General features: G+C 39.7%; 2 protein-coding genes across 2 annotated transcripts; one reads left to right on the top strand and one right to left on the bottom strand.

Moving 5' to 3' along the window:
• Positions 1–24,147: 24,147 nt before the first annotated feature.
• tubgcp3 (tubulin gamma complex component 3) lies at positions 24,148–45,715 on the bottom strand. Its single transcript, XM_073462668.1, has 23 exons — positions 45,557–45,715; positions 44,365–44,472; positions 43,334–43,401; positions 43,097–43,174; positions 42,318–42,526; positions 39,479–39,642; positions 39,165–39,277; positions 37,084–37,209; positions 36,903–36,971; positions 35,830–35,962; positions 35,527–35,693; positions 33,063–33,173; positions 32,759–32,867; positions 31,588–31,777; positions 31,321–31,456; positions 31,151–31,219; positions 30,900–31,035; positions 29,905–29,993; positions 29,294–29,425; positions 29,037–29,177; positions 28,002–28,118; positions 27,799–27,893; positions 24,148–26,403 (listed from the first exon to the last, which is right to left on the bottom strand). The coding sequence occupies exons 1-23, from the start codon at positions 45,630–45,632 to the stop codon at positions 26,337–26,339; spliced, it is 2,703 nt and encodes a 900-aa protein (XP_073318769.1). The 5' UTR covers positions 45,633–45,715; the 3' UTR covers positions 24,148–26,336.
• Positions 45,716–47,696: 1,981 nt separating this feature from the next.
• Positions 47,697–106,044, top strand: atp11a (ATPase phospholipid transporting 11A). The gene is made up of 31 exons (XM_073462639.1): positions 47,697–47,915; positions 79,075–79,197; positions 80,586–80,675; positions 81,374–81,454; positions 81,621–81,728; positions 82,345–82,473; positions 83,285–83,388; positions 83,482–83,529; positions 83,744–83,808; positions 84,160–84,241; positions 86,202–86,352; positions 86,445–86,642; positions 86,821–86,934; positions 87,225–87,284; positions 87,438–87,604; positions 87,809–87,880; positions 88,334–88,407; positions 88,519–88,622; positions 90,661–90,842; positions 91,646–91,897; positions 92,078–92,255; positions 92,362–92,464; positions 93,812–93,957; positions 94,410–94,469; positions 94,566–94,693; positions 95,168–95,303; positions 96,833–96,856; positions 100,444–100,509; positions 100,667–100,770; positions 100,904–101,069; positions 105,487–106,044. The coding sequence occupies exons 1-31, from the start codon at positions 47,871–47,873 to the stop codon at positions 105,766–105,768; spliced, it is 3,642 nt and encodes a 1,213-aa protein (XP_073318740.1). The 5' UTR covers positions 47,697–47,870; the 3' UTR covers positions 105,769–106,044.
• The last annotated feature ends 16,927 nt before the right edge of the window (positions 106,045–122,971 follow it).

The raw sequence follows: 122,971 nt of genomic DNA, 5'->3' as shown, positions 1-122,971 counted from the left end.
TGCTCCTGACAGACTTTACGTAACAGCTACACTATATTTAGCCTTGAAACAAACAGCATGCTGGGATGCTGCCTGCTCCAGGTGTCCTGTGTTCATGGTGGGTGTCGTCTTGTAGTATCCTTTGGGCTCTGTGCAGACATCTTACCTCACCGATGTCACTGATGATCGATCGATGGGTATCATTGATGTTCCGGGCGGTTTTAAATGAATGACGGAAAAAAAGTCCTTTTTACTGTTGAATCCAAGTTAAACCCACAGTGAGACATTCTGGTGGAAATATTCATGTCTGGGGTTGTTTTGACTGATCTGGAGTTGGACACCTGCACAGAACCGACTCGACCCTGACCTGTGAGCTGTACCACTCCATTCTTCAGAGACAGCTACACCCACTGGTTTGCATCTTTGTGAAGAAAGAGTCAGTAGGATAATGAGCCCGAACACAACTCAGAGTTCTGCAAAAGCTCCTTCGAGACTGTAACAGACTTTCCTCCGTGTCAGGTCAAGTGGCATGCTATCATTCAGTACTCAGAAAATATTTCAAAGATTCAATATTTCACTTGTAGTGTGGGCTTATATTATCATTTGTAATGAAAACATAGTATTTTCACTAGTGGCCTCAGACTTTCGGACTGTACTGTAGGTAGACAGACGGGTGGCATTTGATTTATCGACTGTTGTCGGGATGTTAAAAATATTCTCTACAAATATAACAACATATGCTTTTAGAGTAACTAACCAACCCCAGCTTTGATTCACGTATTTAAAAACTGTAGATGTAGGCAGAGATCCAGACGTGTAGACCTAAGGCTGTGGTGATGACTCAGACGATTTACAAAAACACATCTCACTGAACAAAATGCTCCTTTCTGACAGCTTCTTTCAGAGGATACAACGCAACTTTGACAGTTTTTCCACGCAAAATTATGCTTTATGTGAAAGAACAAAACTTAATGTTAAAATATCTTTAATATTTCCAAAGAAATGTCACACACTAATAAATCACTTGCGGGCCACAGTAAACCGTCTTTGCTGGATTTGCTAATCCAGACACAGAGAAATACCGTTGCGATGGAAGCACCATTAAACGGCTCCATTATCAGGCAGCTATGTACGCTAAGAGACAGCTCAGCAGACACACTCAGACAGGTTGACAGGCAGGAGGACGCACACGCCGTACACACACACGCCGCACCGCTTGGCCTCCTTTAAATGACGGATGAACCAGCAAATACTGTAATTAGGTGGATGTAATTAAAATCTGCATATGTAAATTTAATGTAAATTAGGTGTATTTTGAAGGGCAACATGGTGTTTAATTAGCAAGAAATGGGGTTATAAAGAACTGTAATTTTAATTATGACTGCAGTGCTGCATGCTTTATATCTCATTCAGACTGATGCCACCTATCACTTCTAATAATATTGTCGACTGTCATGATCTTATTTCCTGCATCACGCCTCGGCTATTTTACCTTAATGTCTTTCTCTTGTCATTTCAGGCATTAGTCATGCCTCCTGCATACATGCAAGTTTTCACTCTCATGTGTTGTCATTATATTACACTTGTGTGATGCATTACTCTGCAGACAAGTTCAATTAGACTAACCAAGATGAGCAAAGTGATGTTCAGAATCATCACAGCAGCTGCTCATATGTAGTCCTTTCATGCTTGTGTATCTGATACAATTTATATGCTGTATTGGCCTTGTCAGCTGAGTATATTGTCTTTTTAAAAAAGCTTAATTAATTAGAATAGATTTTATATATATATTTGTTGCATCAAATACAAGTCATTGTTCCTTTTATTGAGCTGTAGCAGGTAAGTACAAATGAAATTGTTATTGTTGTTGTAATTATTATTCCAACACAATGAGTTACACATGGGCAAAAATAAATGGATGTTCGCTAACCAATCAGCGAGAGCGACAGGATGAGGAAAGCTTTCTGATGCCAGGCCTGTATTCTGTTGTGTCAATCCTAAGACACCGTCCAAGACGTGCACTGCTGGATCTGTCCTGGCTCTTGTTAGCGTCTATAAAACTTCCACTCTTGTGGTTGCTGTTGCCAACAGTTTTAATAGCTTCACGTCCGTTTTCTTGTTTTTCTCATCATGACCTTAAACTTCGCCAGCCATATCAGTTGCACTACTTTTAAGTCTTGTTGGTTTTAGCAAGGGTCCATGACACATGCAACGTTGCCGCTGTTCCGCCCTCTTTTGCTGATGTTGATTTATTCATAGTAGAACCCGGCTAGTTATTTTGTATTTACGCTGATCTGATTTGAGTTCTGCTTTTCAGCTTTGTTTTATACTACCGTACAGTCTGCATTCATATTAAGCATGTCAGTTTAGCATTGTCGTGGTCAGGTAAATAAAACAAAACTGATCAGTCCAGTCAGATTTGAACTGACAGTTCTCTCGGTGGACCTCGCGCTTCTTCGCAGAGGCCATGTCGTTCTTGGTTTATTGATTATCTGATACTTACTAGTGCTCATTCGCTCTGATGACAGGTGTCCGGCTAGCTGGTGAGTGGGGCTGTGATATTCAGCCTGCCCACCAGGCCTGATTTTTTTGTGCAAAAATGATGGTCGCATCACAGCACAAAGGAATCATGCTTGCCCTTGCGCAACCACAACAGGAAGAGGCATTTTTTCCCTGGTTGCTATCCCCAGCTAGTGGTGGACGAACTGGAATAACTGTGGAAACTCTACACTACAAAGGAAAAAGAACCCCGCTGATGGAGGAGGCACAGAAGGTGAAGAGGTAAGATGATAGAAATCGAGGTAAAACAGGAGTGAACGTGCGGGAATTCATTTGATGGAGATCGCTCCGGTGTTGTTTTTTAATCAATTTAGCCATTGGTATGTTTCCTCTTACCAGTGAGACTTAGAGATCGTAGATCAGTAAGTAAAAAAAACTATTCTCATGAGACTATCAAAGTAATATAGCGCAGTTATTAGGAAACAATAAAATAATTTAAGATAAATGATCTGCAGGCTTATTATTTTACAGTTGACTAACAGGCATGACTGTAAAATACACTCGTGCCTGTATGTGAATAATAAAATTAGAGGGTATGTTCGCTGTGTTATTAGCGTTACCAGTCCAGCAGTGAGAACAGCCTCTCTGCTGCACTGTTAGCTCCGGGGGGTTCATTGTTGTGTGTTTGTTAGCTTGTTAGTGGTTGTCAGCTGGTCTTGTTTGTTACTGCTGACTGCTGCTTCTCTCCGTTAACATTATGTCGTAACGTCTTGCGACGGTATTCACAAACATGTGGACTCCTGCCTTTTCTGATGATGAAGTTCAAGGTAACTCTAGCATGTGCACGCTTAAAAATTGTCCTGGTGCTGCACTGCCCTCGCGGTTGAGTCCAGTTTTTTTCCTTCTGTCAACCTTATGTTGTAAATTAATACTTAGAAAATACATTTTGACATTTATGAATATATTATGAATCATAGGAGAATCGAGATTCTTAATGCGAATTGATTTTTTTAGCGTCCCCTACACCCACAGGACTCACTAAAAACTTGGTATTTTGCTTGGGGGCGTTGCATATTTAAAATAATTACATTTAAATTTGAATAAATTAATACATTCTATAGATAATTAAATGTAAATGTAAATAAATAGTTGGATCATTACAAAGGCAAATAAATATCAAAGAAAAATATCTTTGGCATATTTTATTTATTTATTTATTCCTTAAGCCATATCTATAGTTCTTTATTTATTTCTGATTTTGGCAGGTCCAGTCCTCCGTAGCCCTCATCCCTGTTTGGCTCCACAAAGTGCAGCTTGTCTCAATCAACAGGATCACTGTGGCCACCAGCTAAACTAAAACTTCATTATGCACAAAGCAAAATGGCTGAACAGTAATCTCTTATTAAAAAGCAGCCAATTATATCCGGGAAAGCAAAATGACATTCTGGTTATCACACAGCACAAAATGTTTCGATTTCCCGTCTTTTTGATTAATTTCATTAAAACAGCATCGAGTTGGGATTTTTGGTCTCTTATCTGCCACAAACGCACACTCGCGCACAAGGTTCTCAGAAGGATAGATGTATGAGTACACGCAGGCATGCACACAGACACACACACACACACACAGACAGACACACACACACACACACACAGATAGTATGCCCATGTCGAAGCGATGTGTTTGAGGTGGCATTGAGAGCTCACTTGAGAGCCTGTTTCTGTCTGCCTCATTATCATCAAAGACAACAGATGCTCCAGTGCACACACACACACACATATATACACACACGTACACTTAGATCTGCACACACATACACAAGCCATTCACATGCATACATGCGTCATGGGTGGTTTTCATAGTATTCATGGCCACTTCAAGCCACGATGTCCCTCACTGCAGCTGTCATATGAAAACCTTGTATCTCCAAATGGCCAACATCTGTGAATCAAAAGAAAGCTGCGCAGCATGAAGCTTGACCTCCTTTTTTGTTTTGTTTTTTGTTTTTTTAACATATATTCATTGTTGTTTATGAATTATGTCTTGAACCGACATGTGCTGGGACTTTCCTCAGCCCTTAGAGGAGCCTGTGATCCTTAAATTGAAGCTGAACATGAAAAACAGCAATAAAATGAGGTTTTCACACAAGAATAGTATTATGTAATGCAGTCTGCAGTTTCATTAGATCCCCATGGCAACCAGACTGCTGTCAATCACCCTGAAAGGTAAAGATCGAACCCCCATTCATTTATAATTACTGCTTCTATGTGTTATTATCGTTGTTTTATGTAAAAGTCGATGACATGAAAATGAATATCATATTATACTGATGTGTATTTGTATGAAATGAGATTCAAAAGATTTATTACGAGTCAAAATCAGGCTTTGATTGACAACCTCTGATTAAACAGTATAGATGAAGGTCAGAGGTCAGGTCATACTGGTGCTGTCAATCATTTTCTCCATCTCTTTCCTTGCTCGCTCTTCCCCTTTGACCCCCACCCTTCCACTTATTCCTCTTTCCCTCTCCCCATCTCTGCCCGTTCTTCTTCCTCTCATTATTACACTCCCTTCATTCATTGTACCCTCTTCTCTCTTCTTCTTCTTCTTCTTCACCACAACAGGAAAGAGAAGAGATGAAGGCTGAAGGAGAGAATGGAATAATTTATCTCTCAGGTGATAAGTGACATTTGATGGACACACGCACGCACGCACACGCACGCACACGCACGCACGCACACACACACACACACACACACTGAGTAGGGCAGAGCAGCATCCAGCCAGGCAAACACACAGTCTGAATACTGATTAACCAATCAGAGCCCATTTCTGCCTGGCACCAGAGATACTTGTTGGCTGCCATGGCAACCAAGAAAGCATCATAGCTGAAGGAGAGGGAGGAAGTGTGTGCGTGTGTGTGTGTGTGTGTGTGTGTGTGTGTGTGTGTGTGTGTGTGTGTGTGTGTGTGTGTGTACTGATGTTGAATTGAGTTGAAAGGAACAATCTATCTCCTCCAGCTTGGAGAGAGGAAAAAAGATCAAACTAACAAAATCTGTTGCTATCTGTTGTCATGCTGATCACTTCTACACTTGCTGTGGAAATTATTGACCTATTTGATTGGGTTTGGCAGCCATCTTTGACGTTTCAAGTGCTTTCACCAGTGTCTTATTGTTGCTGTGTACATTCCCCCAGATGCAAACTAAGATGAATAGCGGGATTTGCATGATGTCACCAGCAGCAATATGACGGATATCCGGATGGAATTTCATTGTAGCTGGTGATTTTAATCAAACTTCTTCTACCTACTTACCCCCAGTTGATAAAGAGGGTAAAACCACAGCTAAAACTGTTAAAGTTTAGGCAGGTGAAGCTACGGCAGCCCTACAGGACTGATTTGCGTGCACAGAGAGGCAAATGTTCAGACATGCTGCCACTCAGGATAACATCATCAGTCTTGAGGAATATACATCTTCAGTGGAATCATATATCAGCAAATTGAGTGTTGATGACGTGGTGATCACAAAGACAGTAAGATAATTCCCCAACCAGAATAGCAATAGCAATAGGAGCATACAACATCCCCAGAGCCAGACTGAAAGCTGTTATCAAGGAGGCAAAGAGGAGACATCAGCAAAGACTGGAGAGAGACATCAACACCAACAACACTAAAGATATGTGGCAGGTGATTCAAAATGTCACAGGTTACAAAAGCGGGAACGCCCCCATCATGTGTGAGGCCACGCTGCCAGATGAGCTTCACACATTTCATGCCCGCTTTGACCTCCTCAACAAAGACTCAGCTGTGAAGTCTACTCTGGCTCCAGACCACTGCTGAAGAAAAATCCTGCTGAGAGTGAATATAAGTAAGGCTGCTGGTCCAGATTATATACCTGGCCATGTACTAAAAACATGTGCCGTCATCATCAGTGACATCATGTTTTATTCGCAAAGTTTTATTATGTGATCAGGCCTTTTGCTGGTTTTATTCTGGCAACAGTGTTTCCCACACAGTGATGACAGTGAAACATTGCATTATCTGAGAAGCACTGAAAGAGAGAGAGGAGAACACAATTAAAGCCAGAGAGAGCCTTTGTCTCGCTGCTCTCGCAATAGTTTTCAACTTTCATGCAAATGAGGAGCAGTGGACTGAGAATTACTGGGCAAGACGGGTAAAACAGACAGAGATAGTCAAGAAGTGAAATCCTGCCCTATTATTCCATGCCAACAGCAAGACGAGTGCTTTAAATTCAATCTGAATTCAATCTAAACTTTCTGAATTAAATTACGTGCCATGTAGTCACACTTCCAGTACATCACGGAACAATATTAAAAATGTAAACTACTGCAGGGAATGTGATTAAAAAATGTTTCTTTAAATTAAGAAGACGTCTCTGATATTTTGCACATTTTGAGAATATGTTATAGCACAGAACTGCTGAGTATTTACTCATCCAACAGCCGAGATTTAGGTTTCAAAGCACTTGTGCGTTTATCAAAGCATTTATGATTTTGTTTTTTAATTCTGTGATTGAGAATGGTCAGCCCAAGAGGATTCTACCTGTGAAAGAGCACAGGGAACAAAATCCTGCTTTGCCCATTTGACCTGAGCAAATCTCTGTTTCCCACTCCTGTTTTTGAAAGTTGTAAACTTGTTATCCCAGGTTTAACCTTGGACATTTAACAAGTCCTTCAACATGGATTACTCATGAACCCTGGGTATTCAAAGGATTCCTAAAATCATGTTCACAAATTAACTTATTAATCTGTTAAAAAAATAGACTAAACTGCAACGAAGTCAATAATTTGATATTTAAATAGGCAATAAAAAGAGAAATCCCAAAAAGAACTATTAATCCATCAAAAAATAGCTCAAATTAAAGGTCAAAGGTTCATTTAATGGTCATTTTACAACACTAGGGTTGTAGAACAAAATTCAGTTTAAGTCCATTTTAGCTACATAAGGAAAAACTATGAACTAACTATTTTATATAGTGGCGTGCAGTGGATGAATTGAGGAGTCCCCCAGTCTGAGGAAAGAAGCTGCTCCACAGTCTGGTAGTTTGGCAGTGGATACTTCTGTATCTTTTTCCAGATGGCAGCAGGGTGAACAGACTGTGGCTGGAGTGGACGTTGTTTTTTAGTATTCTTTGGACTCCTCACTTTATCGATATCACTGAGTAGATAGCACCAGTGATGTACTGAGTGGTTTTAATCACCCTGTCCTTGTGATGTTTCCAGTCAGGATTCTTTCTACTGCTCCTCTGTAAAAGCTGATGAGAATCAAGCCTTCATGAGTTTCCATACAAAGGACAGCATTTTCTCTGCTTTTCTTTTTTTCTTTTGCCAGGGTGGTGATGTGTGCTGACTATAAATATTGATTCCCACGTCATGGAGGTTAGTTTACTACACTAATCACTAATATTTTTCCACATCAGCCACTTTAAACTGACGGTAATACCAGGCCAAGTGAGGCTGTAGCAACAAAACCCCAGACTTGAACTTAATGGTGTGTTTTACTGCTTATTTATTCAAATTTTCATACGTAAGCGGAGGATTGTAAGAGTGACATAGTGTTGCTTTAAATGCACATTTACAGAGAGGTTAGCGAATATTAGATTGTGGGTTTGAAGGTTCATAATTCTACTTGAAGGTGATAAAGTTTGGAATAATTCCCATAAATGTGAGACTGTGAGGACTTTTTCCCAGAGACTAGAGTTTGTGTGTAACCAAGAGTCAAGATTTTTTAAAATTATATAACATACGGAAGTGAACGTAAACCTAACCAAGTAGGTTTGTGCCTAAACTTAACCAAACCACGTCCGTTTGGCAACGTTCACAGTCCAAAAGTCATAATATGTGAACTGTTTGTCAGCAATCTTTATGTTGAAAGTCTAACCAGACGTTACATATGTATTAATGCTAACTTGACGGCTAACGTAATCTACAAAATATGTCAGTGCATGTGATTGGCCAACGCAGCGTCTTGCTGGATGACATTAAAGTGTGTTGTGGTAAAGTTTAGCCAGGTTTGTTGCTTTTATGCTGGCATTGTCTAAGTGTCTAAGGTCTGAGCTCAAGCTTAACATTTTACTACACATGTGTTAAAAGTATGTGTTTGGACATCTTTCTGTTATTAGACAGATTGATGGGGAGAACAGAGGAAAGGAGTAGCGCATTATTTCGAGGTTTTGAAGGTCACCTCAGCAGGTTTAATACTGAAGGTAGGAAGAAGCCCTCAATATCGTAGTGCATAAATATTGCAGTTCATATGAATATGATTTCACTGGCTGGCTCTAACCTGACAAACACACACCAAGATCCCATTATAATTTGGGATATTCAAGTCCTCTATTATTAAGCTGCCTCATCGGCTCTTAAATCACTAATAAGAGGCTAGAACAGTTCCAGTCGTGGGTTTGTCAAGTCTACAGTGAATCACACACACAGCATGGTCCACTGTTTTAATTTGCATTGCCTTCTTCGAGTGTTAGGCTTTTAATCAGGGTTCTCAAACTCAAATTAGCTTCAGCCCACTGCTGGTGTTGTCATCTCAAAGGAAGGCCACTTCAGCGTTCAAGTACTCCAAGAAAGTGCAATATTTCTGAAAATGTAGTTTTTATTACCACTATTAACATCCTAACACAATACATGTTATATTTTAGATTGATTTGTTTTAAACATTTAGTGCAAATCTTTTTTCCTTACTCCTTAATAGCCTAACTTATTGGAACCTTGCACTGAAATAACAAATGAAATGCATTTTCTACTTTATCTATTACAGAAGTATAGAATCTGTAGTATACATCTGTATGCACATTAGTTTTTAACAGATGTGCAAATCTTTTTTTCCTCATAAATAACTTATTTAAACCTTGGACTAGACTTACCTTGGTAGTCGGTGTACCAGTGTTACACGGTGGTCGGGCTTACACTGATTACATTACTCGCTCACCTCCCCCCACCTCATTTTCCTTTAAAAAAGTCCAACGACGGACACTGCGATTACAAACTGCCAGAGGCGTCTAGTCCGTGCAGCTTTGGGGCCAGTAGCAGAGCAACAGGAGTCACATTTAACTTTTAGCGTGGGAGAATTAGGAGAGCTGACTGACAAGACGATGGCAGAGCTTCTGCTGGGCTATATGTCGGATTTAAACTGATATGGAACCTGGTAACGTTAATGAGGGAAAAGGAGTTGTTACTTCACTCAGAAGTTGGGGCTGTGCAGCCTGTCGCCTGCAGCTCTTTATCTAACAGACTGAATAAAACTACTCCCAGACAAATGCCAAAAATGACAGCTGTTCAGCCCTGTAGATGTATTTTTGATGAACACTTGAAACTCAAAAACGACCTCCGACATGGAAAAGTGCAATGGAGTGGTCATCCAAGTTGGAGTTCCAAGTCGGAAACTCAGGCAAGATCAGCGTAGACCGAGTTTGCTGACATAAACACACATGGCATCACAGCAGTGAATCACTCTTTACTTCACATAGTGTTTGTTTTGTTAAACGTGCAGTAAATACAACTTTGTAGTTGTCATTTTCACTTTCATTCAGTTGATCTGTGCTCAATAGAAGTCTTTCAGAGTATGCGTTTGGAGCCTGCTACAAAATTTGAATGAAAATGCAACGGTCCAATCAGCATTTTCACATATTTGTAGAGGCTTTCATTCAAAAAAAGGTTAAAGAAGTTTGAAGCTGAATTCATGGGGTACTTGTTTCATTTAAGTGGGTCATATTACTTACCTGTCTGATTCATATAGTCGCTTTATTAGACTTCATTTCAACACCTGGCACAGAAGGAGGCAAAGACATAAGTTACCACCTTACGGTCCAGTAAGATCCTGAGTGCTTTTCACAGCGCTATCACAGCTTAAGTGAACAGTATGCCTTAATAAGTTCAGCAAGGAATTCATGATCTCACTGTGGTACCTTAGTGAAGAGCTGGGGTTATAATTTACAGGTGGATCATCTGGGTAGAGTTTATGTTTCATTGGTTTTGTATCACCGGACTGTAGTCTGTGAATGGAAAAGAAGAATAAACCAGAGCTGGGTCAGAAGAACCAGCTTTTTGGGTCTAACAGGTGACTTATCGTGCTGGTTCATTCACAAAACAACCCCAGTGTGCTGGGCAGGAGCCATATCGGGCTGTTTTTATCCCCTCATTTTAAGAGAGTGGCTTTTGAAGTCACAGCTCCACAGTTTGAGAGGGAGGGAGCACTTCCTTTGGAGATTTTCTGAGAATAGGCCGCTTTATTTCTGTCTACCTCTTTGCGGGTATGAATGGGGGAAAATGGACTGGAGCAGAGGAAGAGGAGAGTCAGGCAGGCAGACAGAGAGATCAATGCCCGACTGCAACACAAAGAGCAAGAAAAGAAATCAAATGTTTTTCATTGCTTTTAGGCAGCCGTAGGTGTGCAGGTTTGGTGACCCTGGCAACTGGCAATGGAGCGGAACAGTTGATTGGTGTGCGTGCATGTGAGTGTGTGTCACATGCAGGGGAGGTCAAGGAACTCAAAAGGAAAAATGGATAAATTCTTGACTCACGCATCTAGAAAACGCAGATTTTTTTGGAATAAAAGCTGTTTTGTCCTCCTTTTGAGCTGTTAGTTTATTCACACAATAACCCATTTTTGTATGGAAAGCTTTTCAGCCTGATGACTCAGACAATTTTGTCGGTTGATCACAGTGCGGCCCTCCAGCAATTTCACCTATGGGTACTGCTGCCACTCAGTCATTTCAGCATGTGTTGTAGGTAATTGTCCAGGTGTGCACTGGCAGTTGTTACAGCTATTACCTAAATTGTAGGGGAGGGAAAAGAAATAACTTAGTTAACCTGCTCTGGTTGATTTTTCCTCGCCTCTCAGTTATGCTTTTGTAAAGTCTATGAAATGAATCAGCTTGACAGTGTGTCAGTCCACTAATACACAGTACTGGTACTGTTCACATTATGGGGAAAGGTCCATGTAAATGATTTCATAGTGTTTTTTACTTGCGTTTTCTTTGTATGAAACTACCTCTCTACTGACCTCTCTTTTCGAGGAATGGATGGATGGATGGATGGATGAATCTGACCTGGCCTTTATAATGATGACACTGATATTGTAATTCTGTAGTAACTCTTGTGGTTCTCACTGAATGACATGTTTCAGGTCATTGTACCATGTCAACAGTGCATATTTTTTGCTTTATAGTTAATATTCTCAACTCACAATACTCTCACACCTCCAAAGTTGTGTTTTTTATCAATCATTGATATTTGCCACGCCGCAACGGCCAATCCCTTCAACAACAACTCAAGCTTTTAATAAGCTTTTATTGCAAAGGTCTGATGGAGTGATGACTTCTGCATCACTCAATAGCCTGACTCTTATGTGATTTTTTGGGGTACTGAAATGAACAAGGGCAGGGGTTCTTAAACATAATACTTAAAGGTCTGCATTTGATTTTTATGTAAGGTAAGTGGTCCAGAGTGATTGGCGACAACTAACATTCAGTTTACAATGAATTAACGTCACACCTTTCACATCTCAAGTCTCCTGTAATTAATTACTAAAAAATTCTCCATTAAAACAACTTGAAAATTATAGGCAACTTGGGGAACTGCTGTGCAAGAATATGACTGAGTTTGCTGATTACAATTTGATTAGAGTGTTTTAATAGAATTAAAGCAAATTGAGTAGAAATGAAAGGCACATTATTATTTCAGCATCCGGAGTTGCTCCTCACTGCAACTGCAGTGTCTCCAGGCTTGTTAGGTAGAGCAGACAGGCCGGGTGGTGGAGCAGTAGCATGGCAACCCATTCAGCCTAATCTGCTGCATCAGCTCTGCTGCTGGCTGGTTGTTTTTAAAAACCAACTAGCAGAAAACAGTAAAATATGGAGAAAATTCTAGGTAAAATCTTTTTTTTTTAATTATAAAGATACTACATGGAAGCCAGTCTGAAAAGTAAGGTTTTTAGTTTACATTTCCAGCCTAGTTTCAATATTTCCAGCTCCTCTCAGATACCTCTGGCAGGCTGTTCCAATGGCTCAGAGCGTAATGGCTTAAGCAGCATCATCAGATATTTTAGTTCTGCTTTGTGGAACAGCAAAAAGAGAAGAGCGGGAGGATCTGAGGGGCCTTCCTAGTCATAAACTAAAAGCATTTTTGAGATCTAGTCTGGTACAAGGCCATGTAGTGCCTTTTAACTAATAAAATATATATTTTTTAATTCTATATGAAAATCTATACGAAAACTAACAGACAACCAGTGGATCATCTGCCTTTATGCACTCATAAAGCTGAGTATCGTCAGCGTAGCAGTGAAAATTATTCCATAACTGTGAATAATTTGGCCAAGAGGTGAAATATATAAAGAGAAGCGTAAAGGGCCAAGAACAGAGCCCTGGGTAACTCCATACTTCGCATCATTAAACATTGATATATTATCATTATAAAAAACACATTGCGTTCTCTCAGAAAGGTATGACTTTAGCCAAGCGAGAGCCAGGCCAGAGATGCCAAATTGGTTTTTGAGTCGGTCTAACAGTATACCATGATCTATGGTATCAAATGCTGCGCTGAAATCAAGTACAGTGGCACTGAGGTAGAGAGGTAGAGAGTCCCAAGCGAGCAAAAATGTAATTTATCACTTTAGTAGTAGTTTCAGTGGAATGACAGACGCAGAAAGCTGATTGAAAAGGCTCAAAAAGATTATTATCAATTACTGTAGGTAGCCTGAACGTTGCTGAACCACAACTTTAGAGAAGAAGGGAAGGTTGGATACTGTTCTATAGTTATTTAGACACCCTGGATCAAGGTGAGGTTTCTTATGTAGAGGCTTAACCACAGCAGACTTAAAGCTAGTAGGGACAACACCAGTCATGATACATTTACAACATTCAGCATTGTAAGTCTCAGTGAAGCCCAAAGTTCCTTAAAGAGTCTTGCCGGTAGGGGGGTTCAGGAGGCAGCTAGTTGAGGCGGAGACCAGTTTAGACAATGTCTAAAGAGAGATACTTGAGAGACTAACTTGGAATCAGCATGTTTTTGCAGCATTAAGAGCACACTTATAATCAAGTACAATCTCACGCGAGATAGAAAACTTCCAGTTTTGATTCACGCCATGTACATTCCATTTTCGGTGGAGGAGCCAGGACCACGGGCACAGAGTGTCGCGAAAATTGCCAGGCTGATGTGACGAGTGGTGAAAACATTGATGTCACCAGTATAAGGACAAGCTAATGTCGCTTCAGATGTAATTAGAAAGTGGTCCAACACTGCAGAAGCGACAGAAGCGACATTCAGGGCTGACACATCTATCCCACGATAGAGGATCAAGTCAAGAGTGTGACCACTGGAGTGAGTAGGTTCATGAACAAGCAGAATGAAGCCAAAAGTATCAATACAGTAAGAGCCAGAAAGGTTTTACTTGTGGGGTTGGAGGGCTTATTTAGGGTGGATACTGAAATCACCAATAACTGAGATCATATCTGAATGAGTGACAAGATCGGCAATAAAATCTCCAAATTCTTCTAAGGATTGGGAGTAAGGCCCTAGAGGAGCAACATGAGCTTAGTTATAGTCAGGTGGATAGGCTTCATTTAGGCCTAATGGCAGGAAAATATTTGGTGTAATGGTGTCAGCCATGTTTCACATAAGACAATCATGTCCTGATTATGGTCAGCTATCAAATCATTTATCAAAGGCTTTAGTGGACAGTGATCTAATATTAATGAAGCCAAATTTGAGGGTCTTAAGCTTATTGGAGCTGCAGTTTTCAGTGATAGACTGTTCAGTGGGGCTTGTGGTAAATAATGTATTAACTGGGACAAGATACCTTTCATTAATAATAGTTTTGGTGGCCTATGCAGGTCAGGATGACGGGATGCAGCAGTAATTACCTTTTGTATTCTGTATAAGGTGCTTGCTGAGACATTTCCCTAGCGTCAGAGGTGGAGATGATAATTATATTGTTGTGATTTACACGCTTAGAGGAGGATGATTTAATGAAACAGTGGCAAAGAAAAATAGATATTTCTGGGTTGCAGTGTTTGTTTCTCTTCATTGTAGAGTAATGTATGTCAAGTTCTCCCACATCTCCCACTGTATGATAATTAAAGGCTGCTGTACAAAATTAACATTGGCTAAATACATTTCTGAGTAAACTAATTACTAGACAAATTAATTTATACAATATATTTATTCCCAGAGGACCCTGAAGAGAAAAATAGCATCTAAAAATTACCATATATTGCATTACATGTATGGATTAAAGCTCTTTGTTTTTCACAATATAATCTATGTAAAGTTTACCAAGATAACGCCAGACTACCTTCGTTTTATTACCTAAAATATGACAATGCTGCAGGATTTTCATCCAGCATTAACAATATGAACAAGCATAAACAAACACACCCTCCTCCTGCTCCCCCTCATGTCCCTCTGTCTGTCGAGCCGGATCTCTATGTTTTTGCTGTCTGTCAATAGAGGAGACGGTGGCATTTCCAGCCTGGAGACAGCTTCTCCCATCAGGCCTCGTGACTGACGGCGGAACTCTTGTGCATGCGTATGAATACAAGTGTACTGATAAGCTATTCTTTGCTCGTCCTTTAATATGTCCATCAATCCATTTGACCATCTAGGCTGATCTAACATCTAACCAAACAGTGACAAAAAACTGAAAAGAAACAGAAAAATATTAACAGTACTATAATAATAATATGTTCCACCCAGGACACGTTCCACCCAGGACACCAATCAGATACATCTGTATATGATGTACAAGGTTTCAAGTCATGTGGCAAAGTTTTAGCCCACTTTCCGAGTTGTTGTTCCGACTTGAGGGGCTGTCATGTGAATTTTCCCTGCTGAGAGTATGAGGTATGAGCATTAGCGTCTATCACATTAAGCTCATTGTGCCAACAGTCACATCATTTTTAAGATGTTTCATAATCTAATACAGTGGATTATATTGATTTAGGTAAAATGAATTATGGTAATAAACCTCCTCAGGGACCCCTGGGCTTCCAACATCTTTAATTTGAGCTATTATCATAGCATGTTTACAGAATTATCTGAAGTCATTCTGATAACTCTTGTTTGGTGTGTTTGATTAGGAGACATTCTGAGGCTGGATATGTATAAAAGAGACTGACTTTTCTTTATTTAAAATCGAATTTACATATTCCAGCAATCACCAGTGCCCCCCCTCCCTCGGCCCGTCTTCATGGTCTTTTTGAAGGTATTCCACCTGGAGAGTTCCACAGATGATTTGTCTCATGCACTTTACTCTAGAATGTTTAAACAGTGAAGCCGCATCATTCCTGTGTGAACACTTGCACAAGGCTGATAAGGCACGGGCAGGAAAAGGGCAGCTGTGGGGCCAACGGCAGTGAAACCATTTGAGGGCCAGCACCATCTGGAAGGAATAACAAACGATACCTGCTGAGAATGTGCAAATCTGTAGTTGTTTCATGATCCATCTCTTAAAGACCCCCTCCAATGAAAATCAAGTTTACAACCTCACAAACCTGTCAGGACTGCGTTTTATATATTATACAAGACAGATCATGAGCAAAATAACCAGTCAACACGATGGCTGAGCATTTCTGCTTTAGAGCTGCAGTGTACCAAGGACAGTCTAAAAAACACACGCACTCAGACAGCCAGGGTTTCACATGTCACGGACCTAAGGAACCAATCATGTCAACTTGCGCGATGGGGCGTCCCTTCTCATTAACATGACGTTGCTGGGAAACGAGCTGTATTCAGAAGACGTCGAGTGTGCGGATGTAGCTAATTACCTGCATTTTGCTTTCTGAGTTTTCCGTACTTTCAAAAGATGCAGGTACATTTTTCCATGGAGAAAACCTCCAAGAGGTTCCAATTATCCTCACTTGCATGTCTTCTTACTGTGAGAGTACCCGGAGAAAACCCATGCAGGCACGGGGAGAACATCCAAACAGCGCTAACCACTGTGCCGCCGTGCTGCCTTCATACATCTGTATCTCCTGTTTTATTTACTATTCTCATGGCACTGGCTGAACAGCTAAATGTAGTATTATAAAAGTATTTTATTTACCACGTTTGAATGTAGTATAGCAACGATGCGTAATAGGGTTTCTCTACCTTAAAATATATTTTTAACACAATAAAGTATACTATTTTTTTCCACAAAGGATATTAGCTTGTTCACACAATGACTAACCTTCCTTTCCCATAATGCACCTGTCAATTTATGTTTCCAATCTGATTTGTCTCTCCCATCGGGAAACTGTCTGCTGACAGGTGAACGAGCAGATGTATTTGTTATTGATCGACTCCTCCTAATAACTGGCCTTTCTACTTTTTTCCCCTTCTTATTCCAGATGAGAGCTACAGCCCACAGCCTTGTAAATACAGTACACTTTTGCCATGAGCACAACAGACTGCACTGTCATGTCTCTGTGCAGCGTGCTGACGGGCAGCTCTGCTGTCCCGTGGACACTGAAGAGCTACAGCACCATCCACGACTGAAAAGCATTCGATCAGAGCGATTGCAGCTCAGCTGGAGCTGTCGACATGTTGTCTGTCCCTCATGTTGAATGCTCCCTCCTTTCTGCATGGTTGACTGCAGAGATAGTCTGATCCGTTCAGAGTGCTGACTTTAACTCATAAAGCAGAACTCTGGCAAAGAGAATAATGTGAATTTTAGTGCTAAAAAATGCCAAATTGGTAAAAAATGTATGTTTCAAGCCAAATCTGTCCTGTCTGGTGCTAAATTAACACATATTTTGGTGAATAAAACAGGAACCAGACAGTGTTTCACTGCTTCATCCAGGTGACAGAGAAGTGGCTGAGATTTGAGACACCATCTTCTCAAAGAAGCCGGCTGTGCCAGTTGATGGTACGGGTGTGGGACTCGCTTGAAATTTAAAATAGGGGAACTACAGAGCAAAGCTGTCAAGATGTGGATGTGCGGAGGAGTCGGGTGATGCAGAGGAGTGAAGCAGAGACGAGCCTGAAAAGAAAAGAAGTAACCCTCCTGCAAAATCAAGTAATCAAGCCGAGCTGAAGTGAGCTCCACCTGCCCGAGGTTTTGAAGTTAAAAAAGGTAGCTTAGACAAGATGGAGGGTGAGAAGAGGAGAAGATGGAGAGTATACTGTCTCATTGCTAATCATTTCAGCTGTCAAGAAGCTCACACCTTGTGTTCACTGAGATAAAATGACTCCAGTCCCGGCTGCTCTCCGCGTGTTGTCTGTCAGATTTTATAGAAAAGAAGTCGTGGTCAGGTAGGTCACAATTTATACTGCATTAATTTCAGGCTTTAGAAACCTTTAGTCTAGCCATGACTTCACTTGACTTCATACTGCGGCAGGATAATGAACACACATATACCTCAAAGCTTTGACAGAACTACTTGAAGACCACAGAAGACCAAAGAGTTCTGACTGTCATGGACTTTCCTCCATTGCAGTTGGAGTGCATGCTGTCAGTATTCGACTACTGGTCTCAGGCTTTGTGACCCCACTGTATACTGATAAATATTACATAACACATGGAAGGAGTCCACATGTATTTGACAGTACATACCAATATCATTGTCATTTTTTTCATTCACTCTGTGAATTATATAATGGTCAAATACACTGATATGTATTTAACAATGTATTTAACATAACATACATTTTGCATATATTAGTAGATAATATATCTTTATATATATAATTTATAAAATGTATTTAATTATTATTATTATTATTATTATTATTATTATTATTATTATTATTATTATTATTATTTTTAAATAGATGAAAATAGGCAGAAATCGCTATATTTATCAGCATAGAGCATGGGGTGCCCATACTTTTTACCTTTGAGGGCCACAACTGAAAGCAAACGACTGTATTGTTAAAAGTCAGTATGGTACTGTATGGAAGCCCTGAGAGGCAGGTGAAAAATAAATATTTAATACATACATAAATAAAATAAATAAATATTTTCTGAGTCTGACCCATCCAACCATTATGTTTTGTGTGTTTGTTTGGTTGTTGGTTTGTCAGCAGGGTTACACAAAAACTAGAATGGACTTTCACAAAACTGTGTCTCAGCATGGAACAGACAGTCTGGATGAAAGGACAGATCCAAGAACTTTTTCTCACTTCCTTTAACAATTCAAGATTATTTCCATTCATTTCTTGGGGATGATGCCTGGATCCTGATGGGAAAAAAACTGTCATGGACTCTGCTGGAGCTGCTCATTCTGCCACACCCCTTGCTTGTTTGCTCATTAACTCTTCAGCACTTCAGTTTGCCGTGTTGTTTTGCAGAGCTTGAGTCTGAGCTCCAGCCTGCTGTGTATCCCAGCTGTCTGCACATGTGCTGCCTTCTCTGGATTTCGACCTGTGTGGCTTGATGATTTTTGGTTTTGACTTGTGGAACAGACTGTACTGCTCTGCCTGCATACTCCATTAAAATCACTGTGTGTGCCTGACTCCTGCCTCTGCGCTATGTGTGTGTCTGTGACAAACATTAGGCACATTAAGTGGCTGGCATGAGTGAGTACATCTGATGCGGATCCTTGATCTGGTGTGCTAAATTAAGGTGTGATACAGTGCCGTCGAGTGTGATGTTGGATTAGGCTTTTTTGAATTAAAGGGGAATGTTAGGCCTTGGCGGAGGTATGTTCTCACTGAGTGCCATCCAAATTATATACAGTATATTTATTTACCTCTCTCCAGAATCATCTGACGGGCCAAATCAAACCTTATGGTGGGCCAACTTTGACCCACGGGCTCCACTTTGAGCAGCATCACTGGAAATATTCATGATATAGTACAAGTGCGAGTATAAGAAGACACTAAATTCAAACATAAGCCTTTGTCAACTCTTCATATCAGTGAAATATGAATTACAAGGTGAAAATATTGACATAACTGACACTCAGTTCAGAGCATTCAACCTGATCTTGTACATCAGCGGCGTGCTCATCGTTTCGTCTGGTCTGATTTACATGAAAATAAGACGAAGAACAGCGACAAAATGAATCCAAGAGCTTCACGTTGTGCTACAAGTAATTAGACAGTCACAATTAGTCAAGTCCTACCTGGTTAAGCACTTCAGACGGTGAATGTTTGGGCCGGGACGAGGGGACAATTATCCACAGCTGAGAGGAGTTTTCACACCTTGTTCAGTATCCGGGCAAAAACTTAATATCGGACTTAACTCCGATCTGATGGCCTAATTAGCCTCATTAAAATCCTACAAATGCAAATGTCCAATTATTGCTGCACATCTATCCCCGAGACTCTTGTTAAAGGAAATTGCGAACAAAGGAGGTGCAGGTCCTGGACACAATGCAAGGTTTTTGTTTTTTCTCTCCAAATGTGGCCTTCAAAGAGCAGAAAAGTGCTTGTGTCGTGCTTATTACAGTGTTTGTTTGTTTTTCTTTATGTATTGTGTTCAGCTATATATACAGCAAAATGTGGGTCCAGCTGGTGGAACAAGAATTCATCCCTTTTGATAAGATTCTCTCAAATACACTGGCTGCCAGTAAAGCCTTGAAATGTCAGCTGTCTGTTCCTGGCTTGACAACACACACGGATGTATTTTCTTTCTCTGCCTCACCTTAAAACACTGCCGGAAGGTCGTACAAAAAGAGGATCAGGGCTCGAGTCAGTTTGCGAGGAAATGAAGCAGCCGTTTTCTTTAATGACATTCACAGGGAACACAATGGGGAACAGCGAGAGGACGGAACGGCCGGCGGACTATTCTTCAGCTCGCATTCACGCATTGGCGGCGTGGCTAATGCATGATGGGATATGACAGTTTGCTGCTTTGTTTCAGGGGGTCAGGCAGAACTAAATAAAGTCTGCTGCCGTGGAAATGCGGGATGCTTCCTCCTCTCGCCTCTGTTGTTAGGAAGCTCAACCCCGAATGGAACCGGCTCTCCTGGCTTCAGTTAACACCGTCAGAGGGAACATTAATTAAAACCTCTGATGAAGAAACTTCACTTTTAAAGCAAACGTTTGACATTTTTGGATACTCTAATTCACTTTTCTTGCTGAGTGTTAGATGAGAAGTTTGATGCTGCTTCCATGTCAGCCGGCTAGCTTAGCAAAAAAACTGGAAACAGAGACACAACTAGCCTGGCTCTATGCAAAGGTCACCAAGTCAATGTTTTAAAGGTGCAATGTGGAACATTTTTAGTTGAAAACATTTAAACATAAACTAAGATTGTCAACAGAACATGGAAAAATAGCAACTGAAAGTATGCATGCTAACCACCTAGCCCCAGCCCCTCTAGTCCAAGGCCAGCTGTCCCCCTCTGTTTCCAGCCTTTATGCTAAGCTAAGCTAACCACATCCTGGTTGTAGCTGATAGTAGTATCTCTCGTCTCAAAGCAACAAGTGTATTTCCTAAAATGTCAAACTATGTCGAAGAATTAGCTGTAAATAGTGCCATAATCTTTTTAACATCGCAAATAATCGGTTTCTGGATGATGATAGAAATGCTCAACTTTCTTTATATAAACACAAAAGCTACCACGCACTTTTTACAGATTAGTGAAGAAATGTTGGAAGCAGAGCCATAATGAGGATTTTTTAAAAAAATACTGAGGTCATGAGTCAAAGTGCTTGAATTTATAGAGAGAATAAAACTCTGGTGAAGACTTACTGAATCATATTTAAAGGTGCACTATGTAGTTTTGGGAAAGACATTTCAATCAGACGATAAAGATCTTCATTGTCTGTTTTTTTATGCCTAATTAAACTAAATAATCAAACTCTCTTCAACTGTTTTACGTGGCGGACCCTGCCACCTATCTAGCTTCAAACAGGGACCTTATCTTCCTCTGAGAACAGCTTCTTTATTCAGTTATGGGAAAATACATTTCTGAGTTTGTATAATCACCTTATTAAAATTTGAAGTATTAGTTCGTATTTCTTCTCTACTAAATGCCCCTTTAATCTTTGTATTATAATGCCTGCCTTACAAATGTCAAATTAAATTTACTGAGATATACTTAAATGTTAAATCAGCCTCAACAGAGTGAACAACAGAATGTTAAATCAGTCAAGGTTGCTACAATCCCAGAAAACATACCAAGCATGTGTCCTCAGTGGAAGCTCTGACGGTGGCAGGAGGAGCTCAGTGTCACCTGTGTGTGACAACAAGCCCGGAGGCTGGTGGAAGTGCAGATGTGGCTGTTTGGGGGCAGCTGGATGTGTTTCTCAGGTATTAGTGGAGGTTCACGGCACAAGGGCACAGACAGACAGAGAGTGTTGACAGACATTTGAAATGCAGCATGGGTACTGCGATGTAAATTATGTTCAGAAAGGAACAAACAAAACATTAACTTTTGGTTTGCTGACTTAGACCTGCAAAGCCTTTTATGGTGAGTCATAGAGAGGATGATGACAGCAGCACTGGTCACTTTCAAGAGAAGTCACAGTTTGTTTTGAGAGTAAAAAAAGAGAAATATATATATTTTTTATTTTGCTGCTCTAGAGTCTGCAGGCCACTAACAAGTGAACATGTCCGAGGCTGTCAAACACTCTCAAGCCTCCTGACACATGCAGAATAAACTGATACCAGTTCCGTTTGGTTCTGCTCAATTTAAAGGTCAGCCAAGCGAAGCAATTTCTGCAGAGAAAAAAATGACATGAGGGGTGCTGGGAATACTGGGGGGAAAACGCCTTGAGGGATCAGAAACCATTTTGCTGTCACACCTCAAGACACTTAAATATATCGCATACAGACACGGTATAGAAAGAAAAAAAGGAGGATCTGGGATGTCAGTCTCTTCCAGCTCAGCGATCAGGACTATCAGCCTGTCAGGACTGTGGCTTGCCAAATTGACAATTTTCTCAAAGTGTCATCCACAAAGACAAGAGGCTGTTATATATATAAGCCCAAAGAAATGGCTCTCTGGATAAATAATACACAGACACGGTGAACAACACATTTGCACGAACAGCAGAGAGTCAAACGAGAAAGAAAGAAGTGGTTTTTCAGAAATGAAGGCAGACAGAACACATTCCTCCTGGAGGCCGCGGTGAAGCCGCATGTGTGTGACAGGACTTTCACACTTCCCTCTCTCCCCTGCCTCTGTAGCACTAATTGCACTGTGTGAACATTTCCTCCGACATCCAACAGACGAACAGAAACAACGTCTGTCATCCACTGCAGCATCTGAGCTGCAGAGGACTCACAGGCCGGTGAGACACTTTCATGTTTGTGTACCAAAAAGCTTTTTGATTGCAGGTTCTTCATATCAAAGAATCTGAAGTCAGCGTGCTTAACTGTGTGTGTGTGTGTGTGTGTGTGTGTGTGTGTGTGTGTGTGTGAATGAGCGAGAGAGAGAGAGAGGGAGAGCTAAAAGGAGAAGCTGTTACTCCCTCTAGTGGTTAAACTCGTGCACAGTATAGTAAGTATAGATTTGTATACTCTTCGTACAGATATACTCTCTTTGTTGTCATACAGATGATTAATGTATTATTTATTGTAAAGATATTTGTATAGACGTTTTTGTGTTAATTATTTTTGGGATCATTATATTAATTATTATTATTAAAATTATTATTATTGTTATTATTATATTGTTACAACTATTATTATTATTGGTATGATTATCGTTATTTGTATTATTTTTGTTACTATTATTATGTTTTTTGTTATTATTGTTATTATTATGATTATTTGTATTACTGTTGTTGCTGTTGTTGAGATATTTTATTTATTATTTCCTGCATACATATTTTGTATCGATATATTTTTGTGTAAAGTGTATTTACATCAAATAAAATTGACAGAATTAAAACCCGACGTCACTGACTTTCTTAACGATATTCAGCCACACTCCACATTAAATCGCAAAATAAGAAATGAGCAAAAAACCAAACTACTTTTTAAAAATCCTACATGATTACTGACTGAAATTACTTGAGGTCACACTTCATGAAAGGTCACATGATGACCAATAAGTAAAGCCCATTTGCTGTGGAATAATGCGAGATGCGTTTGAAAGCATCATATTATCAGATATTCTGTCAATGCAACTTGTAAACTGTGATTTTGTTGTTCTGTTCTGAAAATGCGGCATCTGTTGCATGTGTGTCCATCCTGGGAGAGGGATCCTCCTCTGTGGCTCTTCCTGAGGTTTCTTCCATCTTTTTTTTCTCCCCGTTAAAAGCTTTTTTTCCTCAACATGGCATGTTTTTCCTCACTCGAATCGAGGGTCTAAGGACAGAGGATGTCATTCACTGTGCAGATTGTAAAGCCCACTGAGGCAATATGATTGTGATTTTGGGCTATATGAATACAATTGATATGATTTGATTCATATTCTGTGAAACATACTGTTACCTGAAGTCAAGGATAAACTTGCATGCCAGGATTCATGAGAGTGTAATACAAAACTTCTGTTGCACCCCTTTAATAATTACTTTTACTGGTTTTTACCTTTTTAATTCATCTGGTCATTTATAATCTGATGTGAAAACCTTTACAGCTCAGATGAGGAGAAAACCAACAGCAGCAGTAAATGTTCAGATTAAACTTTTGAAAACTTTGAAATAATCAAACATTATCTATGATGTCTTGCCTGTAGGTGGCAGTATGTTCAAACACATCTAACCCAGAGGCTGAGCTGTACGGTACTGATGGTCGTAAAAGGTCACACAGGCACAAACACACACAATCATTAATTAAAAAACATTTTATTAAAGAAGATGCGGGATGGATCGTTTCCCTATATTCTATACATTATGTGCTATACAATGCAGAGGACAGACAGAAACAGACGGTGTATAACCAGGTTTAGTTTCATTTCACTCTGATTCATGTTTTTCCACATATGCACATGAAGAAAGTCATTGTCAGAGAGCATTGAACTGGTCCAGCTACCATATGAAGCAACGCAACAACAAAAAAAATCACTGCAAGCATGTTTATGTGGACTTCACTTACTTTTGCGCTCTTATATAGTTAAATGTGACTTGGGGGAGCCTGATAAACAGATCGGTTTATTTTCAGAATACTTGGTGAGATCAACGCTCACAGCTGTTTATATGGGAATTATTGTATAAGTGACTTCTTCCATCTCAACAGAAAAGCATTTGACTGTGCACTACAAGGGAAATCCAGTAAATAGTTACGTCCCACTGAAGCAAAGGTTAAAATGTTTACTTCACTATTCAGGTGTTTGTATTCTCAGCGTATGTATTTAATGATACTGGAGCGGTGATTGTAAATGTAAAGCTTCTCTCAGACAGTTGAAAGCTTGGACAGATACTGTAGTTTTGGGTTTACGTCAGGATGGAAACATATTTATTGACACTTCCACACAAATCCAAAGGTTTTTATCATCTTAAACAGACACTCTGAGTGATCCGATTACCGAGAAGTGAATAATAATTTAGGGAGCCGATCAACAGCAACGGTGCTACTACACTGAACCAACTCCACGTGGATACTGCCAGCATCTTCATGAAACAAACCTCACCTAACACAACGTTTGTTTTCTTCTTTATAATGTCTTGTTTCAGAAAATACACATTCAAAGGTATAACCATTAAATTCTTTAAACACGGATTTTCATTTAGAAATATTTACATTTGAGACTGAAACATCTGGACATTTACAGACGCCATTGTTGATGCGATGTCGAGAAGAAGTGAGGTTGCTGTGGTTGTCGAGAGGATTGTTTGTTACTTTGACGTGAACGTCTCTCATATGGATGTGAAAGCACAGGTTGTAAACTGAGCAAGGAAAACACACTTAAATAAAAACTAGACTTTTAATAACATTCAGTCGGTTCTCAGTCAAGGTGAAGAATGATGTTTCTCACCAATGTAATGAAGAACAGCTATAAAATAATTAAAAAATGTCAGATTTCCAGAGGCGGAAGTGGATTGTTTTTTTTTTCCTGTATGAGTCTTCTGGTCTTCACGTCACTGGAAGCAGAATTGTCTACACCTGCGTGTGTGTGTGTAATTCAAAAATCCTATGAATGTTTGTGATTGGAGAGCTGGTCTGTTACACTAAAAAAACCCTGGGTTTCAAGGAGGAAGGAGCGGAGAGCTGGGCTTCAACCGAAATATACTGATGTGTCAATACCGACCGGAAATATCAATATCTGTCCACACCCTGAAGTGTAAATGCTTTTATATTGCACCTTAACGATAACAAACTTCCAGCAGAAACACTGTCTCTATGGAATAAGCGCACTAAAATGATCAGATTTAACCATTTTAATGACTGCCACCAATACAAAATTTAAATGATATCAATGTCGGCCCCGTATCAGTTCAACCCTGGTGAGAAGATGCGAAGCCACAGGTGCTGACGCGAAAAGATGCGTATATACACATACATACATTTTTGCATAAACTCTATGTACATACATTATGTGTGTTAGGGACTAGATTTGGCAACCAGGCTGAGAAACAAAGGTTTTTGTTTTCTCTCAATAATAAGGCATGCCATGTAAGGTGGCCCTGTGTGACCCAGTCTGACAGTCAGCAGCTTTTTATTGACCTCCTCACACTCGGCTCCGCTCTGTTTTCCAGATTGACCTCGAGTTTCGCTGAATTCTTTGCTGAATTGTCAAGCAGTCTATTTAGGGTGTTTACTCTGCATGTCACGACTAGCTCTGAAAGTTTGATTTACTGAACTTCCCGCGCGGCCGACTTCGCTGGAGCCGTCTGCTGTGATGTCATCACTTGGCGACCGCGGCTTCTGCGACGCCCAGAGCGTGTTTTTCGGAAAACATTGCTGGATCGCCCCCTCCAAGGCATGACATCATCTGGACATGAAGTGCGCTGGCTGGGCCCCGTCTTGGTGATGTCATACCCCGTGCTCCGACGAGTGGAAGCTGTCGATGCAGTCGTGTCAGATGTTTGACAGTCGTCGCCCGCGGTTGGCGCCTAGTGAGGCTCGCAGCCTCGGCTCTCTTGCTCTGAGAAAACAACGAGTAAGAAAACATTCAATTACAAAATGATGTTTCAAGAATGATTTTCATACTCATAATGAATTTAGATTATTATTTCATGAACTCTCTCATCTGAAGAGAATTAAACCCAGTGTAAAAAGTGGCATATAATATTTGATACACATAAAAAAGGGTTATCTAATTGAAAAACTATGCTGAGTTTGATAATTATATCTTTTTTTTCCTGTCCTTTTAAAGATCCATAGCTCTCCTCCAAGTTTTACATGAACTTAATAAGCCAACAGTATTAGACCTGTTCGTGACCTTTCCTAATTGCCAGCAAAGCAAAACCGGCTGGTGGTCAAAGACACAAATGAGTGAACATCGATGTAAACCAAAGACAATAGATCACCAATTTAAATTATTTACAATACAACTTCATGAATCACACAGTGCGTTCCTGAATGTAAACAGAGCTTTTGTTTTTTTTCCTTTTTACAAGAAAACTCAACAGGTTTAAAGGTTTTCATGAGGTCTGAATGAAAGTATCTCATATCAGAACTGCGTGAATTAAACAAAACCTAATATATTAAAAAAACTGTTAATATATTGTGCTAAAATATCTGTGACAGGCTATTATAAGTTTATCGTTCCCATTTAAATGAAATTCTCACAACTATAGTAACTCACTCCTGCCCACGAGATGGAGACAAACAGACTGAGATTACTCTGAGCAGCATACAAGGGAATAAATTACAATAGAGTAGATCTGTGTATATTTATCACTTCCCTCTAAATGTGTGAGTAACTGGTGAGATCTGTCATTAGTCTGTTTTTTGAAATAAAGTCATAAAGAATGTAAGCAGTGGCTGTGGCCCTTCAGCCTCAGCTGGCTGCTGGCTCTCCTGGCATCTTGTTGTTCATAACAAAAACGGTTTACACACGCTTTACTGAAATTTCTCACGCTGTTTCTGTTGTTGCATCTTCTCCATCTCACACTTGTGAAATTCACACCTGGACTGTTGCTGGATATTAAAATGTGTCTTGCACAGCCCACAGGAGGCATATCAATTCACTCACAGGGACACGAGGCGCTTCAAAATCACTAAAAGCAAGCCATGTGATCTGGTCTGCAACAAGTTTGTACAAGATCCGTCATTTAATCAAGTATAAATCTGAAAATCTGAAAGTAAAACACTGTTTTTAAAATAAGGGGACAATTACACTCTGGGGGGAAAAAAGAAGAAGCTTAGATCATGATCAGGAGAGCCATGGAGATCATTCTTATCTCATTAACAGCTTTTTTTGGGATAAGACACAAATGACAGGGGTATAATGAGATTATTTCTGAGTGATTGTTTAGGAAGCTGTCTAATTCAGTTGTTTTGGTTCCTGTGCTGCCTGCAGCTCTGAGAGACAAACCTGTAGTGTTCATTGAAGTCCAGTCTGAAGCTGAGGAAGCGCAGACTCTCATCCGAACTGGTCATCAGCAACACCAAGAACTGCTGGACGATGCTCTGAAAGAAGCAGAGGGAGGCGTGAAAAGACTAAGATACTGTGAAACACCTCATGCGCCCAACGCACATGACTGTCAGCTGCTCCTGGAGGTGGGTCGGGCTGCTCACCTGGTAGAAGTGTGTGAGGATGCGGAGCTGGGAGCACATCTTTGGTATGGTGTCCTGGAACTCCTGAATCCTTCTCTTCTCCTCCGCTTCCTGCTCAGCCGTCACTCCCCACTGACCCTGAATCAACACACAGACGCGTAGTCAGACAGGATATTATCACACATTTAAGTACCATTATGTTCGTTTAGTGTTCCACTTGATTGTTTATTCTGTGACATATCTGAATTTTTATTTTGTGTTCTGTGATTATTTTCAGTCCCCAATAATAATGCCACACATTTCATTCTCAGGGTGATCCTGCTCTCATTAATGAACATCACTGACGACCGCTGCTGGACGGTTCAACCAACACGTTGCCTGGCCCACTGCAGACAAGCTCGACAGTGCCTGGCATTCAAGGGTGTCGCAACAGTTGTCTGGTGTTCCATCTTTAGTGGTGAAGCCTGTTTCGGATTTGGTCTAATCAGACACAGCGGTTCCTCTGACAGCCCTCAGACGTCTCTGGAGATGTATTGCAGTGGCGTCCAGGTGGCGTTAGGTGTAGGACCTCAGATACTAGTCATCTGCCCTGTCTGGCACTCTCGGGGCACCACCAAGAAGCCTTTTACTGGTGTTCCAATGTCGAGAGGCCAGTCTGCTAATGACTCTCTGGAGTTCATCAGCAACATCAATTTGGATACTCCCTGTCTGGATGCGGGCCAAAACCGGGTCAGCTTACGTCGGTTGACTATTTAAAATGGCCACATGGTAAACTCACTCATTATCCAGTGCCTTTTATAGCCCCCAAACAAACATTTTTGCTCAAGAACAGCTCCCATTATATCTGTGTGAGTTCGTCATTCAAGTTACAGCCTCACAACTGAGCTGAAGGGGTTCCACGAACAAACAGAACCATTTTTCATAACTCAGATACACATGACTCCATGAGTAAGACCACTGAAGCAACAAATATACTGTTGGGCAAAATATATGCCCCCATATCCCAACATCCCTAACTAATTCTGAGTGGTGTATGACGTTCATCTGTATTCCTACCTCCTCCTCTCTCTGTTGCTTCTTCTCTTCGTACTGCAGTCGGAGAGTGAGCTCCTCCAGTGCCGAGCGGTACAGGGAGTCCTGGGCGCTCTGGAACTCGATGATCTGGTCAAATATGGCCCTCAGCTGGTTCAAAAGAGACTGGACGGACATACAGGAAAGGAGGTCAAGGAAGTGTGTGTAGAAATCTCATTTTTCCTAGAAGGTTATCACCGTGTGTGTGTGTGTGTGTGTGTGTGTGTGTGTGCGTGTGTTACCCTGCTGTTACTGTCTAGCAGGCATCTGGAGATGATGGTGTCTAGGAAGACGTCGTGTGCAGCGATGATGTGGTCGAGGTCCTGAGCCTGCTGCACTTTGTTCCATAGCTCGTCCCAGGAGCACTCCAGCACCTGTGCACACATAAACACAAACACACACTTTACCAAAGCTATATGGGAAATTACATTGTCCTTTTATTAAAAATCAGATACCATACAGTCACTGTGGTCCACGTCTGATATCATGCTGGCGCCTCTCAGTCCACAGTCAATATGTTTTTCTATAATTCTTATCATTATTTCATCAGCTGTCTGAGCAGAGGAATCTTTTATTTACTGACTTTACTTGACAGTAAAACCTGCAGTTAAAAACTGCTGTCTCATCTAAAACAACTCCATTAGTTTGACTTTCACTGGTTTGGACTTGAACCAGCAACCTTCTAAAATGGAGTTAACCTCACACACTTCAGGGCTCCTGTTGATCCTGTAAATCAGAGTCATGCAGTGTTGCATTTCACTGACGCAGCAGAACGCCTCCTGCAGTAATTACTACTGTTTTAAACTGTTGTTTTACGGGCCTGTAATGGTAGCAGCACCGCTAATGGACTGACCTCAAAGGTGATGTAGTACTGCATCTGGTGGATGAAATGGACCATCTCGGAGGCCAGGATGTGACACTGATGCAGAACGCCGGACAACTCTGAAGGGTAAAAAGCACAACGTTCGTACAGCTTTTTAAGAGTAAAACCCAAGAACTTTCAAGGTATCTAAACCAAAGATTTCCAGAGGGTTCTTCAGTTGAAGAACTGAACTGAAGAAGCCTCTTGGATGAGCGGTGAAACATCTTCAAGGAAGTCCAGTTGCCTACGATACAGCACTTCGTAGAACATAAAGATATATACTGTTTATGAGCTGCCCTCTTCCAGCACACAATGTCTCCACCTAGTGGTGGCTGTATTTTCAATTCCACTGGGAATTTTGAGTTTGCGTTTTGACCCTTTGAGGTTATGATAGGTACATCCCATTTCAACGAAATTGCACCGATGTTTCCCTCACTTGGGTTTTAGTCCTTCTACCGAGGATTCGTGGAGCGGAGCGAGGAATACATGGTAAGAGAGAGGAAACGAGTATGTCTTTAGAGAAATGAGAGGTCTTTAAATATCTTTAAAGCGGACGGCGAACAGTTTTGCTGGATGATCACTTTTTGTCCAAAGGCTGATCTCTGGAGAACCTCGAACAGATTCAGGAATTGTAAAAAGAAGAATTATGATACTTGGGTTAATACATTTTTTCCCACCCCTCGTTAGTGGCGTTTTAATCACTACAAAAATAAATGCAACAATAAACAAGAACATCAGAACATTAAGAAGAATGAAAATTAAACTTGCACAATAACATTACTATCGTGTTCATAATAATGAAGTGTGAGGAAACGAGCACTTTTATTCTTTCTGTATTTAAATCTATAATAAAATAAAGTCTTCTACACAATTAACCAACTTTAATCAAGCTGTCACGACCACATCTTTAAATGCGTAGAATGAATGACACCACAAGATCATTAAAAATGGTGTGTGTGTGTGCGTGTGTGTGTGTGTTTATGTACCAGGCATGGTTTTGAGCAGCTTGGCATTACACATCTGTCCCTTCCAGATGTCAGTCAGTGTGTACTCCATCCTCTTGGCCCGCCACAGGAAATTAAACACCCGCAGGTAGTGGCCCATACACTCCCTTGTAAACACCTGAAACACACACACACACACACAGAGGTATATTTATATATGAAAACAAAAGCGACTACTCTGCAGAGATAGAAACATACATACTGAAATATACTATACTGAAAAAGTGTGTTACCGTAGCAATGGGTCCATCAACATGGTAGTCCAGACTGAACACGTCCCAGCCTGTGTCCCCAGGAGACACCTGGGGCAAACAGAAGGTTAGGACATGCTGAGGTCAGACCTGCGGCAAAGCAATCCCTCATTTACACACACACACAAACACACACAAGCGCACAACACTACCTCTAGCAGGCGCACATCCAGCCTCTTGAGGATCTCTGCGTTGTCAAACTGGGCGTTTGTGGCTCTGACTGCAGTCTCCAAGATACCAGTCAGGTTGTGTTGGTACAAGGTGGTGGCGGGACGTGCTAACTCCGGTCTGGGACAGAATAATTGGGACAACATACGATTAATATTGTACTGCTATAATTCTGCTTTAGACATGCAATGTAGCAGACCACTGGGAAGTGTAATAAAAGAGAGAATATATTCAACGTGTGTGTTGCTTACTTCAGCAGGTCCATGAGGTGTCTGATGAAGTCTCCCTGGCCCAGCAGCAGGTATCTCCTCATGGCCTGCAGGTGCTCCAGCAGCAGGTAGTTGCGGTTGAGAACGTCCAACAGGTATTTGCTGGTGTCGAAGTAGGCAGCGTCGATCTTCTCCTGAAACGCCCCCTCCAGGTCGGACAGCAGCTCCGCAGCTACCACAGAGACACAGAGGATATTTATCGGGGTCTGAAGGGAGTTCAGACAGGGACAATTCATTTTTTTAAGAGATACAACAGTTATTATTGTACCATTATGGTTCTTTGTCGATATTAATCTAAAACTGGTAAAACTTTTTCCTTTATAAAAGTTTGTATTTGAATGTATGCATGGATGCAAAGTTCATGGGATTTGGAGGTGAAGGGCATTTTGTATATCATATTTTATTATTTTTTATCGAATATTTGGAACTTTTCAGTGTGTGTGTGTGTTTTTCCCTTTTTTTCTTGTCCTTGTCACTATGTTGCCTTATATCTTGAAAAATAAAGTTATATAAAAACATAGTTGCACTTCTATTACAGCACACAACATTCTGTGTCAAAACCTTTTTTGTTTAACTGTTCGATTGTCTGATTGATGAAAAAAGAAAAGCAGGAAAGTGCTTAAAAAAGGAAACTGCAATCGAGCTCAACCACACCGTCCTCCTCTCCTGATCCAACCAGACCTCTCGTTGCTGGACGTTAAGTGAGCAGAGAGCGTGATGCCCTTCAGCAGATACAGTAACAGCTACAGATCAAACGAAGTCCTGCAGACTGAATCGATAGAATACGGTTAAGTATGCCTCTTTCCTCTTCGTCGTCAAACGGAGAGGACGAGGCCAGTGAGCGGTAAGAGCATTGATCACTGCCAGTCCACTAGCCTACGTCAATATACCAATATCAATACGCTGAGGACGAAACAAAAAGGAGGCGTCTTATTGGACAATGATGTCATGAGTGTGCCTGATTTAAAAACACTAAAAAAGAAAGAAGACAAAACCATAAAGCCATTGACTTTTACATATTCAGCATATTGTAGTGTGCTGTTGCTTCTTCTGAATATTATGTGCACTTTGGACTGATCATTACTAAAGATAACTTCCCCCTCAAACTCATCCAATCCTGAGCTGTATATGAGAATGTGAGAGATAAACTTACCATCTTTGGGCGTGTCTGCGGACTTGGATGCTGCCGTGATTTTGCCTGGCGGTGTTCTGTCATGACAGACCTGATGCAGGAAGTTGATGGACTTCCCGATCAGCAGAACCTAAAATAGAAAAAGAGAAAACTTAAGCTAAACAGCAGCCTGGAGATAACAGCTGGCTGTAATGACCACACAAAAAGACGTTTCTGTGTTCTGCTGTTGTTAATGGGTGTGTCAACAGGCCGATAGCTGGAGGTGTGTGGCAAAAAGCCATTTGTATTGTAACAGATAAAGACGTGTGTGTGTGGGTATCTATACCTTGCGGGCCTGGTCCATGGTGATGAACGTGGGGATCATTGACTTCCTGAGGGAGTACTTGTCATGCCACAGACGATCTGTCTTCACATTGGGATCCGATGCTACGAAAAACTGCGCGCACACACATACACACGCACACACACTTTAATACCCCTTTGAAGACCCAATGGAGAGTCTGAATAAAACAAACAAATAAAATATATCGCCAAAATCACACTATCCTGGCCAGAAACTGTAAAAACTGAAATTATTGGCGGATTTCCAACAGACCTTGAACTAATCAACAAATCATATTCACACTTCCGTCAAGAAAAATAACCAAATCTAAGCTTAATTATTGAGCTCATCATTCATCAAAATGTCTCTATTACCTCTGACAAGGAGGTTATGTCTGTTGGTTTGTCAGCAGGATTACACAAAAACCACTGCACAAGTTTCAACAAGACTTGGAATAGATTGAGGACGGGTCTTGGCCCAGAGTAAACCCCATTCATTTTTGATGCAGATCCAGATAAAGGGATTGATCCAGGACTTTTGCTCCCTTTCTTTAACATTGCGAGATTTGCGTTTTTCCAACATTATCATTGACGTGGATCAAAATAAAAAATCTGGTTCTAGTGGATCTAAATATGTTTTTAAATTAAAGGAGACTGTTGGGCCTTGGTGGAGGTATGCACTCATCTGAGTGTCATTCTAGTTCTACTACGGCCAAATATAAAGTGTTTGCACGAGGCAGATTCTGTAGAAAAAAATGTAATTCTGCGCTCCTCAGCACAACTGGGAAGCTCTGAATGACTACACTGAGACATACAGTCACAAGACAACAATTCACAAAAAGACACTATAGATGTATCATAATCATTAAAGTCAGCTAATGGCAGGAGGAGGAGCCAGATTTTATCCCAATATTGGTAACACTTGTGGGCAGTATTGGAGAGAACTGCAACCTACTTGTTAGTGGGTAGCCTGTTGCTTCAAGGTTACCTTCCATCAACCTAGCCTCGCTCACCAATTATGCCTTTTCACCACAGTTATGGCAGCCTCGACGATAACCAGTGTTACGATGGCTTGTGCTGACTGCACCAACAACGTACAGCTGGAACAGTCGGAGGTTACTAAAAAAAAAGCCGAGCCAGGACTTTTCAGGTTGCTGGAAAGATGAGTCAGCATCGACTAACTGTCTCTGGTCCCTTGCTCGTGCGAGGTAATGATAACATGTACAGTAGGTTTACATCAAGGAACAGCTGACTGTAAGGGATATAGTTCTGTGGATAATCTGCTGAGAGCGGGTGGCATTCATCCTACCAGAGTCGGCACTGCTATTAGTCTAGAAGTAAAGACAGGTGTTTGAAGCAGATTTGACACCAGGGATGCAACACTCGGCAGGTGATTACAGAGCCTGCTAGACTTACAGTTAATGCTGGTAATACAGGAAATAAGGCAGAATATCCAGCTGATAGCTTTGTTTACAACATTGAGACCGTTTCCTTCCCTTGCGTCTTTTTTTTATTAAATCAATCTCTCCTAAACATATAAATCACAATAATCTAATTATCATCTCCAGCTCTGATGATGGGGAAACGTCTCAGCAAGCACCTTACACAGTCTTACAAAACAAAACACAGAAGATAATTACTACTGCATCCTGTCATCCTTACTCACACTGGCCACAACAAATATTATCAATAATAGGTATCCTGTTCCAGTTAATACATTGTCTACTATAAGTCCTAATGATCAGCATGTCACTGAAAACGCAGCCCTAATAAGTATAAGACCCTCAAATTTGACTTTATTAATATTAGATCACGGTCCACTGATGCCTCACTGTCTGCCTAAAGCCTTCAATGGAACGTGCATGGCAGAATCAAAACTGGAAGCTTTCTACCTGACATGGGAGTGAACTGAATTAAGCAGTCTCAGACTAGTACACATTTTAGTGCCTGCTGTATCTCGGTACAAGCTTAACACCTTATTTTTTACTCCACAATTATAGGTGTTGTTTATTGTGAATGTTTTTATATGTGATCTCCAGGGTGATGTCCCTCCTGAAAGGTGCAATAACTTTGTCTGTGATCTTAAACACAAGCACTTAAGACCGGAGTGCAGCGATGATGAATGGTTAATGCTGGACACATAAACAGTGTGTGTGAGAAAGAAACACAAAGAGAAGAAGGGCAGGGAGAAGTAGAGGAGAAACATCCATCACCGGGCTCTCCATTACACCCCTCTCATCCCTCCTCATTTAAAAAGCTGTCCTGCCTCTCTATTTCTTTCTTTATTTCTCTCCTCTCAGTAACGTTCCCTCTCATTGGGGTCAAACGTCAGAGCAGTGGGATGGAACAATGTTCCAGAAATGACCGGCAATTTCCTGCTGGACCTTCTGGGAAGCAGGGTGCAACTCTCTAATTAAACATCCAACACATTACACCGTATTAAGGGCGGATTACAGATGTGTGTGTACCTCGTGGTAGGTATCCTCCAGCTCTCCGTCATAGATCCACCTATACAGGAAGTTGAGGATGGGGTTTGACACCAGGCTGAGGATGTGATGAACGAGCGCTCTCATCTGTGGGTCTCCCGTTTTCCCGTAAGAATGGACCGCCGAAGCCAACTCGCCTCCTTTACGACCTGATCGCAAACAAACAAGCAAGAGTGGAACTAATGATTAGGGGACGTCCTATTCAACGAAGACTACGTTAAACATAGTGTGTCGACCCACCTCTCCAAAAACAAACACACGTACACACACACACTCCCAACCCACCTTGGCAGAAGTCAACAAGAGCGGCCAGTGTTTTGAGTCGGACTTTGGGGTCGTACATCCAGACCAGAAGCCTTCTGAGAGTCAGACTCCCCTCTGTGCACACGTTCACACCCTGATCATCCTCCACCTGCAACTGCAGACACATGGGTATCAGTTTATCTGAAATTAGCCTATTACAATAACTACTTTTGTTCTGATGATATATTGTTCTAGAAAGAACTGCGATAAACCATATTATTGTCATTTTAAGACCATTTTATGCCATTGATAACAATAATATAATAGCACAATAATGCAAGAACACCCATTCAAAGAGCTGTCAACTTCAAATTCTTAAGAGTATCATATCAAAATATCCTAAAAAATATATTTTATAATTTTTTACTATTTTTAATCTAAATTAGAACACACAACTAAACAATAAATAAAATGGACTCTTGAAGTCATGTACATAGATCAATTAGCAGTGATGGTGATGATGTAACTTTTCCTTTAAGTTACCTGTACTTTCCTTGAGTATTTCCATTTTCTGCTACAATTACTGTCCTTTTTAACCCTTCTACATTTATTTGATAACCTTTAGTTATTAGTTACTTTGCAGACTGCATACGTCATCAGAGCCAAAGTAGTCAATTTTTTAATTAATTAATTTTATCAGCACATAGAAAAGTAAAAAAAAAAACAAAAACACTTTTACTAGTACTCTTTAAACTTAGGTACATTTAATACCAGGTACTGCACAACTTGTCCTCGGGGTCTGCTTGTATGAGTGACCTTCACTTTTATCAAAGTGCTATTTTAACATGAACGCTCACTTTACTTTTACTCAAGTACAACTTTTGGGTACGGTCAATAAGTTGATAGGATATATATGGTAAGTTGATGAAGTAATCATTGTGACAGGCCTGTTTTCAGAAGACTGTATCTTTCACCACATTTGCAGAGTTCTTTGGTTATGTATTATTTTTTTCAATAGCATTTTCATTATCCAACTCCTTTTTTATTCTTTGAACTTCTGAACGCTATTCATCTCTGTACGCATTCATCTGTTCGGCACTGTTTGCTCTGCGTACCTGTGAGTGGAGGACAGACAGTAGCCTGTAATACTCCTTCAGCTCCTGGTGGAGCGAGGCACAGAAGCTCTAATGGGAGGAGGAGAGAGAGGACACAGAGGGGACAGTGTTGGGAAGGATTCAAAACAAAACAAAACAAACTTCAGAAGATAATGAATACATGTGGCAAACTCAGACACACCTGTCCGACCAGTCCGAAGGCTCGGTCCAGGCTCCTGGCGTCGGTGTACTTCCTGACTTTGTTGTGGAGCCAGCCGAGCTCGGCTAGTCTGCTGCTGGTGTCTCTCAGGGACTTGCACAGCACCACCTGGTGAGGCACGGCACACATTACATACAACACACACATCAATCAGCCACACATTAAAACCACTGACATGTGATGTGAGTAACACCGTGCTTCTCGTTACAATGTAATGTTCTGTTGGGAAATCTTGGGTCCTGGCATTCATGTGGACGTCACTTGACATGCAACACCTATTGTGGACCAAGAACTTGTCCTGGCAGGACAATGAGCCCCGCCACACCACAAAAACTGCTCAGGAACGGCTTGAGGAACACAACAAAGAGTTCAAGGCGTTAACCAGTCCTCCAAATTCCCTAGATCCCAATGTGATCGAGCATCTTGTGGGACGTGCCGGAACAAGTCTGATCCATGGAGCCCCCACACCCCCAACATACAGGACCCAAAGGATCGGAGCCCCCGACACGCCCGAGGTCTTATGACAATGCCTCGACAGGTCAGAGCTGTTTTGGCTGCACAACAGGAAACCACACAATATGAAGTAGGCGGTTTTACTGTTGTGACTGACCGGTGTACATCCACAAGGCTCTACATCCTGCCTTTGTTTATTCATCTTGAGTTAATCAGGAAATGTATAAACTGTAATGACACATAGTGGAAATGATGCGTATGATATTGACTGTCCCGATCCAAGCGCATTAATATTGAGGCTATGTAATCCAGCCGTTCTGAAAGCTCTGAAAGAGTTACTACACGCAGCCTTGCAGCAACAGATTTGTTTTCAAGCTGCGGAGGAGTTCACGTTTAATGACGCATTAAATTTTCATCTGTTTAACAAAACCTCTTATCCAGAGAGCTTTACACAGAGGAGTTAAGTGGCCAGAGACAAATTCAAAATATCCCCATCCTTGACTCATTTTATCTCTGGTCTCACCGGCTCCTTCTCCATCAAGACGGTGACAGCAGATTGACCACGAGTCTATGTTTAGCACCACTGAGAGAATAAGGGACAGGTTACATCTGAGGCCTTCCTATCGATAATATGAGAGAGCGGGAGGAGGACGAGCACAAAGGAGTAAAAGGAATTCACAGAAAAGAGAGGTCGATGTGGCTCGGAGCCAAAGAGCTTCATATTGATCTGTTGAATCGTTCTTTTTAAGTCCAATCACCAACAATAGTCTTGATATCATATCATCTGCACTTGAAATGTGGCGACCATTACTTCAACTGTGCCTAAAAGGAAAATCTGTCGAACACTGAACAGGCTCTTGTCCAAAGAAGACAGTGAACAGCTGCTTTCAGTGTTGGATATGGTCAGATTAAAATAAAAACTGCTTTTAGATTGAGATGATCAGATTCTCCCCGTCTGAAAAATGTGGCGGAATAAACTGCAAGTTGTGTTTTTGAAATCTGAAAGAAAGAAAGAAAAGAAAATATGGGGAAACACCCGCCAGCCCCTCCAGTAGAAGAAAAAAAAAAAAGAATAGTTCTATTAATCAAGCAAAATGTCCCTGTTCCAGATTTCCAAGTGGAAACAGACAACCTTTCTGCTTAACCTTATGATTATGAAGTAATTATTGACTGTATAGTGTAATTGTGACTGGAATCTGCATTAAGATTGGTTCCCTGTTAGCCTAGCTTTCACTGAGCAATGTTGTCTGCCACTGGGCTTGGTTTATGGCACAAAGGAAGCCACTGAGCACAAAAACAGGAAGATTTGTTTTCCCCTGTAGCTATCGTAAGCTCTCCATAAGCAACAATGGAACACCACAGCTAATTGATTAATTGTCGCAGCTCTTATCTCATGCATCCCACACAACGGTTTCTTTTGTCACACTTGAACCTCTTTGTTCATCTCATGGTTCGCACTGTAGCGATTGTTCTGGGATGATGATGATGATGATGATGATGATGTTGGTGGTCCTGTAATGTGGCGTGAGGTTATTCTTGGTAATGTGCGTGACCCGCTGAACTGATGAGTCTCTTAAAAGCTTTACCGGCACAGAGGCAGGTTCGGGTACCTTGCTGTCTATTTTGTAGCAGTTATCCGGGCCGCTCATCTTGATGAACTTGCCATCGATTCCCTGAAAGACGTAGAGGATGTCCCGCACCAGCGCCGTCTCGCTCACCTCCCCTACACCGACAGAGGACAAGAGGACAGAGACATTAGGAAAACAGTCAATACTCTCAGTAAGAAATAAAAACATTGGATTTCAGATTATAATACTTTTTTGGAACTCAACTACCATTTAGACAAACCACGACTCATTAATGGTGTTCTGGTCAGGGTGTAATGCCATAAAGTCATTCTGCGTCTACACAACATGTCTCTCACCGTCTTTCCGAGGACGGACCACTCTGGCGGAGGGAACTGGGGGTCCGAGCGGTGGTCGAGTGTTGGGCAGGGCCAGAGCTGAAGGGGAGCAGCTTACAGGAAGAGTCCAAGCCAGCCGAGAGCCCAAAGGCTGCCCGCCTCCTGCTGCAGACTGAGGGGGCTGACTGAAACACACAGATAAGTGAAGTGTTGCTCAACAGCCAGATCTTATTCATGCTAACAAATACGAGACTTGTTCTGATTTGAAGGTATCTTGAATGAAGGCATCATCCAATCATGTTGTGCGAAACGGACATCACATCACGACTCAAGAGAATGGCGGCCCTGTTGATGGTTTAGGTTTGACATTACAATGTTTTATATGACAAAGGACACTAAATTATAAAGACAATGTGACAAAGGTGGCTTGGGATGAGTGACCTTGATTGCTCCCATAGACAGAATGCTGAATATGTGGGATTTACTGATGGGGACCTGAAGCCGTTATATCCATCTGAGCCGTCTTCAGATCCACCAGGCTACTGTTTTAACGTATTAATACATCATTATGGACCAGACTGGAGCACCAGGACAGTCAGGTGACCCGGTGAATGCAAGATATCGGGAAAAAAAAATTGACATTGCAATATTTTTCTTTTCTGCAATATATATTGCGATATCTAAAAACAAATACAGGAATTATATTATTATAAAATATTACTACATAGAAAAAAAATAGCTCCGTCAAACCGTACAAAACAATAATGCAAATAGCAAGTAGCAATGCAATATACGTGCCCAAATACCAGCAATCAACAACAAAGAGTGTGGGTGTGAGTGTGTGTGTGTGAAAGACTTGAGGATGAATCTACTTGGTAAACAGTCCGTTTTGTTTTCCCCACAACCCCTGACAGGTTTAGTTCCAATCCAGTTCACAACCACAAAAACAAGACAACTCAAAAGGCCGCTCCGGTTTTACTGCAGATCCTCCAAAATACTTTGGCTAAACTCCTCAGTAAAGCGAAATTGGAAAACACACATCAAGTGCTTTAAGTGGCAGAGCTTTCAAATTCAATTTGCACTTTTCTCGCACTTCTCACAAGCTGCCGATCTCTTTTCTGCCCTCTCCAGATCAGGTTCTCTTGGAGATTTAATAAAGTGCACTACCTGGGGACGCTACGTGATGGTTCCATTTCTGTTATCGCCTGCCCGCTCTTCTCCGTGTCTCCTTCTGTCTGTCGCCTCGTTTGTGTGACACGCTAAAAGTACCAACGGTGTGTAAGGACGCACACACACCAGCGGGGTCGGACTGGCCACCGGACACGGTCGGTCCAACAGTCCTGCCTGGCTGCTCTGTGGACCACTTATGTCGCTGTGAGCAACCACTGACCCGCGTGCCAACATGTGAATAAAGAGAGTAACAGTACTTCAAGCACTACACATCCACCAGATTATTATTACTAATCCTCCTCCTGAGACGGACACAGAGTCGAGGCTTTATTTCCTTTTTCTTAATGAGCTGACTACAATGAAAGAGACTTTACAACGTGATCTGATGCAGAGGGTAAACCTGGTGTATCTCTCCTCTACTGATCAAACAACACCAAGGGCTCAGGGACACACTGGAGAGCCTGGACGTCACTCACTAACAACAAACTCTGTGTACCGAAAAACTCTCACATCGAGAGTAAATCACATCAGTATGTTAGATCATAGAAAATGAGAACCGTGGGAGTTTTCCTTTTGTATCAAGCAGCTAAACAGCTGTAGCACGGGTGATTAAAACTGCCCAGAACATCACTGGTACCCATCTGCAGCGCATCAGCGATACTGGTGAGGTGTCTGCAAAGCCCAAAGGACACTACAAGACAACACCCAGCCCAGCCCGTCTGTTCACACTGCTGCTATCTGGCAAAAGATACAGAAGTATCCACTGCTGTACCACCAGACTACAGAGCAGCTTCACTCCTCAGGCTGTGAAGCTCCTGAACTCATCCTCAACACTCCACCACAGAGAGTGTATTTTTGTGACTTGATTATTATAGTATTATAGTTTATTTGAGTGTGTGTAGCTTCAGGAATAACAACAGAAATGCCCCAATATAATCTTGTGTTGCATAATGACTATTAAATTAAATCTTAAATCACTCAGCACAGAAAATAAACTCATTAAAAGAGAAGTCGGACAAATGTCTTTGCTTAATCAGAGCACCATACTGTAGAGTTTCTGGAGGGTACATTTTAATACAGCCATAAGATCGTTTGTTATGTTTGGACTGGAGTGAGGATTTGCCCTTTCACAACTAAAAGGAGAGCCCAGACAGCTCAGTGGTCATTTGTGTCTGAAGGACTCCTGCATTATTAATACAGATAAATGGAATTAAATGGCCTTCTGATGCCTCATAAAACAGATTTAGACGAGGTCAGACTGAGAACTCAGTTTCTGGTGCTAATTGATGCTTCCTTTATCGGCCTCTGAGTGTTTTTACAGGACGAGCATCAGATAAATAACCCTGTTCTCCCCGGAGCCTGGAGCTGCTTAAACACAGCTGACACGTGGGACTCGCTCATGAAAATGGACGTGGGTTCTCTTCTCATGTAATGTGTAAATGTTAGTTTGTGGTGCTGTTGTATTGTAAGGTCAACGTTATTTTGACCTCCTACTGTGTATGTATATGCGGGACAGGTATCAATCAAGGCGTGATGTTAGCTTGTAGCTGAAGGAAGTTTATCCATTAAGGTGCATTATAAAATGCATTAAGATGTGAGGCACATTATCTGATAGACAATGGTACAAACATTAAAAATAAATAAGGTCAAAACTGTTTCTTCAGCAGGTTTGTCTTGCTGTCATGCTCACCCAGCCAGCAGCGACTGCGGCGTTGCTGTGGGTCCGTTCAGGGTGTAGACTCCCAGGCTGGAGATGCCACTGGTCCCCACGCTGGCTGACAGAGCTGCACTCCTCTCTCCGTAGCCCAGGGCCAGGCTCTGGGGCCGGGTGCAGTAGAATGGGGTGGAGTGGGCGTCCCTGGGGAGGGCTTGGGCAAAAAGTGCCCCATAGTTTCCAACCTGGGAAGGACATGGACTTTTATTATTGTTAAGTCCTTGACAGATGTTAGTTTATTGAAGTACTGTTGATTATTGATCAATTTTGCGAATGATAAATAAACTCTATTAAACCGTACAGAGCTGTTGTCTGTGATCATTTATGCATTTGGGTTGTGTTAACAGCTGGTATTGACTGTCTGTGCTCACATTAATTGCCTTTAATGTTTTCTTTAATGATAAATATTTAATAAATGTTTACATTTACAAGTGAATATCTGTTTCTGAGTCCGTTTTCCGTACGCTTACTGGCCTCTGATTCCAGGGTGGTGCCCTGTAATTATGAATTTATTTTAATAATTGTTGTTATTATTCATCATTAATTGCTAATAACCAACCCTGCCCCTTCTCAGAAACTAAGTCTAATCAAGATATGAATAAGGGCTGCCCACTAAGAGTGGACTAAAGTTTAGAAAAGAGTCTCAGCCCGCCAAGTTTTCATTAGTCATGTCACGCCATGTAAATGAGACTGAATGCAAAACGAATCGCAAGCTTCTGACTGTCAGTGTGTGTGTGTGTGTGTGTGTCCCTCACTCTGCTGGACGGTTTGCGTGGGTCTTCAGAGAGGCTGAGCAGCAAGTAGAGAACAGACCAGCGATGCTTCAGAACACTCTGTCAGACAGATACACAACATCAGCTAAACACAGTCACAGCGTGTTAGGGACACTGCAGCAGATTATCTGATATTAATATTAAAATAGTAATAATGTGATCAATCCAGGTTTTCTGTTCTGGTAAGAACACAATTCTGAGAGAAACCCAAATACCAACCTGTGTCTGAAGTTTTCTGTGAAGCTCTGAGAACAGAGCAGCGTCTGCTTCTCTCCTCTGCTTCAGTACTGCAAAAACAGCAAGACAAAAATCTGTCAGCTCCGATGTTTAGGTGTCAAAATTATAGTACGCGAGTCTCCTACAATATTCATAACTAATTCAACAGATGAACACACACCGAGGCTGAGAGTGCCTGTCATTCCCCGTAGGATATGTGCGGGATACGTCACCTGTTAATGGTTACCCACTAATTTAGACAACAAAATAATTACAGAATCCTTTCAACAAACAAAACTTACACCGCAAAGGGAGAGGAAATGAATTACTGAAGCTCATGAGGTTGATCTGTGCATAGAAAAGCAGACAGGTTGCACACTGCTCTGCTTGTTCTGCTCTGCAGCACAAAGAAACCTGTCACTGCACCGTGAATAAGAAGAAAAAACACCACTAGCGTCTGTATTCAAAACACCTTCATAATTTTGATGTCTTCCAGACTGTTTCAGACCTGAACAACTACAGAAATCTGCATTTCAAAGGGAAGGTGAGAGATGAGAAGAGGAGAAGAGAAATACCAGTTTTGGTAGGACATGCCACAGTTAGTAGCGAGGGCTGCAACAAATGGTATTAATGTAGCTATTTGTGTAAATATCTATCTATCTATCTATCTATCTGAAGACCGGAGATAAATGAACATTCTGCAGTGTTTTTACTTTATTTACTCCATCAAATCTCGGACCAATGTTTTCCCACTAATGGTGCAACCTTGGCTAAGATGAAGATCCACAGGGATTTGCTTTTTACGATGCAGTAAATATTTCTGACTTTTTTGTTAGAGCAAAGTTTCGCCACCGTAAAAGGTATGAGTGCACACATGGAGCTCATATACAAAACCGCCCGACAGCAACGGAGATGGGCAGATTTGGCTGATGGATTGGGGACAATGCCACAGAGATGGATAATAGAGAAATCTGGATGGATAGCAGAGTAGCCCAGTGACCTATAGTATGAACGTGTTGGCAGATAGTACTTACGTTCCTTCTTGATCTTCTCTGACACCAGGAACTCATCACGTTCAATGGTGGGAGCGTAGTTACTGCCAATCACTCGCACTGCATACTGAAACTGGTGGGCGACTTCAGCTGGAGAGCGAAAAAACAAGCGTTGACTGAAGATCAGGGTATGTAAGAAGTACTTTAAAATAATGTCATGACCGGGAGACTTTTTCTTGTGCTTTTGCTGCCATTACCTCACATTTCCCCATTCATCTGGCTTTAAACTTTAAACTTAGACACTTTGGAAAGGCTTGCAATGATGGAACAGAATGAATGTGGCTAACACTGATGAAAAAATGATAGAACTTTACAAGTGGAAAGCTTTGGTGTCTCTGATCACAGGGTTTAAGTTGCAATCACGTCAAAATAAGTGCATCACAGTGATTGTTCTCGCCTGTTTCTGATCCAACATGCTAACCTTACTCTGAGATGTCTGCAGCCAACAGGGGCCTGCCGCAGCTAGCAAGACACAAGCGCATCCGATAACCATGCAAACAGTGCACTGGTCAGCATGAGAGCTAACCGGCTAACAAGCCCAGGGTTAGATATATGAAGTAAACCGCTAACAAGTGCATCAAATCAGAGTTAACAGTGTATTAAAGTGACAGCTGTAAGTGCCATGACGCTGTTAAGCTGGATGTGCAGCATCTAGCCGAACCCACTGGCTGACAGCTAACTACGTGAGGCGGACAGAGACCCGCTACGTCCCGATGTCCAACACTGCTAAAGTGATACAAAACTCATTTTATCTCTATTCTTCACCGGTCAAATATTTAGGTGTGCGCTTGTTCACTCGCAAGGCGGTGGAGAAAATTCGGCATATATCCAAAAGACCAGCAGCTTCATTTTAGCAACACATTCCATAATTTCTTCAACCTTCCGTTATAAAAACATACCGGGGTTAGCCGGCGCATGAAATGCAAAAACTTTTGTTATTATCACAATGTGTGCTCCCTGGTGTGATAATGATAAGCCGAATTGGCCAGTAGACGATAAAGATTCAGCCAATGACTTTATGTCATGTGTAAAATTATGTACGATTAGGAATGAGAAAAGCAACGACAAAGTGCCGCTTTTTTGAATTAGGTTAGCTTTGACGTTTCCTGAATATTAGAGCATTGCACGTATCTACACTAGCGCGGATGATGCTAGCGCTAAATGATGTAGCTACCTTCGCTTTTCCCCGTGATCCTGCAGCACAGACTCTGGAGAAGGACATTGGGTGATTTCTGGTCCAGGGTCGCCATACTGTAGTGGCTAACTCTGTGTGTTTTGTCCGGTAAGTGAATAAACACCGATATATAATATGAACTAACTCCAGTCTCCTCTTACGAGCAACGCCATTTTGACAAATTGAGTCAAGCGACCACGGCGCAGAGGGAATATGACCGCATCTAGCGCCGTGTGTCCTTCAAAGTAAGAGCATAGGATTTATTATTCGTTTTGCAAACGCACATCAGAAAGGGTGAATGAATGAATGAATGAATGAATGAATGAATGAATGAATGCTTTAAAATTAGAAAGAAAGTACAAATCAATTAATAGTGTAGTCCAACGTATTTGAGTAAAGGATTACTGTAAAAGTAGCAGATAAGACTAGTCTATGATATAAAGAGGAACTGAATGGAGCATGGGCCACTGTAATATGAAAAGAAAAGAATAAGATTTTAAAATAAAGCCTATTTATGCACATAAATGCAGTTCAAACAGTGTTGGAAGAATGGGTTTTTAAAAAGAAAGTGTGTACGCTGGTCTTTCTTACATGTACCTCATGATCTGAATAATTTGTATATGTATATGTAAATGTCCTTGGGAAGGCAGAAAAAGTAAATTGAAATGTCATCAAAAATACTATAGTATGTATACTGTACTAATTTACAGTATGACCAACCTAAATAGTTAAGAAATTATTCCAAAAATTACAATAATGCCAATATGCCAACGTAAAATAGAATCAATGTCTTAAAAAAACAAAAACAAAATGACTGAAAGGCATTTAAATCCTTTCTGCATGACCATGAACTGCACATGTGTTGGGATCAAGACAAGACTCATTTGAGCAGTTGTTTTTTTTTTTGAAGGCTACAACCGGATACGGTGGCTGTAATTACAGCAGCCTTGACACTAGTGTTCCAACAGAACCCGCCGAAAACCGAACAGCGTCTCCAGGAAACAGAGGACGGACCAATGAATGAAAACACTTCCCTCCGGAAACAACGCACCGCGAACTGTAGTTCTCACCCCGCTGACCTCTCCAAACAGTCAACGTTTACAAACTGATGACTTCATGATACATTCATTACTAATCCATATTAATATTTACAGTATTAATGAGGTAATAATAGGCTACAAACTCAGAATGTATTTTTTTCATTAGTGAATAAATAAGCTGTTCTCAGAGGAAAATAAGGTCCCAGAGCATTGTTTGAAGATAGAAAGGTGGCAGGGTCCGCCACATGTAAACAAAGCAAAACAGTATGAAATCATGTTGTCCTTTAAAGTCAGTTTGTTTATTCAGGAGTGTTTGTTTATAGTTTGTTTAGGCATTTAAAAAAAATCATCCCCAAAACTACATAGTGCACCTTTAATTTATGCAGCAACAATTAATAAAGCATGTCAAGAATGAAGAAAATAATAAAATGTTTTATAATTTCTAGACATCAGTTGTCAGTTGAGGGTTAGGTAAACCTTGTGATTTTTTATTTTTGTTGTTTATGTGCTTAAATTAATTAATTAATCAATTAATTAATCAATTAAGTACAAGATGATGCGAAGTATTTATGGAACTTTTTTATTATTAAATTTTATGTGTGCATGGAAAAGAGACATTTGTAGAATTCTTTTAAAGATTTCAGGACCCAGTGGATGGACAGCACCGCTGGGGTGTCCCAAACTGACCCCCCACCCCCCACCCCCCACCCCACCACCACACACACACACACACACACACACACACACACACACACACACACAACGCCAGACAAATCAATCTCCTAATTAACTACAGCGTCCAATCAATCACATGCCAAAAAAAACCAAAACACTAGAGTGCGCATGCGCCACCACCTGGCTCCTCGTGACGTAGATGAAACGAAAGCTCCTTTAGCCGCGGCGCGAGACAAGAAGATTACTAGTACACGCGCAGAGGGGGGGAGAGCGAGCGCGAGGGAGCCGCAGGGACTTGACGCTGGTCTCGCAGGAGGGGCGCCGCACTTGTCTGTGCCTGTATGAAGTGTAGAGAGGGCGGCACGGACACACAACCGCTCCTCCTGCCTGTAGAGCCTGTTACACACTCCCGTAGGTGAGTTCAGGTTGTCGGACCGAGGCTTCCTTTTTTCCTTTTTTTTTTAAACTCAGAAAGAAGAGAACGGGAGTTAAAGTCATGGACGAAAGAAGAACATAACCAGTGGAAAAACGGCTCAGAAAGAAGAAGAAGAAGAAGAAGACGAAGGAGAAGAAGTGTCCGGGGAGGAAAGAGGAACAGGATGGGGATGGATTTCAGCACTCTTCGGACCCTCATCAGCAGATATGTAAGTTTTAAAGCTCTTCATGTGAAGGCTACTTTATTTAGCTAGTCCTGGTCGCGGCAGACCAAAGCTCTCTCTGTTTTCTTTTAATATATTTTACGAAGAAAAACCGAAAACGTGTGAGCTTTTCGTCACTATTGCTATCGAATTCCGCCGAAGCGGCTCATCCGGGATTAAGTTTCACTTGAGAAAGGGAGAGGAACGAGGCTCACTGGGAAACTGTCTGACACTAAACAGCCCATCAGCTATGATTCATTCCAGTTCCCGTCACACTTTGGTCTTTTAATCATTAAACAATGGCAGTGTGAAGTTAACAGCTCGGCTCAAATGACAGTAGTTGATGAATGATGACTTTAGCCCACCTACCTGTCACCATTGGTTCATACTGTTTATACTGTGCATTAACATGCACCGTTGTGGGTTGTAAAACTACCTTTTTTTTATTCAAGAACATTAAATACAGACAAATAAGTTCAATATTCCAGTCACAACAGACAAAATACAACACAGTGTAGAGGTCTGCTAACTAAAATTAGTCTAAATAGTCTGTAAATAGTGTTTTTTAGATTTCAATTTTCAATGGAAGTCAAATATGATCTCAAATGTGTAACTCTAAAAGTGTGTCAGGAGTGCAATCTCCCATTAATTATGTACATTTCATCTGGGGAGAAGTTGGACTTGTAAGTAAATGAGTGAGGGTCCTAAAACTACCAGCTGTTGTTTTGCAATTGCATTTCAAGTATTGCACATGTTGTCTGCAAATCACTCTGGGACTTCATTAAGTGAAAGGTGGAGCTCCCTCTTATCACCAGTTGTAATGCAGACTTCTGGAGGGCAGGCTACATATCCAGTCATGATGGGACATGCCAAGAGAGACAGACCGCAGTTGTTATTCAGTTTGAAATAATGACACAATATGGTTTTATTTATGTGAAAAGGTCAAATCACTGCACCTTTTCAGCCATTAACAGCTTATTTGCATATCTATGACTTCTTTTACATCAGCTCAAATTACTTTGGTGGATGTTTTTTTCTTTTTTGTGCAGGTTACTATTGAACTCATTTGTGTGCTTTTCACTCACTAATTTATAATGCTCCTTCTCCCAGTTGAACAAGACTACAAATGGACTAGTCAGTCATGAATTATGTAATCCACTTGTTTTCTCCCTGGTAGTCAAAATCGATGGGCAGCGTTGGAGCAGCCGACCTGTATGGCTGCGAGTTGCATTAGGCTCCACAGTAATGTGTTTGACAAGAATCCGGACAGAGCAAGCCCTGCTCACATGAGAGCCGGCGAGGTTTATACCCTGTCTCCATGCTCAGCTGAGGCTTAGACAACGGCCTCCCAAATGGCTGATTAAATACAATCCCCACTCTGTGGAGGGCGAAATGGAAATAAGAAACACGCGGAGACAAGCCAGTGACTGGTAGGATGTGGGATCCTGATGAGGTCTGCTGCTGTAATTGATCTGGATAACTGCTTTAGACAAATGGGTTAGGGTTAAATTGATTACAAGAACCTGGATGCAGAGAGACTGCGAAATGCTTAAGATTAGGTAAGAAACAATTATCAGGTTGTCAATATAAGGCCTTTATTAAATATCAGTCAGTACATGGAGCCAACTGTAAAGGAGGATTCTCTCTCTGACCACATCTGTAAACTGAAACCAATTATAAATTCAGTCTTCATTTAAAAGTGTAATCTATCCAGTTCCGAGGCTCTAATGCATGCTCAAGCTCATTTGAAATGAGGGAAAAAATGCATCCAATATCTTGGTGTGTGGCAAGAATATATTTCATGCCAATTTTTCATGCGCCTTTGGTTGCTTTAGTTTTACATTTTTTTCCCAATGCGGTATTTGTTGCCTTTATGACTATGTAACAAAGAATTGAGCAGAATATCAAAAGGAATGGATTCTTCTTAAAGATATTGCTCTTACAGCACTTAAAAGCCATTTTTCATTGTTTTTATTTACGTTATTTGCATTTGCGAACTTATCCAAAACAAAAGTGTTGCAAAGTCTTTCTATGGACCAGAACGTCCCCTGGTATTTATGATGACAACGTTTTTTTCAAATACTCTTCAGTATTTCTTAGAGCTGCAACAATTAATCAGTTGTCAACCATTAAATTTATCACCAACTATTTTAATAACTGATTAATCGGTTTGAGTAACTTTTAAAGGAAAAAAACCCTCAAAATGTTCTCATTCCAGCTTCTTAAATGTGATTTTTTTTCTGATTTTCTTTACCCCTCTATGACAGTAAACTGAATATCTTTGGGTTGTGGACAAAACAAGACATTTGAGAATGCCATCTTGGGTTTTGGGAAACACTGATCAAACCATTTTCTGACATTTTAAAGACCAATCAATTAAAAGATTAATTGAGAAAATAATTAATAAATGTATCAATAATGAAAATCATTGTTAGTTGCAGAATATATACTGTATAAAATAGTGGACAAAGCCACTGTGACGTCAACCATAGGTTTCTGAAGAGCCAGAATGAAGCTCAAAGTGGGTGACACCAGCTGTCGCCATCTTGGCAGCAGCTGACTCTGCCTAACTGCTGGCCAATCAAACCAAAAGTTTAAAAAAACAAACTCTGTACTCTGTTTAACTCCTGGTGATTTTGTGAACATCTGGAGTCCTAAAGGTCCGGTTTCTCTCCACAGCTGATCCCTCCAGAGCTCGCCTACCCAAGCAGCTGTCTGCAGGTTAACGCTAACAGACTCGCTCGTTAATCTAAAACACAGGTGCTTGTCCCTCCACGCTTTCTTGTAGTCCAAGTAAGCGTACAGAAAGCCATATTATTTGTCCAATATCTGCATTAACAAATTCTACAATGGGCACCAACACCATAAATACAGTCGAGGGATCGAGTTCAGTGACTGCAATTAGCCGAGGTGAAGCCGAGCAGACAGCTCGGGGGTACCTGTCACTCAGAGTGCCACTAACAAAGTGCCCCTAACAATTTATACATTTAAGTCTTTCTATAATTTAAACAAGTGAGTTATATAAAGATAGAACCCCCGTACACTACAAGAAACTTTATTTTTTCTCAGACTAAATCCACTTTGAAGGGGCTTTATGTAACAATTTGTAGCAGTTTACATGCATGAACCTTTTTTTTATTGCTCAGCAGATGTGAGAGGATTGTAATGTGACGTGAAAAATGAGACCTTTCCTCTCCTGTCTTTCTTGATTGCTGATACAAGCCTGTGGGTGATTTGTTTAAGTTGTTTAATGCCGCTGGACTCTGGATTTTTTTGTGAAGGACTCGGGTCTTATTTTCCGTGACAGTTCAACTCCGCTACCATAATCAAACAACCGGCTTCTAGCACAGCACAGGGGTACCACAGAGCCCCTTTGAAATTATATTAATGCTTTTCTGCAAACACATTTTCTGCAGTCTCATATTAATTGGTAATTGCTTATTCACCTTAATTTGGAGCCTAAAAAGGACGTAGTGCACAGTGGTGTCGATGTCCAAGATGCGACGAAAGGATGCAAACATGGTGAACAAACAATTCAATCTATTAATGGAGATAATATCTGTAGATTAATCAACAATAAAAATAAAAGTTAGTTGCATCCCCAGACCCCTACCTTCAATAACACACAATACTATGATTTAAAATATTTTTAAGTAGTCAAGAAAACATGCTGTCAGTATTCATTTAATGTGATTACGTCAATACTCTGATGAAAATGTGGGTGAAATAAACAAATTAGTCTAATTGAGTTTATCTGAGGACACATCACCACTTAGATACCAGTTGTACTGTTGCAGGGTCATTTGGTCAGTCTCTGCAGTTGCTGCCATCTCTGATGGGATAAAATGGCAGAGGATGTTATGCAAGCCTATTGCTATCTTTTTAGTTTAACATGTCGAGTTGTAATCTTAGTGGCTGTCACTCCCGTCCAGGCCCAATGTGAACAAAACGTAATCACAGTGACATGTAGGAGCGCTGCGATCCAGTGTACTCGTACTGTATTCACTTCGCTGCCTTACGTCCCGTCTTTTGTTCTCTTCTCGGGGGAATTTAAGGCTCTGCTTAAAGTTTTGAACGTACCATTTATTGTTCTAAATTACAGACTCTCCACTGTCTTCAGTGCAGTACTGCATTGCCAGAACTAATATTTTTTTCTTCACAATTTGTTTCATGTACATCTCTGTGGCCTGTTTTCTAAACTAAACACGATTTTACATCATAGGCCTTTAACAGCTAAGTTGCTTTTTGTTTTTGAAATGGCTCCTTTCTCTCTTCTTTATTTTATTTATTTAAAAAAAGATGAAAGATTTCATTTGATACCCTGTTTCTTTACTTTAATGTCTCTTCTCTTCTGACTGATCCTCTCATTTTCTTATTTTTCTTTGTACTTTGAGATTTCTTTTCTTTTTTTTTTACCTTTTACCAGTTCATTATTACAAACCTATGAGATTGTAGCAGTTATGGACTTCCTATCTTCGTTCCGTATTTACTGTTGAAAGACGTAACAAATTCACAAATGCTGGTTGTTTTATAAGAAGTGCAGCAGAAATGAGGTGCTACTGGTTTCCTTATGGTTGCTCATGTGTGTCATGAGTAAAACCAGCCCTACCAATTATTCTCATGTATTAATATTATGTTTAAGTCGCAGCGCAAAGCATCTGTATTTCCAGAATCATCATAGACTCTTCAGACCATCAACATGTAAAATATCATGTTTGCTGCTGCTGGCTGCTGTGATTCTGGCTTCCTTGCTCGTTTTGTTTTGTACTACAAAGAAAAATAAAAAAGATTTATTTTCCTATGAAAATATAAAAGAGATGTAGGGCATGGCAATATATACGATGTATATCGTTATCGTGACTATATACCGTCTGAGATCTGAACTTAGCAGACTGTTCTACTTGTTTTGATATTTGTCTTTACTCATGTAGTCCTAATATCCACATCACTGATGATCATTGACCAACAGTCATCCCTGTAATATTGTTGCAGTATCTATGTCGAGGTATTTGGTCAAAAATAATGATATTTGATTTTGTTGCTCAATCCTAGTAGTTATGATGTGCTTTTAATGACATTTCTAAATATTGACATACATATTGTTTTTTGCGATCGAGTCTAAAAATATTATCATATTATTTTAAGCCCTACCCAGATGGCTAGACTCTTAAGGATTCTGGAAATACCAGTAGAACAGCAGTAAGTGTGGTTTAACTACCTTTTGTTTGTTTTTTTAAGACAGTCAGGTTTTTACTTTTCTTCTACACTTATCGTCCATGAGTAGATGCACGCTTCCTTCTGTGCGGTGATACATTTGGCCAGCGTAGTTTGCTAAAAGAAAATAGTTCCTCCATAACACTGCTCACAAGATCTGTGGATTATTATTAGTAACCTGGTCATGATTTCTTGAAAGAGACATTGTTGTTGAGTTTTTAAAATGCATTTCTCAGCACTTTGAGCAAAACAAGCCGAGTGCCATCTAGTTCCATTATATTGAAGAGAGGGCAGACATCTGTATAGCCGAAAACAATCTAGGTGGATAAATAGCACTACAGGTAAGGTAAGAGAGTAAAAAGAGGAAAATATGTTTGATTTTGGGATGAACTGTCCCTTTAACAGAACATCAAATGTAACTTTTGACCATTGATTAAAATGGTTAATGTCAATTTTTGTTAAAATTTCAAAAACTTTTAGTGTTCTTCTGTTTAATCTCAAATATAGTAACTGAATGCATGATACACAGTTGCAGCACTAGTTTCAAGCAGTGGATAAAACAAACTAGATGTACTGTGTGTGTGTGTGAGTGTGTGTGAGTGTGTGTGAGTGTGTGTGAGTGTGTGGAGGTGTCTAAAAAGCAGCCGGGCAGCATTCCTCTGCTGCTGGCTAATCTGGATTCCAGGACAGGAAGTGCCTCCCCTCTCTCTCTGTCTGGCTTCCTGCCTTCACATAGTGGATTAAAGGGTTACTGGTGTTCACTATACCTTCACCCACCTAATCCATTTTACAGCTATACTTTAAAATCTAAGCCAATCACTGATCTCCAACTGCTTATTTCCCACCTGCTGATTGGGACATATGTTTTTCCTTCAGTAGCAGGCAGTAACGTGAAGCATGTTAACTGATCTGTGCATATGAGGCAAGAATAACTGTTTAATTGAGTGAATAGTGGCTGGTGATCATATTGTTGCGTCTGCAGTGTTACGGTTAGTGAGTGGGGAGGTGGAATACTGTAGTAGCTATGTGACGCAGAGGTCAGCGGATCACATGAACATCTTGGCTTTGTCTAGTTGTCAATAATTCATAAGCAGACTGGCTGACGGTGTGGACTGACGTTTGTGTAGCTTGTTATGGAGTCTTCCACTGCAGGGCTGCTCAGTGTGGGGTCCAGGGACACCCAGGGATGCTGGAGAGGACTTCCCTACAAAATGAGTAACAGATAAATGTCATTAACATTTACTTAAGTTGAAATGATGATTTATTACAGATTTTCTTTAACCCCTAGCCACTCAAATACAGTGTAGACTATTCTTACAAAAATTGATGTAGAAAAAAATGACTTCTCTCAGACACTTTCAGATCTCTTCAGTTTTGTCGCAATATCAGTATGGTGAAAAATATTGTGACATTTGATTTTATTGCCCAGTCCTAGCATTTATGAGGTGGTTTTGTGGAGATTTCAAAATATCAAAATATCAAGGTATGTATTATGTAACGTGGTGGTATAGCCTAAAATACTGGGATGTTATTTTAAGGCCAGCCCTACACTGAAATTTTCCTTTTTTTTACTGAGGAATTAAGTCAAACACCTGCCTGGATTCTCTAGAGAAAGTAATAAGTAATTAGACAAGTCAAAACAAATCAACCATTACAGACACAAAAATGACTACTACTGTGTCAGATAATTCTTTACAGCAAAATGTGTCTTTCTGCCACTAATACTCTAACTGAAAATTGCAACAATAATGTTAAATGTTGATATATACAATAGCATGTATTGGGGGCAGCTGTGGCTCAAGAGATAGAATGGGTCCTCCACTAACCAGATGGTCAGTGGTTTGATACCTCTGTCAAAGTGTCCTTGGGATAAACACCCCAAGTCACTCCTGATGGCTGTTCAGTTGGTGTGTGAGTGTGTGTTAATGGCTAACCATAGAAATACTGTGGGGCACTTTAGATAGGAAGCACATGACAGCCTTTGCCAGAATGTGTGTATGAATGGTTACATGTGACAAGTGTTGTAAAGCAGTTGTCACATTTAATCGGTAGATTAGACAAGCGCTACATAAATGCATGTAATTTACCATCTACCATATGCATGGCTTGGTGTGTGTATATCAAAAGTTGATAAATTGAGGACCTCGGAAAGGTAGTCTTTTATTCTGACAGACAGCTGCAGGGCTCCCTGCTTAAAAAGTTACTAAAAAAGTTACTCAAATCTATTAATCAATTACCAAGTAGTTTGTTGTTAATTTTATAGCTGACACCTCATCGATTGATTGTTACAGCTCTAAAGGACAGCCATGTTGTTGTGAAACTGCACAGTGGCTTTAGAAGCATGCTCATGTACTTGCCAACAGCAGCAGGTTTCCTCTTAGCCTCATGCTAATCATTTAACACCCGCTCGCCCATACTGTCCACAATCCACAAAGTGCACCAGGGTTAACCTCTTTACCTGAAGGATTTACGGTCTCTTACTAAGCCACTCGTCTCTGGATTGTTTTGCAGCTTCACTGGCTGCTGCTTTACTTTTATCTTTTTTAACTATTATTTTGCTTTTAACAATGAAAACTTTTAAAAACACAACTCTCCACGAGACCCCATACAAACTACAATAAATAGACTTAAAAAAATGGTATGTCTTACGATACAAGTTACAGTAGACAGGTAGTCTTACCAACAGGAACAAATAAAACAACAATCTATAAAAAAAAGGAAAGAATGATATTGAATGAAGTAAGAAGTAAAAAAGTAAGTCAATTTAAAATAAAAAGAGGGGTCGATGTCTATAATCCTTGACAGTGAGCCAGCTGTGTATCTTGAGGGTCTGTCTGAATGCTGTTTCTAAAATCAAGTATAATCAAGTTTGATTAAAGACTAATTTTGGAGTGAAAATGATAATATTCATAATTCTTAATATTTAGTTCTTGGTCTGGATGAAGTGAAAACAAACAACGTTGAAGAAGCTCTTGCCACCTGTGTGAATGGGCTCAGTATTACAATTGGGTGGTGAGTAAATTAGACATTCAAATACTAATCTAATAACTATAGGTGTCACAGTTAAACAGGAATGTTCATACACAAATACATACATGCATATTTAGTATGTATAAACAATAAGTACACAGTATACATGGATCAGTCACAACATTAAAACCACTGACAGGTGATGTGAGTCCCATTGATCACCTTGTTACAATGCAATGTTCTGCTGAGAATTCTTGGGTCCTGGCATCTATGTGGATGCCACTTGACATGCAACACCTATCCAAACACTGTTGCAGACCAAGGGTACCCCTTCATGGCAACGGCACTCCCCAATGGCAGTGGCCCCCTCAGCAGGACAGCGCACCCTGCCACACCACAAAATCCGCTCAGGAAGGGCTTGAGGACATGACAGAGAGCTCAAGGTGTCGACCTAGCCTCCAAATTCCCCAGATCCCAATCTGCGTCAGCATCTGTGGATGTGCCGGAACACGTTTGATCCATGGAGGCCCCACCCCCCAACATACAGGACCTAAAGGATCCACCACAAACTGTAGAATATTAAGCAAGTGGTTTTAATGTTTTGGCTGATCTGTGTACATACATGCAAAGACACATTTTTTGCAAGTTGCAGTGTTCTTGTGACTCAGTGGGTAGAGAACCACTAATATAAGAGTTCATATGTAACTTCTAATACTGCTTAAGATAAGATTTGTTTTCCCATTTTTAAATTATCTGCTGATACATAAAAGAAAAAAAAAGTAATTGCTTTGTAAAAGTTTATCTCCTCACATTCTCCACACAGTACCTGCTGACGAGTGTGAGCTCCATTAAGGGGTTGTATCAGTGTCGTTGCCGTAACATTAACCGTGTTTTACAGCCCATTGCATAAGGAGACAGATGATGGATGGCTCAGGGTTAATGGTGCGTGGAGGCCTCTATCCAAAGAGAGACCGATACAGAGAGAGGGAATGAGAGATGTTGTTTGAAGTTCATCATAATAACATTGCTCCGAGGTGCCGGTGAAAATGCTGAGGGGGGCAGGTACACCTTAATGTTCTCCCTATCTGAGGCAATGGTAGCAGAACACACCATTCCCCACGGCCCTCGTGTCAGACAGAAAAGTGAAGGAAGAGTGCACACCCCCTCTTCCTACATGGAGATGCTGACAGTGCACTCGCTGCTCCCCCAACCCCCCCCTTCCTCTTAGTCTAAAGGTCTCCTCCTTTTTCATCCTCGTTGCTTTCTTTGCCTGAGACATTAGCAGGACATCATTATGGAAATATGGATTATTTAAAAATCGACTATAAGCTGACTTCAGTATTGATATTAAGACAATATGGCTTTTGGTACTTTCACAAAATATTAACACAATGAGATTTTTGACAAATAATCATCAGTAATGGAAGGAAAGTAGATAGGCAAGTATTATGACAAGTAGAACAATCTGGTAAGTTCAGAAAATGACATCACTTTACTGCAATGCAGCCTTTAAAACCAGGAAAAGACAACACTTATGCCCAAATCTAAGATGATATATAGTCTCATATCAATAATAATAACAATAGAATGTCAGTATTGTATATTGGCCAGCTCCATCTCAGACCACAGGCCCACATAAGGTGAATGAGAGAGAGGCTTTATGCTTTGATTAAAAAATAAATACATTTTTACATAGATATACATGGAAAATGTTATTCGTAGTCACAGAATAGACTCTTCCTTGCTTGCCTTCATCTTATCTCTGTTTTTATTTCAGAATAATACAGACATTTAAGTGTCACAGACACACATATTACAGAAGCTGGAGCCCCTGCAGTTTCTCCTGAGGCAGATTTAAAAGCTTTTCAATGAAATCCAACGGGAGCACTTGTGAAGCCACTTTTGCAGCCCAAGGCCCTGTTACAAGCTGTAGTACAACATCTTCTAAAAGTTCCCATTGCCTATTCCTGAAGGTGCATTTGTTGCGAAGCCAAGCAACAAAATGCAAACCAGTATTATTGTTGGCTGGAAGTGCAGATGATACAGGGCAGATAATTGCATATGAACGTTCAGTAGGAAGCTGAAATTGCTGAGCGCTCAAGTGAATTCCAAAACTGAACAACTTGTGCATATGAAACAGCATTGATTATTCTGTAACATTATCAATGCACTTTGGCAGTAGATGACTGTGATCCTCTCTAACCACTCTGACTGTCAGGCTGTCAGTCTGCCACAGCAGAGCAACACCAAACGATATAATACTGAGCATACACATTACTGCACTCAGAAATGTCTCTGATAGAATTGAGATGACATGTTGTGACATTAGAGCCAAAATTGACTTTTAAAGATGTATTTTTGGTTTCCACATGACTAGATTATGACAGGCAGAACATGTAATATTGAACACTAACCTTGAGAATAGAGGCTCCTTGGAATTAAGACAGAGTTATAATTTGAAGCCACAAACACAATTGAAGGTGCAGCACAGGACTATACACACACTGGAAGAAGTGTATTGCTGTAGAGCAATATAAATAATGGGCGGCACGGTCACATAAATATATTTCCCTTGGTGCATCATTAATCAGGGTAAACCTGGATGACAACATCAAATCCTTTTAAATGTGCATGTAGCGTTTTAACATGAATAAATAATCACCACATTAATATTTGAGTGTAATTGCCACAAACAAAAGAGACCACTACTAAATTTGCAACCCAGCTGTATTTTGTACATCGTGTGCCATCAGGTTGGTTTAGGTACTAAATCTGCAGGATTGATTTACTGCACAAAGTATGGCTGCAGCTATCGATCATTTATAGTCATCTATTATTTCACCGGTTATTCAAACAATTTATTTAGTAATCGGATAAGAAATACTTTTGCTTTATTAAAGAGTGTCTCTTGAAAATAAACAAATAATTGTTCAGTAATTCAGCTAACTCCATTAGTAAATGCACATTTATTTACTATGTTGAAGGGTTGACCCACACCTGCTGGACATGCTTTCTGCTGAGATGCTGTAATGTGAAGTCTTGATGTCATGCTATTGTGGTTTCTGTTGTTTTTACCTGGTCTGTCTCTCCTCTTCGTCCGTTGCTTTTTTCTCTCTCATCCTCCATTTTGCAGATCACGTCTTCTTCATGTCATGTGTCTACAGCATAAGTACATTTTGCATCAGTATTAATCATTTTTGCAAAACACAGTGCTGTGTATAGTTATATGGATTAAACAGAGCTCTGATGCAAATTCTTTGCATCAGTGATTTTTAGTAATTGAGTTGTTCAAGTTACTTGAGAAATTGTTTCAGCCCTAACACAAAGGTAACAGCACAAATTGGGGAGAAATGTGTTGTCTTTCTAGCAGATAACCAAACTAAAGCTTTCTGAAGTTTGGACAGTGGCAGGTATTAGAGGGAGCACAAGAAGAGAAAATGCTTCAAAATGTATTATTTTTTCTATTAAAATGATAAACAGCAATGGAAAAAGGCAGTCAGTTGACTGGTTGGTTATAAAATATATACACTGTAATGGGTTTAATTGTATATAAGTAATTGGTTTTAGGCATAATAGAGATACTATAGCTCAAGCTGGTGAATTTTTTTTACTGTTATATCATCAAATATATATGCTATATATTTAAGGAGGAATAACTCTTCTTGCTGTAAAGTAAATTTCCCCTGAGGATTTGAGTAGCTTAAAGATTCACATCAAGTAATACAAGTCAGCTGCAGTAGCATGTTGTAAAGTAATTGAGGCTAGTACTGGTGGTAGGAGTGGAGAAGATGCAGGGCTCAGTGGACTGGCTTTCCTTTAGGATTTGTGCATTAAAACCCGCTTGGTGTACGTGTGTATTTTTTAAATGCATTCAGTTCAGTGAGTAATTTCACTTTGTTTCATGATGAATTATTTTGTCTTTGCAGCTGTAGCCACTTAAAAGCACTGAGTGCATTTTAATGGAAGAGTAAATAAAATCTTTGAAGTTACTACTTCTCAGAACTGTGGCTCAGGAGGTGGAGCGGATCGTCCAGTAATTGAAAGGTTGCCGGTTTGATTCTCGGGCTCCCCTGGCTGCCTCGAGCAAGATACTGAGCCCCAAATTGCTCCTGTTGAGCAGGCGAGCACCTTGCATGGCAGCCTCTGCCATCAGTGCATGCATGTGTGTGTGAATGAGAAAAGTGTTGAAAAGCACTTTGAGCGGTCAGTAGACTGGAAAAGTGCTGTAGAAGTCTCAGTCCATTTGGCAACTGTAATTGTGACTATGCATGACAGCACTGCCACACTACTTATTTTAGATTTAACAGCTGGACAGTGTAAGGATCTTACTAAGATCACAGAACTTCTAGGAATCCATTTCCAACATGGTACTCAGCCCCGGTCATGTGACTGGTCTCATGAGTGCCATATGATGCTGTTAGCCACCCCTCATCCCTCTGATTTGTCCTGTGATTTTTACTGAGATGTGGTTATCACACTTGTGAAGAATTTCAGGAATGTAGGATAAAAAAATATTTTTTTGTTGCATAAAATAGCAATATCAATGTGCCTCATCCACTCTGACAGTATCACACTGTGACATCCATCAGTCAGACAAAAAGAATCGATGGATGATGGATGAGAGACAACGGCTAATGAAGGGACGGAAGATTCAGACACTTAGATAATGGTCAGTGGTAGAAGTGAGCACAGAGAAAGAGGAAGTTATGTCAGGCTTGTCAAGTAGATAATGAAGATAAAACTGACCATATAGTCTTTTTCTCCTCTCTTGCCCCTCTCACACTCTCATTGAGTGTGTGTCTTCCTGGGTGACATGGAAGGGCAGCAGGATTCATGGGGGCATGTGACAATGAATCACCATGGATAGGACACAGCAGAACTGGGAGCAGTGAAGCTCAACTGAAGGGAAATGACAAAACGGTATAAAGCAGAGAACAAATTGGTGTACAATAATCTAATAAACGATTACACAATGATTTGGCTGCAGTTCTTCATCAGTTGATCAACATATGATCGCTTTAGAGTCTGGAGCCTGTACCAGCAAGACCAACCAGGAGGGGGGGACTGGCTTTACAAGGAGCTACCAGTCAGTTCAATTGTTGTTTCATGTTGTTGCATACTTTATTAGCCGTAGCTCCTCTGTGGCATAGGTTTACTAAGAACTCAGTAATCACAGTTGTTTGCTGGGAGTTTACAAAAATGTTGTGTGCATCAGTGTGTAATTAAAATCTAGTAAATTTGTAAATGGAAAAATAGAAAATTGGAGAGGTTTTATTTCTATTAATGTTTTGCGTTGCCTGAGAGGGGTGGGCTCTCAGCACCTGACTCAGCTTACATCCTATTGGTTGTAAGTATGCAGTATATACGTAGCTTGAGTGCTATATACTGTAAAGCGATTTTCACGTCACAAAACGTCAGAAAAGAGGGATTTTAATCCAACAGCTCAGATCATACATCACTAAGCTGCTGGAGCATTGTCACAGAAACATTTAGACTTGAGTCTTTAGAACCAATTCCGCCTGGCTCACAGTATGCACGGGAAGGAGGAAGGGACTTCTCAGCTAGTCCACTATATAGTGATAGTCTAACCTCTACAATCTGACTTTTAATTCAATCTGTGCATTGGCTGGATTTGTGTTTATGAAGTAGATGGACACGCTGCATAATTTTAGCCACACATGCTACCATAGATGAGATTTATTGTCTTGGACAATACCAGAAAATTGCTTTTTATACCACTCAGGCTTTATGATGTATATTTACATAAACACAGAGTCTTCTTCTTGAGTTGGTGCCTCTGCCAAATGTGCATTTAGAGGGAAAAATAGACTTGCCTATTGATAGCAGGATCTGTGTGCAGACATGACCGGATGTAATCCTGGAATGTAGCAGTGACAATTGGCAAAACAAGTGGCTCCCGCCAGCCAATCAGACATAATTTCAGTCAGGTGCTGAGAGCCCACCCCTCTCAGGTAACCCAAAGGACCGATAGAAATAAAATCAATTTTCTATTTTTCAATTTTGAACTTTTCTTTTAAGGAAAAGGAATCAGATATGATAACATTAATTAATTGTTTAGATGATTGAGAGAAATAATTGGGAACCATTTTAATAATTGATGAATTCTTTTTTAAGCAAAAATAATATTGTCTGGTTTCTGCTTCTCAAATGTGCAGATCAGATGCTTTCCTCTTTCATATATGATAAGACAATTTGAATTTAGGATTGTTGGTTGAATAACATAAATAAAAACATTTAATTTATAGCTGCAATGATTAATGGTTAATCAATTAGGTTTCAACTATTGCATAAGGCATCGACTATTTTGATAATCAATGAATCGTAATGACTACCTTTTTAAGAAAAAAAATCAAAATTCTTTGATTTGAGTGTCTTACATGTGAATATTGTGTGTGTGTGTGTGTGTGTGTGTGCGTGTGCGTGTGCGTGTGTGCGTGTGTGTAGTCTAACAATGATTACCGGCAGCACAAATAGTCTAATGAACACCATTAAGCAGCAGTGTCCCTACAGGACAAACATTAGGGAAGGCCGAAAAGTGCTGCCATTAACGAGTAGAGCAGACAAAGAGAGAATGAAAAGTTGGGAAATAAACACTTTGGATGTAGACGAAAAGTATTAAAAGCATTTTAGTACTTTTCTCTGAGCTCCTTGGAGACACATAGACAGCATTAGTTTACAGCAGGACGTGAAAGCACTAAAAGTGTGGGGTAAAACACAAACACACAAGACCAACAGTTAATGGCACTGTGACCCTCAGGAAAATAAAAATGCCTGATGAACAGAACTGACTCATAGGGAAACCCCCACAGGAAAGTGGGTTGGTACATATAATATAACAGATCATGGCTCCAACCCTAAATGCTTTATGAATCAAGTCAGTTAACAGTAAAAACAAACAAAAAAAATCAATCAATTGAGAATCTTGGAAACATACTTTGTGGTAGTAAGACTTTAGTATCCTTTTTAAAGTAGTTTAACTATTTATACAGTCTTCTCCAAATTCAAACAGTTCTGTACAAACATAAGCTTGTGTTCAGTCATATCAAAAGGAATCTAAACTTTCAATAAAGCCTTCATCTTCAGTTAAATAATTGTAATCAAGTAAGTCAATCACAAGTCCTATACTGTTATTGATTGATCATCCTTTTTATAAAACTTGATTCTGCGTCTAAAATAATTTGTGTGATACCATTTTATAATCTGTTGGCATAAATATGAGTTAAAATTGTATCTGTCTGTGCTGGAGTTTGACACACTCAGAGGGACTTCATGTTGCATTCAGGTGCATGTCTTAAACTCTGAAATCAACATCGCTTCAAACGGTAAAGGACATGTGCATCATGGTGCGTTCAAATACACTTCATAAAAAATGCCTTAAAAGTCTTTTATGCCCCAGAAAAATATAATCATATTTAGCTAAAATAGTCATATTTTTATGATTATTAATAATCATTGTTAGACATCAAACTAAACATTTGATGTCTATTTAACATGTAAAACCTCTGCTGGTATCACCCCTGCAAAAAATGGACCCACTGCCTTTCAGAGGCATTGTTGGAGTTATTTAAAGCGAGCTGTGTGTCGACAGATCAATGCAGGCACTTAGTGTGACCAGGGTACTCACACATGCTTTCTGTACGACAGCGAGCTTCATGTGACATTCACAAACATTTTTAATGTTTGTCAAAATAATTTTAAAAAGGTTGGGTTTTTTACCATTATTGTGCAGCTCAAGATGCAATTCAATTCTTTCTTAGTCCCTTACTGATTATTCTTGATTGTGCATTTATTGATTGTGCATCTGGAATTGGTTGGATTTAGTGAGTGTGTGTTTTATTTTTTATTTATTTTTTTTTTTAGTCCGTTTACCTGATGTGCTGTGTCTACCAGCTCTAATTGAGAGAAATAAATTGTGAAGCAGAAATTACTTTTAAATTATTGCAACAAAGTTGACTCCAGCAGACTTCTGTCTGGTCATTTTTTGACATTTGGAGTGAGTTGTCCCAGACGCAGGAACATATTTTTGACAGTCTGACACTGAGTCATACTGGTCATGTTTTCTATGTGAAGTTTATGAGCCGAGGTGCAGCCATGGTGAGCTGAATCATTACAATTTTTTAAGCTACTAACTGCTCAATAGTGAGAGATGGTGACAAAGGTGATTTTTTTGTTTGTTATTGTTTATTAACAGTCTAAGGTTGGCTAATAACTAAAGTTTAATTAACTATAGATTTACCAATTACTAAGGATGGTTATTATAAAGTGTAACCAACTAAAGTTATCACAAAAATTTAAAAGAACTGTCGACCTCAGCTTTATAATAGGTGCAACTCCAGAACTTATTGACAACTGTTGCCTCAGTGCTGAAAGCTTCCAAGTTATTACTCAACCATCAAGCCTTTGTAAGACTTATTCCCATGTGACCTGTGTGCAGCATTAGGTCAAGTCATGGGGGATCATGTGCCCATCAGCAGCACTCCCTTCCAGTCCCAGTAGCTGGCCAGTGAAGCAAGGAGGAGTGTGTGTGTACATTTATTCCCCTGACAGCCAAAGAATGGCTGTGCATATCCACAGTAAATCTACAACAATAGTCTTCTATCCACCTCTGAGTAGAGTCACAGTGGCCTTTTAGTCTGCCTCCTGCCTTGCATCTATCCTAGGCCTGGGCAATATGGCTGAAAAGTCTATCACTGTAATGAAGTTTCATATTGGTCGGTATCACTCTTTTCTTGATCATTCTTAATAATCTGTCCTATTATTATCATTTTTAAAGACTGGGCGAAAAATGTTAGGAGTTCCATGCATCCTGGAAAACCTGGAAAACAGCCAACCAATTTTCCAGTGATGAAAAACACATCGAAAATGAGATAAAAAGCAAAATCTCTGATAAAGTCTATCGTTGTCCTGGAATATTATTGAAACATTTTCCTATCAGAGCTCCTCAAAATGAATCACGAGGTATGTTAAAGATCATATTAGGGTTCAAATGGTAATGTTAGTTTATCCACAAGAGTACTTTGAACTGACTGCATGCTGTGAACATACCCCCAAGTCACATCATACAGTAGCATCTGCAGGAAGGTTTGAGCTGCTTGTTAGAGACAAATGGAAAGATATTAACAAGCCAACGGCCTTAACTTCAACACACGTTGTAGCATTGCGCCTTGAAAACAAGAGTAAATTAATTCATCCAGATGTTCAGTTTACACCACAGACCAGACTGAAATGTTTTTTTCAAGGCCGATACCAATATCGATTTAGTAATCAAGGAGACCGATAATCGATAACTGGAACCACATTTGCAGTACAGATAAAAATGTTAGTGTCAAAGTTGAAAATAACCTGTGATGGAATGTATCTAATTACAATTTACTCTAGTACTGTACTTAAGTGCAATTTTGAGGTACTAGTATTTCCATTTTCTGTTACTTTATACTTCCACTCAGAGCCAAAGAAATGCATTTTTAAATCAATTTATTTCATCGGCAATCGGACACAAAAAACACAGATAACATTCAGTGGTAAAATGCTGAGGCCGATATTCACATTCACATTGCATACAAAAGCCAGATATTAGTGAAACTGCACACGGGAAACTATTTTCTTATTGCTATTGATGACATGTATATCCCCTATACATATTGCTATCTTTTTATCACCCAGGCCTCACAATGCAATAACTGCTTAAAGCAGTTCATAACAAGCAATGCCCTTAGAATAGCTTTCAGAAAAGTGCTGCTACAGAGGTTCCTCAACTCTGACGCAAATGAAATACCTTGGGAAAACATTGAATATTTGTAATTTTGGGTCATTAAAGTGGTATATTTTTTTTATCTGGAACCAGAAGAACATTGTGGTAAAGCAGGCATATTATCCCAGTTCTCTACTGAGATGTGCTCTGTAAAAACCAGGCTAATGAATTTCTCTGTATAGCTTACAGAAGCACTGAGGTTCACATCACCTCTCCTCTTCTCCTGCCCCATTTCTTTCCCACTCTTAGTCGTTTATCAAACAGGGGAGCAGTGATTCAGCATGAAGGGTTGGTCTTGTGGGAGTGTGTGTGTTAGTGTCTTAGATAAAACTACCTCTGTGACACAACATGTAATAATGTATTCCTGTGTAAGATTAAACTGTATAATTCTTTAAAAAAATATGATCATCACACCAAGTTATTATAGACATACATGTTGCAGTAACCGTGTTTTATGTAATAATACTGAACAAGAGCTCAAGTGCAGAAAAAGTACTTGTTATTATAAATGATATTTCTTATAAGGCCTTTAAAAAAACAAGTTGCACAGCGCTTCTAATCTTCAAACCACAAAACAAACCAGCACACACACTCACACACTCAGCTGTACAGTGGTCTGCTGACCCACATTGGTAATGGAGGCAGATTAATGTCTATTTCAGCTCATTTCAACTCAGTGACAGACGATCTGAGATCCACAATCCTGCTATTTGATATTTTCACTGTTTAAAATTGTGCAGTATGTGCAGTATCATGTTGTCAAAGTAATTATTCCCAACAGCATCTTCATTTTCAATAGGACAATCACAATATGGCCAGGTGCAATAGCCAAATCTCAACCAAGGCTGTAAATGTTTTATAAAGGTAAAAATGTGTGGTAATACAGCGTTATAATGAAGTACTGTTGTACTGTAGCAGAGGTGTCCTGGCCTACGAATCCTGTTCTCCTGATGGGATAAAACATGTTCAGTACCCCAGCCAGTGTCACATTATCATGATTATAATACTTTTTTCAGTGAAAGTGTAATTTGTGATAATCATTCCTTCTAATTACAAATCATATTGCAGTTGTAATATCTGTCAAAAGAATTGCAAAATATGATTTTTTAAAATCATACTGTGCAGCCCTTTTATTATGTTAATATAAGATGTCGAGTAAATTCCCAGTGCATTTTGATGAAGACCAAGATTTGGTCATAACTCTCTAAGATCTTATAATCTTACACCATCTGATTTAGCAAAGATAAAGGAAAAGTCTGAGTGAAATTTCAGCACATGACAGATCTTTGACTGTCAGTGTTTTTTCTAGGTTTGTGGAAGACTTTAGTTTCGTTCGTTTGCCAGAAAATTTTACCTCTGAAAAATATGCAGTTTCACATCATTTTGGACAATTATTATATCTTTGTACTATAATGTTTAATAGCTAGAACAGATAATAAATCAACCACACACAAAAATCGTGGGCCCAATTAAAACCAATAATAATTTAATAACATTAAATCTCTTGAAATGATTTTGCCTTATTTGTTTGTATTACCTCAGTGCAAATTTACCTATATCGCTTATATAATCACTGCAATCTACCAGCACCTGTATGTCACTTTAATTTTTTTATCCAAAATATTACAGAAGCAATGGAACTCTAACTCGGACATGCAAATATATCGTAAAAATCCCTCTAACACCACACGTCCTTTTATGATTTTTAATTGTTGTGATCCAGGTGTGATGGTATGTAGTGTAGTGTTTGGCATTCCACAGTATGGTTTGGATCAACATCTTGTCTCTTTGAGCAAACACCCTCAATCATGAGTCAAAGAGGAGAGTAAATGGTAGCTCAGGAAGTTCAAATGGTCACTGAGTCACTGATTGAGGCAATGATGATTCCTCAGGTTTTGTTGGATGGATCTTACACATGTGTGTAAGTGACTGTACTTTGATGACGGTAGTAAATGCAGGTCAAAGGTCATATTGTAAAACAGTACATCTACAGAGCTTGTAGAAAGGTGCAGAATAAAAATACCTCTTCCTTAAAATCATTATTATGATTGTGAATCAATTATTTTACAATGTTTGTCAGGTCCAGAATTATTGTTTTGTTTTGTGGTTTCAGCAAGCCAGTATAATACTGTTGGGATCATGTGGTATCTGTGTTATGCAGACACCTTTAAATAAACACATCAGTATATAGGAGGAGAGGAAGTTGTAGTGGTTTTGTTTATAGCTGTGGTTACAGGAGGATGAGAAGTTGTATTGGTTGTAACAGAATTATAAGTATTACTTATTGTAGCAGCAATTGCATTACTGATAGCAGTGATGGGTAGTACTATAGCAAGTAGTAACAGTAGCCTAAAACCAAATCTAGCAGTAGTACTAATGAATAATAAGCTCATAAGTTAAATTAGAATTTTACAATTTATTATACTTAAAAGTCTGGTCATAGAGCACTGACTGATGACTTTATGTAAATCTTTCATTAAACAAACTTCCTCTTTGTATCTTCCTGTGTTTTCCTCTGGTAACTCTTTTTTGTGAGGATGTGCAGGTGTAGAGTTATGACAATATGACTTGGTGTTTCACACACGCAAAAATACGCACAGGTACACTCACGCACGTACCAGTACAAATGCTGAGTCTTAAAGTTCACTGACTCTGATTAATACCAGCAGTGCTGGCATTAATGTGGTATGTGGTTTTTGATTCATTGTGTGTGTGTGTGCGTGTGTGTGTGGTTACAAAGCAGTGAGGACTTCAGGGGTCAGAGCACTAAATCCCCAGGAGACGAACACACACACAGACAGTTTGCTTTATAGACTGGCTTGGTTTTGGCTAATTAGTATTCATTCCTCCTATCTCTGGTAATGCCAGAGTGACTTGCTGTTTAACCTCCACACACACAACAGGAGCACAGTCACAAAATTTATATTATACAGTGACTCTATAATTTCTGTGGACTTCAAAAGCTGAAACCAGACTGTTCTTCTATTTATACTAAAAAGAGTTCTGACTTGCTGTAAGTCTGAAAGCTCATGAAAAGATCGTTTAAATGTTGTGTTAAAACATTGCTATGTTTGCTTGAAAACATCACCGTCACTGCAAACCAACTAATCAAGGTCCTCCTAGTTTATGTGTTCGATTAATGGGAACTTGCGAAACAGCAAATATCTCTTTTTTCAATGAAGAATCGTTAATTTTCATAAATTAATATCTCCACTAGTTTAACTTTCTTGCAACCAGATTTTGATTATATGTAGTGTAAATAGTTCTGTCACATCTAGATGTTTTTTGGTCCTGCGCAAAAAAGTGATTGTCACAGATCTCGTAAATTTAATAAAAAATCTTTAAGATGTTTTTACTGTATCTTTATCTATATTTGTTATATTATTATTATTATTATTATTTGTTATAGATTTATTTTAATTTCCTTGAAACTTTATTACAGACAGACAAAAAATGAAATATGTTATATTACTCTTACTTTTTCACTGGCTGTAATATCATATTCAGTGGTTTTATTTCATAGGTATATATTTGCACTGTATTGACTTCAAGTTTTTTTTTTATCTTGTGTGATATCTTGTGTTTTTCACTGGGTTCAGGAAATAAAAAGTACAGCCTGTAATGGCTTGGTTTGTTGCATAATAGATGATGTCATCTTGTTCTCTGTGTTTGGACAAAGTATTATATTAGTTCACAATTTCAAACTTGTCTGAACTAATTAAAAATACTCACTTTGGGATGGCGGGCCACCCGACTTACAATCCCAAAGCATCAGTATATGACAAGTAGGCAAACTTAAAGCATCAGTATGTGATGAGTTTGGAGTGAGACTGTAAAAAATCAACTTTCTTACAAATTGGACCTTTAAATAATATCCAAAGGTCTACTATCCCATGGTCTTCATCAGCATATGGAGCTCAGCTGACATTTCTGTCTTAAAGGTTAAGCATGAAACTTCATTCATTAGCTTGGAAATAGTAGTTGCCAAGACACCCAAAACTTGGGGTCAATTTAATTTCAGTATTATTTTCACCATATCGCACGCTCTCCATCTGTGGGTTTCAACATTTCCAAGTCACTCATAAATAGGGCTGACCAAATGCTTTGCAGCATTGAAGCTCTAATGGTTGCCATGGTAATTGACATCCAAGTCCATATTAGAGTGCTTTGGGGCATTTTTAAAGAACTATTCTTATATATTTTTTAGAAAAGGATTGGCTGAACCAAAAAAGAGGAAAAAGAATGATAAAAAGTGTGAGATGAAAATCCCATGGCGGTTAATTAGTCTCAAAACCCACATACATAATAACCATGCATGAGCATGTGATACGAGTGTTATGAACAGTATCTGTGAACTGACAACCATTCTTGCTCAAGAGTATTCGTGCTCCACATGCACAACACAGTCCCTTGCTTAAATGTGCGCAAAAGCTCAAATTGACTTTGGACACTTTGAAGGTTGGGACAGAATAGACAGTGGCTGATGTCTCCCCTCCTATCTATGTCTCTCATTAGTTAATAATGACCACCAGAAATGGTATTCAAGAAAGCTCTACATAAAGAACTGTTGTGACTGTTTTCTTTGACATTTTCCTTGCTTCCCCAACCTCATGAATTTCTATCAGATTATTTGGATATCAAACACTTTAGCATCGATTTTTCATACAGGCTGAATTAAAAATATAAACTACTTGGACTCACAGAGCTGGGATTGGCTGCTGACGGTCATAAAAAGCTGCTCTGTGGGCAACTTTTATCAGCCTGACAGCTTTTTGAGACCAATTCCCTTTTGGCTTTTACTGACCACTCATTTTTAAACAACACAAACGCTGACTGTTTCCTTCAGCGTGAACACCTTCATGGTTAAAGGTGGAAGGGTGGTGTTTGAAGCTGGATGAGGGTTTATCATTATCTTATTTGGGCTGGCCTGGTGGCCAGGGTGAGGCTGACAGGTGACAGATGGAGAGCACAGCTGGTATTTAATCTGCAACTCAGGTACAGTTACACACACCCAAACCGCTACACACAGATATCAGGACGTTCATCAGGATATCACATATACACTTAAAGATAACAATATACACAGCACAGGCAGATTGAATCTTTTATCCTCTGCATCGTTTGTGTTGTGTTCTTTTTCTTTTTTTGTGTGCATGAAGTACATGAAATACTGCATTAGTTAACCACTTTATTGCCCCACAGACTTACCAGCTTACAGTCAGTACAAGATCTTTCAGGTGCATACAAAAGACTGTACGTGTTCGCTGCTATTTTTAACCTGCTCCAATGCCTTTTTTAAATTTTGAGTCCATCTGGAGCAGCGATGAAGAAAATGGTGACTCTGCTGAAGCACTTTGTACCCTGAGAATCTTCACCAATCTCTACATCACTGCATTTATTTACCTTAATCAGCCTTTGAGCCAACACATTTTCCACATAATCACAGGTGCAGGAGTCAACAAACTATATGTCTGTATTTAATGCCTAGTGGTCTAGTGAAGGGGACAGGATTTTTCTTATCTCCACAGCTCAGTTGCTGCCGAGTGATAACACACACTCATGCAGGGTGTGTGTTCAATCATGTTTGCACATGCAAACCTGGTATCTGACACAGAATTCAGATGTGTGTAAAGTAGATGTGTTTGTGACGGTATCGCAGTGAGCAGGTTGTCCCAGCTTTTGATGAGACTTGTTTTCACTGCTGCCTGTTGCAGTGTGAGATAAGATACTTTGGTCATCAGTGGAACAACAGCTCAGCCTTTAAAGCTGGACACAAACAATAGTTATTTGTCTGTGGCAGTGATTTTTGCAGTGTCCTGTAAATGTTATCTCGACTTGCCAGGCATCATACAGCACTATGTACAGTGTTAGAGTACACACTAAGCCAGATTTGAAAATACATTTATTCCTCTCTGTTTTCCTCTGCTAGGTTGTGTCAGTTTTATAATACAGCTTTTAATCACACATTTACAACTTAAATTCTTTTTGAATTCTTTAGCATTTAAATTACATGCAACATTTAAAGTGCATTCCATACAGTGAAACATGTGTGTCCTGACTGCTAGTCAGCAGGCTCAAAGTACTGTATACAGTCACTGTCACACAGTTATACAGTGCAAGTTAATTCAATTACCGTGACATTTAAACCTTCTCTTTTCTTTTTTTTCCTGAACTGGCCAAAAACTGCACTCAAGTAGAAATACTCTAACTTTGAAAAAAAAGTACTCAAGTAGTAGAAGTAGATGTATTATTAATTATTATTAATATTCATTCAAAATTCATTATTTTTCATGTGTCTCTACATTTCTATCTCTCATCATCAGGCCACACCAATGAGCTTTACTAATGTTAGTCAATAAATGCATGTTTGCAAAACATGAGCTTTAATATTTCCATCACTGCAGAAAGCAGGAGTAGTACAAGTTTTGAAGCTAAAACTTCTTATCATTATCACAACACACACACTTTTTGCTCTCTGTCAATTCAGTGTCAGCATGATTCTCAGATACACTGACTTAAAATCCAGAGCCAGCTGCAGTGTGTGCTGTTCACAGGCGTCAGTAAATATTAGCTGCTAGTGCTATCCCTGCTGTAGCTTCAGGCATCATGCTGCTTGGAAAAGTGTATGTGGAGGCGTGACTGTGGACCTGGGACCAACTGAACATTTACAAAGTGGTACAAATGGCAAAATGTCACCAATATAAGATGGAGCAAGAGTATGACTGGCTTTATAAGTTACCAATAAAAGTAACTGGGAGTCAGCGAAGTGCAGGTGCATTTTGTACTAGCTGTAAATGACGTAGACCAATGATTGCCAACCAGGGTAACCTGTAACCCAAGGGGTACTACTGCTTTTTTCCACAGGGTGCGTGGAGAGATTGTATTGTAAAAAATTAATTTATAATTTGATTAAACATATATCCACATATCAGCTACAACAATTAATTTAGGTGTGTTTAGTTGTATTATTTGCAATCGAAAGCGTGTGAAATCTATTTAGCAAGTGAGCAGGAAAGATGGAATAGTTAATTAAAAGTAATGAATAAATAATTGCAAAGGTTAGCTAAAATTCATGGATAAATAATTTAAAAGGTTGGCTATGAGGAAGGCTCTGCAGCACATCATTGTTACCGATCTGCAAAGCATCAGTGATATCACTGAAGTGAGATGTCTGTACGGAGCCCAGCAGATACTAAAAGACAACACCCAGCCCAGCCACAGTCTGTTCACCCTGCTGCCTTCTGGCAAAAGATACAGAAGTATCCGCTGCCAGACCACCAGACTGTGGAGCAGCTTCATTCATTAGGCTGTGAGACTCCTCAATTCATCCTCCACACTCCATTTTATAAAATAGATTGTTTTGTTCTTCAGTGAATGTAGCTTAAAAGGACTCAAACCTAGCTTTGTTTTTGAAACTCTAGTGTTGTAAAAATGATAAATAAATATACCTGTACCATGTACCTTGTAAAAGTAATAATACAAGGTACAGTAATTGTATGAAAACATACAGTACAGTATATATGATTGATAGCGAAATGTTTGACACTTTGAAATTAATTCTTTGAGCACATTTGGAAACATAACTGATGGAGTTTTGCTCTGTATTGGTGTGTCCATGTGTGTGCAAGTCATGTTAGAGTCATGTGCTGTGTAATAATGGATTTTTTATGGATTCATGTGTTCCTGGCTGTGGAAATTAATTTCCTCTTCAGACAAAACCATTGAAGTCTATCTGATCTAATTGAAACGGGAATTTTAGATGAGAGGATGTCTTCAAAGTTTTATTTGATCAAAATGACCTTTTTTCTCTCTATTGCTAGTAATACTGTAAGACACATACTGTAACATCACTGAAATTTTATAATTGCTGCTTTGCTTTTGTGGTTGCCTAACCCCCCCACACACCTTGAATGCTCCACATCAAATATTTTTATTATTACATATTACATCACTCATTTCTTTTCTGATCACTGAATCTTTCCTCCTTGTCTCTGGTGGTCCGGATGGGGGAGGGTGGCCGCTTGTTTCAGGAAGTGTGTGTCAGCTGTGTGAGTGGGTGGGTCCGGCTCTTCCTGTTTACAATATGGTCCTCTGTTCCTGATCACAGTGGGGCTTCAGTTTGTGGCTCTCTAATGCTATGTTCAGATCCTGTGGGAATAATCTGTGCGATTTTCAAAGCACTAACATGTTGGCACAATTAAGTAATGATTGAAGTCATTAAGATGTGACGTTTGAAGGTATTACCTGTGGGATGTGTTTCATTAGATGTGCAATTTTATTTTCTGTAACATTTTAAGTTTAACAGAGAAAATGAAATGCAAAACAGAAACATACACAGGCACAGATTATGACACCAGGATTTAAGTTCTGTTACCTGATATTGAAGACAAAAAGAAAAGTTTTTAAAAAGGCATGAATTGGTGTCTGTTTCCTGAGATTAATTAGATTATAAATCTGTCCTGTATATACAGTGATTCATACATACATGCATTATATACATTGGGGTGAATTTAAACAGCAGCAACAAGACGGTAATGATAATACAGTTGGAATTGTTACATTAAAAGTTTGACACCTTGGAAACTGTACCATCCGCTGTGAATGCATGTGAGCACCAAGCATCAATTGCCTAAAAACAGAGAGTCCACTCCTCCTCATTCCGCTGTAGTCCTGCCCTATGTCAGGATGGAACGTGGTCTGTCTGTTGAGTGCTTGATCTGGGATGTGTGGTGGAGACAAGTCTCTGTACAAATGTGGGCACAACAGTTTCTCCCCCCTGGAGTAGTCTGACTGATCAGGTTGGATGGTTAGAAGATGCCTCGGGTAGTGATCATCTCAAAGTCGTCTTCTCTTAATCAAGAACCTTCTTCTCCAAAGTTGATTGATGTATTTCTGTCATAGGTAATACTTGTTTCAGCAGTAAAGCTGAAAGACTGCTAAAAACCAGAAATGTAGCTACATTTGAAGGACCTACCGTCCATTGCATCTCTTTACTCCAATTTATTTTTATTTACTGATTATCCAAGGGAGTTTTGACAAAGAAACTCAGCTGTTGTTGGCTCATCAGAAAGTAAAAGGTATTTTAAGATAAGGTTTACAGTCTTAGTTTCACTTCTTTAAAACAAAAAACTGCTCTGTTCATATTTGTATTGGTTCAGGCTCTAACACTTAAACCCTTTTTAAACATAATCCAAAATGATCCCAGTTGTATTCTTCTCACTTTGGATGAGTTACCTCATCTTTCTGTCTAAGTGAAGACAGAGAGGAAACACACACACACACATATACTCCACAACTGACAAGAAGAATAGGAGAGGTGAGGTTTGTCATCTATACCGTATACATCCTGTTGACCAGTGACTACAGAGGCCACATTATGTATCATTGTTGGTGTATGCCTGCTCTCATACATGTTTGATGTCGCAGGGATGTGTTTGCCTCTGTGTGCTTGCCTGAGTGTGTGTGTGCGCTCCCTATGCTTTCTACTAACACAGCTTTAAGGAAAGTGGATGTGGGTGCTGAGTGAGACAGACAGAAACAAAGCCTGTGAGCTCTCTCCATCCCTCTCTCCTGACCACAAATGTTTCCCTTCCAACTATAAATACTCTCCCGAAACCTGCCGCGTCCTGTAACATGAAACGCAGCTAAAAGTAATTATCAAGGTCCAGAATAGCCCAAAGTCTCCGATTACATCCAAAGGCTAAAGGCCCAAGCTAATATAGGGGAAATTTATTTTATAAGGCCAGCATTTATTTTGTGAAGATGCTATTTTATTTGATTAAACACAGACAGGCTTTCATGTAAAAAGCTCGAATCCGGATGAAAGCTAAACATAATCGATAGGAGAGAGATCGTCTGCTTAGAGGCCATCCAGGTTGCGATGAGAGATGGAGAGGGAAGGGGTGAGAAAACCGATAAAGCTGCATTACGGACAAAGTGGAAGAGATGACAGGAAGAGAAGAGGCCAACTGATTTTCTGTCAGTGCCATCTTTCTTTGTTGAATGTCTGATCAACACTGATTAATCATAGTTATTATACTGCTATTGATGTGATGCAGTAGTGATTCCTATTCCCATTCCAATTTGAGGATTATCATTATCATGCAAATGGCATACGGACAATGGCAAAGGTGTACGTACTGTTGAGATCATGGTCAACTGACCATAAAAAAACAGGTCAACTCTTTCTATAAGACACTTCAGATACATTGTCAAAAATCAAATGGTATTTTCTTTTCAGTTTTAGTGTAGATGTGTCAGTTCATTAAGAATCAGTTCTGTGATTGACAGCTGTCATATGAACACATGGAGGACACCAAACCACAACATTCAAAAGTCAGTTGGAGATGATCTTGAAGATTTCAGTCCTGGTTGATTAGGTTTCACATGTATTTACTGGTTTAACAGCAGATGAGGTTTAATACTACAGGTCCCAGAATTCTGGGGCAACAAACTTGTCTTTTAAATAACTTCCATCATTCTGTGAGCAACCGTGATCTGATTTTAATGTTGCACATAGGAGGCCAACAGCAGGGCATAGTGAAATGAGATGCTGACCTCGATGAGAAGTTGGAGATGTAGCACTTCATCTTACTGTTTAGTGCAGCTGCGCCGTCTTGTTCCATTACCTTGTGCAATATTTCAAACTGATCCAATGTCAACAAAAGCAGAAAATTACAGTTGTAGATGCGTTGTTGACGAATGATAGTGGTAAAAGCTAATTTGACTGACAGATGCATTGCATTTCACATGTTTACTCATGATTCACCAGTTAAATGCTTTAAATGTGCAGGTGCAACTGTCGCAAATGTTCAGTTTGCAGTCACAGTAAATGAATGCAGCATTTTTATTGGAATGTCGCCATAAACACCCAGTTCCTATTACTGCAAATATACAAAATGTTGCATTACTTTCATCAGTGGGCTGTAGGCGCACTAACCATTGTGTTACCTCATTCAGTGATAGATAGCTTCAGATGCCAAATATAAAAAATTTACAATGACATAAAACAGAGAAAGACAGCAAATTAATTCAAGAGAGGGCGGAAACAACAAATGTCAAGCATATGGGATGAATTGCTCACTTTCTTGTGTGTGTGTGCATTCAGGATTAGCAAGAGACAGGAACTAGGTGCTGCTTTCGGGATAAAATACTGAACTTCATGTATTCTATCAATTTACAGTACACCAACTACTGTGCCCGTGTGTTCCTTTTGTATGTATGGCTCATTTCCATATGAAGTGTGTAAGAAATGTGTGAGGTGAAGCCAGCAGAGTTGGCAGGTGGGGGAGATGAGGAGGAACAGAAACAGTGTGTGGGCGACAGTTCGCAAGCTGTCCATGCTGTCTGGTTTTCATCTCCTCCTTCACTGTAAATCAGATGTCAGATATTATGGTCAAGTGTCAATACTGTCATTCAAAAAGGTAAAGAACAGGTTGTTGAAGACAGGGAGGAAAGGATGATATACTGAATGTATGTCTTAAAGATAGTCAGTCAGTTTTATGTCCCTTGCCTTCAATATTTTATTCCTTGCTCTCCCACTGAGAGTTGGAGGTCACAGGATATAAATAGCCCTCCATCTTAAACGAGGTAATCTTAGAGGAGTGAGTTAACTGGTTACCGTTTGTGAGTGAGAGAGAGAGAGTATAGAAACTGGGCCATGCAGCGCCTTGAAACTCTATCTCATTCACTGGCCACAGATTACTGTCACCTCTTGTTAGCCTTTTTGGAATCTGTGTGTGTTTGCATGCGTGCATGTGTGTGTGTGTAGACAGGCCATTGAGTGATAAATTGAACGACTAATGGTTTATATGTTGTGCTGCCATTGGACATGTGCAGAAAATGTTTCAGGAATGAGAGAGAGACGGAGAGAAAGAACAGAAAGACACACACACACACACACACACACACACACACACACACACACACACACACACACACACACACACACACACACACACACACACACACACACCAAAAAAACAAAAAAATCCCCAAATTCAGTGGTTCAATTGTGTGTATCCAGCCCTGCCTAAAATACTTGCAGCTCAAAGATCTTACTTGCATGATTAAGGTTTAATTGCAGTGTTAGAATACCAAACCATTAGCCTCTCTGGTCTAGTATCTATTAGTTTGTGTTCAAGTAACTGAGACTAAATGCTCTCTGTTGAGATTAATAGTTATTAAAAGGTAATGGAACATTTTTAGGGACTTGGGGACCTGTGGAGCTACTTAAACAGCAGTCAGAAATGTAAAAAGACATGCAGTTTTAACCAGTAAAACTGATGTGTCTGTTCACCGCTAGCCAGCAAAGTTTAGAGCTCGGACATGACAACTGAAGTGCTGAAGGCCTTTGTATGAACAAGTCTTGACTCGGAGGGGTCAGGTCTTTTGAGTTTCACCCCCACTGCAATAAGTTCATCTTTAGACTTCTTTTTGTACCCGAAATTATGCTTAAATATTATTTATTTTCTTAAATAAATAGCATGTAGTGGTTTGCAATTTTAAGCAAAGTTTTTCAATTGGAGTTAAACTATATAATGTATTTATGGCACATGATGAAACAAAGAGTGAAAGACAAATGACAAAAATCCCTTTTTAATTAAATTTGATATGAAAGTCAAACATTTCTCAGAATTTAAGCTATCAAGTTTGTATTAAAAACAATGATAATGAGAGGAAAAACAAAAGATGTCAAGAGAGCAAAAGCCTTCAGGTGTTATTAGTCTTTATAAGTCTTTGTATGCGTGGGAGTGTGTGCGAGTGTGCGCATGTGTGTGTATTCTGCATTCCAGTCTAAGTCACATGCAGGTCTGTGTATCTGTGGTAACAAAAGCTCTCATTCATGAAGGAGAAATTACCCATGCATTCTAACTCTCTGTAAACGTCTGCAAGTCCGTTTCTGTGTGTCACACAGTATTCTGTTATTAGTGTGTCCGAGTGTTTTGATTGGGTATGTGTAAATGTATAGGATCATCATACGTACATTTTCTTATCCCCCCCAAAAAACCTTGATAGTCGAACTGCGTTTGGTTTTCCAGATGTTTCATTTAGAAAAAAAATTCAGAGCTGGCAGTGTCAATACAAAACTTCACACTCTGAACCACACTGCATACCACCTCAAAATACTACTCAAAATGAAAACTGACATCATATGAAACACACAAACATGTGTACGTCACTCAAAATAGTTTTTGTTTGTCTGTGCAGTGTGTTGGTGAGGAGAACTGGGTGGACAGCAGGACGGTTTACATAGGACAGAAGGAGCCTCCTCCAGGAACTGAGGCTTTTATACAACAAAGATTCCCTGACAACAGAATAACCTCCTCCAAGGTCAGTGAAAACACACACACATAAACACAAAAGTCAAAACACACTTCATTAAGATCTTTCTGAAATGTCGTTGATAGTAGAACTCAAATACATGGAAGAAAGGAAACAGTTTTTAATAAAGCATGATTTAAGTCTGTTCTTTTGTGAGCGAGCTGATCTTGGGACGCAGTGTTGAAAATGTTTGAAATGTGCATATGCCACTTTCTAAGCATAAATGGGGTTTATAAAAGAAATACATGTGGAAATGTGTGTACATTTACAGAAATTTACATGCGTACGTACACTTTTGAGGCAAGGGGAATTGGCGACAACGATGGTGACGTGGTGAATAGAAGCCAGATTGTAGAAATTAAATATGAGAGGCATTATTCTATACATAATGATGCATCTCACACTTGATTTCACTTAATATGATGTTAATTATAGATCCATTATATACATGCAAACCAGCAGTTGTTTGTAATTGCCTTTGACGTGAAGTATAAGTATTCGATGAACACCTTTAAGTCGTAAAAGATAAAAGCCAACTCAAATGTTAAATCAATATTTGATCAGCGCTGTCTCAACATCACATTCACCCCCCGGGTCAGGCGCACACTGACAGCACAGGAGACAGCGAAGTGGCTGCCACACACACTACATGATGTTGACTGAGGCTACATGTTGTCTTTGCTGTAGGCAGGTATTAACTAAACACAGTTCACTAGGCTGGTCTTCCCAAGTGAATGAGCAGTGATAATATCATCTATCACAATATTTTGGCAGGACAATATTGTGATACAAAATTTTGGATATGGCCTAAGCCTCGTGTGAATGAATATTAATTAGGGGCGATTCACTGACAGTTTAAAGGTAACTATGGCTGTTACATGAAACTTGCAAAAAGGTGTGCCACATTTCAAGTTGATTGTGAGTTATAAAGGGTAAACGGCGTAGGATGTGCGTGTGTACTGTGCTATAAATCTAAATATTTTTGTGCCTAAGCACTTCCTGTATTTGGTCTGTATGCCACCTTTTGATGTGAATCCTACACACAGTTTTACAAATGAGATTCCAGGTGATTTTAGATGAGTAGGTTGTATGTATTTAAAAGACTTGTTTTGTAGTTATGCAAAAAAGTCTTTATGACTGAGGTTAATGATAGATGATAGATATTTGTATTGTGGTACTGGATTGTATCTCTGAAGTCCTACTGAAACGCCCCGTCCTCCTCATTTAATGTAATATTAATTAAAAAGCCTCTTTATCATCTACTTTATTCAGACACTGTCCTTATAGCCACATACTGTCTTCATGTTAAGTCTGTTTGAAAGTTCTTGTTGCCACTTCATACATCTACCATTTAAACACTGACATTCAATAAATTGTTGACTGTCTCATGTTTCCAGTACACGTTTTGGAACTTCATCCCCAAGAATATGTTTGAGCAGTTCAGGAGAGTGGCTAACTTCTACTTCCTCATCATATTTCTGGTTCAGGTAAAGGCCTTTTTCTATTTACTTTTACATGATTTACAGAATTTTTAGATTATAGTTTTCTGATATTGTTCCTGTAAAGCATGCTTTAACAGCATGTTGTAATTAAACGCTTACAAGAATTATGTTTCAGTTTCTGATTGCTAAATATTTCATAACAATTTTGGTATTGGTAAACAATATCCAATTGTTAACAACATTGCAACATTGCATTGTTGCATTTATGTAATTATGTGTTATGTCATTAGATCCATAATGACCTTATATGTTTTTTCCATGGTACTCATTTTGGTAACAATATATTAGTTCAAAGCTATGAACCATGACACGAACAGTTCCTTTAATTGATGGGCTGAGTGACCAGTCAAATAAAAATCAAGTAGGAACAACCTGTAACACAAATAAATAATAAACAAAATCATAATAATAATAACCATTTACCCAAAAATGAAAATTTGTTCATTATCCACTTACGCCCATGCTGTTGGAAAGTCTGGTGAAATTGGTGAAAGCAGCTTTTAAAAGAACCATTGCTTGTTTGTGAAGAGGAGATAAACTCCATCAGTATCTTTGCACTTGTTATTACCTCCATGCAGAGGCCTGTAAAGGATAGATATTATTTAGTGCTCCTTTTAAAGATATGATTTTTGTTTTAAATCCATGTCCATCATTTAATTCTGTGTCTCTTTGTTTCACTTCAGTTGATCATTGACACTCCCACCAGTCCGATTACCAGCGGCTTGCCGCTCTTCTTTGTCATCACAGTCACCGCCATTAAACAGGTGAGACCCACACGTTTTCATGACCAGTTTATTCTCACTTCACTTTGCTGTATTGGCATTGACATTAAACACTATACCTCTGGCAAAACCTACACACACGTGCACACACACACACACACACACACACACACATGATCACATCTCTGTCTCTGTTTCTCTTTGTCAGGGTTATGAGGACTGGCTGAGACACAAAGCAGACAACTCTGTCAACCAGTGTCCTGTCCACGTGGTGCAACATGGGAAGGTGGTCCGCAAACAAAGTCGCAAGCTCAGGGTATGTGATTGTGTGAGTTTGTGTCCTTGTGTGTGTGTGAGTGGGATAAATCACTCTCACCCCATATAACATGAACAGACCACTGGTGCATTTGTTTGATGGGCTCATGCCAAGGGATTTTCCAGCAACTAAGCTTTCTCTGTAAGTGTGTGTGTCTATCTGTGTGTGTATTGAATTTAGCAGCTTAGCTTTTAGCGGTAACAACAATATATGTTATGTAATATATTGAGAGAGTGAAATAGCAGCTAAAATATCAGACAGAGGATCTCTTAAAGGATCAGCAGTCCTGTTAGAGAGCAAATATTTGTGACTGTTAGCTGATCTTAAACGGTTCTTTAAAGGCGAGAAGGTTAGCTTGTTAGGCAAACAGCATCGCTAATGCAGTTTCTGCTAATGCAAACGGGATAAGTGACATGCTACACTAAAAGACTCTACATCTACAGAAGGGTTTTTTTTTTGTTTTTTTATCCAGACCCTATTGGACAGTGAGTAGCTGTGATGCATTAATGTATCCACTCTTTTATCCCTCTTTAAATCACTTAGTAATCTCAACTAAAGAAATGCAAAGGGTTGACACAAATTTGACCCTATGCTGCCTCCTCTCTCTATGTCCCAGGTTGGAGATGTCGTCCTGGTGAAAGAAGATGAGAGTTTCCCTTGCGACCTCATTCTTCTGTCCTCGTCTCGAGATGATGGGACCTGCTTTGTCACTACAGCCAGTCTGGACGGAGAGAGCAGCCACAAGGTGTGTATGTGTTTAATAATGTACAGGATAGTTTGTTCACTTTATCCAGCCTGACCGTTTTAACTTTTTATGGCTGCCAGGTCTCATTGCAAAGGTCTTAAATGTTTACGGTACATTTAATGGTGTCTCCGATTTAATATGATAATTTTCTGCTGTAATACTTTGCACTCTACTACTTCTACAACCTTAAATGCTCCAGAGTGTAACAGTATATAGACCAAATGGTTGACATTGCACTAACAACAGTCACAGCAGGTAGACAACTGGTGGTTGATTTCTGTTGTGGAAATGGGTAAAAGCGGCATACTTGTATATGTCTGTTCCCGCTTTGAGCTTTAACTGTAACATTTAAAGACACAGGTAAGAGTGACACCACTGGATACCACGGGACAATTTCCATTCATGTTTGTGGCGACCTAAACAGGTTTGCCAACATTTAGTCTGGCAATTCAGTTGCGAATAAGATTGTAGAGATTGTAAGATTGTATCGTAAACAAACACTGATTGGTTATATTGTATTTAACTAAACTGTAACCTCTTTGTGCCTGTGCTTCTCTTGCCTTCCTCTGTTCCTCCATCTACTCCTTTGTCACTCTCCTTTTCCCATTCACCCTCCCTACATCCCTCCCTCAATCATCACCACACCACCATTCCTTCCTCCCATCTCTCTAAATCCTCTTTCTTTTTCCCCTCTTTTGCACTTGTCTCTTCATTTTTGTCTCTTTTCTGCCCTCCCCTCCCTCTTCCTCTCCTTTATTCTCCCATCCATTCTCTTATTCCTCTCCATTTGTCTTCCCTCCTCCCCTCCTAGACATACTACGCAGTTCAGGACACCAAAGCTTACAATACAGAGAAGGAAATTGACTCCATCCACGCTACTATAGAATGTGAACAACCACAGCCGGACCTGTACAAGTCAGTACAACACACATACACATGCACAAAACTAAAAAAACACACTGTCAAATAAATATCTCACTTCTTTCCTGTTACCTCCCTCTTACACAGATTTGTTGGCCGTATCAACATTTACATGGACAGTGAGCCAGTGGCCAGGTAACCTGAAGCCCTAACATATCTCAATCAACTAAATCTGAGTTCCAGAATACAGTTAACTCAGAATCAGTCCAGAAATTGGTTTCCATCATGTATACTAAAATAGGAATGGAATTTTGGTTGTTCAGTTCAATAACTTCAGAGCTACAACTATGACACCTACACAATAAGAGTGATGACGCAGTCTGAATTATGACTTGTTGCGTGTTTGCAGGCCGTTAGGATCAGAGAACTTGCTGCTCCGAGGAGCCACACTCAAGAACACAGAGTTCATTTATGGTAACATCACCTCAAATAAACTAATATACTTGAAGAAAAACAAACTATTCACCTCTGTCTGACAAAAAAGGTCTATTTACAAGTATTTACTGGAGCTTTCAGGTGCTTCTCACTGTCTTCCTCAGTGTATGGTTTTACTCAGTTGTCATCAATTGATCCCAGTATGAAAGTTTGCTCATGTGATAACAAGGGCTTGTATATGGTTGCATACTCTATATAAAAAAAATACCATTCACTGACAAAGACTGAGAGATGTGATTGAAAGCTCTGGAAAAGCTACTAAATGGATCTTGAGTTAAAATTTTGTTTTGTCAAACTGCTGGTCAAGAATTAACGCTCTCCCTCCTTTAGCGGTTGCCATCTACACTGGCATGGAAACCAAGATGGCTCTCAACTACCAGTCCAAGTCTCAGAAACGATCCGCAGTGGAAAAGTAAGCTCATCTCGCTCTTTCATTTTAATTTATAAATTATAAACCAGCCAGTGGGAGAACACGCATGAACTGACATCCCTGTGCATGTTTCACAGTCTTTGGCAGCATCCTTTTTCTCACTGACAACCATCTTAGATAATCACTATTTTTTATCCATCCCTCCATCCATCTCTGCATTTCTTCATTATTCACTGACTGAGAGTTCTTGCTTCTCTGGCTCACTGCGCTTACTGGATCACATTCTTTCCATCTGGCGTTGACATGCGTCTTATATCCAGATGGCCTGTAGATCTGACTGACTGTAGGTGGATTACATTTACACTTGGTACATTTTTTTTTTTTTAGTGTTCATCAGAATCAAAATCAGAAATACTTTGTTGATTCCCAAGGGGAAATTGGTAAGTTACAGTAGCTGTTTCTTGCGTTTGCTTGTTTTGTATAGGTTAGTAATTTTCCTACTACAATTTTAGCACTTTTTGCACTCCGGCACTTTGTATGATATAGATGTGCATATCTAATGTATGTGATTGCGTGTAATTGTATGTTCTGTGTTACTTATGGCTGCAGCATGGGCGAATGGCCCAGAACAAATTTCCCACATTGTGGGACAATAAAGTTAATCTTGAATCTTGAATCTTGAATAGAAATGCTGGCCAAATACCTGTCAGGTAGCCTCCATAGTTAGTTTGGATGGTTGCACTGTCCTTGTTATGATTTATGGAGACATTGTATTCAGATTTTTGTTCTGGTTTCCCTCGATGATTTGTGGATTTTACTGATAAACAGATGGCTTTACTTGCTGCTAAATTAACTGCTAACAGTGGCTGTACTGGGCTTCAAGTGAACACACCGGTGTCAGGACCAGACACAAACTCAGACACTGTGGTCAGTTTGTAAACCACTTCAGAAGTGAATTCTTTGTTGTCAGAGTTTATGAGCTGTTAGGCATTAACCGCTTGCCCGTTTAGTCATGTAGCTAGCATTAGCGGTCCTATTAGCTGACTAGGCACCGGGTTGCCAGAAGCCATACCTGGCAAGAAAACCACCTTGGTACTGTATTCCAGTCGTCAAATTGGCAACCTTTGGTCTCAGATGCTGCTGTGTGTGGCCGTGTTTGGCAAGCCCTCTAATTACTTAATCGACCTGTGTCATGTCCCCTGGGACTTCATGGTCGGGCAGGTCGGCTACTATCAATATCCTCGACAAGTGCCTCCCTACCTGACTGTTTTTACAGGAAACGACACAATGGGTTTGCAGTAGTATTTACGAGCAGAGAATTGACTCACAGTTCGTACAGCTACAGAAAGCCCCAAGGTGAAAATCATTCTCAGTCACTAGCCGCATTTCTTAAAGCTACAAGTGAATTTGTACTGGTCTTTAAGGACATAATGCTTCCATCTCAATCACTGACACCTAGTTTGTCATATACAGAAGGTTTCAGCTTTTGTTCATGTTGTTCTCATGCAGTATGTATCCTGCAGACCTGCCACGTACTGGACAAATCCAAAATGTTCTCGCACTAGTGAGAATTTTTGCTATTGTTGAAATGGGGTGTCTAGAAACTTGTTAATGGGCTGCACCACACGCTCAATGATGGATATTCATCATCCGGATGTCATTCTGCAGATGTATAGGAATGTACAGAAGCACCTCCAGAATATGTCATTTGTTTAACAAATTAAAGGAACAGTTCGGGTCAGGGGAAGAAAAGTAGAGTGACGTTTCATAGTCCACGTAACAATAAGTACACAGGGACTTGTATTAAAATGTACAAAACAATCGAAAACCAGAAATGGTTTCATATGGAAAAATCCAAGTCCCCGGAAGCCCCGAGATCCCAAATTGATTTGAAAACACATTGTTCTTTTTTGTTCACAGTTCTTTCAAATCTACTGTCTAATGTAATAGTCCACATTGACACTTATTGACATAAGGCATTTCTTGTTGTCTCCCCTTGTAGGTCAATGAATGCCTATCTGGTGGTCTACCTGTGCATCCTCATCAGCAAGGCCCTCGTCAACACGGTGATGAAGTACGTGTGGCAGGCCGACCCCAACAGAGATGAGCCCTGGTACAACGACAGGACTGAAACAGAGAGACAGAGACATATCGTGAGTCTGTTCATTACAGTCCCTCAATCTGGAAAGAAATCTTCTTCATCCCTGCTTTGCCTTCTCATACGCTTCCTTCTCCTCTTCCTCAGGTGATCAGGGCATTCACAGACTTCCTGGCCTTCATGGTTCTTTTCAACTACATCATCCCCGTCTCCATGTATGTCACGGTGGAGATGCAGAAGTTCCTGGGCTCCTATTTCATTATGTGGGATGATGAGATGTTTGACGAGGAGTTGGGAGAGAGAGCTATGGTCAACACGTCAGACCTGAACGAGGAGCTGGGACAGGTGGCAAAGAACACTACTTACATTCCTGTACTGTACAGAGAAGTCAATTAGAGATAAAAAAATATGAGCTGCTATGAATGGACTTGGAATACAAATAATAAGATTGTTTACTGTAGTGAATTGTGAAAACACAGACACACGTTATCCTGCAGTAACACTTATCCTGCTCTATTTCCAGGTGGAGTATGTGTTTACAGACAAGACAGGGACTCTGACAGAGAACAACATGGAGTTCATAGAGTGCTGTGTGGACGGACACGTTTATGTACCTCATGTCATCTGTAACGGACAGGTAACTGATGGATGATCGGATGGAAGTATAATGGATTTTGCTGATGTTAAGCGGAACAGACCATGAAGGTTGTTTTAAAATGGGAACTTTTTTTTGTTCCTTTGTTGAAATACAAACAGTAGGCCTTATTACTGTATTGTTACTTTACTACGGCATTTTTATAATTAGATGCTCAAATCACAGCAATATCCCATTTAATTCTACATGGAATTATTTTGTAAATTCAACAAAAATGTATATATTACATTTTATATATCATATTTAATGTGCTTATATTGTGTTGTTGCTAGGTGATGCCTGGTGCAGCCGGTATGGACATGATCGACACATCACCAGGTCCTGAAGCCAGGGTGAGTATAGCCTGTGTGTGTGTGTGTGTGTGTGTGTGTGTGTGTGTGTGTGTGTGTGTGTGTGTGTGTGTGTGTGTGTGTGTGTGTGTGTGTGTGTGTGTGTGTGTGTGTGTGTGTACGCATTCTAGTAACGCTATGTTGCCGTCACCACAGGAGCACGAGGAGCTGTTTTTCCGGGCGCTGTGTTTGTGCCACACGGTACAGGTGAAGGAGGAGGAGACGGTTGACGGCATCAAGCATGGCATCCACCAGGGAAAGTCCACTTCCTTTTACATCTCCTCATCTCCAGATGAGGTGGCACTGGTGGAGGGCATGAAGAGGTGGAGCATACACACACAAACATACACACAAAATTCCAGTGACAGTCAGACAATCAGACTGTTGAATTTGTGAATAAAGCTACCTGCACTCACACAGTGTTTAAAAAGATTTAGGTTTCATCTCTTTTTTCACTCACACAACAGACACAGTCAGTCAGGTCATTCACTTCATTTCCAGTAACGGTACTTTGTTCTGTGCCTTAGGCTCGGTTTTACCTATCTGAGGCTCAAGGACAGTCACATGGAGATCTTAAATAGAGAGGATGAGATTGAGAGGTGAGTGTGTCCCTTTCAAACAATATTGCTTTTCTTTCTAACCCCCTGCAGCAATTTTCCTTTCAACTTTTCATTCATTTTAGAAGTTATTCATAGCAGATACAGTACTGCGTGTTATTTTTCTGATTTTTTTATTTGTATTTAACACAGACCTATAGGGACATTATGTATCTTTGTGGCCAGTGTATGAATTTAGAGCAGTGATTAGGGTTGATCTGCGCTGCATGTGTATGTGTATTACTATTATATTAGGTCACTGCTGCAGCAAGTGGGTGTAGCCTAGTAACTGCTGAAACCAGCCACCTTCTAGCTATAAGTCTAAATACAGAACAGTGATGAACAGAGATGATTTTTGTTGTGATCATCAATGACCACCTCTGTTTTAATTAGAGAGTCTGGCCCTTTATTTACTGAACTCTGCTGTGTTTTGTCTGTGTTTTGTTAATATATCAGGTTTGAACTGCTGGAGGTTTTGACATTCGACTCAGTCAGACGGAGGATGAGCGTCATTGTCAGGTCCAGCAGTGGTAATACACATCATGGTTAAAATGCATTCATATGGTTATGTTTATATGTATGGTTTTCTCTCTTATACACTTTCCCCATCTTCTTTTTTTGCTGTGTGTCTGTGTGAGCAGGAAGGCTCTACCTGTTCTGTAAAGGTGCAGACTCTGCCATCTTCCCCAGGGTTATATCAGGCAAGGTGGATCAAGTCAGAGCACGGGTGGAGCACAATGCAGTGGTAAGCATGCACACACACACACACACACACACACACACACACACACACACACACACACACACACACACACACACACACACACACACACACACACACACACACACACACACACAAACGATTCTCATAGAATCAAAAATATAGAAAGTATGTCTCTCGCGGAACATTTTTCCCATGATTCAGAGTTTCAGATTGTGTGATTTCATTGGTTTCCACAGTTACACCACATTGCCAGAGCGGTGTCCATGGTTACCACATGGCTCTCTTCCATCAAACTGTTGTTCTGTTTTTTTCCATAAAGGGTCCAATGTGGCTTCTAATAAACGAAATTACCCTGCCAGTTTTCCCTGTTATCTGAGAGACACTGTAGTTGATTAGCATGCAATCATTATGCTCATTACTCCAGTCCTGCAGTCTGTTGGACCTCTGATCAAAACAACTTTTGTGAAAGAACAATCCCCACCAAAGAAAGGATCCACCGTAAAACACTTAAGTGGTTTAAGAGGGTAAGCAGTTTTGACCATGGCGACTAGACTAAGAAGCGTTTGTCTCCCACGTGAACGCCCACAGATTTTGCTCTGCCATTCACTCACCCAAGTTCACCGTGGTGAACTTTTGGTGGTAGCTGCCTGGCATTGGCTAATCAAATGGAAATGGAAATAGACAACATCACGGGTCAGAAGCAAACATGGAGGAGCTGATAATGTTGGTGTCTAAGTACCCGGAGCTGTACAACACGGCGCTAGCCTCGTTCAAGGACAACCAGAAGAAAAACTGGGCATGGGACAACATTACCACCAAACTACAGAGCTGTATTTTTTCCCCTTAACTTAACTTTATTGTACATATACATGTTCATACAAGAGATTGCAAGATAATATACATGTTGTGAAAAAAACAAACACGTTGTGGGCTTTTTGGTGGGTTGCACTTAAACTATAATGTTCACCAAACATCTGCCTGTCATTGCAGCCTTGGACCGCAGCTGCAGCAGCAGTAGCAGTAGCAGTAGCAGCTGCCGCTTTTAAAAATGCTTTGCTTTGCTTTGCAGGTAGATGGTTGTCAGGGTGGTTACTGCGGTGGTGTGAAAATCCCTTCAGATTTTTCATTAGCATTTCAGTTTGTTGGAAATGTAGGAAATAACCAACTGATGTAGAAATAGGCAGGCTGAGAGGAAATAAACATAGTAATGGCATAACAAAACAGTTCCCAAAATGCAGAACTGAATAGGGCTGATTGTAACAGAGCGTTAAAGGTGAAACTTCTAGTTCAGTTTACCCATAAAGAAAAAACTAAATGAAGGAAGTTGTACAGGCAGTGGAAACCAGGTCAGTAAAACCTTCCCTGTTGTGGTTGCAGCTGTTGATAAATTAGCTTTCAGTGTACACAGAGATCTGTGGTGGGTGTTGTACTGTGAGAATCTAATAGAAAGAGCAGTTGCTGCCCTCACACCACACACTCACATTCAAGTACCAGAGTCTCGCAAATATCTTATTATTATATATTTTGCTGTTTAGAAAGTATCATTCGTTCATGTGATATTCAATTGAGAATCCAGAATCAGAAAATGAAAAAGTAATGTGTCATTTCTTTAATGTTTATGAATGTGATACAAAAAACAAGTAACACTTTGGTTTTCATACTTTTGAGTTTGTACTCGGATCAAAAATAGAGCATTAAAAAAACAGCCCACTGGCCGAATTTGATTTTGATACGTAATTTTTCCGACCCAGAAGTTATTTATTATGGCGTTACTGACTCACACAGCAGGTCTGGCTCAAACACTGCTCTGTTTATGGCAGTTTATGAGCTGTAGCTTTGGTTTTTAATTTCCTATTTTTGATCTGAGCATAAAATCAAAAGTACAGAAACAAAGTGTTTTCATCTCACATTCATAAACAAATAATTTTATATTTCAATAAATTAATTTTTTCATTTTCTTATTGGAACAAATGATATACAGACTGAAAAAAGGTCTCTTCTCTACTGATTCCTTCGTGATATAGACATTGAACCTGTTTGAATCTCATGTCTCCTCCAGGAGGGTCTGAGGACACTCTGTGTTGCCTATCGGCCTCTGAGCCAAGAACAGTACCAGGAGGTTTGCCAACTGCTGAGTGGAGCCAAGTTGGCATTACAGGACCGAGACAAACGACTGGCTGAGGCCTATGACCTCATCGAGAAAGACTTGATACTGCTGGGAGCCACTGCTGTGGAGGACAGGTGAAGGATCTCTTAATTATATAGAAATATGGTCTTTTTAGTCTATTATTGTGTTTACACTTTTTGGATCTAAGGGTGTTTTCACAAATAGTCCTTTTTAAGTGAACTGAACTCAGTCCTCATTAAGTGGACCAACAGGAAAGAGACTATTTTTGTGTTCACATTGTCAGTTTGTTTGAGAGAGGACTCAGTTCTTTTTCGGGTCCATTTCAGCTCTGATGGGGCCTCAGTCCTCTTTCTGTTCATACTATAGTTCCTCTGGTGCTCCTGTGGATCTTTACTGCTTTGAGTTATGTAGTTTGATGGCTGCTGCTGTACTTGTCTTATACACTCTAGCTGTTCATGTTAACTTCGATTGTATGTTTTAATCATGATTATGTAATGCTTGCTTATTTTGACTCAGAAGACAACAAACAAATATGCTAAGAGGATTGTTTTTATATGAAGTATTAAATTATAAGTATTTTTAAGGGATGTATTCAAATTCAAGCATATTGCAAAATCTCTACCACTCTACTGTAACTACATATTTGCTGTTAATTTATTACCATCATCCTTGATTATAACAAAATCTTTAACACAGCCTTTGACAAAACTGAACCTGGAGCGTATTGTTCACTTCAGAGGGATCTGAGTTCTCTTCACATATACGCAAAAAATGCTAAGTCATCAATCTGAGTTCGCTTTGAGGGCTGAAAGTGTGAAAACACCCTAAATGTCCGCACTTCCCCCAATACATATTTACAGAACACTGAAATGTGCCTCTTTCTTTGTCTGTGTTTTCCTACACTTAAACATGACAGGCTACAGGAAAAGGCGGCGGACACCATTGAGTCTCTCCACAAGGCAGGTATGAAGGTTTGGGTGCTGACTGGTGACAAGATGGAGACAGCGGCCGCAACCTGCTATGCCAGCAAACTGTTTCACCGCAACACCCAGATCCTGGAGCTGACTACCAAACGCACTGAGGAGCAGAGCCTTCACGATGTCCTGTTTGACCTGAGTAGGACTGTCCTGAGGCAGCACGGAGGCATGGCCAGGGACACCTTTTCTGGGTGTGTGTGTGTGTGTTTTTGTGAGAGATAGTCTTAGATTACTAGCTTGTAAACCTTGAAGCAGACTTTTAGGATTTCATGTGAAATGTCGAGGAATTGGAGTGAGCAACATACGTACATATGGTACCATCAGGAAGTTGCTGTACAGACTGATATATGAAAGGTATTTTGTTTGTCCAGTTTATCAGGTGACTGCACTGATTATGGTCTAATCATTGATGGAGCTACCCTCTCTGCTGTGCTGAGGCCCGCGCAGGAGGATTCAAACTCAGGGAACTACAAAGAGATCTTTCTAGAAATTTGCCGCAACTGCAGTGCTGTGCTCTGCTGTCGAATGGCGCCACTCCAAAAGGCTCAGGTACAACAGATAACAGCCAGCATCTATATTCTCTTTTAACTCGCAGGACAGGAGTGCCTGAAAGAAAATAAACGACAATCAGAGTGAGTGATTTTTGTATTTCTAGATTGTGAAACTGATCAAAGCCTCCAAGGAGCACCCGATCACGCTAGCCATTGGAGATGGAGCTAATGATGTCAGCATGATCCTAGAGGCCCACGTTGGCATCGGTAGGTATTCTGACAAGTTTGTCCATCCTGCACCATGACACTCACATGCTACATGCTAAAACGACCTCATGTTAACAATTTCCTCAACTTACTCAGCCTTAATTCACATCAGCACTGGGTTGCACCAGGGCTACAAACATTTAAAGTGTTGCACCAGCTGAAATAGTTAGAACATAGACATGAGTTACAATATAAATCTTAGATCTATCCCTCAATAGGTGTAATGTCCTCTGTGAAGTAGGCTTGCTGCAGTCGGTATTCTATCTCTATTCAAGTTAGCCCAGTTCAAAAAAGTTAGCATGCTCGGTCGGGTGAAGTCTTTACCTTGCACGCTCACAGCGCAGAAGGTCCGGGTAATTTTATAGCTGTGAATTAAGCAATTTTGGCTTCATGTGCCACTGAGTAGCTTTCATAGGAATGAATGAGGCTCCTCCTTACCAACACTGTATCCAGGTTTTAATGAGACGTCTTTGACCAAAACCTGTAACAGTATACAAACTAATGTAAAGTACCAAACAAAGCTGGTAACCTCAATACCCAGCTGGTAATTAGACATTAGTAACAAATGTTACAGTGTTGGCAATCGCATATATGTGGTTATAAATAACTTCTAATTGCTAACTGCTCATTTATAAGAGTTTACCAGCATAGACAATCATCATGTGTTTGTTATAACCTTACGATTCCATCTGCTCAATAATATGGTACCATTATATAACCCTATGTTGTAGTTGACAGTTTCACCAATCGATGTCACTGTTGTTTTGCACTAGCTGTAGCGTAATGTGTTATACCTGTAATAATCACCTAATCATAATGCTTTGTCCTAGTTTAAGTACCTTTTTGTTGTTGTTTGGTATTTAATGCTAGCTTAACGTTAGTTATTTTTAGCCATTAGCCTCTGTGCTATTGGAAAGTGTTCAAATACAATTAGGCACAGGAGACGACATGGTAAAAAACAGACATAAAATAGTGTTTTTTGTTGATTGGCCACAGAAAGTGAAAGATGTCCTTTTATGCAACAATATTTTGGTTAGTTTGGAATTTACACGACAGTAGTTAAGATGAACTTTACGCTTTTGGGGTGCCACCAAACATCAACACAGCATTAGTATCAAACTAACTACTTTTAATATATTGTTATGTGTGGACTCTGGACTCTAACATAAGAGAGAACTTTTTCATTAAAATGACTTGCTTGTGTTTAGGATCTTTGTCTTACTGCATGATCCTTAAATTGTAGGATAAAGCATCAAAAGGACCCCTTTAAAAGCTGAAAGTCAACACTTTCACCTTACAATACTGTTAATGTATTTATTTATGTCCAACTTTTTTCTGCCTGTGCAGGTATTATGGGTAAGGAAGGTCGTCAGGCAGCGAGAAACAGTGACTATGCCATCCCAAAGTTCAAACACCTCAAGAAAATGCTGCTCGTCCACGGACACTATTACTACATACGCATCTCTGAACTTGTGCAATACTTCTTCTACAAGGTAATCTGTCCATTTATTTCATGCACAGTATTTGACTTTGTTTTTTTTTTTACTTTTATTTACTTTTCTTTTTTTTTTTTATTCAGAGCAGTTTTTTATGTGGCTGTAAATTAGTTAAAATGTTGTCACTTAACATTTGCTTAGTTTCTAGTTGTGGTCATTTTGATATTTTAAGATACGTTTTCCAAAACCTTAATTTTGTACTTGCACATTTTGAGTTGTAATGCATATAACAGCCATTATTAAAAATCCAATATTAACAGTGAAATTAGTAAGATAGCCAAAATGCCTCTTAAATTTCTTTTTTGTCTTGTATAGAAAGAGAAGGGAACTGGGAATATTTTTTTTAACTCTGCAAGCTTCAGAAAGAATTTGCAACAAAAAACAATTTTAATCACTTTTACAACGACTAACCTGCTGCCTTCTCTCATGTCTTTCCTTTCTTTTCCCAGAATGTCTGTTTCATCTTCCCCCAGTTCCTCTACCAGTTCTTCTGTGGGTTCTCACAACAGGTAGGTACACAAACACACAAATACGGACACAAAATAAAACATATTCATGTGAAATAAATGAAGGAAATGACTCAAACGCTCTTCCCTTCTCTCCAGCCGCTGTATGATACAGCCTACTTGACTCTGTACAACATCAGCTTCACCTCGCTGCCCATTCTGCTCTACAGTCTCATAGAGCAGCACATTAACATGGACATCCTGAAGAAGGACCCATCTCTCTATAGGTTAGTGCTGCGTATGTATGATGTTCAAACTGCTGCTCGTCTTCTTTCTGCAAACTGCTTCATTATTTCAGACATCCTCAGTCATAATGCCCTCGATTGGATTGTTTACGTACTAACAGCAGATGATTTAGTATAACCAAAAGCAAAAGAGTACACTAAATCAATTTGACTAATAAACTGCAGGCATAAACAATTTCTCATTGATTTTACATCCATGCAAAGGAGACATTTGCTTGATACATTCAGGTCAGGCCTGGGAGAGCACCAACCCCCCACTTTAACTTGGTTTGATTGGGTTCAGTTTGGTCAGAGCTGAAATATTTCCAAATTGAAAACTCAAGGTTTCACATAACAAGATGAAGCATTTATCTCCTCAGTATAATTCTCCCTTTACCATTGTATGACCCTCAAAAATCACACTGGATGTATCGACACAAATCTTCTTTGTGTCTGTGATGTTGTTTGTCTTCATAGAGACATTGCTAAGAACTCTTTGCTGCGGTGGCCCATCTTCATATATTGGACTCTCCTGGGTGTGTATGATGCCATCGTGATGTTCTTCGGTGCATACTTCCTGTTTGACAACACCACCTTCACCAGCAATGGACAGGTAACATCCATGTGTCTGCGATAGCCCCTTTTATTCAGCACATATAGCACACTTCTGATTTCCTGTGTTAATTTGTCAGTTTGTACATTTTTTCGGCAGGTTCATGCCTGTCATGATTCAGTTGTCAACAAAATGCATCCACAATCTGCTGCTTTTCATTGGGTCTTTCACCAGTTTTTCACATTAAAGTGTTTATATATGTCTATATATATGGGAGTCCTTTTGCATATGTAGAAAAAGTAGTTTAAGGCCTTTTGTGGCTCCGAGGAAGAAAGGAAGCTATATATAATGTGATTGATTGCCTTCAGTGATGTCACTCAGTGGCTAAGTTGCATTGTGGTCAATGTAGGCGCCAGGTTTTGAAAAGCAGTCCACTGGTCTAGCATTGAACTCCTATAACAGTGTTGGACTCATTATGTACAGTTTAAAAGCAAATTATCAAAATTGGTATAGCAGAACCAGCTGTATCAACTTTTTTGATTTTTGATTCAGTAGCTTATCCGTCCAAATTAATAATGCTGGTAGTCATTTTTTACATAGTGCGAGGTACCATTAAAGGTACCCTGTGTATTTTTCTTGACCACAAGTAGCGCCATGAAGCAATGTCCCCCATTTAGTTTGTGTTGTGCAATTTGCATCCTGTTACTGGTTTCACACTATTCTGCCGATTGCCAACAGACATACCAAAGCTCCAACAAAGGCAGTCAAGAAGAAGAAAGCTAGCGTGTATAAGTGTAAGCAATGCAGAAATTAAATATTTAAAAAGTTGTTTTATGAGGTCTAACAAACCTGTTGTTAAACCTGTCCCAGGCTAAAAGGTTTCAAGGCTGCTGTTCTTAGAGCAGCAATGATGAATAGATTCATTGATTAGGTGTCAATTATTAAATTAATGGACAACTATTTTACTAATTGATCGGTTTGAGTAATTCTTATGAAAGAAAAGACAAAATTCTCTGATTCCAGCTTCTTCAATGCGAATATGATCTGGTTTCGTTACTCCTCTGACAGTAAACTGAATGTGTTTGGGTTGTGGACAATACAAGACATTAAAGGATGTCATCTTTGACGACGACATTTTTCACCAATGTCAGACATTTTATAGACCAAAAAACGAAACAATTGATCTGGAAAATATTCAACAGATTAATGGATAATGAAAATAACTGTTTTTTTCACCAAGTACAAAATCACAGTCTCATGGACTGACACCAGTAAAAGCTGATGTTCTCCCATACACATCCAAGCCACGACAGCATGGCGGGTCTTCCACCATCTTCCTCTGTGATTCTCTATTTGTTTCCTCTCATTTTCAAGCAGCGTTATTCTCCCAGAAAAACCTCTCGGACTGCTTTGAGTTGCTTGATTTTACTTTTATTCCTTTATGCATTGAATTTTTATTCTTCTCCAGCCACAAAACTATTGTTTTGTTTTTTTATTATAATTTTCTTCTTCTCGCCTTCTCCTCTTCTTCTTCCTCTTCTCTTACCTTTGTGTTGCTTTTTCTTTTTGCTTCTCTTTCCTCCTCCCAGCTAATGACAACCAACACACAGATGGTAAGCCTGTCCCTGTCTCTCTGTCACCTCTCCTTAGTTTCAGTTTCCAGTTTGGTCCCGTCACACAGCCTGATACCAAACCACCCATCACCGTTGCTGTTCATCTCATGTCTAGCCCTCAGTGCTTGCTGTAGACACATCAACTGTAGGCTTTTGTGCTGTGACCTGCCTCATGTAGTCATCAAACTCCTTAACTATACATTCTGTGATCATTTTGTGTGTGCGTGCGTGTGTGTGCACGTGCGTGTGTGTGTGTTCCAACATTAGCTAAAAGCAATGGATTATTAAAAAGTAGTTGCACTCCTTCCATTACATGACATTTGAGACATTTAGCCATTTTTCTAATCTAATTCTCCTCAGTTGATGGCGCTCCTTTTAGAGCAGAAGAACATTGTCACATTTGTGGTCACTCTCTAAACCATAGAGGACTACTAACAGGTTTATTTGAAAAGAAATAACAGAGTCCAAATGGGATGCCATGTAGTTGGGCGTGATATTTGCATCCAACGGGAAACAGATCTGAAGCTTCTGATATGTTTACAGAAAGGAAACAGTGGATTACTGTAAGTGCATTTGCATACGAGAGCATCCTCATAGAAAAACGCCAGAAAAATTACAACAGTCAGTGCATTACCTGCAGTAGATGACCATCATCTCTCCCTGTGTGGAGAAGCACTGGCAGTGAAGCAGAGCATTGTACTGCTGTGAACGGTACCGGCAGCAAGACGTATTTTAGTACCCACCCACTAATTATATATATATTTATCCGTTTAGGTGTACGCTATATTTTGAAACTTTTTGGTGCTCTTCATTGCTGTCAGACAAACGCTGAAAGTCCAACCCAAATAGGTGATCAGCAGTGTAATACAGTGTGTGGCAGGCACAGCTGCGCTTGTGCGTAGAAATAAGGAAGTTGCACGGTTGAGGGAATGTAGCGCCAAAGGAAAGGGCTTTCTGACAGGAATGTAAAGTAAAATGTTCAAAATATAGTGCACACTTTTTTTTTTTTAGGTAGGCCTTCTTCTAGGTGGCTTAAAATACATCTTGCTGCCAGTACTGACCAACCAACAAACAAACGTACCTGGGTGAAAGCATAACCTCCGTGGCAGAGCAAGCTAGAAAATAATATCAGACTTATCTAAATATCCAACTCTGTGTAAAGATCTTGTCTCATTTCGGCACTTTCAGCAAAATCAGCTTTGATTACTGGTTTCTCTGATTTGATACTCTTGCTAACAAAACACTGTGTTAACCAATATTAACCACAAGACCACAGTCCAGGCTTGTTATAACTCATTTCTGTCATCATATCATTTATCATGATCACTTCAACATTAAAAACACCACATATTCAGGTGAAAAAGCTTCATTTTTATCTTTTCAGGCTTGTCTTTATGTTCGTTTGTACTTTATTTATTCATAAATCAAAGCTTTCATTCTTTCCTCTGCATCTAACACATTCATGGAAAAAACTACAAAAATGAAAATGTTATAAATTGTAATGTTTCTTGCATTGTAGGAGACAAAGAGTGCAAAGCCAGGGTGAAAGTCTAAATGAGTTATGACATGGTTATGATTTTGGGAAATACTCTTCATTGCTTTCATTAATTTATAAGAAAAGCTGCATTTAAGTGTTTATTTTCAAAGATATTTTAGGGCTAGGCCTTGCTCCTATGGCTGGCATCATTTTAATGTTATTACACCAGGCACAGCTGTCACAAGATCAGGCCAAACAGATTCACAGTATTGATATTGTCACAAAAAAGTGCTTTCACTCAAATTAATATTTTACTTTGTTTACTGTGTTTTTTGTCTATTTTGGGAAATGAATTACCAGAGTAGGCAGGTGGAGCTACAGATTACACATCACAATTTCATTTATTGATATCAGGGTTAATCCCACTATACTGAGACACCCCTAATATCAGGATTATTATAGAATAACATGTATACTGTAGTCTTCTCTAGCACCTATTGATATGTGTATTATGTTGAATACATTACATTTTCTTCATGTAGCTTTTAATATGACATATTGGTATAAATAGGCAAGGCAAGGAATGCTTGTTTATACAGCACTATAAGGCAAGTTAAAGTGATTTACTAAGGGACATTTACTGTAGAGATGGCTGCTGGCAATAGGATCTCACTTACAGTATCTCAGTACCACTGAGAGATTATGTTAAAATAAGACCACACTCACCCCATAAACCCTCTAGCCTTCAGTCACAAAGAGCAGAGAGCCTTTTAGATAATTTTCTCTGAAGGCAAAATAGATTGTTGCACTCCACTATCTGCCAATCTCAGATAATAACATAGTTAAAAGGACAGGTTAAGTTGCAATAAGAGGACAGCAACACAAAAAATGTTCCTTGCTAATCCAGCCTAATGACACAATATAAACTGCAGTGGGGAGGCTGCCCTGCTTCATGTTGGCATTTAAATGACTTATTATTTTTTGTTCATTAATAAACGACACATGGCAGCACATTTAAAGTGTTTTCCTATCAGGTTGACATGCACATCAATTGTTCTGGTTATTTAAAAACACCTCATCTCACCTGTTGGCCATCCATCAGCCATGTGACAAGCTATTCTTCACCTGAATGTTGCTGTCTGAGCACCCTGCCATCTGTTTGATTGATTGGTTCCTTGAATATATTCTCTCAAGTTTATCTCTGTGTATCATGTACACAAGGCCTGTGAAGTGATCTCAGATGACCTAAGTGCATTTGAAATGTACCTGATTACAGTCATTTCACCTGTGATGCACGTTAATGCCAGGTGGATAGACTGTATTTAAAGGAAGAGTTCACCCAAAAATCTAAATTGTCAATTGTCATTATCTACTCGCACCCAAAGCTAAAGCTCTGTAGTCCTCAAAACATTTGGAGCAACAAAGACAGCATTACAGCAATCTTCTAAACAACGGAGGTTGATGGTGACTTGTTTTAAAAAAAATTAAAGCTCCATACAGCTCGTCGGGTGTAACCCAAGTCTTTGAAAGCCCTGAGATCCCAAATCTATTTTAAAAGATGTTATTCACTCCCTTTTTTAAATAGAAATCTTCACTGTAGCCACTAAGCAAAAAGAGTTCAAGCGCACCCTGCACGAGCTCGACCGCACATCGAGGTCTTTTCTAACATCTTTTGAAACCAGTTTGGGATCTTAGGGCTTCCGATAACATGGTTTTGATGTTACCGGTTGGTGTTACTTGTTTTGAAAGTCTTCAGCTACTTTAGTTACAATGCAATTTTGCTGTGAAGCTCTATGAGACTATGAAACCTCACTTTTTCTGCATGGGGAGGACTAGATAATGACTGAGTTTTCATCTTTTATGGTAAACTTCTCCTTTAAGCATTAAGTAAACATTATTTTCTGACAGACAAATATATTAAATCAGGCAGATGCTGAGAATCTGTTTCATTTCCACCTGATTGGACACTGACCTGATATTGCAGAATGAGCTGCAAAACTGTGTGTTGAATGTTCTCACTGTTGTGACAGTATGATTGGCACTTAAACTAAACAAAAGAACAGAATTATACTTGTCACTAATAGCATCTGTTGTCCCTTTGCCTCTGCAGATGTTTGGAAACTGGACATTCGGGACGCTGGTCTTCACTGTTCTAGTCTTCACTGTTACATTCAAGGTATCCATACTGAAGCACACATACAGACTGTACAGGGTCTGCACTCACAGCAGCACCCAAGCGAGGCTGGATTAAGCCTCAGTGGAATCATTAAAGCAAGCAATGAAATATGACAGTTGGAAGGTTTCCTGTCTCATCTCTCACCTCTCTCTTGTAGTTGGCACTAGATACTCATTACTGGACTTGGATCAATCATTTTGTCATCTGGGGCTCACTGATTTTCTTTGTGGTCTTCTCCCTGCTGTGGGGCGGAATCATCTGGTAAAAAAATGTTTCTTTCATTTCATTTGATGTAGATCTCTTGAGTTGCCGTGGGCGCTATTTAAATATTTTCTCTTCTGTTCTCCTCTGTTCTCCTCTGTTCTCTCCTCTCCTATCCTCCCTTCTCCACCAGGCCCTTCCTCAACTACCAGAGAATGTACTATGTGTTCATGCAGATGTTGTCTAGTGGTCCGGCCTGGCTCAGCATAATCCTGCTAATAGCAGCAAGTCTGCTGCCAGATGTGGTGAAGAAGGTCATCTGGAGGGCACTGTGGCCCACCACTACTGAACGCATACAGGTGAGTGCATACACACACATGCTGTTAAGTGTCTGTTAAGTATTCGCCTCCAGCTAACTTGGAAAGTACTAAGAAAAGTGTGCTGTGTAGGATTTTTTTTACCTAAAAATATGTAAGGTTATATTATATCAGATTTTTTAAATTAATTTGGAACAATTACTGTAATAAAAACCATAGTTGGGGGGATTGACACAGAGTAGATTTTAAAATTTTTTATTCAAAAATATCTAATTATGCTTTATATAAGACACAATCACCTAGAAAGTAAATTTTCAGGGAGATAAATGGGACTTAATTTTAGACCATTTTCACTTGTTCTATTGGCAGATTTTTTTACTCATTTATAAGCAAGAGACACCTGGTATTATTAGTAGTATTTTTAATTGTTTTACTTATTTTTGAATTATTATTGTCATCAAATCTCCTAAAAAAGAAAACTTCTTCTGACTTCTGAATATTTTTTGATAAAATTGAGCTACACTTATTGGTCTAAATATTTGTTTCAAGCTTCATAGATAATACTGTGTATTAAAGGGGGTCTATGTAACAATTTGTAGCAATTTACATGTATTAATACATTTTTTATTGGCCATTTTTGAGCAGATTGTAACATGACGTGAAAAATGATACCTTCCCTGTCTCTCTGTTGCCTAAACAAGCCTGTGGATGATTCTTCTTTTGTGAAGATCTCTGGTTTGTGACTTTAGTCATATTCTGTTCTGCCCAGCCTCAGTGCCTCTCCCCGCACCACTAATGGAGAGCAGCAGTAGCTAACATTAGTTAAGAAATGGAGTCCACTAACATAAACACACAGCTGTATTCCAGCACAACCCAACAACACAAGTTCCACAGAGCCCGTTTTACTATGAATATACAGTGTGTCTAATGTCTAACCAGTGACTGTGGGTCAGCAGATGTACGCTGGCATTGGTTACGCCCCCGCTCTGCTGGATGTAAGTCAGTAATCCCCTCTCTGTCTGTGTGCTGTGCTTTTTCATTTCTAAAAAATAATAAAGAAAAATATAATAGAGATGGTGAATGTATTTGTAGCAAATAAGGCTGGGAGTGGCTCTTCTGTTCTGAGAAATATGTTTATTTATTAATGACATAAAATTGATTGTTAGCAGTTTAGTTGCATACATGTTGTGTAAGAAAAGCCAACAAAATCATGAGCTCAAGAAAATGAATGTGCTTTAATGTTTTTTTTCCAGAGCTTTGAAGGATTTGACTTTTTTGAAAAATCATTTTGTTAAAGGCTGTAACAGTTCAGGTGGACGACATGAGGTGTCACCTGGTGTTCCTGCTTATTTTAATCTAGATTTAACCAGAATGATATGATTGAAAGGTCTAAAGAGTGAAATATAAAAGTCAAACAGCTGTCAAAGGGGAGTTAGAAAGACTGAAGCTCACTTGCCCTAGGCTCTGGTATCTCGGAAGAAAAGCACTGTTGTCTTTCCACCAAACCTGTTCTATTACAGTGTATTTAATGGTTGGATGAGTTGCTGTAGGGACCTCAGCCTCTCTGTGTTGTCTTGAGAAAACCAGTCATGAAAGTATTTGTGTAGCCTGTTAAATGTGCTTGTTTTCAAATTGTTTGTGGTGATGTTTGAACTTTACTTCCTAACGACCTGAACAGCCTTCTTTATTACTTCCTACCTGCCCTGATGGTTCCCTTAACCTTCCATATGAGCTTGTGGAGAGCTAATAACCAACCTCCTGAAACCTTTCCAGATCTGTCTGACCCTCTGAGACGGACTCCTCGTGTCTTTTGATCATGTTGCATTTTGACAATGTTCAGAGCTTTAAGTCTTCCCTCTCTGTTTACTCCTCCTTCTGACCTCCTGTTTCCTCCCCTCCTTCTTCTCTTTCCCTTTCTACCCTCCCTCTGGTTCTTCTCTGTGGCAGACTAAGCGTCGGTGCCTTGTCTCCGAGCCCTCCACCATCTTTATGCTGTCTCAGACTTCCAGCAGACTTAGTTTCTAATCCAACCCTCCTAGAGGTGACCCTCTGCCTTCCCTCCAGTCTCTCACTTGTATAGAATCCTTTTTTTGTTTTATCTTGCTACTTTTCCCTTCCCACTGTTTTGCATGAAGTGAGTCTTTTGTCGAGCAGTCTAATTGCATGCTAGTGCCTACATATCTGTATTTACACAGGCAGAGTGAAAACAACAAAACTCATTGTGTTCCTCTGCCTGGAATGTAAATGCAGACTTCATTCTTTTGTGACACCGACGTTAGACTGTGTATTTCAATGTGTATGTCGTAGATCCTTAATGTGTTTGTCTGTGAATGTGTGTGTGTGTATGTGTGCGTGTCTGTGTGTGTGTGTGTATGTGTGTGTGTGTGTGTGTGTGTGTGTGTCCACAGCGTGTGAGGGATAATAGAGAGTTTGAGAGGGCCATGGCCTACCGCAGTTCTGACTCCTTACTAGATGGAGTCGCTGTCACAGAAACCTAGAGGGCTTCAGCACGGTAAAACACTCAGCCTGCCACTGTGTGTGTTTGTATGTGGGGTGTGGTGTGTTGTGTGTGTGAGAAAGGGAGAGGGAGAGAGAGTGAGTGTAGTTGTTGGACTGAAAATGGTGGGAGATGTTAACATCCTGCTTTTCTTTGCCGTGGTGTGTTTTCACAGATTTCACATTTAAGAGTTGAACATGACTAACACGTGGGTTGTAGTGTGTTTATGGGTGTGTGCGTGTGTTTGAGGGTCTTAAAAGTTGGATGTTCCAGATGTTCTACAGGTGTTGTATAAAGCACTTGCATCCTGTTGGGTGATTCTTTACATTGAGCTCTGGTGCCCTCTAGTGACCAATGTTGTAAAAAGTACCCACAAGTCACACTTGAGTAAAATGAAAGATATTGTGTTTAAAATGTTACTTTGGTAAAAGTCAAAGTCACCCATATAAATATTACTTGAGGAAAAGTCTTACATTATGTAATATTAAATAAACTTAGGTAACAAAAGTACAAGTAAAAGTACCTTATTCATATACTGTATTTACATGTATATACTGTGGATCAACCTGATTACCAGAACCGATACTCATAATTGATTTTCTATATCCATTACATTATGCAACATTTACTTCATAATGATATGTTGAAGCAGAAAACGTGTCTGTTGCCATTTTAAGTCCAGTACTTGAGTAAATGTACTTAGTTACTACCACCACTGCTAGTAACACATGTGACGTTGCTCCAGGGCCAGACGACTCGGCTCACAGTGGGACTGAACATTCTTGCATGTTTATCGGTCAATTGTTTCCATTGGCATGGTTTGGTTTGGTTTGGTTTGGTTTGGTTCTGTTTATGGTGTTTGTGGCATTACAGTTTGTATTCCTTTATGAATTCTGTATGTTCTTCATGCTGCATCGCTTGTGTCTGAACAGAGTGGACAGGACATCGTCATCACAGCTGGCCAATTAGATTACAGGAAATGCAATACTTTATTAATGAGATTATAGAAACAATTGATTTGTCTGCTGAGGCAGAATCGTCTCCAGGTTCAGGTTACTGACAGGACAGTAACTTATCTAAGTCTGCTGCAGTAGCTCATTTGGCCTTTGTCCCCTCAGTTAACTCCCTTAAATCAGGGGTGCCCAAAATTTTTCCATTGGAGGGACAAAATTGAAACACAATTGTGGGCCACAGGCCAAAAGCAAACACATTTTGTATTGTTAAGAGCCAAAAAGGTTTAAGGATCCCACTTTCCTCCCCTTGATGGACTTCCTAAGCAAAGTTTCACTTTGCCCATCAAAAATAATAATTCTGGACCCACATATTTAAAGAGCATTTGTACCTCTCCAAAATAAAACATCAGCTAATATTCTCCTTTTTCTGTTTGTTTGTTTTTATAGCTAGATGCATCTGGCAGGCCAAGTTGGACCTTATGGTGGGCCCCACTTGGGGCAGACCTGTTTTAAATGAAGCTCATTCTCTAATCTCTACTCCAAATGACCTGAGCTGTAGCGTAAGACGAGTTTAGGGCCCAACAGTCCCAGTGGTGTTTACTGTTTCACTCCACTGATGTCATTTTAGACCATGAAGCTAATTGTTTAACTGAAAGATATCCTGCCTCCAATGGGCATATGCTCTGTGGGTATAATGACCTGTTAGCTAAGTATTGAGTAAAACAATAAGCAGACATCAGAGGTATGGAGTGATTAATTTCACTTGTACCTGAATTTATCTTTTCTGCATACAATTGGAATTATCTAACTTTTGACGTTACTAATAAATGAGACCTCCAACCTGCACTGGGCGTATCACTATAGCTTCTTCTTCTGTCAGATATAATCGTAGCCAGCTGGGATAACAATGTCTTCTCCACGTCTCACCTCCAGCCGATCTCTGAGAGCTTTCTACAGTACTCCACCAGTAACACCTTTCCTTCTGTATTTACTCTCTACCCTCACACAGAATGCTGATAAACTCTACAAGGGTCATCTGTCTGAGTTCACCCCCCTGGCGTCTCTCCATGCCCCGTCTAAGGCTGGCCACCACCGGCGAGGCTCGGGCGCCCAAAGGAACGCCCCAAACCCTCGAAGGTCTGGAACCTTTACCAAGAAAATCATGTTCACACGCTGGCAAAAAACGCCAGACTACTGCACCTTCACTCCCCTGCTCCGGTTTGCTGATGGCACCCGCCACTCAAAGCAGGGACACGCCTACAGCGGGGCAGGGCCAGAAACCTCAGTCTAATTTATTTTATTGGTATTTTTCTTTTCTTATGACCTGATATCATATACACTGATCTCAACGGAGTTGTAATTCCAATTTATTGGTCCAGATGTTGACCAGGTCACTGCTAGCAGAGTTGGAATGAAAAGTTACCCAAAGGTAACTGAAACTCATTTATTTATGTTACCTAGCTGGAATTAATAAGCAGATATGTGTAATTCATCTTTAAGGGATTACAATGAAAGTGACCTTCACAACTGTCCCCGAGTCAGCAGCCAAGTACGGCACAAAGCACTATAGGACGGCTCTGGAAAGGACTCCATCTACAGGGCCTTGCTCGCCGCCACAACATGCAAAGGGCTCAGTGTATTGAAGTCACAAAAACTAACAAACAGACTCAAGAGCTTCGATTTCTTATTGTGTCACTGAAAATATGTGCACTGGCCCTTTACGTCTGCCTGTCTAGCTGGCAGCTGAAGTGTACTTTATCCCAATTATTGAGGATTTATAAGACTTTTTACGAAAACGGTTATGTTGATAATCATGATGTGATCAGGAGGTTGCTGCTTTTGTTGCTGTTGCTGCTGATGACGATGATGAAAGCAGTGCTTAAGCCAGCTGGAACTCTCTCTGACCAAACATGTTCTCTTCTTCATTCCTACCATCCCTTTCCGTCTTTTCTCTCTGCCTGTCTGTTCTGCCTCTTTCAGGACTAACTGGTGTTGCCTATGTGCAAACCTATTATCTCGAAACACTCCCTAGGACTCTGGGGATCAGATGCTGCAGCACTGTAAGGAGGATGTAGTAGAGCAGTGAAGCATAAGTGTTGGAGAGGTGGATCTGAGTTAGTCTTTACCTGTTTAAGTAGTCGTTCTCTATTAGGTATATTAAGAAAAATAGACCGACTTAAGCCCCACATCCAACACTTAAGCTTTCAAACTTACATGTAGGTAGTGTAGAGTTTGATGGGATAGATGTGTGTGTATAATTGTGCTGATAGCTGGCAGTTGGTCCTTCTGTCTTATTGTCTTAAAGCACTTTAACCGTAGACTTCGATCTTAAATCGATCTATAATGCTATATACAGAGACTTTACACAGAGTTTTTTATGGCTTATTGTTTTAGTGATAGAATCCAGTAGAAACGGCTATGTGACGAGTTCCTAGCTGTGCCTTAATGCCTTAATGTCACCTTGTGAATACCACATTACCTTCCACACAGACCGTACACCAAAGAAACAGAAGACCGTGTGGCGTCCTTCAAAAGTTACTGATAGACTGCAGTGTGTGATTTATAGGTTAATGCACACACTCTGGTGGCCACTTTCATTTGGTGTTTTTACAGAACCATGAGACAATATGGCATTTGGTGGACGTTTGCGATGTTATGCTCCCTGTCTATAAAACAATAATCTTTTTATCGAGATTTAAAAAAAACATTCCCAAAGTTGCGCGGACATAATTCACATGCAATAAAGTATATACACCAAAGTAGTTTCACATTCAAAATGAAAACAATGACAATAATGATGGTAATAAAGTGAGATGTCCCAGCCTCAATTAATCTCATACTGTTCTAGCTTAAATGAGTTCACCTCCCTCAAAGCACCTTAAAAATAAAACATGTATCCTTATTGAGATAATCAAACACAACAAAAGCATTCTATCAAGCTCCCCGAGCTACTCGATGCCTTAAATGAATACACAGTTTTAATAAGACTCCATCAGCTGACATATGGCCATTTATTAATGAGAGCACAGACACATGTCCATCCGAGGTTTATCAGGAAATCATGAGTGTAACTGTAACACATCTTACAGTGAGGCTTTTGGTAACAAATACACAAAGAAAACAATAACAACAGCAACAAAAACAGATCATTTCAATCCAACATTAAACAACAACAAATATTGAATGAAACAAATAGCATTTAACACAAACAAGGTATTATGCATCACACTGAAGCATGACACAAAATAAAAACACAAAAATTAATATAATAATAAATAATAATATAATGAATATATATAATATTCCAATGAATGGGAACGGCTAGCTCCAGGACACTCCAGGAATATAGCATGTTCATAAGTGATCTTTAGAGGAGCTTTGGACAGAGCTACGCTATCTGTTTCCCACTGCCTCCAGTTATTGTGCTCAGCCAAGATAACTGGCTGAAGCTTCATATTTACTAAACAGAACAGACCTGAGAGTGGAATCAATATTCTCATGTCACTCTTGGCAAGGAAGCTGATGAGAGTATTTCCCAAAAGGTATTTAAAGTATTTCTTGAACTGATTTATCAAAAGTATTATTGTGCTGTATTGAGGCCAATGAGAATTTTTATTTTGCTGCGCAAGTTAGAAAATGATGCACCACTTACCTGACCAGTACATTAAAGTGAGAGTTCAGGTCTTTTGATGTGTGAGTGTATTACCTGCAGTAAATGACCATCATACACTGAGTAGAGATTAGCACGTCATACAACCCCACATCAAAAGACCCGAACTTTAAGCAGGAGATTCTGCCAGAAACGTGTATCAAGGTCTTTTTCATATGATCCCTGGTCTGCATAGTGAAATGAAGATGTTATCAGTGAACCCTACTGCCCTGTGTCCAATTTAATGATCAGCAGAAGTTTTGACAAGATGTGTTTGGACACTTCTCCTCTCTCTTTCTTTCTAGCTATCTCTCTATATTTGTCTTTCTCTCGTTCTTCCTCTGGTGAAGTGATGCGGATGTGGATGTTTTCCTACCTCTGTGACAGACACCTCCATCCACCTGTCTGACGACCGCCCTCTGTCCCTTTCTGCATCTTCTCCGCTATCCATCCATCAATCCATCCATCACTGGGAGACAGAGTAGAAAAGTCTACTTTTAACAGTACTTCTATGAACCAAAGCCTTGCTGCTGCTGCTGCTAGAGATACTTTTAGCTGCTTTACATTAGGTGCCTTGTGGTAGATTCTCTGTCTCTGCTGAGCTGTGTTTGCTTTCTTTCTTTCTTTCTTTATGTCGCAGCTTAATGTCTCTGTAGGTCCACTTTTCAATTGTATGTTGTTACAATGCAGTGCTTACAGTCTGGTTTAGGTCTCGGCATAAAAACCACTTTGGTAGGGTTAGGAAAAGATCATGTTTCGGCTCACCTGGTTCTGTCACCACTAACACGGCTGGATATCGTCCCGACAACTCGTTAAAAATATCCAGCAGTTTCATGCTTACAAATGTTGAAATGAAAACAATACAGCACGAAATATTACAACTGACAAGTACTCGATGAACAAATTCTTTACGTCTTGCACCAAAAACATTCAATGACTTATGTTTAATATCTGTTTTTTTATTGTTTTGATTCCAAATGTTTTATATGTGTCCAGGAGGGCTTATGTCTGTGAAATTTTATGTTACTGTTTTTTTTTACTATGTGTAATGTATAAAAAAAAATCCCTTTACTACATTAAGAGTGAGTAAAAGTCTCACTCAGTGGTCGGAGCACACTGGAAAGATATCAGTCCGATGTGACGTTGTATTTAATAGATATTTGAATGAGATGGAAAACTTGAAGACCTCCAGCTCTGTTTCGATAGATCTACTGCAGTCCATCAACGTTACAAACCGGGATGTATTTTAATATTTTGTGTATGTTTTATTTTAACATGTCAGATTCGGTTCCCAAAATTAATTTTTTTTACTTAAATATTTACATAAAATTAACAGTAAAGCAAAAGGGTTGTTATTTTGTTGGATTCTGTGGTTAAATCCACCCAATTTATCTCTGAACTACAGTTTCCGATTTGCGTATTAAAGGGTCAGTCCACCCAATTACCTAGATTAATTCCGTTTACAATGAAATTCCTCCTTCTTAATGTCTAATTTCAAATCAGGTTTTGACAGATACAGATTCTTGAAGGGAGAAAATCTGTGTGCCAGTACGCAGCAACTTGACCATGGTTTCTCATCGGAATCGATATGTAATAAGTCAAAAAATAAGTTTTAGTAATTGTTTAGTAAAATGCTCCCAGATAAGAAGAGGTGGCTAATGCTTCACATCTCTGTATTGAGCCAGTATACATGATTTCATACAGTATGAACACAGGGCTGATTTGATAACAGTGATTAATATATGTTCAATCTAAGGTTTAAGTATTGCCTTGAATGTAAATAACCCGTAGCAACAAATGTGGCCTCAGAGCGCTAGCTGTGTGGTAGTTAATAAGTAATACAGTCGTCCTAATCTTACATCTGCATCTCATCTATAGTCCCTCCAAACAAACTCTTAACTATGGGATACAACAGAATGAGCTCTCATTGTTGGACCACGTCCTTATGGACAGAGTGAAAGGACTTTGGATGTGGGATCGGCAAAATTAAGACATTCTCAAAAGGAGGAACACACAAGCTTTTATTCTTAATTATTCATTCTTAGGTATCTAATCAAACCTGACAGAAATGTTGGCACTTGAAGGCATCTCTTTGTAGAATTATCAGAATGTCCTAATTATTGCCATAACTCCTCTCTCCATGTGAGGTAATCTGTCCAGGAGATAGTCCGGTCCTTCATGTCTTTTGAAGAGTTATTAGAAAACTGTGGAATCCACATAAATTTAATGAATAAATTACAAATAACCACAGTTAAATAAGTGCTTTTTCTATGTATGTTAGAGACCTTTTTTTTTTTTTTTTTACTCTCTGGAGACGGTATTTAATGTGTCTTATTTATGTAGACGAGTATTTGAACAACCAGACGGAGTTGTGACAAAACACTGGACGAGTATGTATGCATAGCTTTAAAGATTTAAAAAGAGATTTCTCTGGTGTTTCGCTCAGTTACACCCCCGTACTGAACTGTCTCGTCTGATGATTGACACTTTGCTGTAGAAAACTTTCAAAGCCATGAATGATGGATTCAAGGTCACACTGTAATAATCGCTCTCGTCCTAACTGTCCTGATCTTTTCAAGTCCACCTAAACAGACAGCCTTTAAACAGAATGTTATCTTTCTCTTTTAAAATGTGTAATTGTTTAGTGTTCTCTGTTTCTCATTACCAACAGTATCTATATACATGGCTGTACACTCGTATGCAGTATATACCATATATAAATGTAGTTATGTTGATGGATGTACAGTTTTGGGGTCTTTTTATATACAGTTTTTAACAGAGTCATCAGAATTTACTTGTTTTTTTTGCCAACATTTCTGTAGCTATCGACGGCAAACAACTGTACATTTGCTTGAAAATAAAAGCCAGAAGTGGAAAATATAAAAAAAAATGAAATAATGTGATTTTTCTTTTCAGTCTCATCAGTGTATTCATAGCTGCACTTCATGTATCAGCCACAGGGATGCAGTAGAGTACTTCAGATGTGTCTGAGCTTTCTGTCGCCCTTTAAAGATCTGAGTTGATAAACACACCTTAAGAGTTTCTCAATAGCTGAAGCTGCTGATATATAGAATGATATATAAAGAGTAGAGCTGTGAGAGTTTGCATCTGACAAACCTGTGCTCACATATTCTTCCTTCACTCAAACTACACATGTTGAGTACACGTTTAGGAAATGGTTAAAAAAAGGATCATTTTTAGATTTAATGTGTTCCCCAAAGTTGCTCCAGGGCTGCCGTCTGCACCATCCGAGGACGTCAACAAGATTAGGATGAAGGTTTCGGATCGATTGGATTCTCTTCATCCTTTTCACTTCTCATCTGCGCTGATCTCCACGTTCCTCTCCTCCACAGCTGGCAGCCGATGAGACCTGCGAGTGTGTCTGACAAGGATGGAGAAATATCTAGGGCAAGACTGTCAGAGGTGAAATCTGGGGGAGAAAAAAAATGTGAAAAGTAGATGGTGAAAACTGTGGCTGTGCGTTTTTCATTGTGGTGGCACTGCCCCCCCTTTACCTTCGCCAGCCTGGCAAATTCACTGAATTGCAACAACTCATTCAATCACTTTAAAACTGACAGCAGAACGACGAAAGTCTTCACGTTGTACCACCTATTTCATCAACTCCTAACACCATTAGATACTTCTATTAATATCCAGTGTGTCTGCCTTACATTTCATTTTTTTCCTGTATTACTTAGTATAGATTCTTATATAGAGAGAGGGGGGTGGGAGGTGTATTTAAGGTGTAACGGAGTCCTTTACAACCTCTTCACCACCAATTTAGGCCTCCCTTATCATGAATTGCTTAAGATTGGAGTCACAATAATAAGACACGATAACACACTTTTGGAGGTAGGTGTAACAAAGAATGTGAACGACTGAAGATGAATTCACACCCCCAATCATATGAAAATGCTCAACATAACTACTGCATATAATGAAGCAGAGACAGAAATGGAAGTGAGAGTCAGAGGCATTGAGTATCCATCATCATTCATCATGTTAAGAGTCAGACTTACCTGTGAAGAGCTGCAATAAGCAGCAGATATATGAGATTTTACCAGTAATTGTGCCATGTGCAAAAACCATCTTCCAGTGTGAGGTGAGGTTTGAGGGAACAGTTTAATATTCAGGGAAATTGTTCTCTGCCTTCTTATTAAGAGTTTTATGAAAAGATTGATACCACTCTGCCCTCTGTGATGTGTGTCAATCATCTCATCCAACACAGAGTAGAGTGAATATGCATTTGTCGAACTATCCCTTTAAGGTAGAGAAGAGCTTCAGCATGTCTGGTGAGTGTAGTTTCTTAGCTTCTTCAGCCTCACAGCAAAGTGTGTAATAGACCCGCCAATCCACAAGAGGGCAGTGTGTGAGCATGACGGTTTGGATTGCAGAGGCGTGGAAAATACGTGCACGTGTGAAGATGCCGTTCCAGCAGGGGGCGATGATGGCGAGAGCAATTGGCGAATGTAGAGGAAGGAAGGAGGCTGGCGATGGTCGGATGGACCTTCACTGAGGTGGCCAAGATATGTGCCCCATGAGAAGCAGCTAAAGAGCGACTAGGCTTGGGCGCTATCCAAAATTTTATATCACGATATTGTCCTGCCCAAATATGACAATAGACGATACTGACATCGCTTGTTCGCTCGCCATTCTCTCCCATTTTGAACCCAAATTACTGACAAATTGGCGAGCTGGCATTCTTAGAAACCAAGTCCTCAGTGTCTGTATGTTAAAGCTTTGCTTGCATGTCCCTTCAACCTGTAGCAACCTTCCAATATCGACATGCATTGCCTTCGCTATACCATGACAGCTCCACGTGCAGCTGTTAAAAAATATTGCATATGACAGGAAATGTCGCGGTATTCGATAATACCAAATATCGTCCCGAGCCTGAAAGTAGCTGTCAAGAAAGCAGGGTTATTTTTAAGCAGAACCATGAGGTTTTCCCCAATAAAAATAATTAATTTTCAAATTGTAAACAGACGTTTGTCATTGTTCAGTTGACCACAGAACGAGGCCGTGTTCTCACGGGTAGAAGAGGCCGAACACGTCAGCGACACGGCGGACAGACGGGTCATCAAAATGATCATTCTGGATGAAGATGGGTAAAACATGTTTCATGAGGGAAATATTAATGGCATTACACGCAGCAATCCTGCAGCAGCAGCTTAAATTCACTGATTGTCTAATTCTCCAGACAGGTCAAGAGGATCGGTCAGGATTCAGGATGTTAATGATTAATCGATTAATCGCTGTTAATAATTTAACTGATAATAAATGTAAGAATCGACAATCTTACAATCACAGATTACAGATACTTGTTTTTCAAATTTATCAAAATAAAATATAAAACACCGGTATGAGAAAATGTATTTAATTCAAATAAAAGTAGTTTGCAATTTAATAGCTACAAAAAGACGTTAAATGCAAACTGATATTATTACATTTTAGCCATTTAGTCGCCTCAGTATAGGCCTGACTAATCGACAACGTAAATAATCATTGGTTGCTGCCCTACTTTGATGGGAACAGGCAACATGACCCTCAGTATATCTGACTGTGTCATCATGTTTCAGCCCGTGGGATTTGTCCTTCAGTGAATGGATGATTGTCTGTTTTTTCTATGTTCTGTGTTCTTTTATACATCAAAAGGTCAAACAGTTCTGATTTGTCCATCAAAGCTGTGTAAAAATATTTATTATAGAAGCTCAAAGTTTCATTCTGTTTCGTCTGGAGAGTTTCCTCTGTCCTTTCCAATTTTATAACTGAAGCTATAGTTTTGCAGCTGAAATGTGCCACCATGCTTGTTTCAGTGACATAACTGAGCGCATGTAAACTCGTAAAAAGACTGAAAGCAGCCTCGCTTATCATTCTGTACAAGCAGAGTGTGAATGCAGAATTTATCCCAAATTGACCTGTAGGACATTTTAATGTTCCTTTTACGGGTTTGGAAAGAAAAACATATGCACACCAAAACAAAGGTTGAATAAGACAACAATTAAAATGGAAAAAGAAAATGTAATTTTTGTAGAATATACTATGATTTCATACGAGCTGCGTATTATATTTATGTACAGATAACCAGTTAGCAATCAGCTCTCATCTACAGTCATTCCGACACCTGTCGTCACACACACAGATTGTGTGTGTCGTGTGTGTGTGTGTGTGTTCCTGCACATTTCTGTTCCCAGCAGGTCTGACACTCAAACTAGGCTTAAATCATTAAACCTAGGACCTCCACTCACCACACACACAGTGACAAACTTGAGTGTGTGCTGAAGCTTGTCTCGCGGTTGTAATGTCAGCATGTGTCTCTATTCACAGAATTAAATGGAGGGAGGTGATGGAGGCATCCACACGTGAAATCTACGAGTTAGCTCTGAAATTGCTGTTATTTGCTGCCAATTGTTTGTGACTCGCTACACATTTTTTTTATTTGTTTGTTTGTTTGTTTGTTTGTGTAGTTTTTTTCCCTCTTCCTTTTGTTTACCTCTCTTCACCATTCAAAGGGCTCTCTCATTATCAGGGTATGACTTTTAAAGGGACACACTCACCGACAGGGAGGCTAATTTATCATAGTGTTTAGAGAGCATTGACACACACATGTTGAGGATTATTATTATTTTTTTTTACATTTTAGATATACCGTATTTTCTATTGTTTCATAAAATGAGACAGTGAACACCTTCTCTGACGCCGTTTCTTATTTTCTCGTGCACATCCAGTCAGCATCGTCTTCAAATGAGGGAAATGGTGCAGAAACTTTATTCCATCTGTCCTCCGGCCCGCTGCTGTCATTTCTTTGTCACTCTCGTCAACGTCTTGACACACGATAGAATCAAATACAATACAAGACGGCCTGAGCCTGAGAGACTGCTGCTCAGCTGAAAGCTTAAGGGACTGTACAGATCATCTGGAGTGCACATGAACAACGTACTGTACGCAATACACAGTCTCTGTTCTTTCCAAGGCATATAAATTATTATGCAAATTATTTCACAGGCTAAACATCTGGAGAATTACGAACATTGGACAGTAAATATTTGAAAATACAACAAAAATGTCTAATTCAAAGTAACATGACAGGATGGATGATTAAAAAGTAAAATTATTGTACACATATCACTGGCTTGCAAATCAAATCTATAATTATATTTTCTCGGTTTTGTACTTAAGTACACAATGTTTTGAAAATATCTTTAAAGAACATGAAGGACTTTTATTTGGACAACAAGTGAAAATCTTTTGGTCACTCAGTTTTTTCTGTTATATGCGGCTTTTTGTGAAGGAAAAGACCACTTATGAGAAACATACTCTCTCGTGAATTACTTCAGTATCCTGCATGTACCGATTCTATTAAGCAGGCTTGGGTGAGGGAAACCTGTGTGGGGTCGTCCATTCTGGTCAAGAATTTTTTTCCTTTATTCCCAGGGATGGAGACCTGGCTCTCTGTAGATGCTTAGAAGACTCTTCAGTAATTCTCTCAACACACGTTCAAACAGCTCTAATGATGGGCATGGTATGAGCAAAAACGTATTATCAATGACCGGAAAAGATCCTCTCCTCCTGGATGTGTGTGTGTGTGCAAGCATATGTGAGTTGGGTTTTGATTTATGTGTGGTTTATATCAATATGAAAATATATATCTCATAAAAACACAGTGAATTTCAATAACAAAAGCACAGTTTTTAGCTTTAATGTCACATGAGATCTTATTTATGTCTTCACCTTTAAATGTTAAATTAAGGATATTTACACATATAAAACAATGAAATTACCTTGAAATATGTTTAGATTCTGTTATCATACAAATTACCTCATAAACATGAGTTCTGTAATTAATTTCCTTTCATTATATAATTGTATGTGAAAAATATTGTATTTTTTATGAATATTTAATGTAATAGAATATCACTCATAAAACATTTATAATAATGTCAAAATACTGCTGTTTATCTGGTAATCGGGCAGGGCCGACTCTAGCCATTTTGGTGCCCTAGGCGAGATTAGTATTTGGAGGTTGCACTACAATTAAATAGTCACACATGCCCAACATTATGGGTAATTATTTATCCATATTGATCGGTGAATTTTGCGCGGCTCTAGGCCACCGCCTATGTGGCCTGTGCCAAGAGCTGGCCCTGTAATCAGGTGTAATTAAAACATTGTGCTTGACCAAGTAAACAGCCAATATCAGCTTATCATCAATACTTCACGGATAGCAACCTGGGAAACAATGCCCCTTCCTGTTTTGGTTGTGAAATGTTTGGTCAGGACAAATACCACAGTGAGAGCAAGGCTTTAGGGAACCAGTGTATTTGCTGAAGGTGTCTTTTTTTTTTTTTTGACTGTCATAACACAAGTATTTTCACAATTAGCATTTACTTCAGAATGATACATTAAAGAAGGAAAGCTGTCAATTGCAAGTTTCAACAATACTGAACACAGGGGACAGAAATGTGTCACCAACCTCACTGATGGTAAAACACCAGCACAAAATGACAGTTACCATTATAATCCATGAAGTTCTGATCATACATGTTACAAACATTGACAAACATTTGCATCTTAGAACAGAAACAGCAAACTTAACAAACTGCACAGCAGAATGCATGATGGGAAAAGGGGGCTGTTTTTGCCTCCAGTACCCTCAGCACTGTTGTATGGTACGTGTCCACAGGGGTGAGGGCACGCAATGCTGGTGTATACAACCTCTGACTCCGACTAACTTTGGAAACTCTCTCTTATATTATATAATTACTTATATCAAAATGTGTTTCTGAAGACAGAAATAAGCCATGCAGTCTTTATTTTAATTCAACAATGTTACGTTAAGTCTTTTGTCAGTGTTGCATCGTGCTGGACGCGACCTATAAACTTTATCAAAATGGTAAGTTTTGGGACCACTCTTAAACAAATAGAGTGCGTCTGCCTCCTGAACTAAGACTGGTGGACAGGACAGGAGCTGGATAGCTGAAGGTTCTGCCTCCCATTCTACCTTTGGAGAGGAACCAGAGTCTCCAAAAGATATCTGTACTTAACAACAAAACAAATCTATGTTACTACACAATACATGAATACATGTATGTAACTACAGAACCAATACTTCTTTTACTGTTAATTGGCACAAATTGTATCTAATCCAATAAATGTAGTTACAGTATTACACTTTAATGTATCATTGTTAATAAAAATCAACTTTACAAAAGGATTTTTTGTGGGGGAAAAATACATTTCCTGAAAAACAAACTAATTTATGGTTAGTCACATTTCTACATTTTTTTCACGTTATTTCACATTGGAGATGCAAATTCACAGTTTATTTTTGTAATTGTGTCGACATTTCTGTGCATTTCAGAAAGACGGGGAAAGTCTGTTAGTTAGAAATTAAAAATATTTGTAGAGAAACATAATGAATGTATTTTAAAACAAGGCAAAAACATACATATACATCAAAACATAAGTATGTAATATAATCTTTACTGATCCATTCTGTTCACAGCTGTGTGTTTCATAGTAATAGTATAATGTGTGTTGCTAATATCCAATAATATGTAATATTAATGTTTCCTGTATGTTTGCCAGCATCTTTGGAAGCAGCTTGTACATTTTCTGAACTATTATTAGCTTATATTGTGTTAATATTTCAGAGGGAATTTTCTCATCTGAATTAAAGGTCTGTGGCTCAACGGTTTCACATATAGACAAATCATAAATTCTGAGACACAGTGACCTTGAAGGAGCAAAGGGTGAAGTGAAACACACAGCAGTTTTCAAAAGGGAGAAAAGACATTCACGGATGCAGATTATGATCCTTGGTAGCCAGCTACAGTTCACACAGAAAGATTCTTGTACAGTACCTGATTCAGAGTGAATCAAATCAAGTCAAGTAAAGTTTATTTCCAGAGCAGATTTAAAAACAACTGACGTTGACCAAAGTGCTTTACAAGGAGATTACGTACAACAAATAAAAATACATGAATTAAAGTAAAACACAGGAATAGATATAAAAAAAAAACACAACACAAACAGCGTTACACAAAATTACAAAATAAAATACAAGGACATTAACAAAATAGATAATAAAATCAGCTAAAATTAAGAGACTGTCAGACATAGTGACTGATGAGGATGAAAGAAGTGGGAGAATACATCAACAAAAGTCTTGTTGAATTCAGGGGGTCTGTACATAAGAGCTCAGTACAGGAGTTGAACGTTAATTCGAAACTTGTGTAATCATTAGTTAAAAAGATCCTTAAAAAACAAAGCCATGCCCCCAACCCGGCCGGGAATGTGTGCTGATTAAAGGCTTTTGTATTTCAGAGGACACAGCTCAGAAAAAGGGCTGGCTTCCACAGGTCTTTGCCAGGTTTTAGTGAGGGTCAAGAAGTCTAAATTATAGGTTAAAATAAAGTCATTTAAAATGAAAGACTTGTTAGAGTGATCTGGCATTTTTGGGGCGCAATTTTAGCAATGGGTGCTGCCTGGGGAGTGGGAGAAATTGGTTCCCTGTGAGTTGTTGAAAAACGGTCAGATTATATGCGTTGGAAGCGTAAGTGCTGTTACATTTGTGGGAGTGTGACCTGTTATTATTTCTATAGGTTAAACGTACCGGTATACTGGTAAGTATATCAGAACTGGTGCTTTAGAACATAGCCCGGAGCTCAGAGCCAAGACACCCAGTTTGGGGAGCCCATGGCAGAATGTGGACTTCAAAAAATCACACACAGATGGTCCTTGAGGAAGCAGAAACTTACCAGCACAGGCCTGTTGCAATGTCAGCCTGTGGTTAGAGGGTTAGGTGCTCATGCTCAGTTTCCTCCCGGTCAGTGGTACTGGCGAGTGCAACCGATCAACAACTGATTATTAAAACATTTAAAGTAGATCTGAACTAACTGCTAAGACAGCTAAATGTCGGATAAAAACATCATTGTTTGGCAGTACTACTCAGTGACGTATATTCAAAGATGTGTGTTTTGTCCTGACTCTGTATCAGTCTTGTTAGATCTTAGGGCTGCATTTGACGTCACTGACCATCACATTCTATTACAGGGACTGGAGCATTTAATTTGCATTAAAGGAACTGCACTGAGCTGGTTTAAGTTCTATTTATCAGATCGATCTCAGCTTGTACAGGTTAACAATGAATCCTCAATACATACCAAAGTTAGTCATGGGGTTCCAAAAGGTTTTGTTTGACCAATACTATTCACTTTATACATACTTCCTTTGGGGATTATCATTAGGAAACCCCTTTTTTCATCGTTATGCAGATGATACACAGTTATACTTATCAATTAAGCGAGATGACACTAATCAGTTAGTTAGTGTTATCTCTAACTAACTGATGAGTCCAGCTCTGCTCCAAGGTTTCTGCCCGTCTGAAGTTTTTTCTCGCCACTGATGCCAAATACTTGCTCATTGGGTCTCTATTAATTAATTAATTAATTAAAGAGTACAGTCTATACCTGCTCCGATTGAGTGTCACAACTTTTCTTGTGAATTGGGGAAAGTTGTGAAAGTTCCTGATTGTAGCAATGATCCGTTGGTGAAAGAAGGAAGAATAAATAACAGTAACATTCAAAACGGCCATAACATCTGCAAAACAAGTACTTTGACTATTCCTGTACATTTTTAAATGCAGGACTTGTCCTGGAGTATTTTTTCATTGCGGTATTAGTATCTTTACTTAAGTATAGGATCTGAGTACTTCCTTTATACTGTTGATTTTTTATATTCAGAACTCTTTTTGGTCAATCCTTTCCTCCTCAGCCGTGTACTCGCCTCCTCCCGCCGTCTTGTCTACCAATCAGGTTGATTGATTTTATGCCTTTTCTTATCGAGCGGAGCAGCTGCTGTCAATAAATGCTGCCTGTCCTCCGTCCCTGCACGGACGCTCACACTCTGACAGAGTGAGCGGCAGAATTCAGCCTTTGTGCTGTTAAAACTCCACTCTGAGCCCAAATGATTTCCTTTTGACAACATATCTTTGGTTATCTTAACACATGTTATCTGATCGTAGACAACTGAACAGTGGTGAAACAATTCTGAAATTAATAATTTGGAGAAATTGTAAGTGGCTTTGCGTTGTAGAGATTTGACTTAAATATTAAATATTGTGGGTCAAATTGTTATTATTTGTCTTAATTTACAACTGACCTTTGTACAGAAGGAAGATCATTAGAGGCTGGATTTGGCTTCAGCTCTCTAAGTCTCACTCTTTGACTGCACTCCCTGTCCATAGAAGTGTTCAGGGTGAGTCTAGCTTTAGCACAATGTCTTGCAAACCCATACAAAACAGATCTGTCTGTCTATGAACATGGTGCCTTATGCTCTGGCTGCACTGAACGCGTAACGTATGTGGACCGTTCACAGAGCTGATGTGCAGCTTGCAGTGCACATATGTGTAGGGTTGTGTGAGACGGTGACGGGGTTAACATGTACTGACTACAGTGAGCCAGGTAAAGTTACTAAGCAACTGCCAGCTGTACGTTTAATATTGAAGTGGAAGTAGAGTCATTTCCTTGATACAGGGTGTTTAATTAACAAAATATCGACACTGTATTGATACATTTCTGTATAAATGGTCTGCTCACGCCTCATGTAGAAAATATAAATAGAAGACTGGCCTGTCGTAAGACTTGTGCCACTTGTGCACTGCTCTCGTGCCTGCTGTCTACAGTGGAATTGTAGTGTTGCAGCAGCTGCTCCGCGAAAGGTCCACATACATTTCATTACATGTTAAATGTAACCAGCCTATTAGTTCATACTCACTGTTGATGCAGTACGTTGTCTTGTCTCCTGGCTGATATCATCAAGAGACAGTGACTTCTGCTTATTCAAACTAAGACTTCTAAAACTGTTATTCAAACTGCTCAGACCTTATCGGTGAAAAAGTATAAAAAAAACGAGCCACATGCCGAGATAACGTCAACCAAATAAATCCAGTTGGTGAATTGCACCTGAGGCTTTAGTAAACCAGTCACAGCCAGGTTTCTGCTTCACTGTTATTTAAATGAGTTCAGATGTATTACTATTTGAAAATGTGCCAGAACCGTTTCTCCAGCCGGTGTCTTTTTTTCCACACGATCACAGACAGGAAAAAAACACAGTTCGCTGTTTGTGGATAGCTTTCCTGGTGGTAGCTTCTGAAAAAGGTAGAACAGCATTTCAAAAAACAACTGACAAAGAAAAAGAGAAGCGTGCTGAGAGGAGCCCATCAAGCTGCAGGAAATAAACAATGAACATACTTCTTTGTGATCTTACAGCCTAAATACACGTTGTGTACTTTCACACATATATTGCCAGGGATTACAAAAGTTGTATGTACCCTTACTTTTCAACACAACTGCTTAACAAAACACATTTGCTAATTTTAGTACAGCGTCACCACACAGTTAGTGTAAAATGATAGATAGAGCGAGACACTAGAGCAAGTAATCGAAGACACACTGTCGTTTTATCCTGGAGCACTCTGTCAGTCTCTCCTTGATGTCTCAGTCTGTGTGTGTGTGTGTGTGTGTGTTTAAGTGTAGCTGCTATCGATCTCATATAATTGCTCTGACCTGCCACATTGTTCAAAGGTCTGAGCTGTCAAAGGATTGCTGATGGATGTGCGTGTTCTGTAGTAAAAAAAAAAAAAGCTGCAAGCTAGCTGCTATGCCAAATGGAATGTAATACAATGTATGTTTGTATTACATGTACAATGTACAATGTGTGTTTGATGGGTATTTTTTGCTTTCTTTTAATTAATCGGTGCAAGATCCAAATGGAGGGCAACACACTTAAGCTCTTACATAGACCACAATACAAATGACAGAACTGAAAGAAGAAAGTGTGGGAAGAGATCCACAGGTGGCTCCACAGAGGAGCTGAGGAACGGGATCTCTGGACCATCTTGCTGAGCCTGCTACCTCGGAGACCCGACCTTTGATAATCACTAGAAAATGGATGGATGGATGGATGGATGGGAAACTGAAATATTTGAGTTAATGGCTTTTTGTGTCAGGTACCGGTGAGACAATGAAATGGGATCCAGGAAGTCCAGTTTCCAACAACAGTTTTCATTAATGGAATGGTTGCGCGGTAGACAGTATGGTGTTTCTGTGACAAAGTAAATCTAGCAGCTTGCACATATTTGATTTGTGACCACTTAGTCTCGTGGACCTTGCATTCCATTGACAGCAATTCCAATAATATCAACGAAAGGGCTGCATTTTTTCACACAGCTGTCAGCTGTCTGAATGTGGCTGTACATAGTATTTTGTCACTATTACCACTTTTACACCAAAACTGGCGCTCATACAAAGGTTTTTTTAAAATGCAGGTAAACCTGAAGACTTAGACTTGTTTTAAACTCTTAATCAATTAAGTTCTGAATCACGGAAGTTACTAAGGAGTGAGACATCTCGCTTATTTTCCATCTCTGTTGAGAATTGCACATGTGCAGTACCAATCAGGCAGCTGACAGGCATGGAAGCCATTCTGTTGGTCAGTTTTTTAAGAGGCTCATTCGAGATGAACTGCACATCGGCTGGAAAGCAGACGAGAGACGGGATTATTAAAATGTTATTAGACACATATCAGTTTGTACGCAGTCTTCAGTTGTTGTTAATTATGACACTGTAGCCTATTAAAATGCTACACAGGCGGTCTGTTATTTCTGTTTATGGATCAACCTCCGTTATACATAAATTCTCAACTCTCAACCAACATTAATAAACTGAAACATTAATAGTCACACACAGAGGAAACAGTTTTTACTCAGAAACACTGACAAAAGCCAGATGTTAGCAGGTGTTAGCGGGTCGTATGACCAGTGTAAAAGAGGTTTGTCTATGTT

The sequence above is a fragment of the Pagrus major genome, chromosome 24 (assembly GCF_040436345.1).
Source record: "Pagrus major chromosome 24, Pma_NU_1.0".
Classification (NCBI taxonomy): Eukaryota; Metazoa; Chordata; class Actinopteri; order Spariformes; family Sparidae; genus Pagrus; species Pagrus major.
The sequence above is the reverse complement of the archived record's forward strand: the minus strand, read 5'-3'. Positions and strand labels throughout refer to the sequence as shown.

Coding starts and splice junctions, on each gene's coding strand:
- tubgcp3 (XM_073462668.1), bottom strand. CDS start 45,632: ATGGCGACCCTGGACCAGAAATCACCCAATGTCCTTCTCCAGAGTCTG. Junction 43,402..44,364: donor AGAGAAGATCAAGAAGGAAC/GTAAGTACTATC, acceptor CTGTTTTTGCAG/TACTGAAGCAGAGGAGAGAA. Junction 29,178..29,293: donor TGCTAGACAGTAACAGCAGG/GTAACACACGCA, acceptor ATGTCCGTCCAG/TCTCTTTTGAACCAGCTGAG.
- atp11a (XM_073462639.1), top strand. CDS start 47,871: ATGGGGATGGATTTCAGCACTCTTCGGACCCTCATCAGCAGATAT. Junction 87,605..87,808: donor CTGGTGGAGGGCATGAAGAG/GTGGAGCATACA, acceptor TCTGTGCCTTAG/GCTCGGTTTTACCTATCTGA. Junction 92,465..93,811: donor AGAGGCCCACGTTGGCATCG/GTAGGTATTCTG, acceptor CTGCCTGTGCAG/GTATTATGGGTAAGGAAGGT.